General features: G+C 45.6%; 4 protein-coding genes across 8 annotated transcripts; 1 reads left to right on the top strand and 3 right to left on the bottom strand.

Moving 5' to 3' along the window:
- Positions 1–49,372: 49,372 nt before the first annotated feature.
- SH3BP5L (SH3 binding domain protein 5 like) lies at positions 49,373–60,996 on the bottom strand. Of its 2 annotated transcripts, none has more exons than XM_033962157.1 (7): positions 60,895–60,996; positions 59,286–60,158; positions 56,445–56,507; positions 55,010–55,138; positions 52,175–52,336; positions 50,871–51,044; positions 49,373–50,705 (listed from the first exon to the last, which is right to left on the bottom strand). In XM_033962157.1, the coding sequence occupies exons 2-7, from the start codon at positions 59,454–59,456 to the stop codon at positions 50,319–50,321; spliced, it is 1,086 nt and encodes a 361-aa protein (XP_033818048.1). In that variant the 5' UTR covers positions 59,457–60,158; positions 60,895–60,996; the 3' UTR covers positions 49,373–50,318. The 2 variants fall into 2 exon arrangements, with proteins under 2 accessions (XP_033818048.1, XP_033818049.1); XM_033962158.1 differs by having other exon boundaries at positions 60,095–60,158; positions 60,895–60,992.
- Positions 60,997–63,937: 2,941 nt separating this feature from the next.
- IZUMO1 (izumo sperm-egg fusion 1) lies at positions 63,938–74,124 on the top strand. The gene is made up of 7 exons (XM_033962390.1): positions 63,938–64,172; positions 64,332–64,406; positions 64,537–64,623; positions 65,771–65,851; positions 69,281–69,381; positions 70,286–70,436; positions 73,943–74,124. The coding sequence occupies exons 1-7, from the start codon at positions 63,938–63,940 to the stop codon at positions 74,122–74,124; spliced, it is 912 nt and encodes a 303-aa protein (XP_033818281.1).
- Positions 74,125–81,180: 7,056 nt separating this feature from the next.
- On the bottom strand, positions 81,181–96,112 carry LOC117367371 (myocardin-like). Of its 4 annotated transcripts, none has more exons than XM_033959819.1 (13): positions 95,463–96,111; positions 91,797–91,862; positions 90,999–91,057; positions 90,613–90,688; positions 90,350–90,496; positions 88,546–88,709; positions 88,130–88,255; positions 85,729–85,985; positions 85,010–85,166; positions 84,159–84,764; positions 83,759–83,890; positions 82,899–82,953; positions 81,181–82,376 (listed from the first exon to the last, which is right to left on the bottom strand). In XM_033959819.1, the coding sequence occupies exons 1-13, from the start codon at positions 95,515–95,517 to the stop codon at positions 81,889–81,891; spliced, it is 2,388 nt and encodes a 795-aa protein (XP_033815710.1). In that variant the 5' UTR covers positions 95,518–96,111; the 3' UTR covers positions 81,181–81,888. The 4 variants fall into 4 exon arrangements, with proteins under 4 accessions (XP_033815710.1, XP_033815711.1, XP_033815712.1 ...); XM_033959820.1 differs by lacking the exon at positions 95,463–96,111 and adding an exon at positions 94,660–94,714; XM_033959821.1 differs by having other exon boundaries at positions 81,902–82,376; positions 82,909–82,953; positions 95,463–96,112.
- Positions 96,113–115,616: 19,504 nt separating this feature from the next.
- On the bottom strand, positions 115,617–137,816 carry RASIP1 (Ras interacting protein 1). Its single transcript, XM_033961935.1, has 12 exons — positions 137,120–137,816; positions 134,285–134,440; positions 132,155–132,741; positions 128,654–128,994; positions 124,252–124,893; positions 122,802–122,839; positions 121,041–121,192; positions 120,255–120,370; positions 118,995–119,235; positions 118,040–118,212; positions 117,607–117,754; positions 115,617–116,185 (listed from the first exon to the last, which is right to left on the bottom strand). The coding sequence occupies exons 2-12, from the start codon at positions 134,416–134,418 to the stop codon at positions 116,004–116,006; spliced, it is 2,754 nt and encodes a 917-aa protein (XP_033817826.1). The 5' UTR covers positions 134,419–134,440; positions 137,120–137,816; the 3' UTR covers positions 115,617–116,003.
- Between the last annotated feature and the right edge of the window lie 5,510 nt (positions 137,817–143,326).

Raw genomic sequence — 143,326 nt, 5'->3', positions numbered from 1 at the left:
TCCTTCCGGATGATGAATCGGGCGTCGGGGGGGGGCATCAGGCTTTCAGGGTGGGGACAGGACTTCAAGGGGGAGAGGAGAGTCGGGGTGGCCGAAAGTAGAGTCGGGGTGGCCAGAGGAGAGTCGGGGCAGTGAATGGAAAGTCGGGGCGGGTGAAAGGATAGTCGGGGCAGCCAGAGGAGAGTCGGGGCAGCCAGAGGAGAGTCGGGGCAGCCAGAGGAGAGTCGGGGCGGCATGCGCGGTATACCCGTGAGCGCGGTATATAAAAATTTCTTTACATAAATTTGTGTTTCCCGCGCGCTATACCCGTGTGCGCGTTTTACACGGGTGCGCGTTATCTACGTGAAAATACGGTAATTAAAGAGATTTATTCTGCGAGAGCTCTTATTAGAGCTGTTGAGGATGAATTGAGAGGCGAGGTAAATTGGTAGCATCCCAAAGACCGCTTTGTAGCTGATGCAGGCAAACTTGAAGAGGATTCTGGATTCCACCGGCAACCAGTGGAGTATCTGGAAGTATGGGGTGATATGTTCCCATTTTTTTAAACCAAAGACGAGCCGGACCGCAGTGTTCTGAATTAATCTCAGCTTGTCAAGGGTTCATAGACAACCCCGCGAAAGACAAAGGCGCGCGCCGACAACTGAGCGCAAGATGGAGGCGCGCACCAAAGAAAATTACAGTTTTTAGGGGCTCCGATGGGGGGTTTTGTTGGGGAGCCCCTCCAGCTTACTTAATAGAGATCGCGCCGGCATTGGGGGGGTTTGGGGGTTTGTAACCCTCCACGTTTTACTGTAAACTTAACTTTTCCCTAAAAACAGGGAAAAAAGTGAAGTTTTCAGTAAAATGTGGGGGTTACAAGTGTTCCCTCTAAGCGGGCGGGTGTTGTGAGCAAACTTTTTTCACTGTGAGCTAAAAATATCGGGCGCCAGCAAGTTATGAGCCAAATAAATATGTTGCTTTCTACCACAGAACTTCCTTACGTTTGTATGGAATCTATCCCCTTTCAACTTTAGAGAGTGCCCTCTCGTTCTCCCTGCCTTAGCTACTAAGTCTATTCCCTTCAGTACCTTGAATGTTTCTATCATGTCCCCTCTCAATCTCCTCTGCTCAAGGGAGAAGAGGCCCAGTTTCTCTAATCTTTCGCTGTACGGCAACTCCTCCAGCCCCTTAACCATTTTAGTTGCTCTTCTCTGGATCCTTTCGAGTAGTACCGTGTCCTTCTTAAAGTACCAGTGCTGGACGCAGTACTCCAGGTGAGGGCGTACCATGGCCCGGTACAGCAGCATGATAACCTTCTCTGTCTCTTCAGTCCAGCATCTGCCCCTTCCATTCACTGTCTGTCTTTCCCTGCCATCTCTCCTCCTGCCCCCCCCCCACCCCCCAATTTGGTCTAGCATCCATCATCTTCCTTCTGTTCCCCTCATGGTCTGGCATCTCTATCCTTCCCTCCCCCCTGTGGTTTTTAGCATATCTCTCTTCTCATTTCCTCCACTCAGATCTGATCATTCTCTGCTCTCTCTTCCCTTTTCTTCTCTGGTCTTCCTTCTCTATTTTCTGCCTCCATCTAAATTAAATTCTTTCTTACTATTTAGTCCCGTTTCCCTCTTTTCACTGTGTCTACACACAGCTTGTCACCCCTTTCCCTCACCCCTCCATTATCTTACTATTTTCTTCCCCCTTTATTTATCTCCTCCTTCCATCCAGTATGTGTTCTTTCCCCACTTCCATTCAGCATCTGCTCTCCCTTCTCAACTGACATCCATCTGCCTTCTGCTCTCTCTCCCTTCTTCTCACTTCCATCATCTGTCCCCTTCTCTCTCTCTCTCATCTCCTCCATTCCATCATCTGCCCCTTCTCTCTCTCTCTCTCTCTCCCCCCCCCCCAACTTCCATCATCTGCCCCCCTTCCCCTCACCTTTGTGGGTCACTTTCTTTCCCCTGAGGGTGGCTCATGTCACAGGGGAAGCTTTGGCCGAGCAGAACCGCTTGATTGACAGTGGAACTTACTTGATTGATGTCGATGCTGGGGCCCGTTGCCGTTTGAAGGAAAAAAAAAAAGGTGGAAAAAAGGAACCTGTAAAGGCGAGAGGAAGGGAAACCTCCAGGACAGCTGCTTTTTGCCCTCCTTCAGCGGCCCAAGAGTTCAGACCAGCAGTGGCAGCTCTGTATGCTTTTAACTTCGGCACAGAGCTGCCCCTAATCAATAGTTTAGCGCGGTTTCATGAGGCAGCCTCGGGGCCTTTGATAGCCGGCCCGCTTCGATGATGCGATGTGGGCCGGCCTAGCAAAGGCCCCGAGGCTGCCTTATGAAACCGCGCTAAACTATTGATTAGGGGCAGCTCTGTGCCGAAGTTAAAAGCATACACAGCTGCCGCTGCTGGTCTGGAGGTGCGGAGACAAGGCAGGAGGCAAACGCGGTGGAAGGCAGGAGTCCCGGCACAGCGACTGCAACAGGAAGTTGCAAGTCAGCTGACGCCGGCCTTTCGTTGCGGCGGGGACCGAATCCTTCGCGGACCGGCAAGATTTTGTTTGCGGACCGGCGGTTGAAGAACTGTGCTCTACACTGTGTGCGCTGTGACGAGAAACTTGTGCGCTGCGAGGTAATATTTTGAGCGCCAGCGCACCCCAGCGCAGCTTAGCGGGAACACTGCCGGGGGCCCGCCGCCAACCCTCCAAACCCCCCCCACAAAGCGGCGCGAAGTATTTTTTAATGGTGCGGAGCTTCCATAGGACTGATATACTTTTTTTGAACGTTAAATCTGTATGCTTTTCCAGGGTTAGTTGTTTGTCAAGGGTGACTCCTAGTATTTTTATAGTTTGGTCAATTTCGTAATCACGGCCATTCACGTGAATCGTGTTGTCTTTTATCTTTTCATTGGGAGATGCCAGGAAAAATTTAGTTTTTTCTGTGTTCAGTTTTAGTTTGAAGGCTCTATTTGCTTTAGGGTGTTGGTTAAGAGATTAATAAAGTCTGACGACAGACAGGTTAGTGGTAGCACTACAGTAATGTCGTCAGCGTAAATGTAAAAGTTGAGTTTTAGGCTTTGTAGCAGGTGTCCCAATGTGATAAGGTAGATGTTAAATAGGGTCGGAGATAGCGGGGAGCCCTGGGGCAACCCGCAGTTGTTTTTCCAGCTGAAGGAGAATTTGTCTTCTTTGAATACCTGATAGGATCTGAACTCGAGGAATTCCTGGAACCAGTTGTAAGCGTTTTCTGGGCGCACAATTCATGAGGATCCAGTGTATTCATGCTTCTCTTGCATCCCAGTCATTTCTTTAGATGATTCAGGCATCTTCAAGGTGATGAGTAGAAAGTTGTAATGGAGAGCTGTAGAAAATCCGACCGATGGGAACGGGCGAAAACTAAAGACAGGGGATTAGGGGGAAGCAGGGGGAAATGGGTAGGGCTCGGGCATGCCCAGTGGGGCCCGGGCACTGCACATGCTCAGAGAAAAAAAAAAAATCTCTCTGAGCTATTGGAGAGCTTATCCGCAAATTGGGAGCTGTTGGGACAACACCCATATGTGGCTGACTATCCTGCTGTCCACGGAGAACCTACGTTACAGGTAAGTAACTACACTTTTCTGTGGTGCCTAAGGATTCTAAACAGTTCATTAAGATGGTGTGATCTACTAGGTCAAAGGCAGAACTTAGGTCCAGTTGTAGAATCATTACACTGGTGCCTTGACTGAGAAGGGAATGCAGGTGGTTTAGGAGTGAGGCCATAATTGTTTCGGTGCTGAAGCCGGGTTTGAAACCTGATTGATTGTTCTGCAGAAAGTTGAATTTGTCTAGGTAGGAATTTAGTTCAGCGTTTACCAGGCCTTCCATTAATTTAGCAGCAAGAGGGATGTTTGCGACAGGTCTAAAATTGGCTATGATATTGGATGTTTCTTTGGTGTTCTTTTTAATAGGAGTTATTACAATTTGACCCAAGTCCTCTGGAAACTTGCCAATGGATAGTTGTAGGTTGATCCAGTCTAGTAGTTTGGCTTTGAAGTTGATAGGGGCCGCTTTCATCACATTTGGGGGGCAGGGGTCCAGTCTGCAGTATGATTTGGCGTACTTGTTGTCGAGCTTATTGAATGTTTGCCAGTCAATCTCTTTGATGTTGGACCAACTCATGTCGGCTTTAGATGCATCTGGGTCGTGGGGAAAGATGTAGTCCCAGTGGGAGTTTTGAAGGCTTGATAAAGCAAGTCTTAATTTTTTTATTTTTGAATTGAAAAAAAATCGGCTAGGTCGTCTGCTGTAACTGTGAGTTCTTCTACCGGGTTCGTGTAGGAGTGAGTATCGTACAGGTCATTGACTAGTTTAAACAGCTTGCTGCTGTTTAAGGAGGTGTTACCTATTTTGTGGGCATAGAAGGTTTTTTTCTTCTCTTTGGTTATGTTTTTGTAGCTTTTTAGCATTTGGCGCCAGGCGTCTCTAGTCTCTGGGGTTCCTGATTTTGACCATTTCCTTTCTAACCTTCTTAACTCTCTCTTTATCTCAAGGAGCTGTAGGTCAAACCAGCCGGTTAGGTTTCTAGGCCTAAACCTTCTTTTTTCAGTGGGGCCATTTCGTTTAGGATGTGGGTGCTGGTGCAGATCCAGGAACTCGTGAATTGATTAAAATCCTCGTCTTGGTTGTGAATAATATCGCAGTGAGACCAGAATTCTATGGGGTCGATCTTGCCTCTGCTGGTGTGGAATTGTGTGGGTTTGTTCTTAACTTTCATTGTGGCAGAGGTTGTTTTCCATTGCCATTCAAATTCGAAATTACATATTTTGTGATCAGACCATAGAGAATCAGACCAGGTTTCTGATATCCATCGAATAGTGGGATTTATTGAGTTTACTGAGGACAGCGATACCAGGTCCAGTTGGTGGCCTTTATTGTGAGTTGTTACCGGGGGAGGGTTAAGGAAGCCTAGTGAAGCTAGAAAGGACCAAAATTCTGTAGTCTCTGGATGATCTGATAGCTCTAGGTGTAAGTTTATATCTCCGCATAAAAGGTTATAAGGCCCTGTTAGAGAATTGGTTAAGAGGAACTCTTGGAATTCTTCTTTGGCTGAGGTCCATTTTTTTTGGGGGGGGGAAATGTAGGCTAGAGTGATTATTAGGGAGTCTGCTAGAAGTTCTGAATGTAGCTTAAGACTTAGGGCGCGAAAAAGACCTGCGTAAGGATATGCTAAGCCCTATTACTAGCACAGCTTAGTAAAAGAGCCCTCAAAGTCGTGTGTATGTGTGTGTGTATCACTCTAATGGTCTTCGGTCCTGTCTGTGGGCACCACCATCTTAAATCCAGCCATGCAGGGAAGAAATCTGCATGGCCCACTCTCAAACATCAGACAGCGCAGTCGGAGCAGTGTGTCACGGTTGCACACATATGCTACTGTGAATGACGCATACAGGCTGACTTTGCCTTTGATTTTTACCCTTATCTGTTCCTGGAGCCATAAAACACTTTAGGTTCAAGAACCCTCCTGCGGTAACAGAGTGCAATAAGCCGACACGCCACCAGCTCGGGTTTCTGCCAACACCTGCTGACCTGTCGATCTTGCAGAATAAAGTCCCTCACTGAAGAAACAGGAAGGATGAAAAGATCAGAGCCTGTCATTTTCATGAAAAGTTTGCCTTCTATGACTCTCCGGGCATGTTTACTTAGACTGCTAGAGAAAGAAGGTGAGCGGAAGGTTTTTTAATCAGCCTTGGCTTCTGCAGTGCCAACTTGGCAGAGGAAGATCATCCTGCGGTTTCACCTGCTTTGGTGCTTTCTGTGTACCCAGTTTGGGTCCACCTGCAGGCACTGCTGTTGCCGCCACGGAGCACTACAGGGATGATTCTGAATTTCTGAAGGTCATTAAGGCCTACCAGTGCCAGTAATTTTTCCTTTAAAGTTGAAGAGCCCACCCCACCCACCCACCCTTGGCTGTCTGGAATTTTAACTCCAGGGATCAGCAGTACTTCCCTGACAGGGTTTGATCTGTCTCTGACAAACTGGCTGTTGTCTCTTTCTCTCCCCCACCCCCACTACTGTCTCTAGCTTTGATCCACTATATAATATCCACACATCCTATGTTAGACTGTTGGCGTAGGCAGGGGTAGGGGCAAGAGACAGCAGGTATTTCATAAGCTGGTAGACATCAGTTCTTTCCAGCTGTCTGTGCTGTATTTATGCCACAGGAGCTTCCAAATAAGACTTTGGGAATGGCGTAGTAAGGGGGAGGGGTGGTCCACCCTAGGCACCATGTCAATGCTCTTCCCCTCGCCACACAGGCACCCCCTTCCCTTCCCTTCCCCCATAACTCTAGTTGTTCACTGCCGCGAGCAACAACTTCAATGTGCTCCTAGTGACGGCATCATCTCTCCCACTGATGTCACTTCCAGGTGCACGCATAGGAAGTGACATCAGAGGGAGAGTCGACAGGGATGAGAGGAGCACCTTGAAGTTCTTGGTGCTCGTAGGGCTGAACAACTAGAGGTACAGAGGAAGGGGCGGGGGGGCAGAAACGAGGGCGGGGGAGGGGCACCCACCCGGGGCACCCCCCTCCCCCCGGGCAACTCTCTCCCTCGCTACGCCACTGACACAAACAAGCCAACCTAGGGCCGGATTCTCAACACTCACCGGGTCGCTGTAGTGGCCGTAAATCTAATGAAGTAAATGACTTCCTAAACCAGCAAAATCAAAACAAGCTCAGAGGTTTAGACTCGAGTCCAAAAAAGGAGTGAACCCCCAATTTCTTTGTCTCGATCATAGCACTTGAATGCGCCCAAATCAAACTTCAAAAATTTCCTGAACGAGATTTAAACAGTGCAGGAAAGACAAGCGATTCTCAAGAAAGCTCGCATGCAAAGGAGGTTCGCGGAGGGTGGCCTAATTTCCATGAGATCAGTCGCTAGTGATAGCGGTCGGCACATGCGCAGAATAATTCATGGGTGGAGGCATAAATGTGCCGGGAAAAGCTGCACCGTAGGCTCACAAATCATAGGGCCTGGATGGATAGGAGGGGCGGAGAATCATCAGCAAACGCTGCGTCGTTACGTCACTCCTAGGCGCGCCAGTGCTATTGGATGGAGGGGAGGGTCAAAAATTATGAGCGTGCACATAAGACGCGCCTTTAATACATGCGCTCAAGATGCGCCTCTAATTCACCTTTTTACATTTTTTTGCCCATGACTATAATTCATGCAAATAGTGCGTTTTCTTTTCATTTTTATCACGAGCCACAGCCATATAGACGCGCCTGGGGTGTGCTTTTCACAGTACAGGCACTCCCCCGGACCAGTCAGTAATTTTGGGTCGTTGAAATCCGGCGTTTCGTTTGGAGAATCGCCCGGAGTTCTCGTTTTAATATTAATGACCTCCTTGTACTACATTTGCATGGCAGAGTGGGAGGCTGCTAGGAAGCTCGGAAAAGGCCATGGTGAGCCGTTCTGAGAATCGGGAGGTAAATTACTGGCACGCTAAACCAGCTAGAAATGGATTAGCGACCATCATTAAAGGCACGGTGAGTTTTGAGATTGTAAGCTCAGTGGGAAAGGACCTGCATATAATGTATTTATTGTTTATGAAAATCTTCTATACTGCTACTAATGACTGGAGAGTGGCTTAGTAAGGGTGAGCAGCGCCTGGAGTGGCGACGCCCCTCCTCCACCACGCACACGCACCTCTTTCCCTTTCTCCGTACCTTTTTAACTTCTCTGTCATGAGCAGCAGGCCCACGTCGGAGTCGGTGTCAGCTCGCCCTTTGACATCACTTCCTGGGCGCAGGTCACGGAAGTGACATCAGAGAAAGCGCCAGTGCTGACGCAGGCAGCACCCTCGCACGGGGGAAGGCAAGGGGCACAAGCACGCAGCAAGGAGAGGAGCAGGGGTCAGAAAGGAGGAGGGGTGCCACACCCTTAGGAAGACCGCGCCCAGGACAGACCACCCCTCCCCCACACCACCCTTACTACACCACTGAGTGAAGAGTCAATTCAGAGCGGTTTACATGAGCTTCTGGAGTTACAACCCTCGAGCTTCTGTAATGGTGGTAGTGATGCTATAAAAACGATCAGTAGTACCTGCATGGACCTACTCTCCAGCTGCCTGTGCTGAGTTCACATTTCATGGATATCAGTGTGTTGATGACTCTGATGATGATCAGTGCAGCAGCACCACCGCTCAGATCCAGCTGGATTTGGAAATAGAGAGACAGCAGGTTCAAAGGCTTTAGGTATTTAACTCTTTAAGGTGTGGTCGTAGAAAGTGACACAGGGACAAGTTTTTCCCCGTCCCCGCAGGAACTCAATTTCTCTGTCCCGTCCCCGCGAGTTTTGTCGCTGTCGCTGCCCCATTCCTATAAACTCTGCCTTAACCTCATAAGACTCGAACACTTTTGAGTTTAAAGTGTGTGAGGCTTGTGCAGATGAGGAAGAAGCTTGCAGAAAAGGGGCAGGGACAGGAAAAGAACTCACTGGGACGTGAAAATGAGTTCCCACGGGGACGAGGAAAACATTATCCCGTGTCATTTGCTCTATTTGTCGGTGTGTCCATCAGAGACAAATCCCCTATTTGCACTACCTTTTTGGATTGTTTGACTAGGACTCTTTAGGGGCTCACCTAAATACTTCCTCCAAAACTGTCCTTTAGGAATCACAGTTGAGGGTCTTATTTATTTGGTGATTTTTTTTGTTTGTTTTTTTCTCTGAAAAACCCTTATTCAGAAATGACACAATGGCAGAATCCTTCATCTTGCTCGCACACGCAAAACACAAACAAACCCTCACCAAACACAAGACAAATTAGAAACGTGCAGACACAAACTGAACTGGAAACCCTGAGATGTCAAAGAGATGAGCGGAGAGTGTCGAGAAGAGCGGAGAAAGAAGCAGAAAACCAAAAAGAAGAACATAGAATAAGAGACCACAAATATTAAGAAAGAGCAGACAAAAACTGGGCTGGAAACCCTGAGACGTCAGAGTCTGTCTGCAGTGCAAGAGCAGAGAAAGAGAAGCAGAAATTCATTTCCTCCTGTACTGAGCAAAATCCAGAGAGAGAAGTGAAAGAAAATCCGAGAAAAAACTGTGCCTGATTCTGGGGGGAAGAGGAGAAAGAGAAGCCGGAGTCACAGAAACCAATGGCATGATCCTTATTGTTTTTCCTATTATTCTATTTCTTAGAAACATGAAGGCAGATAAAAGCCAAATGGCCCATCCGCAGTAACCATTATCTTTTTCTCTCTCTGAGAGATCCCACTTTCTATCCCAGGCCCTCTTGAATTCAGACAGTCCCTGTTTCCACCACCTCTTCCAGGAGACTGCTCCACGCATCTACCACCCTTTCCATTAAAAAAAGTATTTCTTCAGATTACTCCAGGGCCTATCACCTCTTAACTTCATCCTATGCCTTCTCATTCCAAAGCTTCCTTTCAAATGAGACTCGACTCATGTGCATTTACATCACGTAGGTATTTAAACATCTCAATTATATCTCCCCTCTCCCGCCTTTCCTCCAAAGTATACAGATTGTGGGTCCCCATACGCCTTATCACGAAGACCACACACCATTTTAGTAGCCTTCCTCTGGACCGACTCCATCCTTTTTATATCTTTTTGAAGGTGCAGAATTGTACACAATATTCTATAAGAGGTCTCACCAGAGTCTTATACAGAGGCATCAATACCTCCTTTTTTCCTACTGGCCATACCTCTCCCTATGCAACCTAGCATCCTTCTAGCTTTCGCCGTCACCTTTTCACCTTTTTTTGGCCACGTTAAGATAATCACATACAATCACACCCAAGTCCCGCTCTTCCGTCGTGCACATAAGTTCTTCACCCCCTAAACTGTACCGTTCCCTCAGGTTTTTGCAGCCCAAATGCATGACCTTGCATTTCGTAGCATTAAATTTTTAACTGCCAAATTTCAGACCATTCTTCAAGTTTTGCCAGGTCTTTCTTCATGTTATTCACACCATCCGGCGTGTCTACTCTATTGCAGATTTTGGTTTCATCTGCAAAGAGGCAAATCTTACCCGACAACCCTTCAGCAATATCATTTATAAAAATGTTAAAAAGAACAGGCCCAAGAACAGAACCTTGAGGCACACCACTGGTAACATCCCGTTCCTTAGAGTGATTTCCGTTGATCACTACCCTCTGTCGCCTTTCACTCAGCCAGTTCCTGACCCAGCCCGTCACTTTGGGACCCATCCCGAGGTCACTCAGTTTATTTATCAGACGTCTGTGTGGAACACTGTCAAAGGCTTTGCTAAAATCTAAATACACCACATCTAGTGCACACCCTCTATCCAATTCTCTGGTCACCCAGTCAAAGAAATTTATCAGATTTGACAATGTCAATCCACGTTGCCTCCAGTCCTGTAAACTACAGGATTCCATTCTCTATTTTAAAAGCGTTTCCATTAATTTGCTTACCACAGAAGTCAAACTTACCAGCCTGTAATACAGTTTTTGCCCTCTACCTCTCAATCTGGCAACACAACTCTCATGCCAGGAAAACGTTGTGCATTTTGAGAGAATGGAATCACGATCACAAAATTTCTTAACAGTTCCATCTCTCCATATTATAGCACTTCACAAACAACAAAACTTCTCCGTCGCAGCCCCTTCTCTTTGGAACTCATTACCCCCGGAACTACGGGATGAATCCATGCTAGATCGTTTCAAAGGAAAACTAAAAAAACGTTTCTTTTTCAAGATGTGTTCAATCTCTAATGCACTTACCTTATGAAACATTATCTTCATTTCTGCTTTGGTTATCAGATGGGATCTCCCTTCCTTTTGTATTTCCCCAATATGACTCTCTTTCCTATTTTATAATGTAATTCTTTACCTTAATCCTATCGTTCCAGCAGGTCCTCTATGTTTTAATGTGTTACCCTATTTTACCATTTTTATTATGTACAAACCGCTTAGAAAACTGATAGGCAGTATACAAATTTTTATTAAATTTGAAACTTGGAATAAAGAAGAGGGGAATTCATTCGATTTAGGAAAGGAGGAAAAATTACATTACATTAGTAACTTCTATTCCGCTCGTACCTTGCAGTTCTAGGTGGATTACAAAAAAACTGGACATTTCCAGGAACATTACAGTTTAGGAATTAGGATTACAGAGAAGCTAACTGTACATTTCAGAAGATTTGCAAGTTAGGTAGTGGTATACATGGTTGATACTTTGGAGAGAAAAAAAATTACAAGAGGGGTGAGACTATTTGGGGGGATTTACAAGGGAGGAGAAAGGACAAGGGGAAGAGTTAAGATGTCTGGATAAATTTTTTGAATAGCCGAGTTTTGATTCCTTTTCGAAATGATTTGAAGTCGCTCGTTGTTGTCAGTAAGTTGGAGAAGGGGTGGTCAAGTTTCGCTGCCCGAGTCGCTAGTAGGTTGTCGAACATCTTCTTGTACCGAGTACCTTTGAATGGGGGGTATGTAAATGGGGTCTGAGTTCTATTTTGCCTAGTAGTAAGATTCTGATTTAGGCGGTTGCTTAGGTAAGTGGGGGCTGTGCCATTTATAGCTTTGAATAATAGACAGTATTAAAGCGAGAAGTTAAGTCAAAGAGACAGAAAGAGAGCAAAGAGCGGTCCCGGACCAGAGACAACCAGTTTACAACTGGCGGAATGGGCTCCGATTTCAACCTTTACTACCTTCCGTGAGATAAGAAAACTTTGATGCATTGTGTGCTTTCCATAAACACTGATTATACTGTATTTAAAAAAAAAAAAACAACTTTCCAGGTCCCCTCTGATAACTGGGGAAATTATAAATCAACGAACAAGTCATTTTTTGTTTGTTTGTTTTTAGCATAAAGATCAGAGTCCTCGCAGAGATCGCAGGGAGTTGGTGGAGGCCTTATAACAGGGGATTTCTGTGATGTGGAGTTGGAAGTGGCAAGAGCAAAGTGGAAATGACCAATCAGATTGGTGCACAAAAAAGTGTCTTTCAACTCATCTGATAAATCCAATGGTCTTTATTAATCCACATTGGCTCATACATCCAAAGCAAGTTAATAAAGACCATTGGATTTATCAGATGAGTTGAAAGACACTTTTTTTGTGCACCAATCTGATTGGTCATTTCCACTTTGCTCTTGCCACTTCCAACTCCACATCACAGAAATCCCCTGTTATAAGGCCTCCACCACTTTGCTCTTTCCTGTTTGATTTTGTGGAATTGCTTCCCCTGTTTTATTGTGGAGTTGGAAGTGTCATTAATTGTATAATATTGTATTGTATTGCATCACCAAATGTACTGTCCAATGTAACTTTTGTGAATGTTGGCTTGTAACCCGTTCTGAGCTCCTGGGAGTACGGGATAGAAATCAAATCAAATTAATTAGTTAATTAATTGAGGGAATTACTTTGAACTTCATCTGGGGGAGTCTCACCCTCCCTCCACCTACCCCTTGGTCCCCTTATAACGGGATTACTGTGATGGGGAGTTGGAGGTGTCCTTAATAGAGGGGGATTACTTTGAACTTTATCTGAGTCTCCCCCCTCCCCCTCGGTCCCCTCAGCCATCCCTTTCCTAATCCACTGTGGTGTTCTGCTATATCTTAATCTCTTTCATTGTTTGGGGAAGGGGTGGCGTGAAGCCCCCTGCGCATCTTGAATGACCCATTTCTTGTAAGAATTGTTGTGGGAAAATGTCTTAGCCACGTTTGAATAATGCCCCCCTCCCCCAAGAAATTACATCTGAGGCTCAGGTTGAATGGGGTGGAGGGGCTCTGCTTTTTCACACCGATTTTCACTTTTGCCCGGTTAACAGCCACAGAAAAGTACTGCGGTAAATTTCCCGTACCCTCGCAAACCTGCAAACTCCTCTTATATAAGGAAAGATTAAAGAGGTTGGGGCTCTTCAGTTTGGAAAAGAGACAGCTGAGGGGGGTTGTGATTGTGGTCTACAAAACCCCAAGTGGTGTGTAACGGGTAAGAATGAATCAATATTTCACTTTTTTCAAAAAGTACAAAAACCAGAGGGACACTCGATGAAATTACATGGAAACACTTTTAAAACATATAGGAGGAAATACTTTTTTGTACTCACAAAATAGTTAAGCTCTGGAACTTGTCACCAGAGGATGTGGTTACAGCAGTTAGTGTAGCTGGGTTTAAGAAAAGTTCGAACAAGTTCTTGGAAGAAAAGTCTTTTGCGACAGATGTAGGGGAAGCCACTGTTTGCCTTAGGATCAGTTGCATGAAATGTTGCTACTATTTGGGTTTCCGCCAAGTGCTTATGACCTGGATTGGCCACCGATGGAAGCAGGATATTGGCCTAGATGGACCACTGGTCTGACCCAGAATGGCTATTCTGTGTTCTTAGCTCACTGACATGGATCAGCAGCATTAAAAATCTGGATTTTAGACACAAGGCACCACCACTAACTACACTGGGACTCAAAACCCATTGTCATTGTGTGGCTCAAAAAAACCGGGTTTAGCATCGTCCTTTGCAACATAGGCACATAAGGTGACGCCAAGGTACTGGCTCAACGATTTCATGTGGGGGGGGGGGGGTCTCATGGACATTAGGAGGGGTCGCTGAAAAGTTCTCAGCCCAGCCAAGAAGAGGATGATGTGGAGCCTTGAAACTTACGAGTTACTCCACACTTTTCTTGACACTTTGTTTTAATGAGGCAAATGCATCTGGTGCATGGGCAGAAGTAGAGGGAAACCAAGCCATTGTGACATCAACGATGAGGTTGGCTCTTAGGCACTGGTGGAATGAGGCATTATAACATCACAATACGAGGGGCCGCTGAAAAGTTCTCAGCCCAGCCAAGAAGAGAATGACGAAGAGCCAGGAAACGTACAAGTGATTCCATGCTTTTCTTCACGCTTTTCAGCGGCTCCTCGCGTTGTGATGCCTTCATGTCTCATTCCACCAATGCCTAAGAGCCAGCCTCATTGGTGATGTCACAAATAAATGTGTGCATATACGTAGGATGATTAATTATGATAGAAATGTGTCTATATTGAAAACCATCTCAGAAAATGCTAACTCTGTATTGTAACACCTTTACAGAAGCTCGTGTACACCGCTCTGAATTGACTCCCCAGTCATTAGTAGTGGTATAGAAGCTTTCAATAAACAATGGCTTGATTATCCTATACTTGTGCCCATTTACCAGATGCTTTTGCCTCACTGAAGCAAAATATCAAGAAAAGTGTGGAATAACTTGTCAGTTTCATGGCTCCGCATCAATTCTCTTCTTGCTTGGGCTGAGAACTTGTCAGCAGCCTCTTGTAGAAAACTAAACTGTAGCTTCAGGTAGATGAAAATTCACTTTCACACACTTAAAGCAACTCAATGCACAGAACTCCATATTTCTTGGGATGGGCTGTCGATACCAATGAGCAGAACCCCTCCCCCACCCCCACCCCCCTGAAATTTCAGGCTCTGCAGTTTGCCGACACTAGTGCACCCTGTGTGAAAATAATGAGCCCTGTTTCACAAAGAGTGTGCAGCACTCTGCCCCGCATGTGGAACCGCCATGCGTGCGTCAACCGTTGTGCTTGTGCAAACTCAGGATAAGAGCGCGTCCTCTCTCTGAAATAGCGAATACTGGTTCCGGAGAGTGCGTGGTATTATTGGAAACTGAGAAAATGCCAACACGGCCAGAAAAATCCAAGTAAAGCTAAATCTGCCGTAAACGACATCCCTACTTCTTTCTACCTGTATTGTACTTGCTTAAATTTTCACTAACTTCCCCTGCCCCCTCCCAAATCCTCAGGCACCATATGCAGGCACTTCCACCCTCCTTTCCTGCCCACCCCAAATACTTTTTTCACCCCCAATAAAAATACTCAGTTATTAACCAACAGAGATTTTTTTGGGGGGGTTCTTCGATAATCTGTCTCCAGGTGAAAGTCAAAAGTTGGTTGGGAGGGAAAAGGAAGATTAAGGAAAGTAAAGAGACAAGGACCGGAGGGTTGGTAGGAAGTTTTTTTCCATGAGCAAGGATCTAAAGGGGGGTGGGAGGGTTTGACAAAAAAATAATTTAGCTTCATTAAAACCTTTTTTAAAAGCATTTAAATGTGAGAGAAAAGGTGGAAAGAGAACGGAGAAAAAACTAAATAGAGATTCAACAGTACTCAGAAGGGAGAGGATGATTAGAGAAGGTGAAATGGACTGAACAGAGAAACAAGTTAAAATAATGAAAAACCCAATGAGAGTGATTCAGAAAAGGAGACAGAGAAATAAAAATAGATTTAAAAAAGAGGAAAACAAGAGAACAGGCAAGAAAGAAGAAAATTTTCGTTTCTGAAAGCCTCAGCCCCATCTTCCTCTCCCCAAATCATTTCTGGCACCAGTTCCCTCACCAAGGTCCCTCTCACCCCTTCCTCCCCAGGAGACAGAGAAGGCCGGTAAATCCAGCAGTGCTCACCAGAATCTTGGCCTCCGCTCCGCCAACTTCCCAGCTGTGATCGCAGAAATGTCCAAAGCTCAGAGAGACACATGCACAGAGAGGGAACTTTGCGACTCTCATAAATCCCCCCTCCCCCCCCCCCACCGAAGGCAGGATTAAGGGGGAGTTGATTGCCAGACGTGGGAAAAAGCTTCTCTTTCTCCTGGGCAATTTGGACTTTTTCTTCATTACCACCATCCAGATTAATTTTCCTGGCAGGTCGTGGTACCCTATGAGGGACGATTAAGTCCTTTCTGGTGTCATGACCTCATCTTTTGGAGATTATTTTCTCTGGGAGTGTTGACCAGAGCAACCACGCAGCTCAAAATTTGAACGTGCCAGCAGCAGGGCGCCATTGGAGGAGGGTGCAGCTGGGGAAATCGCCCTGAGCTCCCAGACTTGTATGAAGCATAAGGAGAAAAAGTCCACTGAAGGGTGCTGGAACTCCATCGCAAATTTCTGCCCTGGAACCCAACCTAGGTCATTCGCCATTTCGAGTGCGCACTGTATGCACTTGGAAATATTTTTTCACTGAGAGAATAGTTAAGCTCTGGAATGCATTGCCAGGGGATGGTTAATGTAGCTGGTTTTAAAAAAGATTTCGACAATTTCCTGGAGGAAAAGTCCATAGTCCGCTATTGAGACAGACATGGGGGAAGCCACTGCTTGCCCTGGATTGGTAAAATGGAATGTTGTTACACTTTGAGGTTCCGTAATCTTGATACTCTTTGGGGTTCTGGAATGTTTCAAGTTTATTAAAAATTTAATAAAACACTAATCATAAATTCTAAGCGTTTTACAATAAAAAAGGGGAAAACATTGAACAGATAAGTACCAACTAGACAATACTCTGGGAATTCTGCATGAAATGTTGATATTCTTTGAGGATTCTGCATAGAATCTTGCTATTCTTTGGGGATTCCGCATGGAATGTTGTTGCTATTTGGGGATTCCACATGGAATTTTGCTACTCTTTGGGGATTCTGCATGAAACGTTACTACTCTTTGGGGATTCCATTTGGAATGTTGTTACTTATTGGGGATTTGCTACTCCTTGGGGTTCCAGAATCTTGTTATTCTTTTGGTATTCCACATGGAATGTTGCTACTTTTGGGGGATTTCACATGGAATCTTGCTCACTCTTTGAGATTCTGGAATCTTGCTATTCTTTGGGGATTCCGCATGGAATGTTGTTGCTATTTGGGGATTCCACATGGAATTTTGCTACTCTTTGGGGATTCTGCATGAAACGTTACTACTCTTTGGGGATTCCATTTGGAATGTTGTTACTTATTGGGGATTTGCTACTCCTTGGGGTTCCAGAATCTTGTTATTCTTTTGGTATTCCACATGGAATGTTGCTACTTTTGGGGGATTTCACATGGAATCTTGCTCACTCTTTGAGATTCTGGAATCTTGCTATTCTTTGGGGATTCCGCATGGAATGTTGTTGCTATTTGGGGATTCCACATGGAATTTTGCTACTCTTTGGGGATTCTGCATGAAACGTTACTACTCTTTGGGGATTCCATTTGGAATGTTGTTACTTATTGGGGATTTGCTACTCCTTGGGGTTCCAGAATCTTGTTATTCTTTTGGTATTCCACATGGAATGTTGCTACTTTTGGGGGATTTCACATGGAATCTTGCTCACTCTTTGAGATTCTGGAATCTTGCTATTCTTTGGGGATTCCGCATGGAATGTTGTTGCTATTTGGGGATTCCACATGGAATTTTGCTACTCTTTGGGGATTCTGCATGAAACGTTACTACTCTTTGGGGATTCCACTTGGAATGTTGTTACTTATTGGGGATTTGCTACTCCTTGGGGTTCCAGAATCTTGTTATTCTTTTGGTATTCCACATGGAATGTTGCTACTTTTGGGGGATTTCACATGGAATCTTGCTCACTCTTTGAGATTCTGGAATCTTGCTATTCTTTGGGGATTCCGCATGGAATGTTGTTGCTATTTGGGGATTCCACATGGAATTTTGCTACTCTTTGGGGATTCTGCATGAAACGTTACTACTCTTTGGGGATTCCACTTGGAATGTTGTTACTTATTGGGGATTTGCTACTCCTTGGGGTTCCAGAATCTTGTTATTCTTTTGGTATTCCACATGGAATGTTGCTACTTTTGGGGGATTTCACATGGAATCTTGCTCACTCTTTGAGATTCTGGAATCTTGCTATTCTTTGGGGATTCCGCATGGAATGTTGTTGCTATTTGGGGATTCCACATGGAATTTTGCTACTCTTTGGGGATTCTGCATGAAACGTTACTACTCTTTGGGGATTCCACTTGGAATGTTGTTACTTATTGGGGATTTGCTACTCCTTGGGGTTCCAGAATCTTGTTATTCTTTTGGTATTCCACATGGAATGTTGCTACTTTTGGGGGATTTCACATGGAATCTTGCTCACTCTTTGAGATTCTGGAATCTTGCTATTCTTTGGGGATTCCGCATGGAATGTTGTTACTATTTGGGGATTCCACATGGAATTTTGCTACTCTTTGGGGATTCTGCATGAAACGTTACTACTCTTTGGGGATTCCACTTGGAATGTTGTTACTTATTGGGGATTTGCTACTCCTTGGGGTTCCAGAATCTTGTTATTCTTTTGGTATTCCACATGGAATGTTGCTACTTTTGGGGGATTCCTCATGGAATGTTGCTACTCTTTGGGATTCTGGAATGTTGCTGCTATTTGGGTTTCAGCCAGGTACTTGTCACCTGGATTGGCCACTGTAGAAACAGGATACTGAGCTAGATGGACCATTGGTATGACCCAGTAGGGATGTTCTTAGAATAATTCTTCATAGATCACCTAAAGTTAGACGATGGGATGAGGAGCAGTAAGTGCGAATTGTAGATCGACAATTGCGCATAACTGATAAGTGTTCTATGATCCGCGTATCCCCGTTTATAAAACACCGACAGGGCAGTCATGTGATTAATTGCTACTTAGCGTCAAGTAACCCCCAATTGCAGTCATTAATTTTAGCCGCTAATTATTAAATTGTTAGGCGCGCAACTGGCAGTGTGCTAGAACTAGCATACGTGGCTTTGTACGCTAAAGGCCTGATTCTATATACAGCGCCCCAAAAAATCAGCGCCGACTAGGACAGCGCTCCATGCAAAAGCCGTAGGCATCACTAACACTGACGCGCTCCCCATTTAGGCCGAGGAAAATCAGGCTTAAATACTCGCGCCTAGGTTGTGCGCGGATGGGGCGTATTCTATAACAGTGGGCTTCATTTTTAGGAGCGCCCATGCTCTCCCCCTGGCTACGCCCCCTTTTCAGAATTCACGCACTAGAACTGGCCCGCAGCATTTTATAGAATGTGCCTACCAAGTTTGTTTGCGTAACTGCTAATTAGCACATCAGTTATGAGGCGCCGATTGCCAATTACCGGCGCCGATTGGATTTGTTAAGATTTAAAGGGTCGTGGACACCTGGAATGCGCTACCGGAGGAAGGGATCAGGCAGAGTACGGTACAGGGATTCAAACAGGGATTGGACGGATTCCTGAGGGATAAAGGGATCGTGGGATACTGAGAGAGGTGCTGGGATGTAACACAGGTATAGAAAGCTAACCAGGTAATAAGTATAGAAACCCAACCAGGTCGTGCATGTGCAAGACCGGAGGGTTAGGACTTCGATGGGAAGATAGGACTCAATGGGAAACCAAGGTGGCAAGGGGGCCCCTTCTGGTGACTCAGACAGGCCGTGACCTGTTCGGGCCGCCGCGGGAGCGGACTGCCGGGCAGGATGGACCTATGGTCTGACCCGGCGGAGGCACTGCTTATGTTCTTATGTTCTTATGTAAAGAGATACACGGCACAAGGTACTGGGCGACACCTCCCCAGGCGCCTCCTTCTCTCGGTACACCGCTGGAACTAAGCGTTAAATTGAAAATGCAAGTTTCGAGAATATTTCTGGGTGCCCATTTCTCTAGGTGACCCCCCAGCTCTGGCCAGCGCAGAACAACTTGTCACAGATCCAGGTGTTTGGAGCAGAGGTATCTAATGAGGTCATTACAGATGTCCATTTGTGACAACCAGGAGACTGCCACTGTACTCGTCTGCGTGTGCATGACCGCTGCCTGCTCTGTAGGAAGGTGTGGATGTGAGAGCAACCTGCCTTAGCCCAGAGTGGGACAAGAACAGGGGCTTCATGACATTCCTCCAGTAATAGATTTCAGGCTTTCTCTAGTCCACTCCCAGCTGGTGCGGCTCCTTCGCCCTGCCTCCCTGGAAAGAGGAGCGAGAGGTCAGGGAAACTGCAAAGATTAAGCAAAGACGGATTATCCGTGCTGTGTTCCCTGACATTCTGAGGCAGCAACGAGAACACTTGCAGGAGTTCAGGAGTCCAAACCAGCGCCAGGTGGGTCCCGACACATTCTCTAACAAGGAGAAACGTCGTAGGCTGCACTAGGTTTTTAACCCAGAGAGGCTATTTCACCAACTGCATGCTAGAACAGTAACCCCCCTCCCCTCCCCCAATGCTTTGCTGGAAAGTGCTTCTTCCCTCCGTGCTTCTCTCCCTCCCCATAGCAGTTCCTGTGTTTCTAGTTATTGCCCCTACTTTTCATCTGCAGGATTTCAGTTTTTTAAAAATCTTGCCCCCCACACTAGAGAAATTAATCCTGTACCTTCCACGCCCAGAAGTGCCCACCTCCAGCATTTATGATGTGGCATGCGACGTGTGGCACAGGCTGTCGAGTTAGTGTTTGGTGAATCTGCTTGACCTGAGTAGGGGACACCGGAGTGCTAAAAAGCAGTGGGAATGGGTTACACTGGATTTATTTCCTATTTCTGTATTAGAGAACCTAAGTCCTGCCTTGTCTTTTGCTAAGAATGTCTCACTACCCGCCCCCCCCCCCTTTGCTCCCAGACCCTCATCTCACTCACCGCATCTCTCGCCGGCCGTCACTATGCCATCCACACATCCACATGTTCCCCCCAAATTAGAGGGGGAGTCGGTGCCCGTATCATTCCCCCTTACTCAAGCCTCACCGCAAGGAACAAAACCAGCAGAGTGCTGGGGGACAACGGCTGGGGAGCAAACTGGATATTCTCCCCTGCTCCCGGCACAGGGAAAAGCAATCCCAAGTTTTCCAGAATCTTGTGATGTGCTGGTTGGAGGGGACAGGAGCTGCTAAGGAGAAGGAAGGGAAGATTTTAAGGTCTATGCCTGATATGCCATGTGCGACATCAAAGTACAATCCTGATACTGCAGGAAGGAAGAGGAAGACTTCTCCCAAGCAAAGGGTGTGTCTGTAGGCAGCGCCTAGCTGTACATACAGATAGGTGTCACAGAAACACAGATAGGGACAGCGACTCCTCATTCCAGATCTTCCTTTCAAATGAAAGAGACTCAATTCATGTGCATTTACATTACATAGCTATTTAAACGTCTCTATCATATCTCTCCTCTCCCGCCTTCCCTCCAAAGTATACAGATTGAGATCGAGAGGGCACTCACTAAAGCTGAAAGGGGATAGATTCCGTACAAACGTAAGGAAGTTCTTCACCCAGAGAGAGGTAGACAACTGGGAATGCTCTTCTGGAGTCTGTTATAGGGGAAAACACCCTCCAGGGATTCAAAACAAAGTTGGACATGTTCCTACTAAACTGGAACGTACGCAGGCGAAGCTGGACTCATTTAGAGCACTGGTCTTTGACCTGGGGGCTGCCAAGTGAGCGGACTGCTGGGCACGATGGACCACTGGTCTGACCCAGCAGTGGCGATTCTTATGTTCTTATGTTATCCCCATACGCCTTATCATGAAGACCACACACCATTTTAGTAGCCTTCCTCTGGACCGACTCCATCCTTTTTATATCTTTTTGAAGGTGCGGCCTCCAGAACTGAACACAATATTCTACATGAGGTCTCACCAGAGTGTTATACAGAGGCATCAATACCTCCTTTTTCCTACTGGCCATTCACAGGGTTTTCTAGGAACCTAACCCCACAGAATAGCGAGAACACTTTGTAATAAATGAAAATACTCGAGTCAAACCCCTTTCCCATAATATTTTATGACATGAAGCCCCTGTCTCTTTCTCAGGCAGACACAGCTCTCTCCCCAAACCTTGGAATTAACCCCTATCATTCCAACTCCAAGGCAAATTGACTTATTACATTTTACGAGTGTCCTCGGGGCCTTTTCATAGAAACATATAGAATATGACGGCAGAAAAGGGCTGTAGCCCATCAAGTCTGCCCACGATAATGACCCACCCCCAGACTTCACCTGGCTAGAGATCCCACATACATATCCCATTTCTTTTTTAAATCGAGCACGCTGCTGGCGTTAATCACCTGCAATGGAAGTTCATTCCAATGATCGACTACCCTTTCGGTGAAGAAATACTTCCTGGTGTCGCCATGAAATTGCCCACCTTTGATTTTCAGCGGATGACCTCTTGTGGTTGAAGGTCCTTTAAGAAAGAAGATATCGTCTTCCACCTCGATGCGGCCCGTGATATATTTAAAAGTCTCAATCATGTCCCCCCTCTCTCTATGTTCCTCGAGGGAGTATAGTTGCAGTTTATTCAGTCTTTCCTCATATGGGAGGTTCTTGAGTCCCAAGACCATCCTGGTGGTAATTCGCTGAACCGACTCGATTCTCCGCACATCTTTTTGATAATGTGGTCTCCAGAATTGAACACAATATTCAAGATGAGGTCTCACCATGGATCTGTACAGGGGCATTATGACTTCGGGCCTCCGGCTGACGAAACCTCTACGGATGCATCCCACCATTTGTCTAGCCTTGGATGCAGCTTTCTCCACCTGCTTGGCAGTTTTCATGTCTTCACTAATGATTACTCCCAAATCACGTTCTGCCCTAGTCCTAGCTAAGGTCTCACCATTCAGAGTGTAAGTTCTGCACGGGTTTTTGCTGCCAAGGTGCATGACCTTACATTTTTTGGCATTAAAGCCTAGCTGCCAAGTCGAGGACCAATGTTCCAATAAGAGCAGGTTCTGCTCCATACTGTCGGGTAAGGTGCTGTTATCTACTATGTTGCATAGTTTGGCGTCGTCGGCGAATAGTGTTATTTTACCTTGAAGCCACTGGTCACCTCCGATGTATTGGAGGGGGTACTGTTAACCACTACCCTCTGGATTCTACCGCTTAACCAGTCATTGACCCATGTCGAAAGAAAACGGAGGAAAAGGTCACAGGTAAATTAACAGAAGCCAGGCCTTGACCCCTGAGACACTCCTTCACACTCCTTGTGGATGGAGGCAGCTTAGCAGGTGGCAGGGGGGGTCTGTCATAGGGATCCTGAATTAAAGGCATGGGGACTGGGGTTACAATATCATTATTAGTGGGAGGGCAATCTAGCCAGAGATGCCTTGCGAGAACCTTTAAGCATCTTTGGAGACCAGTGTCTCTTTGAAAGTCTGGGCAAAATGGACAGAAACTGGACTGGGTGTGAAGAGTGCGGAGTTTATTTTGGTAGTTGTGATGCAGGGAGACCACTGGAAATGTTTATTTTTCATTATTATTGGGAATAAAACCTGATAATCTGAAAGTCTAGAAAAACCATCAGTTTCACACAAGACCTGCCTTGTGTTCAGGATCAAGAATCAGCATATCACAAAAAGGAGAGCTACCTTGTGCACCTCACAAAGGAGACTTGCGTAGTAAAGGGGTGGACAGGGGGGGCGATCATGTTGGTGGGGGCGCTGGCACCCCTCCTCCTCCTCTCTGCCCTCCCGCCTCTTCCCTCTCCTCCCCTGTACTTCTGGATGTTCACCGCCGCAAGTAACCACTTCAATGTGCTCCTTGCGACCGCGTCATCTTTCCCGCTGACGTCATTTCCGGATGCTGCGCAAAGGAAGTGACATTAGCGGGAGAGATGACAGTCGCAAGCAGCACGCAGGCGTTCTTGTTGCTCTCAGGAAGGGAAGGGGGCGCAGGTGCTGCAGAGGGGATCGGGAAAGGAGCAGAGGGGGGCAGAGACAAGGGCGGGGGAGGGGTGCTACCCCCCCAGGCGCCTCGCACCCTTGCGCCACTGCGTACGCACGATTCTGTTCGCCATGGTATGAATGCCTATCCTCCGCATCAGATAAAGACCTGCCCAGTGCTCAGGTCCATGATCCTCTGCACCTTGTAAAGGAGACCTGCCCACGTTCCAAGCCATAATCCTGTGCATTGTGGTTCACCACTATCTCCTCCCCTTTAAAACCACCTCCTTTGCGGCGCACGCCGCAAAAGTCGCGCGCCAAAGGAGCGCACTCAAGGAGCAGGTCCTGCTCCTTTATGCGCTCCTTCATGCAGCTCCTTCTTACTCTTTTATCTCCAAGTTCCCCCAACATTACTCCTAACAACTCAACCGGTAAGACCCTTTTCCTCTCATTAAATATTCTTTTCATTTACTTTTCTGCTAATAGGGTTTCCCTTTACTATTCCACCCACTTGCCCTTCTCCTCCCCTAACAACGACATTACCCCAATGGCCTCTATCCCAGTTATCTGGGGCCACAGACCTTCCCCCCCCCCCCCTCGAATCCTCTCAGGAAATTGGCCTAGATTTCTTACCACCATCCCCATTATTTCAGCTGTTACAACTGACATCCTACCACCATATCGATATTTCCTTAAATCTAATATAGGTCTTTTAAATGTACGCTCCATTAAAAACAATAGCAAAAGAAACTCGGATATGTGAAATATCGATAATATAATATGCCACACTTTCACAAGATGTATGTATTGATGTCACAAATAAGTGTAGGCAGTGCTGCTTTAGTTTAAGGGAATGTGTATTTCAAAAACGGAGGAAAAAGCCTCAGACAAATGCCCTCCCAACGCCACAATGGTGGATAAAGGTGGTTGGGTGGTAACCTCATTAGCAGAAAACCTCCATTGCACTCCCTGTTAAATAAACTATAAGCAGGGCTGTCTATGCAATTGATAGATGAAAAAAAAACTTTCAACTTATCTATGACCGGTACACCTTTCCTCCGTTTTTGAAATACACATTCCCTTAAACTAACGCAGCACTGCCTACACTTATTTGTGATATCAATACATACATCTTGTGAAAGCGCTCCATTAAAAACAAACATCATTTAATTCACGATTTAACTCTCCAATATAACCTACATATCCTCTGCTTAACTGAGATCTGGCTAACTCAAGGTGAAGAGGCTTATATCAACCAAGCCTGCCCTAATCATTACAAAGCAAAATTTCAATTCCGGCCACATAAAAAAGGAGGAGGTCTAGCGGTGATCTATCATACTACTATTCCCCTCCAACCCGACCTTTTCATATCATATAACAATCATCCAGTTGAAACTCTTCAATTTTCCATAAAAAATCCCCAACCTCTTAACTTCCTTCTTATCTATCTTCCCCCCCCCCAAGTTACAAAATCCTCCCTAACTGCTCTCATTTCTACAATCATGGATTTTAGTATTTCTCACCCTAATCCTATAATTCTCAGAGACTTCAATATACACTTCAATCTGCACAATCATCCTAATACAGTGGAGCTCCTAACTCTAATTTCTGACCTTTCCATGACTCCACTACTCTCTTTGCCTACTCATTCTGCAGGACATACTATCGACATGATACTTAGTCCAATAGCAATTAGCCATATCTTCCAAAACTTCCAAAATTACTCTCTCCCTTGGTCAGATCATGTTCTTATCAATTTCCAACTAAACTCTCTTATTCAACCATCTACTACTTCACGGAGCACTTATATTTCTAGAAATATCAATAAGATTACATCCTCCGCTATCCAGGATTCTTTCAATTTAAATCTACAAGACTTCACAAATCTTACAATAGAAGAACAATCTTCTATCTGGAATACCACAACCCAATCTCTTATGGACCTTCTTGCCCCCCCCCCCCACCCCCAAGAAAAAACATCCAAACTAACTAACTAAAAAGAAACCATGGTACAATGAAAAACTTATCCTTCTCCACCGACAACTTTGTTCCACTAAACACAAATGGTGACAAATCCGGTCAACAACTCCCTTCTTCAATATAAAGAAAAGGCCACCCAATACAAATCCGCTATACAACAAGCAAAAAAAGAATATTACTCAAAATACATAACTACAGCTCACAACTCTTCAGCACTCTTCAGTATAGTTCGATCTCTATCTCCTTACTCAAATAAGAAACCTTCTCCTTTATCTAAACAACCACCTGCTTTAGAACTTGCAAACTTCTTCGACAAGAAAATCAAGGAAATCAGGTCAAACCTAGGATAATACACACCTACACTACTCCTAGATCCTTTTGACCAGACAAATCCTTTATCTTTCAGCACTTTCTCTAACTTTAAACCCCCATCTTTAACAAACCTTTTCAAAGTCTTCCAATCAATAAATGCTCCTAATAATTCAACAGAAAACATCCCCCCTTCAATTCTCAAAAAATTATTTCCTATCTTTGGTCCATTCATATTGGAGATGGTAACCAAAAGTCTCATTGCTAATCTTGTCCCTAAAGCTTGGAAATCTGCTTTGGTCTTTCCAAAACTAAAAAACCAAAATCTAGACACTACATTAAGTTTCAAGTTTAATGGAGATTTTATTAATCGCTTAATCATAATTCTAAGTGATGTACATAATAATAAAATTACAAAATGTGGGGAACAATACAATAAATAACAAAAATTAGGTCTGACAAGACTATTGACAAACGTAACAAAACTAAGAACATAAGGGAAGAGAGGGATAAGAACTACAAATTATTTAAAAGTTAAAGAGACATATAAGGGAGATACAGAAGGAAAGGGAAGTTAAAAATTATTTCAATAAAATTAGAGAGAAAAAGTAAAATTGGTTGGAAGACTAAATGGCTCATTTTTAAAGGCGTCTTTAAAAAGAAAGCTCTTTAGTTTACTTTTGAATTTTTCTAAGTTGTGTTCTTCCCTCAAGTGAATAGGAAGTGAGTTCCAGCAAACTTCCGTCCCATCGCTAACCTTCCTTTCATTTCCAAACTTACAGAAAAAAATCATACATAACCAGCTCACAGAATTTATCGACAAATCCAATGCGCTTCACCCCCATCAAACCGGCTTTCGCTCTAATTACTCCACCGAATTATCCTTACTAGGTCTCATTACCACTATACACGACTTTCTTGATCAGCGAAAATCTGTTCTTCTTATTTCCTCTTGACTTTTCCGCTGCCTTTGATACTGTTGATCACTATCTTCTCATTGATAGTCTTAGGAACTGCGGCATCACAAGCTCAGCCCTTTCATGGTTCACCTCTTATTTCAATGAACGTAACTTCAAAGTTCACTCATAAGAGGAAACCTCACCACCCTTAGTTCAAACTTATGGTGTCCCACAAGGAGCAATAAAGATATTAAATAGTAAAGGAGAGATTCTCTCTCCTTTACTATTTAATATCTTTATTGCTCCTCTTCTCACTCTAGCTCAGTCTATCGGCTTTACGATTTTCGCATATGCAGATGACATTCAACTACTTCACCTAGTTGATTTCTCAAACATACATGAAATACAAGAAATTAACACCAAATTGGACAAAATCAATGATTGGCTTCACATAAACAAACTCTCCCTCAACATCAATAAATCCTGTGGTATACTTTTTCCTATTAAAAACAATGAAATAATAAAAGGAAAAATCCTCATTAAATCTTGTCCAGTAAAAATGGAATAAAAAATAAAACTGCTTGGAGTAATTATAGACAAAGACTTAACCTTTCACGACCAGATCAGCTCCGTTGTAAAAACCTGTTTTTATAAACTCCGGCTTATCCGTTCTCTAATTTCTATCCTTGAAACTAAAGCTATCACAACCCTTGTTCATTCATTGGTCATTTCTCATCTTGATTATTGTAATTCTCTTTATACTGGAATTCCCCAAAAAGAATTACAGCATCTACAGCTCATCCAAAATATGGCAATAAAACTTATTCATAAGATAGGGAAATATGATCATGTCACTCCCCTTTTGAAAGAAGCCCACTGGCTACCCATCACACACCGTATTACTTATAAAACACTCATGCTAGTCTTGAGAATTAAACTCTCACGTCTTCTACCCTTTCTGGATAAACTCATCATCCCTCTCTGCCCTTCCCGGACTCTCAGATCAGCAGATCAGAACCTACGATCTGTCCCCTCCATCAAAGAATTCTATTACACCAGGAAAACTAATTTCTCCGTAGTCGCCCCCAACTTTATGGAATGCCTTGCCTTCCCAACTCCGCCACGAAAATCATCTTGACAAATTTAAGACTAAACTAAAAATGTTCTTATTTCAAGATGCATTCCATAGCTCCTAATCTTCTCATTTTCAAAAATCTGCCAACCGCTTTTAAGAAGCGACCCAATCCCTAATGTTTACATCCCTATTCCCTTCCTTTTCTTTTTTTCAAACAATGTAATTATCTACCCCCCAGTTTCATGTTTATCTTTGTAAAATGTCTCTTAATGTTCACTCTTCCCCCTCCTATAAGTATTATTTTAATCTTTTATTTTATTTTAGCATTGTAAACCGGCTAGATACTTGTCGATGGTCGGTATATTAAAAATAATAAAACTTGAAACTTGATCTCTCCTCTCTTATTAGCTTATAATTTTCTACATAAATCACTTTGCTGTGCTGTATGACTGAAATGCAGCATATACCACAATATAACAATTAGACTTGGGTCGGCCAACGTCAGTCCTCGAGGGCCACAATCCAGTCGGGTTTTCAGGATTTCCCCAATGAATTTGCCTGCAATCTACTTGCGTGCATGGCTTCCATTGTATGCAAATAGATCTCATGCACATTCATAAGAATTGCCGCTGCTGGGTCAGATCAGTGGTCCATCGTGCCCAGAAGTCCACTCACGCAGCGGCCCTTAGGTCAAAACCCAGTGCCCTGAGTATAGCCTTACCTGCGTACATTCTGGTTCAGCAGGAACTTGTCTAACTTTGTCTTGAATCCCTGGAGGGTGTTTTCCCCTATAACAGACTCTGGAAGAGCGTTCCAGTTTTCAATCACTCTCTGAGTGAAGAAGAACTTCCTTACGTATGTACGGAATCTAACCCCTTTTAACTTTAGAGAGTGCCCTCTCATTCTCTCTACCTTGGAGAGGGTGAACAACCTGTCTTTATCTTCTAAGTCTATCCCCTTCATTTTCTTGAATGTTTCGATCATGTCCCCTCTCAGTCTCCTCTTTTCAAGGGAGAAGAGGCCCAGTTTCTCTAATCTCTCACTGTACGGCAACTCCTCCAGCCCCTTAACTATTTTAGTTGCTCTTCTCTGGACCCTTTGAGTAGTACCATGTCCTTCTTCATGAATGGGGACCAGTGCTGGACGCAGTACTCCAGGTGAGGGCGTACATGGCCCGGTACAGCAGCATGATAACTTCTGATCTTTTCGTGATCCCCTTCTTAATCATTCCTAGCATTCTGTTCGCCCTTTTCGCCGCACATTGCGCAGACAGCTTCATTGACTTGTCGACCAGTACTCCCAAGTCTCTTTCCTGGGGGGTCTCTCCAAGTACTGCACCGGACAGCTTGTATTCGTGTATAAGATTTTTGTTACCGACATGCATCACTTTACACTTATCCTGAAAACCCAAACTGGCGGCCGAGACTGGTCACCCCTGGATTAGACAGTCGACTGGAACTGGAACTGCCAGATTGGTTCAATCGTTGCTTGGTAACAGATGTCGCAGGACTCACATTGCCAATAGCAGAGAAGCCAAGTTACCCAGTTCCAGGTTGGAGATTTTTTGACACCTCGTCCAGATGCATTGTGGAACTTGTAGTGCCTGATCCTGCTCATTGAAATCAGCACTGCAATGCCCACACCGCTTCGGGGTGTAAGTTCAAACCCAGGACTTGCCGTTTAATCTCCAGCCAGGTATTGGGTCTCCTGGAATCTCTCTGACAGCTGTTCAGCTTTGTTTTGCATTTATGACAGGCCTGGCCTGCTGACTATTTGAAGTGCTTGGACTCCACACCGATGACATTTCTCAGGACACACCCGTAGGGTTACCATATGGCTCCAGAAAAAAAAGAGGATGGATTGAGACATCCAGGTTTTACTTCCATTGCTTTCAGTGAAACCAAAACTCAGATGCCTCAATCTGTCCTATTTATTTCCATTGCTTTCGGTGGAAACAAAACCTGGATGTCTTAATCCATCCTCCTTTTTCTGGAGCCATATTGTAACCCTATGTGCAAATCTCTCATGCATATTTCATTGTGGACATCCTGAAAACTTGGCTTGCCTGTGGTTCTCAAGGACCGGAATTGCCTCCCTTGCTCTGAATTAATCAGCACAAAATATTGGGGGAGGGGGGAGGAATCTCTTCATTCTCTGCGGGAACAGCAAAGCTTCCAAGTTACCCCGTTCCGGGAGGGAGATGATAGGCCAGTGCTGGGTTTTCTGCCAGCCTCATTCTAGTGCATCATGGGAACTGCAGCCCTTATTTCAATAGGTAGAATCATGGACTATAAATCCTATATTATTTGGTGTGGGGGGCTAAATTGAAGTGCTGTGGTAACCATGTTAGTCCACTTTCTAAAGGTAATACATAGAAATAAAAGAAAATAACATGATACCTTTTTTATTGGGCTGACGGTGTGTCTGTCATGTGGTGTATCCTGAAAACCAGCCTTTGGGGACTGGGAGTGAGGACAGAGGAATGGAGGCTAGATCTGTATTTCTGAAGCTGTTCCTGGAGTCCCCTCAGTCCGGGCGGGTTTTCAGCATAGCCGATGAATACCCACGCGTGACATCTGAATGTACCGGCCCCGCTGCAGGTAAATCTGTCCCCTTGTTGATATCCTGAAAACCTGGCTGGCTAGGTGTGCCTGCAGGAGAGGGTGGATGAAGGCTCCCACCCAGCACCAGCTCAAGATTTTCCAAGAATGAGCTGAAAATTGCACACATCCCTGGTAAGTGGTCAATCTGCGACTTGGGCTCCATTTGTCAGGATCACAATTTAGCCTTCAGATTTAGCAATGAAAGAAATGGGACAGTGCAAATTAAAGGGTCCTTTTACTAAGCTATGTGAAGTTATTATTGCCACGTTAGCACCTAGCACGAAATGTGCTAAAACATTCCATGTTAGTTTTGGCATCTGCACGGTAATTGTTTCTTAATATTTATGAGGGTGTGAGTAGGGGACAGAGCATGGACATTCCTGTGCTAACCAGTTAATGTATCTACATCACCACACCTTTACCGATAAGGGTTCATATAGAAATTTTTTTAATGGTTGTGTGCTATGGGTAACATTAGCACATAGTCATTAATAACCATAATAGACAAAAGGCTTTTTGTACAGTGCTAAGGTCAGTTTTTATAGCTTGGTAAAAGCACCCCTTTGTCTCTGTTCCCCTTCTGCTGCACGAACATTCCATCTAAACAGCTCATTTTAAATTGTGAACCTGGTGTTTCTTAGAGCAGAAGGCGCAAAACCTCCCATTCCACCAACTCTTCAAGTGGAGGCATCATGGGGCCAGTGCGGTGAAGGAGTTGACCAAGCCAGGGGACGCCGCAGACCTAGGTAAAGAGCTCACCCTGACAAGGAGGTGCTACTTAGAAAACAATGAAACCTGTGCTCTCGAGAATGGCCACAGGGTGGCAGCATTGCTCCAGAAATCAGAGCCAGAATTTTTTTTTTTTTTCCATGAGAATTTATTGAAAATTTTTCAAAAATACAAAGAGAAAAAGAAAACATAGTAACAATAACAATGAACAGTCACAAGAAAACCAATAATCAACTCTATATGATTGTGTTGCAACTAAGGAGAATATAAAGAGGATAAGAAGACTGAGGAGGAAAGAAAAGAAAAAGGAGAGATGATAATTAAAGGTCAGTAGGGAGGAAAGGGTCAGCTATCAAGGGAGGGAGAAGGAAATAAAAGAAAGAGGAAAAAAAAAAAACAGAGGCCTAAGAGGAGAAAAGAAAAGAAAAAGAGAGCTGAGAAAAAGAAATGTTACTGTACGTACCAGTGGAAAAAGTTTAAAGAGAATCTAAATAGGCTTTAAAAGCGGCCCATTTAATATGGACTTTAGTGGATAGAATATGGACTTTAGTGGATAGAGGCATGATAGAAGAGAGTAACAGTTCACGTTTATGCTGCAGTAACACTGATTGAAGCCAAAAATGCACGGAGAGCGAATCAAATGATTAATAGTTAGAAAGTATAAGTCTTTTTTTTTTCCATGAAAATTTATTGAAAGTTTTACAAAATACAAATGCAAAAGGGAAAGTGGTACACAAGAAAATAGTCAATAATGTACAGACAAAGTGTTGGTGTCATATGAAAAGTACATCAATGTAAGTGAGGAAGGGGTATAAAATATAATACTCAATAATCTCAAATTTAATACAGGTAGGGACAGAAAAAAGAAGGATGAGTAGACAGGGGAGGAAAGGAAAGAAAAAAAAAAAAAGGAGGAAGGGCAAGATAGAATCGGTAGGAGGGAAAGGAGAAGCTATCTAGGAAAGGGAGGAAGAGGAGAGGAGCAAGAAAGAAAAGGAAGAGGGAAAGAGATCCTCAGAGGCTTGGAAAAAAAAAAAGAAAAGGAAGGAAGAAGAAGAAAAAGATAGGAATAAGCAACAAGTAAGTAAGAAAGAATGAAAGAGATAAGAGATGCAGTGAGAGTGATAAATTACAGAGAACTCAAGTACTCTGTAAACACTGCCCATTTGGTGAGAATTTTGGTAGAGGTGAGAGAGTAGAAATCAACATTTCACGTTTGTGCTGGAGGAGTACTGATTGAAACCAAAAATGAAATGAGCGTCAAATGATTTCCAGTTAGAAAGTATAAGTCGTAAAGCTATGATAAAAAGTGTATCAAATAGCGAATGTTGAAGAAGAGGGATATTAACTGTCGGTGCTTCTGATTTGAGCAAGATAATCGAAGGGGAAAGATCCAAGTTAAAATGAAAAATCGAACCAAAAATAGACCAGACGCCTAACCAAAAGTGCAGCAGCGACGGACATTCGAAAATCATATGAAGGAAGGTGCCAGGGAGGGTAGAAAGTATAAGTCTTAAAGCAATGATGAGAAGCGTATCAAATAGAGAATGATATCAAATAGTACAATGATATCAGGAGAGAAATCCGACTGAAACTTAAAAATTAACCGTAGAATGGACCATATGGCGGTCCAAAAGTTTTGCAAGCAGGAACATTCTGCTATCATATGAAGTAAGGTGCCAGGTAATGCCTTGCAATTCCAACATTTATTGGAAGGGATAAGGCCTGCGACATGTAGCTTTTGAGGCGTCCAGGTTGCTCTGTGATGCAAGAAAAACATAGATTGAATTGAATTGGCAGAGAAATTGGTTCTAATGATTTTAGACCAATTGACTGACCATTGCCTATTGTGTATTTGGCACCCTAAGTCAAGGTCCCAGGATTTACGCAGAGACACGTAAGTGTCAAGATAGGATGTGATAAGAAACGTATAGAATTGAGACGCTGTATGGTCCGTAGCAAGCAATTTAGAACAGAAGGGGATTAAGGAAGGAATTCCAGTAACAAAAGTGTATAGTGCCTTTGATTTTTTTCATTACATTACTGAGCTGAAGCCATTGGTAGAAAGCCGAGGCTGGGAGGGCAAATTTGTCTTGTCAAAAGTTGCAGAGATGGTGCGCAGATGTCAGCTAAGGACCAAATTCCAAGATGAGCCCAAGTAGACCAAAAAAATTGGTGCTTTATCTATAAGAAATTACAAATTACACCAGAGAGAAACTTTGGCTGAGTCGCTAATGGAAGTGTCAAGTAATTTATCTAACTCTAGAAGGCAGGTCACCGACTGGGAGATGATGGGGTTAGTTTTATGTAGCAGCGTTTGGGACGCGAGTAACGCAATTAATGAAGGAGGAAAAGTACAGAGGGAACGCTCTAGATGTAGCCAAGTAGGGCAGTAGTCGAGGGGCAAGGAAAACCATCGACTAGATTGTTGTAACATAAAAGCCTTATGATATGGTAGAACATCCGGAAGCAACACCCCGGCTCTATATTTAGGAGCTTTGAGCTTTTTGAGAGCAATTTTAGGAGGCTTATGGTTCCAAAGGAAATTAGAAATATGTTTAATCGATCGATTTGTAAAACAAAGCTGGGAATAATCTAGTGATCATACGAAGTACAAAATTAATCTTAGGAGCAACAACCGTTTTCACAGTTTCTATTCTACCCCACCTGGGGAGGTGGAGAGGGTGCAACGACAGAATTAAGTAGATTGTCGTTGTTGTGATAAATGGTAGCAGGCAGGGTGGTATATAAATCAATTCCCAGATATCGTATATGTGATGGGGACCAGAGAAGATTAAAGGGTTGAACCAAATCTGGGTGAGAATAAGAATCAAGGGGTAATACCTTCAGTTTTGTGCTGATTGATTTTGTAACCAGAGAAAGGAGAGAATAATTGAATTAAATCAAAAAGAGCAGGGAGTGAGCATTCAGGTTTAGAGAGATATAGGAGCATGTCATCAGCGTACACAGATAATTTGGACTCAAATTTGTTATGGACTATACCTGAGATTTTCTCATTGGAGTCGATGGCCAAGAGGAGAGGTTCAAGAGCTAGATTGAAAAGATAGGGTGAAAGGGGACAGCCTTGGCGGGTACCTCTGTGTAATAAAAAGGAGGCGGATAGGATATTATTAGTGATGATGGATGCCCTAATAATAATAATAATAATAACTTTATTTTTGTATACCGCCATGCCCCGAAGAATTCTAGGCGGTTCACATTAGTTAGACAGAGATTACAAGTGGTTACATATCAAATTGATCATAGAGTTGCAAACAGCAAGGCGAGAGTAGTTACAAGTGGTTACATATCGAATTGATCATAGAGTTGCGAACAGCAAGGAGAGAAGTAGGGGGGAGAGGAGGGAGATGGGGGAGGGGAGTAGATCAGAGAGGAATAAAGAATTTCAATGTATTCTATGGATTGAGATGGAAATCCAAACCAATGCATTGTCCTAAATAGATGAGACCTACCCTATCAAATGCTTTTTCTGCATCCAGTGAGAGGGTTATACATGGTTCCTTAGTAGTGTTGAGGTAATATGAAAAAACAGACGGGAATTGTCTGATATAAGTCTACCAGGCATAAAACCAACTTGGTGCGACGATATAAGTGTACCTATAGCATGTTGAAGTCTAGTGGAGAGAATGGTAGCATAGATTTTATAATCAGCATTTAGCAAAGAGATTGGCCTATAATTCAAAACTTGTTGAGGATCTTTATGAGGTTTAGGGATGACCATAATAACAGCGTCTAAGAAGTGACTCGTGGATACCCTCTGAGCACTTAAAGAATTAAATAAAGTGGTAAGTAAGTGCGATAGTTTATCTTTGTAAATTTTATAAAATTCCGCTGTAATACCATCTGATCCAGGCGATTTTCCTGACGAAAGACGTTTTATAGCTAGAAGGGGATTTTAAATCCGCTATGTCAGCATCCGCAAGCTTGAGGGACTGGAGTGAAGCCAAGAATTCATCTGCACAGATGACTGATTTGTGACGTCAGAGGAATAGAGTTGCGAATAAAATGAATGAAAAGCATCAGAGATATCAGAGGGCGAAGTAAGAAGTTTTCCAGCAGGAGTTTTAATAGAGGAGATCTGTACTTTAACTCTCTTCCGTTTGAGATAATTAGCGAGCATTTTGCTACTTTTATTCATTTCTAAATAGTATTTAGTGAAGGTAGTAAAAATATCCTACTGCACAGCCATACTAGCCAATTTATTATAGGAATATTTTAATTTAATTTTAAGTTTCAGGTAGTAGGGTTTTATCATTTGAAAAGAAGAAGTCCTGTTCACGAGCTTTAATTTGAAGTTCAAGATTTTGTTGATCTAGTCTATCTTGTTTTGGTTTATATGCCTGACATAATATTAGTTCTCCCCTCAACGAGACTTTGAAGGCTTCCCAAATAGTTAAGGGATCCAATGAATCTGTATTATTAAAGTGAAAAAAATTTATCAATAAATTTTTCAATCCGTTTCCTAAGGGAATCATCAGACAACAAATGATTAGGAAGTCGCCAGAGGGGAGACCTAGTAGAAGTCACAGAGGACCATTTAAAGTCAAGAGATATGGGAGCATGATCAGAGATGACAATGGAGTAGATAATAGAGGATTCTAGATTGGACATCAGAGAAGTTTTCAGGATTTCTACAATGAATTTTGAAATCAAAATGATAAAATATTTTGACACCTGCCAGACAGAGATCTGGGCTTCCTTTCCCACTACAAAGACATTTATGTTAAAAGCAATTTTTATTAAAAGGTTCCAACAATAGAAAAACAACAAGTCGCAATAGTCATTAGAAAGTACATAAAAGTAAGAACCAACATACAATTCAAATACACCCATCTTCCAGCCACCCAAACCCACCCTCACCCTCCCCAATGCCAAGAAGCAAAACATAACTAACATTTTCAGTAGGCTTCCACTGACAGAAGGAAGATTCCCTGCCCTCCCCCCACATTAGATAGAAGGGAGAATATAAAGACGGAAAATCAAAACAAAAAACAACCAACCAAAAAAAAAAAAAAAAATTAAATTCTTTCCATGTACGCTCTCCTGACCCCCCGCTCGCCCTCCAACCCCAAAACCCGGCAGGGAGAAGTATCATAAAGAAAGAATTCAAGATGCCACTCTGGGCCTTTGGTGACAAAGACTGAATATAAGGATCCCAAATTTGAAGAAACTGCTGTTTTCGCCTTAAGCTTCAACAAGCAGCTCTCTGTACCAGAAGTAACAGAGCATGTGAACGATTTCTCCAGGCCCAAGAAGGCAAGGTATCGCTGGTCCAAACGGAAAACAAAGATATTTAAAACTGCTCTGTCACCTGCCCACCCATCCCTCCCTCTTCCTATCTCTAAAATGCTTTCCTTATATATACTGATATTTGCTTTTTTCTAATTTGAAGAAGGGCTACCTTCAAAAGCTCATCATTAAATGCATTTTGTCCAATAAAAAAGATATTACCTTATTTCCATTGGGTTTTTAAAATTTATATTACCAAATGAATATGAATGAGATGTATTTGCATGCAAATTGATCTCATGCAAATTCATTGGGGGAGTTCCTGAAAACCCAACCGGATTGCAACCCTCGAGGAGCAAAGCTGGACAGCCCTGTCCTAGTAGAACATTGTGGTCTATCGGGCAGTTTGTGGTAGTAGCATAGCCAGACCTATTATGTTGGGTGGGTCTTCCCCAACTCCCCCCACCATCACCACACACTTTATCCTGCATCTTGCCTCTCTCCTTTTGCCCCTGGATCTGGTATTTGCTGTTGCTGCCACCTACCCATGGTCCAGAAGCTTCCCCCCTCCCCCGGTGTTTCTCAGCTCCTGGGAGGCAGTGGTGGCAGTGCAGATCTGCTGCTTGCACCATCCTCTCAAGCTTCCCTCCGCTGTGTCCCACAAGAGAGACAGCAGGAAGTGACATCAGTAAAAGTGGGGCATGACCCAGGGAAGCATCATCTTCAAAGGTGACATGGGGGAAGTTTAGAGAGAGGGGGTAGTTACCGGCTTGTGGGCTAGTGAGCGGGTCAAATGCTGACTCCTGCTTTAAGAGAAAGGTGGCCGTTGCTAACTTGTCTTGTAAGCTACACCATGATTTCTTTCGTGAGCGGGGTGGAAATGGTGTGTCCGATGTCACCCGCTAGGATATAAGAGACATAGGCTCCCCTTGCCACAAGTTTTGAGAACTTCTGAGCAAGCCGATTGTCATCCGTTTGAGTTTTTCATGAGTTTTTTTAAATTTTTGAGCAGTTTTTCTTATTCTTTAATTGGTACATTTTTTTTTTTTGGGGGGGGGGGTCAGATTTATGGTCCCGTTCCCCTGATGCAGCTTGGATAGCGAAACGTCGGCCCCTGTCGGTTGGACCTTGCGGGATTTTGAGCATCTTTTAAACTTCCAGAAAAGTGGGACTGTTTTCATCAACCCGTAACACATTATCTGTGACAATAAAAATGTTTTGGAGACGTTAAGACACGACTGAAAAACAAAGACATGATTTTTTTTAAGGGAAGGTTTTTTTCAGCCAATGAGGTATTTTATCCGTTCAAGTACAAAGGTTAATTTTCCTCTGTGATGCGTTCTGAGGCTTTTTCCTTCCCATTCATTTAGCGCCCCAGACCGCGGTAGAAACCTCTAGCATGGCTTAGTAAAGGGGGGCCTCGGTTTAATTCTCTTTTGATCTTAATAAATGGATGTTATGATGAGAAGACAGAAAAGATCCTCTGTTTTTTGTAAGGAATTTTGTGAATATGGTTGATTTTTTCCCCCCACTCTTCTCCCTGTGATTTTGACTATTTTGATCACCCTGAGATAACAAATTGACCCATTCCAGGTTCTTCCCATATTGCATGCTGGAGGTTGTAGTTTTGGATTTCACAAGGGACATCAGGGTGCAAGATCAAGATTAGCCCCTGCATGCATTGGAGGTAAAAGCCTGGCCTGGACAGCAGACCAATTCTAAAGCTCTGACCTTCACACAACTGCTCCCACTACTTCTGAACAGTAAGAAAGCGATTTCATCATCACATAATAAACATTGATTTCATCGATAAAACAATTAAGCATCCTGGGATAGAGAAATGAGAGAATCAAAATTGGGAAGGGAACGCAGAAGAATCTGGGCAGCTGTTAAGTTTGCAATCGCTATACTTGGAAGGGGGGTGTTTCCCAAGTCGGTCCTGAATTATGCCCTTGTCAGTCAGGTTTTCAGGATATCCACAATGAATATGCATGAGACTGATTTGCATATACTGCCTCCATGATATGTAAATGTCTCATGCATATTATGGATATCCTAAAACCTGACTGGCAAGGGCGTACTCCAGAACCGACTTGGGAAGTGCCGTTCTACCCCCTTTCCCTCCCAGAACCCCAGACCAGCAGCTGTCTCAAATTCATTATATGACACATTTGCAAACATGATGCATTATACACCCCACAAGCGGATGTTGACTACATTGCAAGTGAATTCACGCTACTACATAAAACAAGGAGACCCTATACCAAAACAACAGACCCAGCTCTCGACCACATAATTAGCAACTAGCATGATGTGGGGTTTACGGTGTATTTTGAAAACAGGGGCCCTTTTATTAAAACCCTATCACTAATCATGTGCGAGTTTTTAGATATATTTTTTGGGGGTGGGAACAGGATATGAGCGAGGAATGGGAAGAATTATCTAGCTAAAACTTGCTAACTCGGACTTAACACAAGAGCAATTGGCGTCTCCTAAATTGGCTTCTACTTTAAGTCTGTGCGCACACAGTAAAACTCGCTTCAGTAGAGCAACAGAAATAAGAAGTTAGTAAGTGCAGTAGTTTGGTTTCATCAAAACCCTGCAAACCATAGTTTTTGATTCCGACTCCGATTTCTGGAGCAACGCTGCCACCCTGTGGCCATTCTCAAGAGCACAGGTTTCATTGTTTTCTAAGTAGCACCTCCTTCCTTGTCAGGGTGAGCTCTTTACCTGGGTCTGCGGCATCCCCTGGCTTTGTCAACTCCTTCACCGCACTGGCTCCATGATGCCTCCACTTGAAGAGTTGGTGGAATGGGAGGTTTTGCGCCTTCTGCTCTAAGAAACACCAGGTTCACAATTTAAAATGAGCTGTTTTACCAAGCTGTAAAAACTGGCCTTAGCACTGTACAAAAAGCCTTTTGCCTATTATGGTTAATAATGACTATGTGTTAATGCTGCCCTTTTAAAAATTACTATATGAACCCTTATCGCTAACTGGGTAAGGTGTGATGATGTAGATACATTAACTGGTTATCACAGGAACGTCCACCTCTCTGTCCCCTACACACACCCTCATAAATATTAAGAAACAATTACCGTGCAGATGCCAAAACTAACATGGAATGTTTTAGCACCTTTCGTGTTAGGTGCTAACATGGCAATAATAACTTCACACAGCTTAGTAAAAGGACCCTTTAATTTGCCCTGTCCCATTTCTTTCATTGCTAAATCTGAAGGCTAAATCGTGATCCTGACAAATGGAGCCCAAGTCGCAGATTGACCACTTACCAGGGATGTGCGCAATTTTCAGCTCATTCTTGGAAATTTTGAGCTCCCCTTCCCTAGAATTTTGAAGATTATTTTTCAGTTTGTTTCATACATTTGCAATAATTTAGAAAACTTGCTGGATCAGTTCTATACATATTAATTCTCAGACACTTTTCAGAGTTGCTACACTTTCTCCAAAGCGCTCTCGGCCGCTTCAAGGACCATCGCGTATCCTCTTGACCCCTCACACTTATAGCAAGCTGGCTTTATCACATCCCACTTCCCAGAGCAGGGTTACTGGCCCACTCCCCAATAACCACCCAGGTTCAACTTCTTAAACTGGGGCTCCGAACCCAGGTCCCCACGAATGTTACACCTCTATTCTTTTATGCCTCTTCCCCAAGCTGCATTGGGGGGGGACAACCATTCATGTTCCCCTCACTCAATCTCTGTGCTACCTAGTAGCCATTGAGTCACGGCCATCTTGGATTTTCAAACTACCAAGTTGTGACTGTACGGCATCGATCCCTGATCACCTAATTCGCCCCTGAGATCTTTCACTATTCCTTCCAAAGCAGGTGCATGAGACAAAGGCAAACCTTCAAAATTACATACCTCTCCGCCATTAACCTACAGGGCCCCGTTTGGATAATTAAATTTGATCATTGCACAACCATCCCATACAATTGGAGCTCACAGTTTATGTCAACGGTCCTTGGAGTTTGTCTGGCTCTCAGGATCACTGCAGTTGTTTTCTGTTGCCTCAGTGACAGGGTCAGCCCTCTTCCACTCACATTGGCTCAGTGGTAGACAAAAGTCCCCAGTCCCCCAAGCTGGGCTCACCTCTGGTTTAATGCAGCAATGAGTTCTAGACTCGCGTTTCCTCCTGGGTCACATTTGAGCACAAGGGAACTTTGCATATCCTGGATCGCTTCACTAATGGATGCAAAACTCCCTCCAGCCGTTCCTGGCGTGCTGAAAACCAGCCCAGTTGCTTCTGCATCCAGCATGGATTTGGGAACCAGATTCTATACATTTCTATTAGCATGTCACTTGACGATCCCCTGGTTTCTTTTTTTTCCCCCCTAACATGTTGGCACTGCTTAGTACAGGACAAAAGCAGAGCCTGAACGGTTCATATGATGTGGGGACCAGAGGCAAGAGAGCTCTCTGGCCAGAAGAGCTTACAGCAGAAGTGGGAAGAGAGGAAACCATCCAGGAGGTACAAGGTCGGGGTGTGGGGCAGGGGAGCTTGGGGAATTTGCAAACAACGCATTCATAATATACTTGTACAAGAGCATTTGTGGGACACACGAGGATTCTCATAACAGAGATGTGTGCACTCAAGATATGTCAGACATTATTCTCACCACCTAATTCATGCTCTGAAGGTAAAGACTTTAAAACAATTTGACCCAACATTAAGTAAGGCTTCTTTATGGAGCTGCAATTGTGATTAGGAATACTGCCAAAGACCTATAGACTGTATTATCTACCCAGGAAAGGAGATGCTGTCACCTAACTTCAGAATTTGCTCACATACTCAGGTTAAGCCCCATCTCCTCAGTCCATCCCATCCTTTACCCCCTCACCCCCTACCCTCTGTCCATCCCAGCCTTTACCCCTCACTCCCCCCTCCTTCTCAGGTTTTACCCCTCAGTCCCCCAACTATTCATGATCCTCTGTGTCCATCCAAGCCTTTACCCCCTCACCCCCTGTCCATCCTAGGCTTTACCCCTCAGTCCCCCAACCACTCATAATCCTGTGCCCATCCCAGCCTTTACTCCCTACCCTCTGTCCAGCCTAGGCTTTACCCCTCACTCTCCCAACCACTCATGATCCTCTGTGCCTATCTCAAACTTTACCCCCTCACCCCCTACCCTCTGTCCATACTAGGCTTTACTCCTCACTCCCAACCACTCGACCCTTTGTCCATCCCAACCTTTACCCCCTCATCCTCTACCCTCCTGATCCTGTGCCCATCCCAGCCTTTATCCCCCTCCTTGGGTTTTACTCCTCAGTCCCCCAACCATTCATGATCATGTGTCCATCTAAGCTTTTACCCCCTCACCCTGTCCATCCTAGGCTTAACCCCACTCCCCCAACCACTCATGATCCTGTGCCCATCCAAGCCTTTACCCCCTAATCCCCTCCCCTCTGTCCATCCTAGGCTTTACCCCTCACTTCCCCACCACTCATGATCCTCTGTGCCCATCCCAGCCTTTATCCCCTCACCCCCTACCCTCTGTCCATTCCAGTCTCTACCCCCCTCACCCCTACCCTCTGTCCAGCCTAGGCTTTACCCCTCACTCCAACCCCTGAGACCATCCCAGTCTTTACCCCCCTCACACCCTACCACTGAAGATCCTCTGTGCCCCTCCCAAGTCTTACCCCACTCCCCCCACCTTCTCAGGTTTTACCCCTCAGCTCCCCATCAACAGCACTCTTCCAGAATGATGGCTCTCTGTGACACCACTGATCAAGCCAGTCCAAGAGTTGTCTAATGGTGCCCAGAGGGCGTGATTGGCACATACTCTATAAACATACAGTAGGCACTCGCTTTCCTTTACAAAATGCCAGCATACCCAAGCAGATATGTCCCTACATAATAAGGGTCAAAGATTATGCCAGTCATAGAGCTGCCAGAGATAGCCATATCTAGGGGCATACGAGTCATGCAGTTACCGTATATACTTGAAGATGAGATTTTTGGGCCCCAAAATGGGGGTCTCACCTTATATTCAGGTCATCGCCCACCCACCCCTCTCCCTCCTAGACTTGTTGCAGGCCTCCACTGGGCCTGCCGTATGACCTGGTGGAATGGGCCGAGACAGGAGGGATCCCTCCCGTCTCCTGTCCCAGCCAACTCTGCCAATTTTTCTTTTTACCTCCCTCCTGCATACCTTTTTGAATCCCTGGTGGTCCTGCGGTGTACCGGGCAGGAGCAAGCTTTTCGCACGCCTGCTGCATGCTGAGCCCCTCCCTGAATGGCCACCTCGAGTTCTCACGGCTCAGTGTACCGGATATGAGCGAGCTTTTGCGCTCCTGTCCAGCACTGAACCACTCACTGAATGGCTGCCGCGAGATCTCAGAAATCCCGCAAGAATTACAGCGCCAGGCAGGAGCGCTAAAGCTCACGCATGCCACGAGAACTCAAGGCAGCCATTCAGGGAGGGGCTCAGCATGGAAAGCTTGCTCCTGTCCAGTATACTTAAGACCACTAGGGATTCAAAAAGGTACATGGGGGGAGGTGGGTAAAAAAAATTTGACAGAGGGATCCCTCCTGTTCCGGCCCACCAGGTCATTTGGCTCAGGACATTGGGAGAGAAGGGGAACAGGATACAAGGCAGGGAACTGGGTACACAGCCTGGCAGGGAGGGAGGGGGGACAGGTTGGTGAGCCAGGCAGGGTAGGAGGGCTGGGTGTAGAGCCTGGCAGGGGAGGGGGGAAGGGTATCCCATCTTATACTCAAGTTATATTCAAGTATATACGGTAAGTTCAATTACCAACCAGTCCCCACCTCTGTGTACGCCTACTTGTAAATACCTGTGCATTTACATAATTGCACTTTACAGGGACGTGAACACTGGTGCTTTTTTACAATTACCCCTTTTGTGACTGTAAATGTACCTATCGGCGCCGAGCATTTAAGAAACAAAGAGTCCACACTGAGTGCGGTTTCTCCTCCATCCTCCCCCTCTTTATTTAAAAAGAACACAGAGCACCAGTGAGAAGGGCTTACGCTTCTGGCCGCTCAGCCACCCTCATCGAGTGCGGCTGTCATTGCGACAAGAAGCTGAAAGCACGGCGCGGCTCTGGGGGTCAGCTCATCACAAAGCGTAAAGTGGAATTCACACAAACGGCATCCAGTAATCACACCGAATTTTCCCCCTCCAGTTCAAGGCTCCCAGGTCTTTTTGGACAGGCTGAGATAGAGGTCCTTTTTACTAAGCAGCGTGGCCTGAACTATCCCCAACTCGGGTCTTTCCCGAGCGTCAAGGTCACTTGTAACGCTGCTGGAAAATGGCTGATTTTTACATTTCGGCAACACTGGCCACGCGCTAACCGATTAACGGAGCCTCACCCCCTTCTCCACCTCCAGTGCTAGAAAATAAATACATTTCATTTTGTAGTGAGTGGTTAGTGTGCCACTTGCAAAACTTACCACGCTACGTCTGAATGTGCAGCTTAGTAAAAGGGACTCTTTAGAAAAAGGAAAGAAGGAAGAAAACAGATCAGCGTAAGCCGTTTTGGTTTCTGGGGTCCCCTAAGTGTCAGCAGGCAATGACATCCCTGCGCACGCAGCTCGAGGGGTCCTGCGGAGCGCTGCAGCTATGGGATCCCTTTTCATACCATACTGCCTACATTTAAGGAAGTTTCAGTCATCCAAAAAAGCACAGGACTTTCCTGCATGTTAAGCCCATTTTTATCTCAATAGCAGTGAGGCCATTTTAAACCTATTTCTTTTACAGGTCCTGCGCTATTGTCCCATCGGTGCGCAAGACACAAGAATATTAACTCCCGCGCTAAATTGGCATTAGCCAGTTAACACCCCTCCTGAAAAAATTACACAGCACACAATTAGCATGCGCTAACAGACTTATTATGCAAACCACTTCAATGCATTTTGCAGTAGAGTCTTTTTCTCGCATTAAGCGCGCACTAGAAAAGGGCCCTTAGGAAAAGAACTCCAGAACTTCAATTCAGACCTGTAATTCACTCGCTTAAAATTGGGAACGCCACTGAGGCACCGCCTGGGCCCCGAATTCCACCGTGGTAACTGGCCACTCCTTCAGATGCCTGAATTTTAGCGCTCAGCCCTACTCGGCTTCAAAAGGAGCCCGATTTAGGTGCCTAACCCAGAAAGCCGGGCCTCTGAATTCTAGGACTACCGAATCCCGTTTGTGCCAAAATCTTGGAAAACGGATGAGGTGACGTGTAACATCCCTCTGAACTGGAGAGGACTCATATTCCCTGCAGTTCCTCGTGATCACCTCAACAATTAAACTCCCTGTAGTTAGAAAGCCCTCAGATTAGAGAATGACACGGTGACAAAATTCATCACCGTTACCGTCCCCGCGGATAACCGCGGTAAACCATCTTCATGTCATTCTTTAAGGAGAGAGGGAAGAATCAGAGTGTAATTGGGCACAGCCACTGACCCTCAAGCTTTGCTTTGAAGAATGCTGGTGTAGAAGGACTGAGTCTGAAATAGATATTAAAAAATGACATGGGACTATTTCCCGCGGTTATCCGCGGGGACGGGAACGGTGATGAATTTTGTCACCGTGTCATTCTCTACCTCAGATCAATCCCATGAAGAAACTCAGAACCAATGAAACATCATCAACCCTCTCCTGATCTCACAGAGCTGAATCTCAAGCTCAAACATGTGGAAAAAACAACAACACCCTCTCATGTAATTTTAAAATCAGTTCTTCCATTGCTAGGTTAGCAGAGGCAAAAAGCCAAGCAGACCACCTCCCCTCCATTAACAGTCCACATCTCCCAGTCTTTTTGCAAATATTTTAAGACTGCAGAACCAAACTTAGCGCGATCCCTTCCTGCCTGCTGACTTTCCATAGTACTCAGCAAAGAGTGGCTGCTGAAGATTTTCAAACGTGCCCCCTTGCTGTACTCTGCCCACTGTAATTAAATCTCAGTAAAGTGGGAAGGAGAACTGGTAGTCACCTACATCACAACCCCATGCAGGGTCACACTCATATACACAAAGCATGAAAACAGCACAGACAGCTGAAAAGCCCCATGCAGGCAGCAAACTGATACACATAAAGCATGAATATAGCAGAGATTAGAGAATGGCACGAGGACAGGTTTTTCCACGTCCACGCAGGAACTCATTTTCCCGTCCCATTGAGTACTTTTCCCGTCCCTGTCCCGTTCCTGCAAGCTCCGTCCTCATCTGCACAAGCCTCAAACACTTTAAAATCATAAGTGTTTGTTTGAGGCTTGTGTGGTTAAAGCAGAGCTTACAGAAACGGGGCAGGGACAGTCAAAACTCGCAAGGACGCGATGGGGAAACGGAGTTCCTGCGGGAATTTGTCCCTGTCATTCTCTAGCACACCAAAATACAAAAGTTTTTCAGTGATGAAAAATGTCCTGTTTTATGGGGTGTCAGAAAGACCTTTGAAGACAAACTTCAAAAGATTCTTAAGATCTTCATTCATCCCCTATGGCTTTGTAAATAGTCATTTAAATAATTATTACCGTATTTGCCGGCGTATAAGACGACTTTTCAGTACCTTAAAATCCTCCCCAAAGTCGGGGGTCGTCTTATACGCCGGGTACTGTTTACATGCCCTTACTTTACATTAGAGAGCTGCACGGGGACGCCCCCTAGGGTCGCGGGGATCCCGTGGGGACGCCCCCTAGGGTCGCGGGGATCCCGCGGGGACGCCTCCGAGGGTCGCGGGGCTCCTGCGGGGCTGGATGTACTCAGTCTTCTGGATGTACGCAGCTCTTCTTCTCCCTACCTGCTCTGCTTGCAGCACAGAGCCGAACGGAAGTCTTCCCGACGTCAGCGCCGACGTCGGAGGGGAGGGAGGGCTTAAACAAAGCTTAAACAAAGCCCTCCCTCCCTCCGACGTCAGCGCTGACGTCGGGAAGACTTCCGTTCGGCTCTGTGCTGCAGGCAGGGCAGATAAGGAGAAGGAGAGTAGCCTCGCGGTACCAAGGGAGAGGGGCGGCCCGCCCCGCCCCGGTTGCAGTACAGCCGGCCAGGTCCCCTTACTTTTGTGGCACTTCCCCGACCGACCGATAACAGCCCGGGTCCGACAATCCTCCCTGCCCTGTAGCCGCGAATCTAAATTACCTTCTTACAGCAGCTGTAAGAAGGTAATTTAGATTCGCGGTTAAGGGCAGGGAGGTTTGTCGGACCGGGGCTGTTGTCGGTCGGTCGGGGAAGTGCCACAAAAGTTTCCAAGTTTCCAAGTTTATTAATTTTTAATATCCCGACCATAAACCAAATATCTGGCCGGTTAACAATATAGTTTTAAAAATAAAGGGGGTAAGAGGGAAGGATGAATAAAATATTTAAGTGAAACATGAATGACAAAACAAGACAGACTTGACTGTGAGGGTAGTAAGGGAGGAGGGGAAAAAGTTACATTTAATAAGAAGAAAAGGGAAGAATGGGTAGGGGAAAAACGTGAAGGTAAGGGTATGTTGTAGTGATAATTGCTTGCAAGAGGAAAAAGAATAGAAATAAAAGAGAAGAGAGAGAGAGTGGATAGAAGAAAATCTAGGTTCGGTTATAAGCGTCATGAAAGGTAAGGGGACCTGGCCGGCTGTGCTGCACCCGGGGCGGTAGAGAAGGTGTGCGGAAGAAGGGGTAGTCTTATACGGCGAGTATATAACAAAACTCTATATTTTAACTAAAAGTTGGGGGGTCGTCTTATACGCCCAGTCGTCTTATACGCCGGCAAATACGGTATATAAATAAGATAATAACTTAGCTTTTTTCTGTTATTTCTTTTTAACTTCTTTTTTTCTATTAAATGTATTGCATTGCTTTCTCTAGCGGTCAGCATATATCGCTCCCCTGCCGACGCGTTTCGCCTATCTTTGTCAAGGCATGGGGTCTAGGGAAAACACAAAGAACATGCAATATAAATCTAAGAAATTTATTCTAAGAGTATTATTCCTAAACCAGACTATCTCTCCCAGACATACCTGGATCATTAAATGCTCCTATCTGTAGTGTTCAGCGGCTTCTAAGAAATGGCCGCCACGTTGATCTACTCACTGAAATAAAGACATCCCCAGACGTCATATCCGGGGATCAATAACTAAGGTCAACTTGAGCTAACCAGTCAGCTGATTCATTTAACCCCTCCGGGGCCATGGAGTTCAACATGAACATCCATCGTAGCTCTTTTAAATTGAGAATTTTCTCTTTCTGACACCCCATAAAACAGGACATTTTGTATTTTGGTTGATCTGTCTTGAGTTCACTTTAAGAATTGTTAGAATTCTCTAGCACAGACAGCTAACGAGATCATCAGAGCCCATGCATGCATCACACTGATACAAGTATGAATACAGCTGATGAGCAGAGTTTCCTCTAAGTCCCATTAAGGTGACACACTGATATGCAAGGATGGTTTGAAAAGTCTGGTGAAAAAGCAAGTTAAACAACGTCGTCTCCATCGAGGGCTATACGCTTAGTCCGGCGAGTTGTTTAACTTACTTTTTGACCAAACTTTTCAAACCACCCTTGCACATAGAGCATGAATACAGCACGGACAGCTGAAGAGCAATCATCAGAGCCCCATGGAGGTGTCACACTAATACAGCCAAAACACGGACAACTTAAAATGTGGATCCTCAAGCTCCAAGAAACAGATCCCTAATATGCATAAAGTAAAAGTTGTTTAGCTGTAGTGAGGGTTCTCCACAGACAGCAGGATTATGCAGACACACCATCACATTCAACATCGTCTGAAGTGTGCCTGCTTTATCGGGGCCGTCAACCGAGAAGGCAAGGAGAATAGCACAGACGGCTCAAACCTCATGCACGCACCACGCCGATAAAGGCGCAAGTTTTAAAAGGTTGTGCGACAATTGCCCCAGCCCATCTGTGAGTAAAGCATGCCTGGCGGAAAAACATATGCACCTTTACCTGTGGGGAAAAAGCAGGCGGGCTTGGGTTTATGTTAACAAAGCCATTTTCATGCCATGCACGTTATTTTGAAAAGTATCTGCAAGAATGGTTCAAACCTCTGTAGATACATTTTCAGAAGGGAAAATAAGGCATGCTTTCTCTTCAACAACTGGGGCAAATTCTGTGACACACTACCGTATTTTCACTCATATACCGCGCACCCGTGTAAAACGCGCACACGGGTATAGCGTGCGGGGAACACAAATTTATGTAAAGAAATTTTTATATACCGCGCACACCCGTATACCGCGCATGCCGCCCCGACTTTCCCGTCGCTGCCCAACTCTCCTTTCGCCCGCCCCAACTCTCCTCTGGCCACCCCGACTCTCCTTTCGCCCGCCCCGACTCTCCTCTCCCCCTTGAAGTCCTGTCCCCACCCTGAAAGCCTGATGCCCCCCCCCCCCCGACGTCCGATTCATCCCCCCCCCCGCAGGACCACTTGCACTCGCACCCCCCCCATCATGGAGAAGCTCCTACCGTTGTCCTTCTGCTTCCTCTTCCGGCGGTCCCGCCCTTTCTCTGACGTCAAAGAAAGGGCGGGACCGCCGGAAGAGGAAGCAGCGCAGGCACAGGGCTCACAGAAGGGCCGGGACCGCCGGAAGAGGAAGCAGCAGACGCAGGGCTCACAGAAGGGCCGGGACCGCCGGCAGAGGACAACGGTAGGAGCTTCTCCATGATGGAGGGGGGGAGGCTGTGGGGGTGCGAGCGGTCCTTCGTGGTGCGAGTGCAAGCGGTCCTTCGGGGTGGGGGTGCGAGCGGTCCTGCGGGGTGAATCGGACGTCGGGGGGGGGGGGGGGAACTATGTAAAATAAAGTTGTAAAATGCGCTCACGCCTATAACGCGCACGGTTTGCAAAATCGTGTATAACACGCATGTTATATGCATGAAAATATGGTACCCGTGGACTTTGTCATCTGACATTTTAAAAATTGACCCTGCAAAACGCAGAAACAGCAAGACCAGCTAAGAGCAACTGTTTGTCAAAACCTCACGCAGGCGACAGATACCCCATACACAAGATTAAAGCTCGAGTCAGCAGTGCTCCTTTAAAAAAGAACCTTAAGCTCTAGGCCAGTGGAATTTTTACATCCAACAGCGGCGGCTTAATGTTTCAGCTGTAAAAAACCCAGGGACAGAACGGAAGGCAAAAAGGTTTGAGCCGTGCAGCATGCCCATAGCTTGAAATGACAGCAAACAGAACAAGGATCAAAACGGTGCTTCCCTCTGCCTCCTGCTGAATCACTGAACAATTAAGTCTTTAGAGAAATATTATTCAAAACATTATCCATTCATGTTAACTTACAGAATGAAAGGAAGAGGGGGGGTCAGGATTTTGGTAATGCACATTTCATTGGCGAGAAGTTCTGTGCTTTAAAAGTGTTAACAGTCATACTGTTTTCTTAAGATTTTGCAAATCCTACCTTGCACTCAACTTCTGCTCACAAACAAGAGTACCGAGTCTGAGAGCAGTAGTGGTCCAGAGAGGGGAGTTTCACATCCTGAGGGGGATCCTTCAGAGGAGCAAGTGATGGAGAGAGTGTATGGCAGAAAGACAGCAAAGGTGAGTGGAAATAGAGAGGTTAAAATGCAAGATGCAAAACCCAAAAAGTCTGGATACAGCACCTGGAACTTCCTTAGCATCCTTAACAGACCAGTCCAGAACGTGTGTATATTTGTCTGGACTGGTCTGGTGGAAAGAAAATTAGCAGGTAAAATCTAATTTCACCTTCCTTTGAATCCTCAGCAGACCAGTCCAGAGAAATAGAAACAGATTCTAGACTGGTCTGGTACAACTCAAGGAAAGAAAATTAGCAGGGAAGATCTAATTTCACCTTCCTTTGAATCCTCAGCAGACCAGTCCAGAATGTGTGTATATTTCTCTGGACTAGGCTGGTGGGACTCAAGGAAAGAAAATTAGCACATTACAGAAAGTACACAGTGGGAGCGAGAGAGAGAGAGAGCAGAAGATGAGAAACACATGGTGAAGCAGGAACCTGGGCCCAAAAACCTCTCTCTCACTGCATTCCTATTTGAGTGCAATATGTGAATACCATCCCTCCCACTTGCTCTATTTCTCCTTTCCCACTGTCTTCAGCGTCTGGGTGCTAGTTTGAATAACTTGTCCTTCTCTCTTGCCCTCAGTTTCTTCTTGGACAAGTTTCTCCATGGCAGGCTCCTGTGTTTGGCCTCATCCTATTACAAACTGACGCTGCGGTGATGTTTAAAGTGACTCTGTCCACGCCGCTGCTCATGTGTCTCTGGCCTCATCTCCTCGCTGCTCAAGCTAGCCACATCCGACAGTCCCAAAAGATGTTCCACCGAGTCAAACTTTTGCAGGTCCGAGGCCACAGTCTGAAGGCTCAGCACTGAAACAGTGTCTGAGGCAGAGCAGTCCGTCCCTGCCGAGGGGCAGAGGGAGCCTGACTCGGCCCCTATGGGGGAGGCCCGACGGGAGATGAAGCGCTGGAGACGTCGGGCATGGATCTGTTCACTAATCTGCTCCAAGTTCCGCAAGGCCACCGAATAGCGGGTTTTTGCCTGAGAGACCTTTGCCTCCAGCTCGGTCACCTTCACCTTGTGCTCCTGCCATGATGGAAAAGAGAATGAAATTAAAAAATAAAAATAAAAAAAATCAGCAGGGTACATTAATTCACTGCCTATAGCAATAGAGGTGGATCAAGACATCTGTTACATATCAGGGACTTCTGCAGCTCCTAAACTCTTCCCTCCTTCCCCCTGTGCTCTCACCTCCAAGATCTGGTTGAACTGGGCCTTCAACTCAAAGTAGGGCTTGCTTTTAACGATGACTCTCTTTAGAGACTTCTGCAGGGCCTGCACTTTGGCTTCAGCCTGCTGGCACTGTTGAGTGACCTGCTGGTGTTCCCGTTCACTGCGCAGACGCTCCTCCTCTGCCTCGTTCACCTGTTCACGGGAAACAAGTGAGCAGAGGTCAGTTTTCAAACGGGTTACTCTTGCAATTTGTTTTCAAAGGCCTCCTCTAGGGTCTACCGTCAGGAATCTTCCCTCACAGCTTCAATCTATCTCTCCCCTCTAAACCCTGGCCATTGCCGTGAAGGTTCTTAGCCGGTCTTTTTCGAAGCTGGTACGAGATTGCCTTAATCTTGCCTAGTTGCTGCTGCTGGGCACTGGCTGGGATGCGGCACCCTCAACCCATAGGCCCAATAAGCAAAATTCAGGCTTGGGAATCAAATCCAGGTCTTTTTTTCACATACCAGAGGGCAGTGTTTTTCAATCAGAGTGCCACAGTGAGTCTGCAAAGTTAAGAGTCATTTACCTTTGAAAAGTTTTCTTGCTTCTAGGGTCGGCGGCATTAATTCATACAGCCTGCTCGCGCCAACTCTGGGGCCTGATCTCTGACGTGACTTTCAGCTCCTGCGTAGGTGGGAAGTATCGGAGAGAAGGCTCCAGGAATGACACCATCAAGCTGTATGAATTAATGCTTGATGCCACCAACCACTAGAGACAGGAAAACTTTTAAAAGGTACATGGGAGGGGGGGCAAGAAAGATAAGGAGAGATGCCTGGTTGCCAGCTGAAAAGGAGACAGGAGAGACAGATGCTGGATTATTTGTGAGGATAGAGAAGAGGGGGAGAGAGAGGATAAATGCAGGACCATGTGTGGGTGTGCCATAAAAATTATAGTACCGTTTTAAGTGTGCCCTGAGATGAAAAAGGTTGAAAATCTCTGCCAGAGGGTCTCACTTGTACTAGATCAAGTCAATCTCTCTCCATCCCCCCCTTCCCTCTTCTCCCCCTCCCCCGTTTTTCTAAATGTCTGTCTCTCACTCTTGCATTCTTTTTTTTCATCCCCTGCCTTCAACCCAAACTTCAGCTGACCTGAAAAGTCAAGAACATGGGACACCCCTGCTCATAGATGGCAACCCCTTCTCAGAGTCTTCCTCCCACCATGACATCATAGCACACAGTCACCACAACCATCCATACCTGATTCAGCACACGACCACTATCAAATACAGGCAACCGAGCTCATCTGACAACTTCCCTCACTTGCAAACAGCCACCCTCCCCGACCTTGCTCGTGGCGTGGTTAAGCATCTCCTGCCAGGTGGGGTCCAGTCGATTCTTGTCAGCCATCAGTCCCTGCTCGGCCACAAAGACCATCTCGCGTGCGGCGTTGTGCATGCTGACGGCTCGCTCAAAGCGCAGGGCGGCCTTCTGCGTCTCCTGCTGCGCCTGTGGCAGGTGGAAAAGAACAGCGAGAGAGAGGGAGATAAAGAGTAAGAAGTGACTCGATCGCGCTTTTCAGTTTTCAGAGTAAACTCTGGTCACACCCCCAAGTCCAGGTGAATCCCCCTGACTTAAGCACTCATAGAGAACTGCAGACCGCCGTGCACCTCATCCTGTATGTGAGCTTCCACGGGCCAAGCAACCTCACCCACACTGTGTGTGACATCTAGCAAGTTAATGAATAAAAGAATAGCCCCGCTGGGTCAGACCATTGGTCCATCTAGCCCGGTATCTTGCTTCCAGAATGGCCCATCCAGGTCACAAGTACCCAGCAGAAACCCAAATAGTAGCAACATTCTATGTTACCGATCCAGGGTACGCAATGGCTTTCCCTACGTCTGCCTCAATAGCAGACTATGGACTTTTCCTCCAGGAACTTGTTCAACCCTTTTTTAAACCCAGTTATGCTAACCACTGTTACTACATCCTCCCCGGCAAGGAGTTCCAGAGTCTAATTATTCATTGAGTGAAACTGTTTCCCTATGCCTCCTCCTCTCACTGTCTAACCCTCAACAAATTCTCTTTGTCTCTCCTTCTACTTTGTCCCCCTAACTTTAATTTTTTTTATTTATTTGAAAAATGTATAGCTTCCTCTATTCTTTGTACTAGGCAAGTAACAATGAGACATACAATTAAAATGTAACTACCACCTCCCTTTGCCAAGTCCTCACCCATTCAGTGTGTAGCTCCTCCACATGAAACGCTGAAAGCGATTTATTTCTAATTGTTGGAATTTTCTAGTTTCAATTGGCTTGAAAATCTGTGATAGGGGGTGTCTTTTGTAAATGCCCTTTCACTGAACTCCCCGGACACTCTGTCTGCAAGAGGTCCACCCACCCCGTTTCCAGCTTATAGACTGAATCTTGGCCCAGAAACAATTCTGGCATCTTTACCTAATCAGATAAATTGATATTATTTTCAAGGACGCTGCCCCTGTGAATTCCACTTACACCACATTTCCCTTTCCCCGATTCTTTCCCAAAACATATTTGGCTAGACTCAATGTGTATTTAAACTCTGGAATTCGTTGCCGGAGAATGTGGTAAAAGCAGTTAGCTTAGCAGGGTTTCAAAAAGGTTTGGATAATTTCCTAAAACATAAGCCATTATCGAGATGGATTTGGGGAAATCCACTACTTATTCCCAAGATAAGCAGTATAAAATCTGTTTTAGTCTTTAGGATCTTGTCAGGTACTTGTGATCTGGGCTGGCCACAGGATACTGGGCTTAATGGATCTTTGATCTGTCCCACTATGGTAACTCTTATGTTCTATTGTCTCTCTTAAGAAATGGCCTGTATGTGGAACTCTAAATAAAACATTTAGTGGTACGATTTCTAGCAAAGACAGCCAACGTTCCTGGGCTTAGATTTAAGATGGAAGCTCTCCGGGGAAGGAACAGCACCCTGCAAGGGAAATTAACCTGCACAGTACCAAGATGAGAAAAAATGGAATAAAGTTATTCATTTATTCATTTATTTAGCCCGTCCTCCCAAAGGAGCCCAGAACAGGTTACAGGAGTACATTCATAGTATAGGTAGGATAAACTTTAGCGAGACATAGACTCTTCGGCATTTACAGCATGGACAAAGGGGTTTAGATTACAGCAATTACAGTATAGACATAACATGCAGACTTACAAATTCAGACTTAGTGGGCATAGGGTGGTTTAAATTGCAGCATTTCCAGTGTAGATATACTAGCAAGTGAAATAGCTTTCTTTGCAGGTAGGTGCATCTTTGTTTTCAGAGAAAAGTGGTAGCGAGTTTTGTCTCGGAGTTTCATTTTATCTTTATATCTTTTGAGATTCTTTGTTCTTTCCCTCCCTATTGTTTTTAACCTTAAATGTCTTTTCTTCTATTAAGCAGATTGTATTTCTTTTCCCATTCTTTCCTTATGTGAATAAAATTAGTCTTTATTATATTTTGTAAGAGTTAGTTTTTTGTTAGTTATGTTTGTCCCGCCAATTTTGTGATTTTATTGATTTGTTCATCGCTTAGAATTTGGAATAAGCGATTAATCAAATTTTATAATAAACTTGAAACTTGATTCCGTTTGGTATATTAGGTGGTGTCTTTGGGATTCTATCTGTCCGGGGTGTAGACGTGGGACGTATACTGATCGGCACAGGATCTTCTATGACCTACTGGTGTGCTCGATTTAAGTGTTCTCTTTGCATAAAATTTGAGAAAAATGAGCTGATAATAATAATAATAATAACTTTATTTTTGTATACCGCCATACCCCGAAAAGTTCTAGGCGGTTCACATTAGTTAAACAGAGATTACAAGTGGTTACATATCAAATTGATCATAGAGTTGCGAACAGCAAGGAGCGAAGTGGGGGGAGAGGAGGGAGAAGGGGGAGGGGAGTAGATCAGGACGGGGGGAGGAGGAGGGTAGAAAAGGGGCATTAAGGGTCTTGGTCTCGGAATAGGTGAGTTTTGAGGGATGAATACAGCACAAACGGCTGAAGAGCTTATCTTCATCAGAGCCCCATGCAAGCATCACAAGGCTAAACTTAAGACATTTATACAGCTCAGCTATCTACTAAGATTGCTGAAAGAGAGATACGGAAACTCGGGAGAAAGTGCATAGGTGCCTATGTGTGTGTGTGTTTACCTCTTTTGTCAGTCGTCTGGCTTCATAGTATGGCCTGGCCTTCTCAATGCAGTTGCCCAGTTGAGAGCCCTGGCCGTTCAGCTTCCTGGCCGACTCTGTCAGGATTCTCCGGTACGTCGTCCGGGCTTCCTGTGAAAGGAGTGACACAGATACCTGATGAAAAAGAGGAAAACGAGACTCCCCCCACCCACTTAGCCAGTAGTATCTGCCATCTCAAGAAATACTGAAAGAAACAAGGGCCAATGCTACCCTCAAGCTTAAAACTAGGAATCCCGTTTAAGGAGTCTGCCACAGACCTACAGCCTTCGTCGGTCACCCTCTTCAGTCTCGCCTGAGGAACTGCCCATCAAGGCCAGAGATGTAGCAGGTTGGAGCGAGCTTTCCGCGCTCCTGCCCTGCAAGAACTCAGGGCAGTCATACAGGAAGCAGCTCAGCGCCAAGCAGCAGCGCACAGCTGAACTGCCAGAACTCGCGGCAGCAACCGGCTCAGCAGTAGGGCGGGAGCGCGGAAAGCTTGCTCCTGCCCACTACACCTCTGGACCACCAGGGATTCCAGGTATGCGGGTCATACTGAAGGAGCAGCGGCATGCAGGATATCGGCAGGGAGGTGGTACAAGGTACAGGGCAGGGAGGAGGGCCAGGGTGCATAGCCAGAGAGGGAGGGAGGCTGGGTGCAGAGCCTGGCAGGGAGTGAAGGAAGCTGGGTGCAGTGCTTGGCAGGGAGGGAAGGGGGCTGGTTGCAGTGCCTGGCAGGGGAGGGAGGGAGGAGGAGCTGGGTGCAGATCCTGGTAGGGCATTTAAATATTAAGCCCCCCCCCCCAGGTCTTATATTCCAGTCAACCATTCTTCCTCCTATTGGGGGGGAAAAATGGGGGTCTCGGCTTATAATCAAGTATATACAGTATTACTCTACACACATTCAGACTCTCCTTCTAATCCTGTCACTAAGAGTCATCTACTCCAGGAGAGACACCATCTTTTCTGTCACAGCCCCTCAAATCTGGAATTCCCTCCCAGCTAATATAAGGGATGAAAAATCACTTGGTAAATTTAAAAACCTATTAAAAAGTTGGCTTTTTAAGGAAGCTTTTAATTAAGCTATATGCATTTCAAATTCCCCCAGGACTTTCTTTTCTTTAGAAAGAGTTATAAGTAAAATCGAGCAGGTAATCTTTTACCCTTCCTTTTGTTTCAAATTCCTACCCTGTTATATTTACTTTATAAATTGTATTTAATCCATTTTATTTTTTTCCTTGTGTTTGGTTGGTATATAGTTGTGTAAATCATTGTCTAAGTAAAATGTTATTCGTTTTTATGTTACCCTAATTTGCAACACTTTTTGTAAATTGCATTGAAGTAAGATTTTGCGATCAAATCAAAATTTTATTAAACTTGAAACTTAAACTCCGCTGCCCTGACCAGTCTCTATACTCACGTCCAGATGCAATTCCACACGATTTATCTCCTCACTGGCCTGATTTAGTTGTTCCAGCTCTTCCTGTGAAGGGGCAAGAACGGATACAGGCTTTTAAGTCTCGACTTGTATTTCCGAACGACAGCCACTTCCCTACATTAGCAGCCCCCAAATTGCAAAAGCGAGCCCTAGCTCAGAAGGCATTTTGGAGATGCTGCTCAAGGAGAAAGAATGACACTTGGCAACCATCAGGCCTGTGGAGTTGGAGTCAGTGAAAACGCACCGACTCCAGCTTCAGAATAAAAAGAAACTTACATTATAATATAGGGTAGATTTATTATTTTTTTGTTTATATGTGTATTTTTGTCCTGGATCTAAAGTACTGGTAAATATAAGTAAAATAGCAGTCAAAGGTTTGGTGTATCGACTCCACAGCCCTGGCAGCAATGACCCTCAAGTCAACTTTCAGAGCCAATGTTGACAATTCTCTTTAAACACAAACCTTGGCCGTCAAAAAATTTTTTAAAAAAAAAGATATATTCAACACTGCTATTCAGATAAGCAACAGCTTTATAAAGATGTACTGTATTTAAAGTAGTTTTTATTCAACCAATGCAAATACAGTAAATACAGAAGTCAAGTACATTTTTGTTAATCCACAACACAACTCCAGATCCCGAATCCCCCCAAACCTCCCCCCCCACCCCTTCTAGGCAGCGGCAGCAGTGATGAACATATCCAACTATAGCACCGTCGGAATAGAAATAGTGCTCCATTCAGTCCTCCCAAAGTTGTCGTTGAACATAAGTAGTAAGGGTCTGACTAAAAGGGTACCAGCATTGATGAAATAAAGATGTACTGTATAATGCAATGTGACAACCAAATTATATCTAAAAACCTTTTTACCAAACAGGGGACCCAACACGGGCCGTGTTTCGGACAACCTTCATCAGGGGTCCATGGTAGAAAAGGGAAGAAAAATATGTCACAAAAAAATATATAGTAGAAAAAACATGGTAGAAAAGGGAAGAAAAATATGCCACAAAAAAATATATAGTAGAAAAAACATGGTAGAAAAGGGAAGAAAAATATGTCACAAAAAAATATATAGTAGAAAAAACATGGTAGAAAAGGGAAGAAAAATATGTCACAAAAAAATATATAGTAGAAAAAAGGGATTATATAAATCAACAAGGGTCACTGGATATTGTAAAATCTCGCTATAGTAAAGATTTTACAATATCCAGTGACCCTTGGTGATTTATATAATCCGTTTTTTCTACTATATATTTTTTTGTGACATATTCTTCTTCCCTTTTCTACCATGTTTTTTCTACTATATATTTTTTTGTGACATACTTTTCTTTGCTTTTCTATCATGGACCCCTGATGAAGGTTGTCCGAAACACGGACCGTGTTGGGTCCCCTGTTTGGTAAAAAGGTTTTTAGATATAATTTGGTTGTCACAATAAATTTTGCCTACACCGTTGTACATATCTGCAGTTTTGGTTTGTTTGTTCCTGGTTGGTTTTTTTACTGCAGACAAAGTTGGAACTCCCTTCTCCCTTTGGTTTTGTTGCTGTATAATGCAATCACTGTTTCAGCTATACAGAATACTGGGAAAATCAATTAGATAAAAAAAAGTAGAAGCATATCAGACTGAAAAGCCCTTTCAAAATATAGAAACAGAAACCTGAGGGCAGATAAAGGCCAAATGGCCCATCCAGTTTGTCCATCCGCAGTAACCATTATCTCTTCCTCTTTCCAAGAGATCCCACATAGCTATCCCGCTGCTGCTACTACACAGAAGTTTGATTAAATCTATCACTTAGGTCAGTGTTCTTCAACCACGGTCCATGGACCGGTGCCGGTCCACAGAAATTTCCTGCCGGTTCACAGGGGCAGCACGTGCATCAGGCCCAAAATAGTGTTCTTCAACCACCGATCCACGATGCGATCGATGCGGCATTATCTTCGAGCCAGCTCCTTCTTCACTGATTCAGTGCACAAAGCCACAGGCAGTGGCACCTACGCGCATCCTGCGCCTGAACCGGAAGCCTTCTCTCTGACATCGCAACGTCAGAGGGAAGGCTTCCAGATGAGACACGGGACGCGCAAGGAGCTGCTGCCCGCAGCTTTGTGCACTGCATCAGTGAGGAAGAGGAAGCCGGCCTGAAGATAATACCGGGGGTGGCATAAAATGGCCAGGTGGGAGCAGGCCAGAAGGTAAGGTATAGCATGGAGGGAGGGAGATAACAAAGGTGGAGGGAGGGAGATAACAAAGGTAGGGGGAGAAATGATTTTATTTTTGAATTTAGTGATTGAATTATGTCAATTTTGAGAATTTACATCTGCCGTCAGTGTGCTTTATATAGTTTAATTTTGTGGTTAACCATTATGTGTTGTTAATAAGATTATATTGTGTATCTGTGAAAAATGAATGGAAAAAATAGTGTTACAATTAGTACTATTATGGGGGTGGGGTCTGGCCCACGACTTAGCCCAGTGTTCTTCAACCGCTGGTCCACGGACCGATGCCGGTCCACAGAATAATTCTTTTATTTCTGCTGGTCCATAGGTGTAAAAAGGTTGAAAAACACTGAATTAGGTGACATCGCATTCATACATCAAGTGTTTTTTTTTAATAGCCCCTGATGCAGTCCCTGGAAGGAGAGAAAATGGCTGTGTCGGGCCATTGTCTATTCTAAGCATGCTTTATTCATAAATATCTTTTGAAAGCACTTTTCCATCTGATCTGTTTGGTTTTTTTTTACTACACTGGATCTTGCGGATCAGCTGCCCTATCACTTTTTTGGACACTAATCAATTAATTCTAGAAAGTCAATGAATCCAAATTATCACCTGTATCCTGGGGTCCAGCTCTTCCTCCTCCTCTTCCATCTTCGGCTTGCTCTCCACGTCGCCAAACCTTTCCCTGGTGGCCCCCAAAGGTGCTTCTTCTCTCCCTTCAGCCCCAGGTGTAGGAAGGCGCAGCTGCCCTAGTGGGGTCTCCCTACCGTTTTTACTCTCCATGCCTCAGCTGATCTCTCTCTCTTTCTCTGCTTCTACGAGATCCCCTTCTCCCCAGGAGGGGCTTCTTCAGATGGAAGTGGCTGTTGGACCACTCACCAAGGCATAAAGGGAAGGTTCTGAGCTTGTTTGGAAAATGTCTTAGCAATCCTGAAAACATTAGAGAGCAGGTTCTGTGCGCAAAATGAGAACCAGTGGGATCCCGGGGCTCTAGACGACAGATTAAAGATAAGGGCTCTGAACATGAGGTCTGTAACAGGAACTCTGGGACAGAGAGGCCCGAGGTCAGATCTGTAACAAATGTCGTACAGCTTTGGGAAAAACTGATAATTCTATGCAAGAAACACAAATGTCAGTTTCAACTATCTGCTAGATATTTAATTAAAAATAAATAAAAATAAATATGAATTGTAAAGTGCCAACTTTGAGTCTTGAAGTCCACAGTCTGCGCTTACATGATAATCTGTGCAGCCTTGGGTGCCAATTTTAAAGGCGTACTAGGAATGCGCCCTCCTGAAGGGAGAATGCCATTAATAAGACACAGATTTGCAGAGTCCTAGATGAACTTCGGGTCTGCTCTCTCCCCTCCCTCCAGGGCTGCCTTAATGAGAACCGCAAAAAAGAAGACACGCAGCCCTCACCGTCACCATGTACCGCAGGAAGGCTGGTCCTCTTCAGACATCTCCAGAGATCTTTGCTGAGGCACTGCAAGACAAACCAGAGACAAAGTTAGAAAAAGCAACACCGACTGGAAGGAGAAATCAGTGCCTTGATTATGAACCCTGTCTCAAGTCACAGATTTCAATACCTGTTGTCTGGGATGATACAGAAGCAGGTGGAAGACCCCTGTGGAGCCTGGCAGACAAATGCATTTTAAAAATGTACAGCCAGAACTATCCTGCTATTCTAGACTGACCCAAAAACACACCAGAGAAGTACACAACATTTACAAAATGATGAATAATTCTTTTGTGTGCACCTATCACTCCTTAGGCACACTTCCTCTCCTGTGTCCATTCTCCCCCAGCCAAGTCTACCATTTTCCCCTCCTTCCTTTTACACTAGGGTTCAGTATGTTTCTCCCTCCCTCGTTCCCTTATCACCAGGTTAAGTATTTATTTCCCCCCTCTCTCATTCTCTCACCCTCCCCCATCAAGCCCAGCATCTCTCTCAACCTCTCCACCCATATCCAACATATCTCTCCCCCCACCACCACCACCACCACATCCAGCATCTCTCCCTCCCCCCTCCCAGATCCAGCATCTCTCCCTCCCCCAGATCCAGCATCTCTCCCTCCCCTCCCCCACCAGGCCTATCATCTCCCTCCCTACTTCTCTTTCTCTGTCTCGCCCACCCACAACCCGCACCCACATCAACATCAGCATCTTTTTCTCTCTGTCCCATCCGAACCCCAATGTCTCACGTCTCCCCGGACTCTCACCTCTAAAGGCAGGAGCGATGCCCAATCGCTCCTGCCTCCGGCGCCGCCATCTTTCAAAATGGCGGCGACGCCCGACCTCCGGCGCCGCGTCGTGACGCACGGTCGGGGTCGCGCTGCCCTATCAGGGACCGCTCGGAAGCAGTTCCTTATTTAGCCGGCCAATCACCGAGCGGCGCGTCATGACGCTCGCTACAGGTCGGACGTTGCCCTTTTAAAAGATGGCGGCTCCAGCGGCAATCGCGCCTTCTTTTAGAGGGGGAGCAGGGCGGGAAGGGGAGGGGGTGGGGTACTCGAGAGGATGGGGAGGGAGTACCTCTAGCAACACCTACTCTCAGAACAACACTTGAGCCCAGTCCTGAATTACTAACGATCCTCACCTATTGCATTGTGGGACTTGCAGATTCATGGACTACAACTCCCACAATGCTTACGGGTGTACATTTAAAAATCTAGGATTGGCCAAAAATACTCCTGCCTGAATCTTCATGGCCTGGCAGCTGCCTGCTTAAAACTGATACCAATAGCAGAGGTGTCAATAACCCAGTTCTAGAAGGGAGACTTTTTGGCCAACCCTGGTTTTTTTGACATCTCACAGCATTGTGGGATTTGTAGTGCCTAATTCCTCAGGTTGAGGAGAACTGCTGCATCTTTCCTCACGCTCTGTTATATAGAGTGCCATCCCCTCACCCCTTATGTTCCCTTATACTCAGAATGCTGGGACTCTTATATTAAATGTGACTATACATCTCCCCCTCCCTTTATATTCTACTATATACAATGTGCTGGACCCTACCCCTCATACACAGTACTGGATCCTATTAGCTAGGGTTGCAGTGCTCCAGAAAAAGGAAGATGGATTGAGACATCTAGGTTTTACTTCCATTGCTTTCAGTGGAAGTAAAACCCAGATGTCTCTATCCATCCTCTTTTTTTCTGGAACCATATGGTAACCCTAACTAATGGTCTATCTAATCCAGTCTCCTGTTTCTGACAGTGGCCAATCCAGGTCATAGTACCTGACACCTCTCATGAAGCCCCTGCCCAGCTTACTACCCAAGGTGGCTCTGGGTTCAAAATGGCTTCCCTGATCTCTAGCAGTAGTACCATGAGACTGCCATTAGAGGTCAGAGCTGCCATTTTGAATCTGGAGCCACCTTGGGCAGAAGCAAGTAGGTGGCACTCCTGCCCAGAGAATAACCAGGGGGAGGGGAGCCTACAGTTGGGGTTCTTCAAGTTGGGGCGTTGTTGTTGATAAAGTGGTGGGCTTCATGAGGGAGTGCTGTTGTTGATCGAGGAGGGGTTGCTTGACTGGGGAGTGTGGGAGGACGGTTGGCTCATGTTCTGGGGAGTTCGGTGGGGAGGAAAGACAAACGACATAGGTAGGGTTACACTATGGCTCCAGAAAAAGGAGGACAGATTGAGACATCCAGGTTTTACTTCCATTGATTTCAAAGGAAGTATAACCCAGATGTCTATCTGTGTCCTCTCAATCTGTCCTCTTTTTTTCTGGAGCCATACTTATGTATTTTAAAAATTTCTATATCGCTTATAACCTAAGCGGCTTACAATATTCACCTACACAAATCCAGACATAGACCATTACCCAGTAGTTATATATGGGTAGGGTTACCAGATATTCAGATTTACCCAGACATGTCCTCTTTTTAGAGGGCATGTCCAGGTGTCCGGACGGCTTTTTAAAACCTGGCACTTTGCCCGGGATTTGAAAAGAATTGCATCAGGAGGAGGCATCCACCAAGAACAGGCTGAGGGGGGCAGGGCTAGGGGCAAGGCTGGGGCATTGCATGGGTATAACGGGGTGAGGATGGGTTGAACTGGGAGGGCCTGGGGGCAGGTCTATGGGTCTGGATTAGAGAGTTGCACGGGGACAGAAATCCCACCCGTCCCCGCCAGGATCCTCTCCATCCCCACCTGTCCCCGCCAGGATCTTCTCCGTCCCCACCCGTACCCGTCAGGATTCTCTCTGTCCCCACCCATCCCCGCAAGGAATTACCTCCATCCCCGCCTGTCCCCATAAAAAAGCAGCAATTACTTCTGACAGGATCATCAATTCCACAGTTTCTTTTGTGTTTGCGCTGCTGTTTTCCTTGTGGAATCTCTTTGGTGGAACCCTTTTTTTGTTTTCTGTTCAGGTAATTAACTTATAAACCCCCTTCTTTTACTAAGGCTGACGTGTCCATTATATTATATGGAGAAACCCTGCTTCCAAAGCCTTCCATCCCCGTTGGCTAGAGGGGGGTCCCTGTGGGAGTCCCGTGGGCCAGAGGGGGGTTCCCGTGGGTTAGGGGGGGATTCCCGCGATCCCTGTTCCCGTGCAGACTTCTAGTCTGGATATTAGGTAAGTAAAATCTGGTAACCCTATATATGGATGGCTGCTGATTATCAGTGCCAACACCCACAGAGCTAAACAATCAAAGATAGGATTGCTTTTTATGTAGTCCTACAGGACTTTTAATTATGAGGAAACCAGTTCTTTGCTGACTCCACTCCACCCCCCCCCCCCCCCCAAAATGCCTCTTCACTGCAAAGCCTCAGTTTATGAGGCTTCAGCCAATCTTCAGAATATCAATGTCTGACCCAAACATGATTTAACAAGGCAGGACTCTCAAGCCAGATTAAATTAATTTGAATATTAACTCCTTTGTGTTTATTCTCTCTCCCCCCCAACCATTTTATATACACAGTGTGGGGGTCTCTTAAAATGATTGTGTGTATAATACCCCTCATGCCATATTACATACAAGCTTCCCTGCATGTCACAAGTTCTGTGCATGTTTGATGTTGTGATGTCACATCCTGCAGGACAATGAAGAGTCTGTGATGTCATTGGTGTGACATCATAAAGGAAAAGGCCTGAGAAGGTCAGAGCCTGCAGCTTTAGGAAAGAACCAGGAGATAGTTCAGAGTGTAGGTAGGAGGTTGTCAACAAGAGCTGTCGGGGACAGAAGGAGTCCAAAACCAGGTGGATGGGGACTTAGAGCTGGTCAAGTCTGGAGGCAGCATCCCTTCGCTCATTTCCAGGATGTGGGGCACATTCCTTCTGCTGCTGGTGCTAGCAGGCAGGGCCCTGAGCTGCCTGCGGTGTGACACAGAGACAGAAGAGCTCCTGCAGGACATGAAGCAGGATTACATCAGCCATCATGTCACTGGAGGCCGCTGGAATCTGAAGGAGAAGATGAGGCACTTCCTGGATGCTTCTGTGGACACGTTTTTCACTACTATGCCCCTCACTACAGGGAGGTTCATTGGCATTATAGGTCAGGTTCACGCAGACACAGACTGGAAATTTACACATGTACAGATACCTAAAACAATAATACACCCAGTATAATTTTTGCCTCCATGAGTTATTCCATCCATTCACTAAACCTGCTGGCTCTAGCTAGCCCCTAAAGGGGTCGTTCTTTCTCTTGCAGATGACATCACCTTGTTCAAAACGAGTTCTCGATTAAAGCATGTGCTGCGCCGACTGATGAATGAAAACTTGAAAGGTAAATCCAGCCACCAGGAGAGAAAATACAGATCTGTTCGCCTCAGGTAGAACTTAAGCGTGGCTTAGTGTGAAAGGGCTGAGGCACTGTCTTCATCCACTCTGCCTGACACCTCTTCCTTTGTCCACAGATGAGGAGCTTTTTAACGAGATGGTGTGGAGCATCCAGCAGATGAAGCCTGATCTGCAAGAACTCATGGCAGAGTTCTCTAAAGAGCGTAAGAACTGGAAGGAGGAGGAGTGATGGGGGTGAGAAAGAAAGAAAGGGAGAGGAGGAAAAGATGGAGGGGGATGCAGAATTGAGGGTAGAGTGGGGTGGGAGGGGGAGAAGGAGGTGTGATGGGGTGAGAAAGAAAGAAAGGGAAAGGAGGAAAAGATGGAGGGGGATGTAGAATTGAGGGTGGGTTGGGAGGGGGAGAATAAGGTGTGATGGGGTGAGAAAGAAAGAAAGGAAGAGGAGGAAAAGATAGAGGGGGATGTAGAATTGAGGGTAGGTTGGGAGGTGAGAAGGAGGTGTGATGGGGTGAGAAAGAAAGGGAGAGGAGGAAAAGATGGAAGGGGATGTAGAATTGAGGGTGGGGTAGGAGGGGGAGAAGGAGGTGTGGAGAGAAAGAAGAAGGGGAGATGTAATAGGATGTGTTGAGGGTGGCGGAATGGGATGTTTTGGGAAAAAGAGAATGGCAGATGAGGGGTTGTGATGGGAAGGGAGGATGGCATGGGAGCCTGAGAAGTGGACAGATAAAACGGGCAGATAGTATGGAAAGGAAGGGTCTCATAGTGAGTGGGGAGTGAACAAGGCAAAGAAGGGATGAGGAGAAGAGCAAGGAAGAAAAGAGAGGCATGGAGATGTGATGGGGAAAATAATAGAGGGGTGTGTGATGGGGAGAAAGGGGGAAAGATAGAGAGAGTAAAAGATGTGATGGGGAGGGAAAGAGGCGGGGGGAGGGTGAAGATGAGAGGGAAGCATGGATGAGGAAGTGAGGAGCAAAGGGAAGGATTGATCTGTGGTAGAACTGAAGATGATGATTTTATGTAGTTAAAGCTACTTCACTCCATGCTGTGTGTATAATGATGACTCTCTGCGTTTTCCAGGTTACTGTCCAAATTTATGTGGTAAGCTGAAACCAAAGGCATGCAAGACTTGGGGTCCCTACAGGTCTGTATGTGAGAGGTGCTCTCGATAACAGCCAGATAGGAAGGAGAGAAGCCCTGTCTGATAGCTCCCTGATGAGAGCTAGACGGGAAGGGAGAGGCCTGGAGTTCTGTGCCCCAAAGCGCATATTTCTTGTATGGACCGGGTGGGTGGGGGGCATTGGGGATGGAGGATGGATTGTGCCTGACCATTCCTGCCTTTTTCTGTTGTAGGGACCCTGGTTCAGACATTCATTACCTGCGCGGACTGTAAAAAAAGCAGACACGTCTGCACAAAGTCTCTCAGCTGTGGAGGTGAGGAACGGGGACGGGTTGGAGAGAAAACATTTCAAATGAACACTGTTGGTTCAGAGTTCATCTGCTTTTTTCTGAGGCCATTCTCTTTTAAAATTGGCAAGGGTGAGAAAGCACATCTAAAGGTTGCCAACCGGATCCAGATTTGCAGGACAGGGTTGATCCAGTCCTGAGTTTACCCCAGGGCATGCTGGGACTTGTAGTTTTGCTTTTCTTAGGGCATGCAGCGTAAGCTCTTTCCAGAAGGAACTTGCCACACCTGAAGTCTAAAACTACGGGTTGGCCACCTTTCAGCAACTTCTGGCTGATGCATTTTTCTTTCTTTTTGGGGTAGGAGTAGAATTTTAGAAGAAACATTACAGGCTGTAGATTTGAGTGAAATGGTGAGGCAGCCATGTTAGTCTACTTTCCAAGGTAATATAAAGAAATAAAATGAAAAAAACAAAGGAAATAAGGTGATACCTTTTTTATTGGACTAACTCAATGCATTTTATGATGAGCTTTCGAAGGTAACCCTTCTTCAGATCAGAAAAAAGCAAATGTTGACAAATATCAGTATATACACTTCTCCCTCCGTATTCGCTGTGATAGGGGATAAACAGAACCAGAAAAACCGTGAATAACTTTTTCATATGTTATTCGCTGTTTTTTTATTAAAAACCATCGTGAATATGGTGAAACCGCGAATAGCATGGTGGGAGACCTGGCCTGTTCCTGAAGGAGAGGCAAAACATGGTGAAGAAAGCGATTTTCTCTGTAAAAGCTTGGAATCAGCGATTTCTCTACGCAAGCTGATGTAATTTGGGGGGAGGAGCCAGCAAGCTAAAAACCGTGAATAATCAAAACTGAAACCGCAAATACGGAGGGAGAAGTGTATGAGGAAACCACGAAAGCATTTCAGGAATAGGAAGAGGATTTGAAAACGCCATGTATCTTGCCCGATCTTCAGCAGCACCATCTTTCAAAATGGCGGCACTGAAGCTCTAGCAACTCCATCTTGACAAACCTCTCGAGGTCACGCCACCATATTAGGGACCGTTTGGAAGCATTTCCTTATTTGGCAGGCTGACCCCTAAGTGGTGCATCATGATACAGCGTTAGAAGTCAGGCACCGCCATCTTTAGGGTGGGTTGACTAGGGTTACCATATTTTTGTCTGGGAAACCCTGGACCCATGACTGCGCCCCATTCTGCCTCCAGACCCTCCCCATTCCGCTCCAGCCCCACCTCATCCCTGCCCCAAGCCCCGCCCCCCACAAATCCTCCTCTCTTCTTCTGGACGAGCTCCAGCCGTGTCTGGAGGTAGGTGACGCCATCCGCGCATGCTCAGACGCCCTCCAGATGCGGCCGGGGCTTTCCAAATCTCAGACAAATGCCAGGTTTTGGATAGTCCGTCAAGGAGCCCGGACAGTCCTCTAAAAAGTGGACACATCCCAGACATCTGGTAACCCTTGGGATGACTTTCTTTGAAACTTGCCCTTTATCCATCTCTTTCTAAATCAGGTCGCCCACAGATAGGCATAAGGGTGCACTAAGTTTTAGAATATTAGCATGCACCTGATGGTCACAGTTACACATAGAAGTGCTAGCCGAGTGTTGACCAGTCTGCTAAAACTTTAACACACAGCTCGCTTTGGGTATAAATTCAAGGGGGAGGGGGATTCACAGGGGGAAGAGAACGGACATGTCCAACGATTATCCACATATCTTATAGAATGTTGTAAGTTATGGGGATGAAGAGGATGAGATGGTTACGGAGATGAACGATTAAATTTGTGAAAGCAAAGAATACATATATTGAATTAATTTTTAAGGATATGTACGAGGGCGAATCAAAAATTAAAGGCAATTGTTAAATTACGTGCTAACCTGAACAGAGCTAACAAACATATGCACTCGTGCTTTGCCTGTTGGATAGTTCGTTCACGTACAGTGCAGCTCCGCTTTCAAAATGGCTGCCACAACCGCTAGTGGTAGTACTATGAGACTACCACTAGAGGTCATAGCAGCCATTATGAACCCAGATCCGATGAAACATAGAAACTTAGAAATATGATGGCAGATAAAGGCCAAATGGCCCATCTAGTCTATCCATCCGCAGTAACTATCATCTCTTTCTCTCTCCCAGAGATCCCACGTGCCTATCCCAGGCCCTCTTGAATTCAGACACAGTCTCTGTTTCCACCATGTCTTCCGGGAGACTGTTCCACGCATCTACCACCCTTTCCATAAAAAAGTATTTCCTCAGATTACTCCGGAGCCTATCCCCTCTTAACTTCATCCTATGCCCTCTCATTGCAGAGTTTCCTTTCAAATGAAAGAGACTCGACTCATGCGCATTTACATTACATAGATATTTAAACATCTCTATCATATCTCCCCTCTCCCGCCTTTCCTCCCTGCATACCCTCCCACCACCGGGTTTCCTTCATACAGGGTCAGATCTCTCTACCAGATTTCTCTGCTGTACCAGTCCCCCCTGTCCAGCATTCCCTTCTCATGATCGAGACACTTGCTCCCTCCCGATTACCAGCAGCAAAAAACCCCCAACAAACCTGCGACTCTCCTGGGCTGTGTCAGCCCCTTCGCGGCTCCTGGGGCAGGCCCACCAGCCTCTTCAAGGAAGCTTCAGACCAGGAGAGTCGCGGGTTTGTTGGGGGGGGGTTGTTGCTGGTAATCGGGAGGGAGCGAGTGTCTCGATCACTAGAAGGGAATGCTGGAAGGGAATGCTGTTACAGCAGAGAGCTCTGGTAGAGAGATCTGATCCTGTACGAAGGAAGCCCGGTGGTGGAAGGGTATGCAGGGAGGAAAGACTGGAGAGGGGAGATATGATAGAGACGTTTAAATACCTATGTAATGTAAATGCGCATGAGTAAATGCGCCCGACACTGGCAGGGCCGGCGTTAGGCGTGAGCAGGCAGGGCAGCTACCCTGTGCCCCACAGCTATAGGGGGCCCCACGGTCTGGGTATCTCTTCCCCTTGTCCAGCCATCTCCCCCCTCCACACATACCCCTGAAGCACCCTCCAGAGCCCTCTCCTTCCGAAGTGTCCGGACGCGGCAACCAGTCCCACAAGTCCCGCGTGAAGCCTACAAGTGGGTGGGGGTGCTTCACCAGGGGGCACTGATGTAGATAATTATACTTGTTTTCCCACCTGTGCTCCTTGCAGAATGGCTTGTACACAGACAAGAAGTTCAAAGTTCAAGTTCAATTTATTTGATGTACCGCAAATATAAAACCAAGAGGCAAATCTAAGCGGTTCATATGAAATATGTTGTAAGAGGAAGGGGAAATCTGTCACCCACTTGTGGCTTTTGGGCTGAATCCCCTGGGTCCCTTACATTTCTTAGCAAAATGATCTGTAAAGTTGCCAGTTAACACGATGACTAAGCTGCTTTCTCACACTCTTGATATGTGTCGGGGGTGGCAGAGCGGTCGCTCTCTGTGGTGGAAGATGAAGACTTGATCCTGGACTGTGCACTTGTCTGGCACCTCAAGATGGAACTCTTCAAGGATTACGCCTTCTACAAGGTATGGTTCCCATAAAGATTCACCTATTTACCTAGCAAGGCACTGCTCGGTCAAACTCATTAGAATGACTTACATCTAGTGGCAGGGCTGTCTCAGCTATTACGCCAGGATAAGCAGCATAAAATCTGTTTTACTCCTTGGGATATAGCTAGCTAGGTATTTGGGACCTGGGTTGGCCCTTATTGGAAACAGGATACTGGGCTTGATGGACTTTCGGTTTGTCCCAGTATGGCAGCTCTTATGTTCTTATGTGAGCCAAGTGTAGGACAATCATGCCTTTCTGACATCACTGATAAGGTTGGCTCTTAGGCATTGGTGGAATGAGGCGTTATGACATCACAATCTCAGCTCTGGAATGTTGCTACTCTCTGGGTTTCTGCCTGGTACTTGGAACCTCGGTTGGCTCCTTTTGGAAATAGGATTCTGGGCTTGATGGACCTTCGCTCTGTACCAGTATGACAATTCTTATGTTCTTAAGACAGTACAGCTTTTTTCAAGGTACCACATTGGCAACCCTTAATGAAGCAAGGAAAACCTGGAGAGAGGGAGCAGCAAACAGAGGGGGGGGGAGGGAAATGACCTGAAGTAATAATAATAATAATAACTTTATTTTTCTATACCGCCATAGTCAGGCGACTTCTAGGCGGTTTACATTGTACAGCTCCACCATTTCTTTTTAGACTCCAGAGCAGCGGGCGAGTATCCTGCACCAGCCCCTTCCAGCAGCCTGCAGGGAAGAGAAAGGGAGGGGGTGAAAACGAGCGCAGAACAGTCCCTCTGCTCCCCCAATCCAGCCCCTCTCCTGTTGCCCCTCCCCCGGCTCCACAGTTCACTTCGCTCTTTTCTACAAATGAAGCCCTGGTTAGAGATGGGTTGAGTGAGAGGTGGTTTTTCTTGTTTGCAGGTGGTGAGTGGGAAGAAGGTGATGCTGAGCGTGGGCACAGACGCCATCCTGGTGATCAAAGGCGTGGCTTTGCAAGATGCAGGGCAGTACCAGTGTGACGCCAACGACAGCTCGGGCAATCCATTCAGTACCATCATGTACATTGTGAAAGGTGAGATGAGACTTGCGTGAGTTCTGCACAGTAGAAAGGGCGCGTCAAAGACCACCTCTGACTACCTGACAGAGCAACCCCTTACCACATAAGGTCGCATGCACCCCAATACTCCTTCTGAGAGGTGCAACCCCCCCATGGAGCAGTTTATAGCTCTAGTATCAACATGCCAGGCAGTGGCGTAGGAAGGGGAGGGCGGTCCACCACAGTTGCCATCTTGGCGAGGGCGCAGGCAACCATCCTCCTCTCTATGTCCCCGCTTCCCCTTCCCCCGTTCCTCTGTGACATCCCTGGCACCCCCCAGCTGCCTTCGCGCCAGCGTCGGCACTTCCTGGACCCACACCTAGGAAGTGACATCAGAGGAAGAGCCGAAGCTGGCACGACAGCTGCTTGGGGGTTGCTGCTCGTACCAGGAATGTTACAGAGCTATGGGGAAGGGAAGTGGCGGGTGTGCCCGGGCGCCTCTCTCCCTTACTACGCCAGGCATCTGTTTGACAGATAAATCCAGCCACTTTATCCCTATGCATGTATTCAATTTTCTATACCGTCAGTATACCACAGCACCATCCATTGAAGCAAGAAATCCATTATTTCATCCCGTTATATCTGCGCACAGAAAAATCTCTGAAATCATTTAAATCACACTTGAAAGCCTATTATTTCAAACTGGCGTTTGACCCTAGTTCTTAACACTTCAGTTTAGTTCGGCCTTTGCTTTCTTCTGTTCACATTTTTAACCTTCCCTCCTGTTCTTACCTCTTGATACTGTAAACCATTCCTGCCCTTGAGTGTCTCACAGCGTACATTTCCCTGTTGTGTTTATTTTATCCATTTTAATTATTTCCTGCTGATTTTTTTTTTTTTTTTAATCTATTATAAACCACTTTGATTTGACTTTTCTATAACTGTAACTGTCCTCCCGTCCATCATTCTGTCCAACCGACATATCGTTCCGTCAACCTGATCATCCATTCAGCTCCCGTTGCTTTTCTTAGGGCACACAGCGCAAGCTCTTTCCAGAAGGAACTTTCCAGAAGCTCTTTCCAGAAGGAACTTTCCAGAAGCTCTTTCCAGAAGGAACTGGCCACACCTGAAGTCTAATAATACGGGTCGGCCACCTTTCAGCAACTTCAGCCCCTCAGGCTTTCAGCATTACCATAATAACGCAGGAGATACATTTGCCTATACTGGATGGTCTGTTGTGTCCAAATCTGTCCATTTTATTCATCTGTCCTAGAATTATGGCGTCTGATTTTAGGTTTTCACTGACAAAATGCCGACAAAATAGTCCTGAGAATTAAAAATAAAATTACCCCTGCCTCCCCCCGCACATTAGACTTTTTTTTTTATCGCAGACCACCGCAGTATTAGCTCTGTCGCTCAGAGAATTCCTATGAGCGTCCGAGCTAATGCCGCCATGATCTGCGATTAAAAAAAAGCCTAACGTGGCTTTTTTACAAAGCTGTGGTAGCGATGCTGCCGCTGAAAATACACTGAAGCCCATTCAATTCCGCGGCGTTGTAAAAGGGGCCCTAAGTGTTTACTGGATAGAGACCAGTTCCCCCCCGTCTTCTCCGACCCCTCCTATGTTCTGCTTTGGGTCCTCCTTTCTGATTCTGTGACTTTTCTGTGCTCTTAAGTGACAAACGTTCATATTTGATGCCAATGGAAAGGTACTAAGGAACATTGAGAAACGCCAATGTTTAGATCCTCAAAGAACCCCTTATTAAGTAGAAAATAAACACCTATGTTTTACAATGTGCAAAAAAAAAACATGAAAATAAAAGCCCTACTAGGGGGCGCTGAAAGGTTCTCAACCCTGCCAAGAAGAGAATGAGGTGGTTTCAGCTACAGTGGCAAAATTACACTCAGAATCAGTGGCGTAGTAAGGATGAGCAGCATCTGCGGCGGTGGCACCCCTCCTCCGCCCTCTTACCCCCCCCCCCCCCCCCCGCCATGCTTATACTTTCCCCGTACCTTTCTAACTTCTCCGGCGTCCACTCCCCCTTTGACATCCCCCTTGTAACTTCCTGGGAACGGGTCCCAGAAGTGACATCAGAGAGAACGCTGATGGCCAGCTACCTCCACCGGGGAAATAAAAAAGGTAAGAGGGAAGGCAAGAAGAAGAGCCGGGGGGGGGGGGGGCGGAGAGGAAAAAGGGTGCTGCGCCCTTAGGAAGACCGCGCCCGGGACGGACCGCCCCCACCCTCTTACTGCGCCACTGCTCCGAATTTAGGAAGTGGGATGGTTGGGCTGAGAACTTTTTGAGCACTCCCTCATACCCATAATCCATCCATTCACTCGCTGGTTATCCCTCAGCTCATCCATCAGGTCAGCCTTCACGTTCCTTAACTGGCTTCTCCAAACATTACATTACATTAGTGACTTCTATTCCGCCTGTACCTTGCAGTTCAAGGCGGATTACAAAAGAGCTAACTGGACATTTCCAGGAAGGTTACAATTTTGGGTTACAGATGAGCTGAGATAGCTGGATATTTCCAGGAGATATTGCAAATTAGATAACAAGTAGAACAACTGGACATTTCTAGGCAATATTACAAATAAGATAAATAAGATAACAGAAAGGTAGCTGGGTATTTCCAGAAGCATTACAATTTAGGGTACTGTATCCTTGGTTGATATTTTGGAGTGGAAAAGAAAACCAGATGAGCGGTGGAATTGCGAGGGGTTATATCAGGGAGGGGAGGGAAGATGGGTGGGGTTAACCCTTTCAGGACCAAGGGACATATTTGTCCCATAACTTTAAAATCCTATAAATTTTGATTGGGATAGTCTACAGTTCTAAATTTGATATGTACGGATTCCATATGATACTGCCTTTATGTAAACAAACTGGTTCCGACATTCATTCATTAGCGTCGTTGCCAGATTGACGAGAAGATTCACTTGCCACACTGTCCATAAGCCAGAAGTGTGATTTTTTTTTAAAAAAAAATAATGATATTTCACAAAAAAAATCAATTTTTTGGCATCTGCAAGCCCTTTTTACCATAAAAATGTCGTCAAAACCACAAAAATTGGCCTACGATCCTTATGGTCCTGAAAGGGTTAAGGTGACCGGATAATTCAGGCATCATTTTATCTGTATCTATTAACAAATTTGGTTGCTGTATTTACCGATTTGATAACTATATGATTGATTTCGTATGACTATTATCAGACATGTTTATTTCTGACATTGTATGCACATGTCACACATCATTTCATATTTCTTATCTCTTTTATATTCACGCTCATTATTGATAGCTGACGTATTCCTTTATACCTGTTGTATCGTATTATTGATTATTTTTTGTAACCCACTCTCCATTGTTATGCAATGTGATATATTTGCTGGTGTCCTTCTCTTTCGATTTCTTCCGTAGTTTTTCGGAAGCTTATCTTACTTTTCTGTAACTCGATTGTTTATAAAACCAATAAAAATTACTGGAACTTAAAAAAAAAAACCCCACCTTAATGCTTTTTATTTTGTTCCTCGGAGGCAGTTGATAAAGCGCAGACAGACTTGAGGATTATCCATGTTCGTCCCACCCTGGAACCCGTGAGGCAGGTGACACCTCATCTCCCGGAGGATGTGGCGGCGGAAGCGGAGACCAGCAGAACAGCCATGTGGGTCGTCCTAGGGGGCAGCTGCGCGATCATTCTCATCGTCTCCTTGTCGGCGTGAGTCCCTCTGGCTTTTGGGGGACCCGCACAGGGAAGTGGGGGAGCTGCTGCCCAGGCTCGATTGCAGAAACTTTGCAGAATTCGTGGCTGCGCTTTGCTAGGCATGAGAAGAAGCCCCTCCATGCAAAGATCGGAGAAGTGAGATTACAGTGAAGCCCAGAGCTGCTGCATCCAGTGGTATAGTAAGGGGGAGTGGGGGTAGGGTTGCCAGATTTTCCTTTTGGAAAATCCCGCCCCCTAGCCCCGCCCCCAGGCCTTAATCCCGCCCCCCCCAAGACCGCCCTAGCCACGCCCCCCATTGCCTCCTCTAGTTGAGCAGGAAAGAAGTCCGCGTGTGCGCGGACACTATGTGATGACTTCGCGTGATATCACTGCGTGATGGCCGCGCATGCGCGGACTTCCTCCCGGCCTGATACAGCTTTTCAAAATCTGGACAAAGTGCCGGGTTTTGAAAAGCCGTCTGGACCCCCTGACAAGAAGGACATGTCCGTAGAAATCCAGACTAGAGGTCTGCATGGGAATGGGGATCGCGGGAATCCCCCCCTAACCCACGGGACTCCCACAGGGACCCCCCCCCCTCTGGCCCACGGGACTCCCACGGGGATGGAAGGCTTTGGAAGCAGGGTTCGTCCATATAATATAATGGACACGTCAGCCTTAGTAAAAGAGGGGGTTTATAAGTTAATTACCTGAACAGAAAACAAAAAAAGGGTTCCACCAAAGAGATTCCACAAGGAAAACAGCAGCGCAAACACAAAAGAAACTGTGGAATTGATGATCCTGTCAGAAGTAATTGCTGCTTTTTATGGGGATGGGCGGGGATGGAGGTAATTCCTTGCGGGGATGGGTGGGGACGAAGAGGATCCTGACGGGGATAGGTGGGGACGGAGAGGATCCTGGTGGGGACGGGTGGGGATGGGTGGGATTTCTGTCCCCACGCAACTCTCTAATCCAGACATCTAATAATCCTAAGTGGGGGGGGCACCCAGACACCCATCCTCCTCCTCTCTGCCCCCCGCTCCTTCACCACCCCCTATTGCCGTGTGTGCACGCCGCTTCCCTTCCTCCGTAATGTTCCTGGCACGAGCAGCAACCCCCAACCTGCTGTCGTGCCAGCGTTGGCTCTACCTCTGACATCACTTCCTGGACCCGCACCTAGGAAGTGACATCAGAGGAAGAGCTGATGCAACAGCAGCTTGGGGTTACGATCGCGCCAGGAACGTTACAGAGGTTCAGGGGAAGGGAAGCGGTGCGCACATGCGGCAGGAGGAGGTAGGGAAGGTGTGTGAGGTGGGGGGGGGCGGAGCAGAGGGCGGGGGAGGGGTGCAACCACCCCAGGCACCTCTCACCCTCACTACTCCATTGGCTGCATCTATCTTCACTGGAGTTTGTACTGAGCAGGGGGGGCTTTGCTATCTGTTGCCAACACTCATTTTAGCAAACATACTAAAAAAAGGTCCACCATAGCATTCGTAAGCTTCTCTCAGACCTCTTCCTGGGTTCACAGACTCCCTAATGGAAGACTTCTTTGCTAGATGATTTTGGCCAGGGATCTCAAAGTCCCTCCTTGAGGGCTGCAATCCAGTTGGGTTTTCAGGATTTCCCCAATGAATATGCATGAGATCTATGTGCACGGCACCGCTTTCTTTTTATTTTTTTTATTTTGAAATTTCAAATAATGTTTACAAAGGAAAATAACAAATCATTTTACATAATTATTATCATTACAAAATCAGAAATTCCATCTAGCCCTCATTAAAAGAAGAGGTGCACTATTTAATAACAGAAATCTATTTCAAAGGAAAATTAAAGGAAGAAAACATCTCCCTTCTATATAAGCATCTTTTTCAAATCAGGCTCCTCAATTTGAAAATAGCTATCTCAACCAACAAAATATATAATCCCCAAGTTGTATCAACTGAGCCGGATCCCAAAAAATATAATCTGTACTTTGAAAAGTCACCAAACACTTGCAAGGGAACTTCAGAAAAAAATGTGGCACCCAGTTCCACAACTCGAGGTTTCGAGGCTAAAAAGCCCTTCCTTCTGAGTTGGGTCGATCTTGCCACATCAGGGAACATCTGAACCTTAGCTCCACGCACTGCTTTCAATGCCTATTCATTGGGGAAATCCTGAAAACCCAACTGGATTGCGGCCCTCAAGGAGGGACTTTGAGACCCCTGATTTTGGCTGTCTGGGTTGTTCTACATCCGGATGTCTAAAATCAACATTTCAACCGTCACGCTGAGGGTTTCTTCAGGGCGCTGTGAAGCCTGCAAGCTTGTTTATATAAGGGTGCCCACAAAAACACTCCTTGATTTTAAATGGTTACAAAATCAAAACTTATTGGAATATGTTTCTAAATCAGATGACAGCAAATACAAGTCCCAAAAAGCACAGTTAGCAAGATCTTAAACAATCGCTTGCACTTTCACTCTTATAAGCTGCGATCGGTGCAGAAGTTACAACCTTCAGACAATGCAACGCGACAATGATCAGGTGTTCCTCAAGTGGCCCCCGAGATCACCAGACATTACTGTTCATGACTTGTTCCTTTGGGGTACGTACCTCCACTGCTCGCAACTATGGATGATCTGCAGGAACGCATCACTGAAGCTATAAATGCAATCCCGCCGGATAGGCTTCGGAGAGTCTGGTCCGAGCTCGATTATTGCATCGATGTTTGCGGAGTAACAGGTGGGGTGCACATCGAGTGTATGTAATCAACAGATACCATATGAAACTTTATGAGTTGATGAGACTGTAGCCTCAAAGGTGAAAGAATATTCCAATAAATTTTGAAATCAAGGAGTGGTTCTGAGGGCATCCTGTATAGTATGTCCTGAACCTGATTGGCTGGAGTTTGAGGTGGGCGGTTTCATTGGAGCAGTTTTGATATGTGCTACAGTTTAAACTCTGGAGGGTGGGAAAATTCATTGGACAGATTCAAATTTTGGCAGGAAAGATTGTCAGTCACAAGCTTAAATTATGACAGGAAGCTTGTGTGACCAATGAACTTTCAGCCTCAACTTTCCTGCCAAAATGTCCCACCTTGCAGAGTTTAGACTGTAGCGACCAATCAAAACTGCTCCAGTGAAACCGCCCACCTCAAACCACAACCAATCAGGTTTACAGGCCTACTATATAACGACAACCTTGCAGCCTTCGAACACCCTGAAGACGGCTGAAATGTCAGTTTCACTCTCCCGGACATGGCACAACCTCTAGATAGCCACAATTATCTAGCAAAGAAGTCTTCCAGCGGATTCACCTAATGAATAGCCATAATGATCACGATTCCTTGTTTGAATTACAGCCACACCTGGTCACAGAAAGAATCTTTAAATACCATGGCCAAATCACTATAATAAGAAAATGCTAAGCGCGCATGCGCACTCTTACCGCATGTTCCCTGATCCCTGATCTGTAGGTCAGTGGTCGGTAGGACTGCGCATGCGCGACACCAGGACTCCTCCTCCCGAGCCCCAGACATGCTGACCGCCTTCGGTCCCATGGGCCTCTCAAGCAGCGGCGGTGGCAGGGATGGCAGAATCGTTACCGAGGCGGCTGTCGGCTTCAGGCGCACGCGACGGTTGTTGGCGCCTGCAGGCCACGGAGGTTGTTGGCGCCTGCAGGATGCGGCAGCTGTCGACGCCTGCAGGCCACAGCAGCTTGAGGCAGCTGTCGGTGGAGGGCAGACGTGAACAGAGGTAAGGGGTGCTGCTGAACAGGGGAAGAGGTACTGATGAACAGGGGGGAAGAAAAAGGAAGGGAGGCCTACTGCTGGACAGGGGGAGCAGGAAAGAGGTGCTGCTGGACAGGGGAAGAGGTGCTGATGGACAGGGGGGAAGAAAAATGAAGGGAGGCCTACTGCTGTACAGGGGGAGCAGGAAAGAGGTGCTGATGGTCAGAGGGGGAAGAAAAAGGAAGGGAGGCTTGCTGGACAGGGGGAGCAGGAAAGATGTGCTGCTGGACAGGGGGGAGGTAAAACAAAGGGAGAAGGGCTGCTGCTGGATAAGGGGAGCAGTGAAGGGGTGGTGGTGGACACAGGGGAGGTAAAGGAAAGGAGAATGGACAGGGTAGAGCAGGCAAGGTGTGGTGGTGGACAGCCGAGGAAAAAGAAATACAGAAAGCGGCTAAGAAGAGAGAGAGAGAAAGAAAGAAATGAAAACAGACACAAACACATATATTCTAGCACCCGTTAATGTAACGGGCCATAAGACTCGTTTTCTAATAAATGATTAGGGGGGGGGAAGACAGGTGAGAAACCTGCTCTAAACACTACTTGCTTTCTGTTTCAGCTGGTATTTCTGTTCCCTGAGGAAAGCACGCAAAGGGAAAAAAGTGAAGCTGCGGAAGAAGGCGGCAGCAGACGCGGCGGAGGAGGTCGATTGAGCCGAGCCGGCGTTGAAAATATGCCACTGCCTCGCTCCCAGCCCGGTGAGCAAAGGGATCTGGAATACAAGGCCTGCTGCCAGAAGGGTACAACGCGTCAGGAAATGCACACTGGAATTCTCAAAACTGGAAGCGGAGGCATGCAACGCTGTGCTCGTAAAACACAACAGGACCGAATTTTGGATGTGCAACGAATATATTAGAATATATTAAGACTCACATTTGCTTTTTTTAAAAAAAAAACTGGCTCCTTTGGAAGGACTTTTTTATTCCATGTTTTAACTCTTTGGTCAAATGCCTTAATATTTGTGCTTGTCAAGTAGGTTGCTATCTGTATTCAGATTTATCCAACAGGGTTGATCCAGGCCAGGATTTGCCCCATTGCATGCAGGGATTTGTAGTTCTGATTTCATTATTTCATTCCCTAAGAAAAACAAGATTACAAGTGCAATGGGATAAAGCCAGGACTGGATCAATCCTGTCAGATGAATTGGGATCCAGTTGGCATGGTCACTGGTGGCAGGCAGACTAGGGAGTGAAAGATGAAAAAGAAAGAATACCGAAAACATGTCAATTCAAAATTTTATTTATTTCCCTTCCTTTTCAAGAATATATTTATAGCCAGACAGAGGGAGCTAGCCTCCGGTCAGTGAATTACAGGCGGACTAAGATGCGCTAATTCTTCTGGTCCCTTTGAGGGACATTCTTCCCTTGCCTCCCTCCGAGTTAAGGCCAGCGCAGCCTGAGATAAGGCAGGGTTTGGACTGTGCCCTGAGTTCAAGGCACAGGGTTTGAACTTTCTGTAAGACTGCAGGCAAACGTTTGTTTAACCCTCTGTAGTTGGAGTCACACCGTCCCCCTTAATGTTCCTGCTCTGTGTATGGGGTTTTGACCCCTCAGGATTAGGATGGGTAATGAATTATTTATTCTGCTCCCCTTCCCCCCCCCCCCCCCCAGTGACATAAAGAGAGTTTATCTCTTTCCATGAAAGTTCACCACCCAGCAACAGTGCTCTGCAAGGGATTCAGGCAGTGTGAACTTCCTCCCAACAGTGACCATCAATAGCCTTTGGCTCCTGATTTTGATCTCCTGTACTTAACCACCTGCATTTTCCATACAGCAACAGTTAAGGGAGGTCCTGCTGAATGGGTGGAGAGCAGTGAGACTCCATGTCCTGTCCTTGGGTAGCCCTGAAAAGGGACCCTTCCTATGTACAACACTGCAAGTATCATCAGCATGCAGAGAGAGAGAGAGACCGAGGGTGTGAGGGAGAGCGTGGGGAGAGAGGATGAGAGAGCATGAAGGTGGGAGAGAGGGTAAGAATGTACAGAGACTGAAGTACAGAAGGTGAGGAGAGGCAGCCTGAGAAGATGAGGATAGATTAGGGTTACCATATGGCTCCAGAAAAAAGAGGATGGATTGAGATATCCGGGTTTTACTTCCTTTGAAAGCAATAGCTCCACCCTGCCTCTAGCTCCACCCTGTTCTGCCCATCAGCCCAGCCTCCAGCCAAACCTCCTGTCTCCTTCCTCGAGGTCTGGAAGGCCTCTGCATGCGTGGACGTCGACTTGATGACATCACACGCATGTGCATGCATGTATGATGTCATCGCATCAATGCCCGCCCATGCGCATTGAAGGCCCATGCGCATGCATGGAAGGCCTCCAGATGCCACCCTGAGCTCGGAGACTGCCAAAACCCAGACAAACTGCCGGGTTTTGGAAATCCCTCCAGGCACCTGAACAGTCCTCTAAAAAGAGGACATGTCTAGACTTTTCCGGACGTCTGACAACCCTATCCCAAGCCCTGCCATGGAGTCTGGGCAAGTGCATATTCACCTGCCTGTATGTACACACTCCTAGGCCCTGCAGACAGCTGAGACCCATCCTTGGGCGTAGACATCCCTGTTGCCATGACAACTCAGTACTACTAAAGGGCCTTGAGGTGGGTGGGGGGATGCATCTGGGAGACTCAATGGGTTCTTGCCCTTTCCTCATGACTCCAGAAAAAGGAGGATGAATTGAGACATCTGGGTTTTACTTCCTTTGCTTTCAATGGAAGTAAAATCCAAATGTCTCAATCTGTCCTCCTTTTCAGGAACCATATGGTAACCTTATCATGGCTGCCCCTATTGAGGTGAGATATGGAGGGGGAGAGGTAGATGCAGCAAGGGAGCATAGTGAGGGTTGGGGGGGTTGATCTCAGAGCAAGGAGAATATGGTAGAGCAGGTTTGTGGAGGGTCACTGCCCTCTTGGGACCACTAAGTTTCAAATTCTTTGAAATACTCGCCTTTCTCTTCTCTTACCTTCTTACCCCTCCCCCTTCCTCCAAGCATGCTGGGAAATATAGTTCGGCAGTGCTTGCCACCTGACTCTTTGTCTTCGTGGGGGGGTTTTCTCCCGTTGGATTTGTTTTGTGATCTATGTCATACGGAACTGGCTAATCTGTGTTTGCTTTTACCCCACTGCATGCTGGGACTTAAAGTCATTATGATATGGAGCCAGGTAGCAACCTTGAGCCCTTGTCCACACGGGTGGGACAGCACGTCTTCTGGTCCTACAACATTGGAGGAGGAGGGCTCACCATTCTGGAACTGACACAAGCCATTCCTCAACAGTAGGGTTGTCACCCCATCCAAGTCAATCGAAAGAGACTAGTCCAGGTCTAGTTTTAAACTAAACTAAACTAAAACTTAGTTTTATACACCGGGTCATCAACCAATTTGGAGCTCGACTCGGTTAACATATGTATGGACATGTAGCCTGGATTTTCCCTACAAAAACCAGGAACTTAATCTCCCTAGATGCCACAGGAAATAAACACTATGACTAGTTAAGCTTTGTTTCGTTGAACAGAAGGAGGTAGCTACCATATTCCATAGCCCAAGGTAACCTGTGAATAGAGCATGAAGCCAGGCTCCAGAAGTTAGAAATTCATATCCTCCCATGTTGTCACCATTCTGGGTTGGTGTTTCCAAAGCCGTGGGACCAGGGATTGAATTCCGTGCAAATTTTGTTTCAATAAACAGTTAATCATCCTTCAGTCCCTAGCTGCCATGATTTATCTCCATCCCTACTGGCTAAACCCTTGCCCCCATGCACCACCATCACCACCACCACCTCTTCTTCTTCCAGTGAGAATTTCAAAAATAATTTGTCCCATGCAAGATAGTGATGGCTTATGTGACAACCTGGTCTTCTCTTGTTTTTGTCCTTGGTTCTCTTGGCCTCCTTAGGAGACCCAGAAGAAAAAGCAAATATATTTAAATAAATTAAAAATTTCAAGAAAGATTCTCTTTCTTAAATGTTCCTTGGAAGAGGGAGAGAGAGGGCTCAGGTTCGTTGGTTCCTCCTCTTGTCCGTCCTATTTCTAACAACTGCTCCACTGGTCAATAATTCTGTTCACATTGAAATCCAGAGAGTCAATGAAGTCGGTGGAGAAGATGCTGGTTCCAACCGGACTACTAGGCCCAAAGCCTGAGGTCAAACCTGAGGTCAAGGCTTCCAGCCAATCAACAGGGTCAAAGGTCACCCTGGAGGAAGAGGAGGAGCCTCGTCGACTCTGGGGGCGATCTGGGGACAGTGGCAGCTCGAGGTGGTCGAGGGGGAAGACGGTTGAGAAGCCATCCTGGGCAGCTGAGAGCAAGTCATAGGATCCACAGGTGGGGAAGTCCAAGATCGTGGCTGGTGGCGGTGGTGGCAGCGGAGGAAGAGAAGGCGGTGGGAGATTAGCGCTGCTGTTGTGTCGGGCTCGCTTTGGGGGACTTGCCTGCTGGGAGCAGGGGGAAGGTGCCCGGTGAGGTTTTGTCTCCACTGGCAGGGGTTCAGCCACAATGGTATCTGTGGGTTCCAGCGCTTCTGAAATGAGAAGGGAAAGGAATGACTGTAGTTTCTATCCTTTGATATACAGTAGGGTATCAGCGCCTTCCAAAGCAACAACAGTGTATACCAAGAAAAAGGATAGGGTCATACAATGGTTGACATTTCAACAGCATATGAGACAGCTATCTTATATGTCTAGATAACAGTGAAATAATACTTTTGCATTTCAAAGAATACACAGGGGTTAACGTGCACAAAGCAGCAATTAAACTCTAAACACCTTATTGGACAGGCCAGATGGGTCATGTCAGTCTTTATCGGCTGTCATGACCCAGGATCATCTGGCAACCTTGTCACATTTGCAGCCACTTCTCTGGTGTAGACCAAGCCAAGCACGTGCGGTTAGATTATGAAGAGAGGTTAACGAAGCATAGAAATAATTCGGATTCTGATGTTACGAGTTACGGATATAACGAAAAAGGGCGGAACAGGGCAAGGGGACAACGAGATATAGGGAGTAAGTAGAAGGGTGGAAGGGCAGTTAGAGAGGGGCCTCACCTATACATACAAGGGGTTCTTCGAGAATATCCTCAATGGACTGACTCGGAACCAGCTGTGAAAACAACAGAGAGAGTTGGAGTGGAGAAGTTACCTACTATCACAAAAGATGCAAAATGATATTTCCAAGTGACATGATGTCAAGTCGTCATTTGCAAGTATGATTTTGTATCCTTTGTGGCAATTCACTACCAGACCCCTGACGCAGGCATTTCTGGACGCTGAAACACACCAGTGTCGGGTGTACTGAATAAAGGCCTTTTGACTAGGGATACCATACGGCTCCAGCAAAAGGAGGATGGATTGAGACATCCGGGTTTTACTTCCATTGAAAGCAATGGAAGTAAAACCTGGATGTCTCAATCCATCCTCCTTTATCTGGAGCCATATGATAACCCTACTTTAGACCATCCCAGGCTTGACGGCACTTGTTTCTCCTTTGTTTTGTTTCCTTTTGCTGTGTGCTCGGTCCCTTTCCTGCTTTGCTGGGAGGGGTGTTGTATCATCAATATGTAGAACAGAAAAGGAGTGCCTATGATGCACATCAAGGGCACACAGTACAGTGGGAGCCTACTGGCTTGCCTATCATTTAGGTGGGTGTACTTCACCAGCCTTAGAGCTGCCGTAAGTGTGAATGCCAAAATTCAGAAGCTGCCCATGTAACGTACAATATTCTGTAATCTATATGCATTGGTTGGAGCCCTGCTCATCCCTGTCCATATGCCCCTGTATTTACACTCTGTGTAAGATGCAGTATCACATTTGCACAACATGTTATAGGATAGCACTTAGCTGAAATATGGACATTTATATACATTCTTGGCTCCTCTGACCTTCTTTGAGTCCCCTTCTGTCCTCACCTGTGCCTTCTGTATTGCTTCCTGCAGCTCCTCTTCCAGGGACCGGATCCCTGAACTACTGGGACTGGCTGTGATCTGCTGGGGAAGCTCAAAGTCTGGTCTTGTAAACTCACAGGATGGAGGAGAGAAGACCTGGAAAGAGGACAATAATAAGCACATGGCACCATCAGAGTGTGTGACCCTTTCCTGCCCCTTTCTTAAGAGACAGACAGAATATTTGTCCTTTTCTATGATCTATGGAGACAAATATAGATAGGAGTTAGCTAGAGAAAATAAACTATATCTCCTTCTCTCCCTCTATCTGCATAAGAAACCCTCCTCTCCTGTCATTTTTTACTGGTACACCCATTGCTTCTCTCTCCACCCATGGAAAACCATCTGGCCCAGGTGTCTGGCTTACCACAAAATTATCAGCAGAGTGTTCGCCACTTGTCCCAGGCTCTTCCTCTGCCTTGTCTTGGAGAGGATATAAGAACTGGGACTTTGTAGCTGTAGGGGAGGAGGAAGAGGGGTTGTCCAGCTCCATACTGAATGCCGTCCCTGGAGCTAGCTTTTCCTCTGCCCGATGCCGATTCTTCAGTCGCTGGTGCATCTCGAGCTCCACCCTTAGGTCTTCTGCCTGCTTTTGTTCCTGCTTTAGCTTCCAGGTCAGGCTGTCAATGACTTTCTGTTTCTCCTGCAGCACCTGGTCCTCTTCAAAGGCCATCAGCGCCACTCCCTCCACCACTCTGGGTGCCCCAGTATTCTCTGGCATGGCTAGCTCCCCGGTGGCTGGGGAAGGTACTGTCTGAAAGGTACAGGATGTAGGCGAAGAGCTGTCCGGTGCTAAAGGACCTGAAAGAGTGGGCAGCTCCAGCACAGGAGTGATCAGGCTAGAGCTGGAGATGGGTACTGGAGGGGGCTTGGTGCAGGGGATCTGATACGGCTTCAGCCTTTCCAGCAGGGCAGGCTTGGTGCCTGAAACGGGGAGCCCTCGCTTTCGCAGTTGCTGACGGAGCTCAGATACCTGTCAGGCAACAAGAGGAACATTTAGAATGGCAAAGGAGGGTAGTGAAATAGTCTGAGACCTGGACCCCCCCTTGAAAGAGCCACGCCAGGGTTAGCAAGCTGTCAAAGGGTGGAAGTAGATTCAATTTGAAAGACTCCCATGGAGGCATGTAAGCCAAATCTCCTTATCCTCCTCCAAGAGCAAAGTTACTCTTAGCTGCTGATAAGGCATGGCCACCAGGACGGCGCTCTGTACACACTCACTGTAAGGTCTTCCAGTTTTGCAGGCAGCAGCTCGGGTTTGGATGGGAGTGGCGAGCTTGGTTTGGTGGTCGTTGTGACAGCAGAAGGTGAAAGGTTGATAGCGGAGGAACCAACGGTAGCAGATCCCACAAAACTGATCATTTGCTCAGCTGAGAGGCTAAAATGTTTGAGAAACAGAGAGGAGGGGTGTTACTGGTGAACAGTTGAGGGGTTCAGACAGTGGCACAAGCCCCCGTAATATTTACTGCCTCAACTTGAACAATGGTGAGTAAATTTTCTGTTACCTGGAACTTGGTAAAGATACGAACATAAGAGCTGCCGTACTGGGACAGACTGAAGGTCCATCAAGCCCAGTATCCTGTTTCTAACAGTGGCCAATCCAGGTCCCAAACACCAGGCAGAAACCCATAGAGAAGCAACATTCCAGAGCTGAGATTGAAATGTCATAAAGCCTCATTCTACCAATGTCTCATTGGTGATGTCACAAAGGCTTGATTGCCCTATACTTGTGCCCATTTACCAGATGCTTTTGCCTATTACATGATGATGGGTAGGCTTCACAGCATGGAAGGACCTTTCTAACTTGGTGGTGATGGAATTTCACAGGGTATGGATGGGGGGTCTCTGTTCCCTAATAGGGAAGTACGTATATCAAGGCATGAGTTTCTTATAACCTGGTGTTGAGGGGGTGTAAGGGAAGGGGGGAGGTTATTTGTTACCTGGTAGTGAGGGGGTGTACTGTTTGCACACAGTATGTTTGCTGTTGCTGCTGTTGATTTAGTATCTGAAGCTGAAGGAAGATTTGCTGCTGTTGAAGCAGGCGGGAGTAGGCCGCATCCATGGCCACGGGGGACTTCTCTGCTTTCTGGTCTGGGGGAACATACTGGTGATACTTGAGTTTCTTCACCTTGGGTTTTATATCCTTGGACTTCTTCTGCCGGGGGGGCTTTCCCGCTTCCGAAGCTTTGGCCGAGACCTGAAAAGAATGATGAAGCCTAAATTTTAACGAAGTCAATTGAGGTGTCACATAAATGTCAAACAAACCACCCCACAAGAAAGACAAAACTTTATAGAACGTATCACAAACTGAAAAAAACCCAAAGCAAAACTATAAACAACTCAAAATTGTTTGGAGTTCAACTTTATATCTCTAACAGTGCTCTCGGGCAAAAAAAAAAAAAGGCTTTCGAGGACAAAAGATACAGTTACAAAAGATTCCTTGAATATTTACTATAAGTTGTAAATGAGTGAGTGTCCCATATGTGGTTAGATCAAGAAATCTAAGATTAGTCAATTTTCCAATGACTCACTATCTCCTGAGATACTATTGAGAAAGTATCTCAAGGAGATATTAGGGGTCACTAATTCTGACACCATGATGTTCTCTAACTTCTTTTATATACCTCAAAAGAAAAAATTTCCAGTAGAAGGGGATCAATTAGATCAATTAAGTACTGTAGATGTAGAATGAACAAAATTTCTTGAAGATTCTCAAGATTTGATCCAAACCCGGTCTACTTTGTTAATTACCTGTATAAATGAGCTAGATAAAACTTTAATGTTGAAGTTGTATTTCCAGAATAGAGAGGCAAAATTTTGTGGTGAAAAGGTTCTAATGTTTCCCGATGTGGCAAGGGCTACTCAATATAGGAGAAAAGCCTTTTTGGCTTTACGTCCTAAAGTTCTTGAAATGGGCGCAACGTTTTTTTCTTAAGTTTCCCTGTAAATGTATCCTGCATGTTCAAGACAAAGATTATGTGTTTTGGGAACCTTCCCAATTAGAACTTTTTCTTAAAGGAAAGAAACAAGATTAATTATTATTAGCTTTTCTCAGTGGGGGGTTTATAAAAATATATCGCCCTAAGAGGTAAATAGGTTTTTTTGAAGAAGGGGTAAATGTGTTCTCTTTTCCTCCCTTTATACCTATTTTTTGTTTTCCTGTTACATAGTTAATTTGAATTATGAGATGGCTTCCTTCATTTGTGGGCTAGATGGATATTTCCCTTAAGGGGTAAAATTGGTTCTTTTTTGGACAATGTATAATTTTTCTGAAATCCATATCTTATTATGTTTATCTAAATGGATGTAATAATGTTGAAAATGCTTAATTAAAAATAAAAGAACAGAATATCTCTCCTCTTGAAAAATCATTTCTGATGTTGTGTGGAGTGAAACCATCGATTACCTGCATGGAATCCCCCTATTATGAGGTGAAAAAGTGCTTATCACCCAGTTTCAGGTAGCAAAATCACCACCTACATGGTATTTCCTGAGTTTTGACCATGGCCATCTTGCACTGAGGCCCTTCTACGCACTTTTATGCTGTAGAGCAGCATTCAAAAAAAACATAAGAAATACCTGTCCATTAGTTATTCGCATTAGAAATACATGATTAGATTAACTTGTCTCTTTGATATTTCTGGGTTGTAGACTGTAAATTCCACCTGGTATTGTCCTAGGTTCCAAATGCTGAAGTTGCCGTCCACGCACGCTCTAGCCTATCCAACCATCCCTTTGCAGGATATCTACCATAAAGTCTGGCCAGTAACGTCCTCATGTTCCAAGTTAGTAGAGTTCCCATTGATGCCTTTCCCAGCCCGTCCTACAGCGAATCACCACATATGGGTCACAAACCGTACTAGTCTGTCCAATACCGGCCTTAGTTCTTTATACCATTTGTTTTCTAATTAGAGGTCCTCTGTGTTTATCCCATGCTTTTTTGAATTCCATCGCCATTTTTCTCTCCACCACCACCCTCGGGAGGGCATTCCAGACATCCACCACCCTCTCCGTGAAAAAGAACTTCCTAACATTGCTCCTACGTGTTCCTCCCTGCAACCTCAATTCATGCCCTCTAGTTTTACCATTTTCCCTTCTCTTAGACTTAGTTTTAGTGACGGAAATCAGGATGCACTAGAGATGAGGTTTCTTCTGGAGCTAAAAGTCTCGTAGACGCAGACACAGAGGGCTGAATGTCATAGCGGCAGACGCAGACAGAAACTTGGCTACGCTCCATCCAATTGCCAGCTGGTGGCTACAGCTCACATGACTTTCAGCAGGAAAGACCTACCCCAGTCCTTCCAGAGCCACTCTAACCCACCCTACCTGTGTCCAACCTACCTTAGGAAGTGTCAACCCTGCCTGAGCTGAAAGGCTGCACATCGGTCCACTGGTTGCCATGGAGCTAGCCCCAGTGACGGACACTGCCATCGACCTGCTCACCTCGGGATCCTGGGTCAAGTCCAGCTGCATGAGGCCATGAAAGAGAGAGAAATGATGACAATATGGTCCATTATCTTTTTCACTCTGTGCACATAAGAAGAGCCACAGCCAGGGCCTAAAGAGAGGACCAGTTGACCAGAAATTGGTATCTCCCTCTCGTATTCCTTTAAAATATCTACAGAAGGAAACTGTGACTTAGCAGACGAGTACAAACACATGCACAGGACCTCAGACATCATATAAGATTGAGTAAGGGGTGTTCTCTGTTGAAAAGGAAAAAAAAAAAAAAAAGAGCAGGTGAGACAGAGACAAACCTGTAGGCCAGAGCTGGAGGAAATGAGGGATCGGTGCCCCAAGGGACCTGGAGAGGGTGGAAATCCCCTATCTGGGGAGGCCGAAGAGCAGGAGGAGGATGAGCTGCTACCGTCGTCGTCAAATGAGAAGGCATCGGAGGAGGAAGACGGGAGACGGATCTGCTCTGTTTCAAATGTAAAAAAATAAAATAAAATAAAATAAGGCATTTATAGACTATTCAGGTGTCAGATAGGTTCTTAAGACACAGGATCATGACCTGGGCAAGTGGGCAGACTGAGGTGGGCCATGGGGTCCTTCTCAGGGCATTCGAGCATTTTTTGAGCCTTCTGACAGGCATGGTGAGGATAAAATTTCACAAAATAGGTGATTTCTGTCTATTGCATCTAGCACCTGGTGTAGCCATTGAAGGGACACGTCTTGTAGTTTTCCATAGAATGTGTTTTGAAGCTGTAAGAAAACCAGGCCCTGTTTGTTTTTCCTTCTCTGTAATAATGCAAGGACATCTATGTTTGAAAAGATGTGTGTTCTTATGCTATGTTTAATCCAGACATTGTTTGCCTTCTCTTGCCGAAATATTATAAGGCTATTTTATTATGTAGTTTTCCTTAAGTTTGAAGTTGTAAATCCAGATTGTTTGCCTTCTCCTGCTGATATACTACAAGGCCATTGTATATTTGAGAGATGTGTTTTCTTATTCTGTTGTAAAGTGAATCTAATTGTTTTCTTAGCTGTATTTGTAAGAAAATTTAGATAAGATTCTGCTGGCCAAAGCACCTCTAGTCTTTGGTCTTAGATAAGTAAAGGATTTTGTTATTTCTTTTAAAGTTGCATGTGATCTGTTATGGTTTGTATTTATCATGTGATATGGTTTGCATTTACGTCATATGTTGACGACCCTTACCCATGTAAAATGATTTAAAAGGAGGTACAGAATATTCAATAAAGCGGACATGTTTGAGAGATAATAGGTGTCTGTTTTCTCTTAGATATTGTCCCCGGATGCATCTGCTTGTCAAATGACAGAGTGTGTACGGCCATAATCGGGCCTTATCAGCCATGATCATTTGACTTCTACAGACTAGGCCGGGAGCATTAGAGGAAAGCATCGATAAATTTAAAACAAACTTAAAAACCTTCATGTTTAAGGATGCATATAATTTGTAACTTCCCGTCCGACCAAAATCACTGACCTTTCCCAAATAAATGATAACTAAGGAAGAGCATCATTTCACTTCCTCATTGTGCTTCCCTCTTTCCTTCTTTCTTATAAATTATTCTAGTTCTACCCTTCTTCCCTTGTGTCTTGATTTGTCATGTATCTACCCTAGGTATTAATGGTATGTTACCGGTTTTATATTTTTAATGTAATGTACATCGCTTTGACAATTTTAAGGCGGTATATCAAATTTTAATGAGAAACTTGAATACCATGGCAGACACAACCCATTCATCCAAGCTGGTACCAGCCAACACGCGTGTGATCTCTCTCCCTGCCCCGCCTCCCGTGATGCCCTCTTGCAAACATGGCTGTCACCCTGGAGGAAATAGAACCTAAGAATACTACCGGGCTGGGCTCTGGGTTTCTAAGAAAAAGGACCATTTAAATTAAATGGTTAATCTATGGAGCATGAATGGTTAGGCAGACTGGATGGACCATTCGGGTCTTTATCTGCTGTCATTTTCCTATGTTCCTATGGTTTTTTTGCATGTGCACTGGGACTCTTGTAACCTGCAGAAGAGGCTACATTTCAGGGGCACGAGACCTGGTGGAAAAAATAAACTTGATCAAAAATGTACACTTGCCCTTCACTGCATCTTTGATGCCAGAGCCTAAGGGAAGAATGTTTTTCTTGACCAGTTCCAGCGGGCCTGGCCGGTGGAGGATCTTGACGCTAAGGTCTTCGGCCAGGCGCACTTTCTTCTCTTGCTTCGCGCACTCCACAGGGGGACCTGCAGAAAGTGAGATGGCCAACGGGTCATGGTCAACGCTGAACTATGTGGTCTGCCGCTGGGCATGCATGAGGTGCAGGGATAGAAACGCTCCTGAACAAGACTCTAGTGCTCACCTTCGGAAAAGTGCATCTGTGGAGGTCCCACTTTGTGGGATCCATTCTGTCCCTTGTACTTCAAGAAGTCTTTTGTCTGTAAGAAGGACAAAACCCAAAAGCCAATCATTTTGGAATTAAGGAAGAAATTCCAGTCTCTCCCAGCAGGAGGCGCTCTGTGAAACAGATAATATTGTTACTTGCTGAGCTAATGCCCTTCCAGTTTGGCAACCCACCACCCCACCAGAGACCCACAGGATGGGGGTGCAAGAAATGCACAATTTTACTGGGTTTCATCAGTATCATCATACAGTAGTAGCATAAACCACCAGATCCCCGATAATACAAAGGTTTCACATTCCCTTCCAACATTTCAGAGAAATACAAAGATGCAGCTGTCGCCCTACCTCACTCTGCCCTAAGCTGCCATTCTGCTCGGAAAAGGCCACTGGTGTTTTATTCAAAGCTGTGATTTTAAAAAAATATGGATTAGAATTTTAACAATTGTGAATTATTTATTATTTGTTAAGAATATCTTTTTGTATAATTTATATATATTTTTACTCTATTTCTTTAATAAAATGTTCGAACATAAATAAGGAGGGTAGGGAGGGGGTAGGGGATAGGGAAGGAGGGATGGGGAAGGTGGGGATGGGAAGGGGGAACTGTATAGAGGTATGAGGTGGGTAATATGGAAATATATTTTGGAGAAATAATAGAAATATGTATGAAATTAGTATTGTGAATATAATTGTATTGAACATTTTATTATATTATATTATTGTATACTTATTTGATTCCTTCAATAAAATGTTATAAATTAAAAGTAAAAAAAAATAGAAAACAGGAAAAATGAAGACTTGGATAATATTGAGTCAGCTACTAAAGTCTATAGGTGTAATTTTCCCACCCCACCTTACAATGCCAAGGGAGCGGAGGGCACCTATGGAGTCTACACCGTCAGTTAATTCTCAAAGAATGGGCAGAAAGTGAAGCATTCTGCAAAGCATACAGCAGGCCCCCCCCCCTTAATTATCTGCCAAGGGAGCAGTGTCGAGGGGTGGGATGAGTGAATGACGAAGCCCCCTGTGTATCCCAGGACAGGGACAATGCTGAAGAGGGTGGGGGACTGACAGCGCTGGGAATGAAGCCCCCTTATGAATCCCAGGTAAGGTACAGTGCTAGGGATTGAAGAGCTGCCTTACGTAGAATTAGATTCTTTTCATTTAGCTGCTCCTGGGAGCGTCGGTGTTGCATCCTCAGCTGAAGAACTGCAAGAAAAGAGGAGGCAAGGTCAGGACAGATCTTACATATCCCACCAAGAAACACTATCCAGAAATACCGGATGAGAGACCCTAACTCTCAGCCCAGAAATGAGGTAGAAATGCGGAAGAGAGCTATTTACCCTGCACTTTCCTGGACTCATCCCTGCTATTTTCAGTCCCTGCGCTCTCTGCATTTTGCTGTAGTATCCCTCTGGTATTTTCAGTCCCTGCGCTCTCTGCATATTGCTGTAGTATCCCTCTGGTATTTTCAGTTCCTGCACTCTCTCTGTTGGAGTTTCCTATGGTATTTTCAGTTCCTGCACTCTCTTTGCTGTAGTCTCCCTCTGGTATTTTCAGTCCCTGCGCTCTCTACATTTTGCTGTAGTCTCCATCTGGTATTTTCAGTTCCTGCGCTCTCTTTGTTGGAGTTTCCTCTGGTATTTTCAGTTCCTGCACTCTATTTGCTGTAGTCTCCCTCTGGTATTTTCAGTCCCTGCACTCTCTGCATTTTGTTGTAGTCTCCCTCTGGTATTTTCAGTTCCTGCGCTCTCTTTGTTGGAGTTTCCTCTGGTATTTTCAGTTCCTGCACTCTATTTGCTGTAGTCTCCCTCTGGTATTTTCAGTCCCTGCACTCTCTACATTTTGCTGTAGTCTCCCTCTGGTATTTTCAGTTCCTGCGCTCTCTTTGTTGGAGTTTCCTATGGTATTTTCAGTTCTTGCACTCTCTATGCTGTAGTACCCTCTTGTATTTTCAATCCCTGCGCTCTCTGCATTTTGCTGTAGTCTCCCTCTGGTATTTTCAGTCCCTGCGCTTTCTGCATTTTGCTGTAGTCTCCCTCTGGTATTTTCAGTCCCTGCGCTTTCTGCATTTTGCTGTAGTCTCCCTCTGGTATTTTCAGTCCCTGCGCTCTCTACATTTTGCTGTAGTCTCCATCTGGTATTTTCAGTTCCTGCGCTCTCTTTGTTGGAGTTTCTTCTGGTATTTTCAGTCCCTGTGCTCTCTGCATTTTGTTGGAGACTCCCTCTGGTATTTTCAGTTCCTGCGCTCTCTTTGTTGGCGTTTCCTCTGGTATTTTCAGTTCTTGAACTCTCTTTGCTGTAGTCTCCCTCTGGTATTTTCAGTCCCTGTGCTCTCTGCATTTTGTTGGCGTCTCCTCTAGTATTTCTGGCTCCTGCACTCTCTTTTTGCTGAAATCACTGGTAGAATTTAAGTGATCTGCACATTGCACTTTTCACAATTACACACAACAGCTAGCAGTGTGAGGTCATCCTGGCGTTGAGTGTTTGGGTTACGGACTCTATTTCGGGTTAGCCGCCTGCCTCACACACTTGTGTCTTGGCTACTGTTTGCAGCCAGCAGCTGAGGGCTTCAGAGTGACGCAAAGGCTATTTATTTCACAAGAAGGTAACCCATCCCCCTTCCCCCTGTCCCCGTCACACAAGCTGACAAACTAAATAATCCTTCCCCGATTCCGGACAGGTCAAGAAATGTCATTGGGATGAGATAAGCATTTCTACACTTCACAAGTGCATTGGGTGGAAGACTGAGGCAGAGACTGTCAACTGCCTAGGCGGGTCAGCTTTTAAAGAAGGGACCCAGAGAGGCACAAAGACTTCACATTCAAACCCCAAACCAGCGCTGTCCCTGTCCTGGGATCCACAGGGGGCTCCAGTCCCAGCACTACCAGTCTCTCAACCCTCTCCCTGTCCTGGAGATACACAGGGGGCTTCAGGCCCAGGTCCGTCAGTCTTTTATCTGCTCAGACTTGTCACTGACTTATTAAAAAATTTGTAATTATCTTCCATGGTCCACATTCAGTAGTGTCTGGATCTTTCTGGGGGTACACCTTGAAATCCTGGTTAATCTCAGTTCTGTGGGCGGGGAAGAGGCAGTCGAATGTCAGAAGGATATTAAACCCTTTGGATTAAGCTTTGAGTATTTCATCTGGAGCCCGGGCCCCCTTTCCAGGTGACGGGCCCTGTGCTAGGGGTTCAACCTGCACCTCGTCCCTTTTGCCATCACTTTAAACCATGACCTGACTGAGGGAATGTGGGCGCGCCCAGTTTTGCATTATGGAGTGTCATTAATTCATGCATTTCGCTGTTGGGGGATTAGAGTTGGGTTTGTGGGGCTGGAAGGGCCAGTGGAGGCGATACAGTGTGGTCACAGCTCAGCCTTTTGTAAGACATTTAAGCCCCCTTCCCCTTCTGGTACGCCATGATTGGGGGGAGGGGGGCTCTCAGCTTTTTTTTTTTCCCAGTCATAAATGATTGTTCAGAGATAGCAAGGCCTGGTTCATTGAAGATAGTCTCTTCTCATCCTAGGGTTACCATATGGCTCCAGAAAAAGGAGGATAGATTGACACATCCGGATTTTACTTCCATTGACAGCAATGGAAGTAAAACCCGGATGTCTCGATCCATCCTCCTTTTTCTGAAGCCATATGGTAACCCTTAGTTCAGTGTCTGGTTGCCCCATTTCATCTCTAGCAAGTCTCCCCACAGTGACAGCCCAAACACCCACTCCCATCCTGATCTTTGGAAAGTAAGAATTCAGAATGAAATCCTCAGATGAGGATGTCCCATTAAGATCTCATGGTGTACCCCCACAGGTGCAAAATGTATCTGCTTGAAGGTGGGTCGTTGAGTGGCGTGGGAAAAGGGGGTATTTAAAGTCTAGAAGAAAAGCTGTGTCCTCCCTGTCCCTTCCCAGCCCCCGCCACCGGTGGCCCCCTCCCCCCCAACCACACATAGGCCTGTGTCCCTGCTCAGGAAAACCCCATGCACAGGTCTCTATCTTAACTGTTTCCTTATCCGACTCTCATCAGGAAGTCATCAAGCAAGGGCCTCTCTCTCCTCACTCCTTCCCATGCGGCTCTCATCAGGAAACTGTCACACACACAATCTCTCTCACCTCAGCCTCTCTACCAGGCTCTCAGGGAACTGTCACACCCAGCCTCTCTCTCTCTCTCACACACGCCTTCCCATCTGGCTCTCATCAGGGACCTGCCACACACATACTCTCCTCGCTTCTTCCTATCCAACTCTCATCAGGAAGTCATCAAGCAAGGGCCTCTCTCTCCTCACTCCTTCCCATCTGGCTCTCATCAGGAAACTGTCACACACACAATCTCTTCCACCTCAGCCTTTCTACCAGGCTCTCAGGGAACTGTCACCCAGCCTCTCTCTCTCACGCCTTCCCATCTGGCTCTCATCAGGGACCTGTCACACACATACTCTCCTCGCTTCTTCCTATCTGGCTTTCATCAGGGGCTGTCACACACAGCCTCTCTCCCTTCTAGCACTCATCAGGGAATCATAGCCTCACATGCCCTCCCTTTCTCTCCCATCTCCTCAGTTTTGAACTTCACCCTAGCCCAGGGATAGGGATCTGGTCCTCGAGAGCCGTATTCCAGTCGGGTTTTCAGGATTTCCCCAATGAATATGCATGAGATCTATTTGCATGCACAGCTTTCAATGCATATTCATTGGGGAAATCCTGAAAACCCGACTGGAATACGGCTCTCGAGGACCGGAGTTCCCTATCCCTGCCCTAGCCCCTTTACTCCTCTGTCCCGCACAGGCACTGCCATGCTATGCACTCACCAGAGCGGAATTTACTGCGGATGAGCATTGAACGCTCCGAGGCCAGCAAAGTCATCTTTCCGGGCGCGCTGTATCTGATGATCCGGAGCAGGTGATAGAGGGGTGACCGATGTCCAGCTCCCTTTCCAGAGGAGCTGAGAGCAACACCCGGGAAATAAAATTTGCAATCAAAAAGTAAGCAAGAAAGCTAAGTCCAGTTCCTCGAGTTGGAAAAACACTTATGTGGTGCCCAACTTGCACTGTCCCGACCACGTGTGGGGCACAAGATAATGGAATGGATGGGCCAGTTCACAGGTGGCCTCCTTTTCTTCCAACTCTAGCAGCCTGGTTGAGGGGTGGTCGTGTTCCTGTTTGTGCTGAAAGTCATACAGTGGGGCAGGCAGGTCCTTCAGTCTCTTGCCCACTTGCTTGGCAGGCCTGCCACGGGGTGAAAGGGGAGTGGTGTGGGAAGAGAGATGCAGGAAGGGTCTGGGTACAAAGACAGAGGAGAGAGCCTTAGCGAGCGGAGACTCTGTGCTGGGGAAGGCTAGTGGTTGTGGGAGGGGGCAAAGGGGACAGTTTCCTTTAACCCCCTCCTCACTGAATTTGGGAAGGATGGCTCTTTCACGCCCCCAGTCTTTCTTTCCTCATTGATATCAGCCTAGAGTGTCCCCACCCCACCCCTTCGGTCCTATCCCTGCAATAACACCTGCTCTAACACTTAACGCTACTCCCCTCATTCCCTGGCAGGCAAGCATGCAGTGCTGGATCAGCAGCGTTCTCCTCCTCTCACCCCCACCGTACTCCGACACCAGATATCCTCCACTAGAACTGCCAGCTGACTAGAGTTGAATTTTCACTCTCTGTCAGCCATATAAGGCTGATCCAGGCCTGATTTTGGCCACACTGCATGCTGGGACTTGTAGTTCCAAATGTCTGAGCATTCTCCCCGGAGAGGAAAACATCAGAACTACAAGTCCCAGCATGCTATGTGGGAAAAATCAGGACTAGACAAAATTTGGCCACCAGACTGTGGCTTCAAATGAGGCCCTCTTTCGTCTTCTTTGGGCCAGGCTGGGTTTTTCTGTCCCAGGTTTTGTAGGTTTCCTGGCACGTACTAGAGCAGGAAGGAGGAAGGGTTGGACAGGAGGAACCCAGAACTAGCCTTGAGATGCTAACCAAATAGGCCAATAAGGGTGCCACCTCACCCTAGATACCAGCATCCAAGATACAGTTGAGGATATGAAGCGAGCTTTCAATATGATCTCCTGTTGGATGACTTTAAATGGATTGAAGATTAACTCTCGTAAAGCTAACATTTTATGGGTGACACAGAAGGCAGGATTAGGTTAGCAACAGCCAATGTTTCCTTACGATCGTGTATGAAGATTTTAGGAGTCTGTATTGATTCCTCTTTGGAAATGGAAGCTCACCTTAACAGAACCGTGAAGAAGTCATAAGAACATAAGAAATGGCGCTGCTGGGTCAGACTAGTGGTCCATCGAGCCCAGTAGTCCACTCACATGGCGGCCTTTTTGGTCAAAGACCAGCACCCTAACTGAGACTAGCCCTACCAGCGTATGTCCTTGTTCAGTAGGAACTTATCTAACTTTGTCTTGAATCCCTTTTGAAAGCCCTACAAGTACTAATGAACTCGGGCAGCTAGACTGAAAATTCTTCGACGCTTGAAGCCATCATCGTTATGACCTTCTGAACAGCCAGGTTGAATATTGCCGTACAATGAGAGATTAGAGAAACTGGACCTCTTCTCCCTTGAAAAAAGGAGATTGAGAGGGGACATGATCGAGACATTCAAGATAATGAAGGGAATAAACTCAGTAGATAAGGACAGGTTGTTCACCCTCTCCAAGGTGGGGAGAATGAGAGGGCACTCTCTAAAGTTAAAAGGGGATAGATTCCGTACAAACGTAAGGAAGTTCTTCTTCACCCAGAGAGTGGTGGAGAACTGGAATGCTCTTCCAGAGTCTGTTATAGGAGAAAACACCGTCCAGGGATTCAAGACAAGGCTAGACAAGTTTCTGCTGAACCGGAATGTACGCAGGTGAGGCTGGTCTCGGTTAGGGCACTGGTCTTTACTGTTCAAAATATTTTTATTGATTTCATAGATATAAAATAGAAAATATACAACAAAGGCTTCCGAGGAAGCCTAACAAGAAAAACCAAATGACAGCTCCCTTCAGTACATCATATCACAATAAGAAATATTATCGATACTCAAAGATAGAAGCAACAAATAATAATGAGAAAACTAACACAGTCTTCTGGTTATAGTACATTGCAAGATAAATACATAAATAGGATGGCAGGACCATGAATTATGTATTGTATCATAACGTAGTCTAGTATGTAAAGCCATAGAGAATACAAAAGCTTAATAGAATCTGGCATTATAAATGGAGAGAGGGTCATATTGATTCCTGAGATACATCAGATAAGGAACACCAATGAAAAGTGTGAAAGATTAAAACAAATTGATGAGTGATGTTATATCAATAAATGATCTCATAAGCATTATTTCAAAGGTCTTGAGTAGAATGGTCTATTAGTATCGACCATGTATTATCATAAGTGGATAGTGACTTAGAGCGTTCTGCCATATGTTTCTCGTATTTAGCATGGAGGCATACTGAATTCCACCAATGAGTGAGGCTGAGGTTAGAGAAGTCTTTCCAATTTTGTAAAATTAATTGAAGACCTATGAATAACAAAAGGGTCAAAAGACGATCATGATACAAAGATAAAGGTGAGGACAGTGCCGAGGATCCCAGAAGTAAGACATCCAATGTGAAGGGGTCATTAATAATAAAAAGTTTGGTAATCACATTCCAGATAAAGGACCAAAAAATCTGTAAATGGGGACAATCAAATAACATATGTCGTAGGGAGCCTTCGGAGGATTTACAGGTCCAACAGGAGCTATCCGTGGATCTCTTAATTTTGGCTGTTTTGGACGGAGTCCAGAAGGCTCGATGATACAGAAAAATCGCAGTTTGTCTGTGGGAGGCCGAGTGGAGCGATTTAAAAATCCTCATCCACAGTTCTGTCCACATACGATCAGTTAACGGAGATTGCAACACCAAATCCCACTTAGTCAGGGAAGCCGAAATTGCAGGGAAACATTTTGAATGTATATATTTATACCAATTAGAGGATTGTCCATGGGATGCAGAGAAGGAAAGAGCCATAATGGGGGGAACACTACTAGGGGTGAGTAACCTTGAAAGGGACCTGGGGGTGATTGTGGACACATCACTGAAACCATCGGCGCAGTGTGCGACAGCCTCAAAGAAAGCAAACAGAATGCTGGGCATCATCAAAAAGGGTATCACAACCAGGACGAAAGAAGTCATCATGCCACTATATCGCGCAATGGTGCGCCCGCACCTGGAGTACTGTGTGCAGTACTGGGCGCCGTACCACAAGAAGGACATGGCGGTACTCGAGGGAGTGCAGAGGAGGGCGACTAAACTGATAAAAGGTATGGAAAATTTTTCATACGCTGACAGGTTAAAAATGCTGGGTCTGTTCTCCCTGGAGAAGAGGAGACTTAGAGGGGACATGATAGAAACCTTCAAAATCCTAAAGGGCATAGAGAAAGTAAATAAGGACAGATTCTTCAAACTGTGGGGAGCCACAAACACTAGGGGTCACTCGAAGAAATTGAAAGGGGACAGGTTTAGAACAAATGCTAGGAAGTTCTTTTTTACCCAGAGGGTGGTGGACACATGGAACGCGCTTCCAGAGGATGTGATAGGCCAGAACTCTGTACAAGGGTTCAAGGAGGGTTTGGATAGGTTCCTGGAGGATAAGGGGATAGAGGGGTACAGATAGAACTTGAGGTAGGTTGTAGAGGTATTCAGAAACCACTTCACAGGTCGTGGACCTGATGGGCCGCCGCGGGTGCGGACCGCTGGGCGAGATGGACCTCTGGTCTGACCCAGTGGAGGCAACTTCTTATGTTCTTATGTTCATAGAGTGTAGGTCTGAAGTGGTATGAAGAGAAGTTGGAGAAGGATACCTCGCAGAACGGCAATGGTGGAGTTGAATCCAATTGAAATATCAAGAGGGAGGGATGTTATATTTGGCCATGATATCTGAAAAAGTAATCCATTTGTCATTAGTCAAAAGATGGGAAATATGCCAAATTCCTCGCTGTTGCCAAGTTTTCCAAACCATCACCGCGTTGCCTATCATGAGTTTGGGGTTATGCCAGATAGGTGCAGATACTGAATCAGCCAATTTCATATTTGAAAGGGAGTCAATATGATTGATCGCCTGCCAAGTACTTAACATAATCGGGTTTTGTTTTGCCAATTGAGGAAGAGGAATGGCAGGAGCATGATGCAATATATATGAATCAACCAAAGAGAGTTCCAAAGGTAACCACGTAGGATTTACACGCATAGACTCAACATTCCGCCATAAGGAGCCCTGAGACATCAAAAATGCATGGTGATATTCGCGAAAGCTAGGAAAATTGACTCCTCCCTGCTCCTTAGAACATTTCAGTTTACGGAGTGCAATCCGAGGCTGTTTGCCTTGCCATAAAAAGGAAGTGAGTAAGTGTTCAATACGAGAATAAATTGAGTGGGGGAAGAGAAAGGGAAGCATACTAAGGATGTAATTGATTTTCGGAGTGATCATCATACGTATTGTAGATAGTCTACCCCACCAGGAGAGATTAAGGGGGGACCATCTGGAAGTGCTGGAGCGAATGATAGAGAAGATATAGTCAGAGTTAAGTCGTGAGGTGGAGTCGAGAGAGGGCCCAAAATACAATCCAAGATATTTGATCTTAGAAGGGGACCATATGAAACCATATTGGGAAGAATCAGATTGAATATCTATACAGTTTAAAGGTAAAAGTTCAGATTTATTGATGTTTAATTTGTATCCAGAAATCGCTGAATAGCGATTAATTTGTTCAAGGACAAAGATAATAGATTCTGGATGAACATAAAGAAGAACATCGTCGGCATATGCCGAGAGTTTAACTGAAAAATCATTGTAATGAAAGCCAGCAATTCGAGAATCATTCCGTATAGCAGATAAAAGTGGTTCAAGAGCAAGATTGAAGAGTAAGGGAGATAGGGGGCAACCCTGTCTCGTGCCACGGGATGGAGAGAAGGGTTGGGAAAGAAGTCCATTTATCATAATTCGTGTCGTGGGATGAGAGTAGAGAACTTTAATCATAGATAAGAAGGGATCAGGAAAGCCATACCAACGTAGAATATGAAATAGGAAGGGCCATTCTAGACGATCAAAGGCTTTTTCGGCATCAAGAGCCATGATTACCAGTCTATCTGTGTGAGAAGATGAGTGATGGATAGTAACATAGTAACATAGTAACATAGTAGATGACGGCAGATAAAGACCCGAATGGTCCATCCAGTCTGCCCAACCTGATTCAATTTAAATTTTTTTTTTTTTTCTTCTTAGCTATTTCTGGGCGAGAATCCAAAGCTTTTCCCGGTACTGTGCTTGGGTTCCAACTGCCGAAATCTCTGTTAAGACTTACTCCAGCCCATCTACACCCTCCCAGCCATTGAAGCCCTCCCCTGCCCATCCTCCTCCAAACGGCCATACATAGACGCAGACCGTACAAGTCTGCCCAGTAACTGGCCTAGTTCAATCTTTAATATTATTTTCTGATTCTAAATCTTCTGTGTTCATCCCACGCTTCTTTGAACTCAGTCACAGTTTTACTCTCCACCACCTCTCTCGGGAGCGCATTCCAGGCATCCACCACCCTCTCCGTAAAGTAGAATTTCCTAACATTGCCCCTGAATCTACCACCCCTCAACCTCAAATTATGTCCTCTGGTTTTACCATTTTCCTTTCTCTGGAAAAGATTTTGTTCTACGTTAATACCCTTTAAGTATTTGAACGTCTGAATCATATCTCCCCTGTCTCTCCTTTCCTCTAGGGTATACATATTCAGGGCTTCCAGTCTCTCCTCATACGTCTTCTGGCGCAAGCCTCCTATCATTTTCGTCGCCCTCCTCTGGACCGCCTCAAGTCTTCTTACGTCTTTCGCCAGATACGGTCTCCAAAACTGAACACAATACTCCAAGTGGGGATAATGTGAGACAAGAGTCGGGTATTATTAGAAGAGTAACGATTATTTAGAAAACCAGATTGGTCCGAGGAAATGAGCAGAGGAAGTACAGTTTGAAGCCGAGAAGCAAGGATCTTAGCGATAATTTTTGCGTCTACATTGATTAATGAGATGGGACGGTAATTTTTGACCTCTTGAGGGTCCTTACCCGGTTTAGGAAAGACAATGAGATTAGCTTCTGTAAAGGAGCCTGTGGAATGACCTTGATTGCACAAGAAGTGAAAGAAAGGAAGCAAATGTGGAAGTAAAATTGGTAGAAAGGCTTTGTAAAATTCTATTGTAAGGCCATCCGGACCTGGAGATTTGTTCGGAGCCATGGATTTAATGGCATCCGTGATTTCCTGGGAAGTGAAGGGAGAAGAAAGCGAGAGAGAATCCGTAGGAGAAAGAGTGGGGTGCGGGAAAGATAAGCTTCAGAGAATTGAGATTAGCTTCAGAGGAGGTGATTTCTGAAGAATAAAGATCTTGATAGAAATTATGGAAGGCGGATGAGATGATTGAAGGATCTGTAGTAAGTATTCCTGCGGGGTCCTTAATGGATGATATGGTAGTTTTATCCTGAGATTTTTCAAATAATTCGCAAGCAAATGTCCAGGTTTGTTATTTTCTGCGTAGTACGAAGCCGCTTGGACGAAGACTGAATTGGCAGCAGATGAACTCAATAAAGAGTTGTACTGGATTCTAAGGTTACGAAGAGTAGTCAGGGCTGTAATATCAGTAATGGCTGAAATATGGGTAGCTTCCGCTTCACGTATACGAGATTCAAGGTCTCGTAGGGTTTGTTTTCTAGAGGAGTGGAGTCTAGCAGTAAATTGAATTATTGTCCCACGTATGAAAGCTTTGAAGGCATCCCAGGTGTTGATCCAATTGGACTGAGTGGGGATGTTAAAATGAAAAAATTCTTGGATGGCCGCAGTAATACTTTCAGAGAACTGGTTTTCAGCAAGGAGTGAAGAGTTGAACCGCCATTGCCCACTGCGAGGTGTAAGAGAAAAGTAAGAGCAAGTCAGGGAAATAGCTGCATGATCAGAAATTGTGATAGAGTGAATATCAGAGGTGGTGATGTGAGGTAAGATAGAAGAAGAGTATGGGGACCGGGAGGGGGGGGATAAGGGGGATATTGTGGAAGGGGAATTGGATTTATGGGGAGAAAATAGGGCTAGAATGAATATATTGGAACGTGTCTTGAGAATATTACAGAAAGCGGGATTAAGTTGTTATTTCAATAGCATGGTTCAACTGTTTGTATTATTTGCTCCTACTCGGCTGATGAGGAGCAGTTGATATTGTATAATGCATAATGGATGTCATTTGTAATATACAAAGTTTTTTCAATAAATATCTAAATATAAAAAAAAAAAAAAGATAGAAGAAGAGGCAAGAAAGTAATCAATCCTGGAGTAAGTCGAGTGTGGCGCTGAAAAGAACGTAAATTGATCAAGGGCGGTATGCTGCAATCTCCAGGGATCTGTTAAGTGAAGCTGGGATATAATATCATGCAATGCATACCATGATTTTGGTTTCTTGTAGGAGGCATGTGATTTCCTGTCCTTGGAAGGATCTAAACTAAGATTAAAATCACCTCCAATAATAATAGGGGTGTCAGGATCCTGTAAAATATGATTGGCCAAATTATGAAAATATTCAGGAGAATCTAAATTTGGTGCATATATATTTAAAATGCGTAATGTGCGATTGGATATAGAAAGTTTGGCACTAACCCATCTACCATAAGTATCATGAGAGCTAGATAAAATAGAGATGGATGGATGATGCAGGGGAAAACAATGGCGCACAAAAGCCTTGTTTAAGAAATTTACTTGAGCTAGATTCATTGAGATGAGTTTCCTGAAGCAGAATAATATCTGATTTAAGATCATCAATATAAGACAATAATTTCCGCTTTTTAATCACATTATTTAGACCTTTGATATTTAAAGATGTTATTGATAATGACATTGAAAGCATGGATATATGATATTTAGCATGGTTGAGAAACCTATATAAGCCAGACAAAATTTGGTGTGGGACTTATAAGCTGTAAATACAACTATGGCAAAAAAAAAGCAGAAGCTGTATGCATCTTATAACAAAAATGAAAAATCAACAAAAGGATTATAGTAGAGGAGTAAGAGATGTACCTGAAAGGAGAAAGAGCCCACTGTAATAAAACAGCAAGCAAAAAACTTTGGGTGGCCGAGGAGGGGACAGATAGCCGAGTGAACAAAACAAACTCAGCAACCATTTGATCAGTGTATTGCAAAAAGTAGCTCTAGCTGCATGCACAATTAACTAAAGTAAACAACAGGTCAAAAAGTTTAAGTGCTGTGTTTATAATGAATTAACTATGCCAACAATGGCAATCAACAGCAACCACTAAAACAAGTCAGTCATCAGAATAAAGAGGCACATTCAATGTCAGTCAGCCATGAATGCCTGCTGTGGAAGTAACATTAATGAAAGAAACTAAAAACAATATACAATGATTATAGAGTTCAGTAGGATAAATAAATGGAAAGAGAGGCATAATAATACAGAAAGATGAACTACCCAGGCAGTCAGTGTGTCCCACTAAGGACATTAGCACGCTGATCTAGTATAAATGACATCAGATAACAAAGCCTATGATGTCATAGGATAAAACAAGTAAGGAAATTCATAAAATAAATAAAAGATTAAAATCCGTGGCACAGTAATTGAGTCATGTGTGAAAAAATTGCAGAAAACCAAACCTATGTAGTAAACATTCATCATCTAAGTTTCTGGACATTTAAAAGTGTGAATTTAAAGCCACTGTACTTTCATTATGCTTACCAATTAACATCTGCACCAACGAGAAGAGAAAGAGTGAGAGGTTCAAAGGGTTTTTAGCAGGTAGAGTGAGCATAATAGTCCAGTAACATAATATAATTTTTAAAAAGGAAATAAAAATTATCATGCGTTGGAAAAAGAAATTTTCATCCTGCAGTATTAATCACCGTCCTGTCAGGCCCCAAAAGATCCCAGTGCCGGCGGCCCAAACACGAAAACCGCCAGCGCTGAGAAACCCCCACGGCCCGCCATGGACAAAGGCCCCCAACGGCACGGACACGGACCATCATGGGCCCCATATCAGATGGTCACACGGGCCCAAATCAACGCTATCATGTGCATATATAGAACCAAATTGCAGAGAAGGAAGGATGTATAGATTAAACAGAAGCAGCCGAGTTCAGCAGTAGGTCCGCCGCGCCGGGAGATAAAGTCAATGACGGGAAGGGGCAGAAAGCGGACCCCACGGACCCGACCGACCCGGACCCGCACGGCTCCCAAAGTCCGAGGACCGTGCCGCCCCTGCCCGCGCCGCCCGCAGCCCCCATCGCCGACAGATCTCGATAAGACCCGCCAGCGCCAAAATCCATCAAGGCCTGCCAGCGGGAGAAAACCACAAGCGGCGCGGACACGGACCAACACCGACCCTAGGCCCCCAAAGCCGCACAGGCCCAGACCCGCCAGGCCCGCGCCCCCCCCCCCCCATCATCAATCGCTAAAATTAGGTAAAACATATGAGAAAGAAAATAAAAATTAAAGGCTGGAGAGTGGTAAGAATACAAGGTAATGAACTCAGATTAAGGGAGAGTATAAACGTAGTAAGAGTAGATACTGAAAGGAAAAACAAAATGGCTGAGGTGCATGGTCTTGCAGTGCAGAGTCACATGTCCGTAAAAAGAAGAGAGTAACGAACATGCCTAGAGGTCCTGCGATGCAGTGGAAAGGTAAAAGGGTAGTAAAAATGAAAAATAAATTAGAAAAGGAGTCATTCAAGCGATATATAGTAAAAGAGAGAGAAATAATCATGGAAATAACAATTGTAGAGTTAGAATAACATGTAGAAAGAGTCAGTTTCAGAGGCAGCATGGCAGATGAGCATCAGGCACAGCAGGAAACAGGCTCACACAGAGTCAATCGGGGTTGGTGAAGTCTCTTCGATGTAAGTAGCCAGAAGCTCCGGGTCAGTGAAGTCTTTTGTTTGATTTAGGTAAGTTACCCTCATTCTTGCCGGGTAGAAAAGACCGTAGCGGGCTCCCATCTTTTTTAGTTGTGGTCTGAATGCAAGCAGTTGTCGTCGTGCTTTAACAGTGTTCTTGTGCAGATCTGGGAGGAAAAGGATCTTATTTCCCTCGTGGGTCACAGGTGCTAGTGATCGGGCTTTTTGCTGAATTTCTAGGACCTGCGGGTAGCGGAGGATCCGAAGCACGCGGGAACCTGGAGGATGGAGAGCGGTGAGCGCGTTCAATTTCAAAATCAGGCTTAAAGTGCCGATCTAGTATTTTGGGGATGAAGGACTCCAAGAACGCCACCATATTATTGCCTTCCTGCCCCTCCGGGACCCCCAAAAGACGCAGGTTATTCCGGCGGGAACGATTACTGGCGTCCTCCATTTCTTTTTCCAGGGCCAGCGTGCGTTTCACGTGGCCCTGTAATGCCTTAACATTGGCATCTGTGGTTGCTGATTTTATTTCCAGATCAGCTATTTTCACTTTGAAGGTGGTCAGTTCAGTTTGGATTGAAGATAAGTCATCTTTAAGCTCAGAGATGGCATCCTTGGTCTCAGTCATCAGATCCTGGACTGTTTTGATTGCATTCCACAAATCAGACATGGAGGGAGCCTCAGGCCCATCCTGTGTCACCAATTTAGAGTCCTTTGCGGGAGAGGGAGGGTCGGGCTTGTGCCTTTTGCCCTTAGTAGCTGTAGCCATCGTTTATAGCGTGGATGGAGCTGGATGGAGGGGTCTAACACCAGTGCAGTGCAGCCAGAGAGTAAAAAAGATGGTGAAGGTTGCTGGAGCCTGCTGTTCAGACGACCATCTTTGTCGGGCTCAACAGCGCCCCCAGGGCACTGATCTTTGATCTGGGGGCCGCCATTGGGCTCGATGGACCACTGGTCTGACCCAGCAGCGGCAATTCTTATGGTCTTATGTAGCATTACTCCATTAAGGCTGTAGGACACTAAACGTAGAAAAATTCAAATAATTCGAAATGCAGCTGTTATTGGGAGGCAGAGGCTGTGATCGGGCCAGTCCTTGGGTAGAAAAACTGCTCTGGCTGCCTGTCAAAGTGAGAATTCATTTCAAACAATTAATGTTTATATTCAGGATTCTACAGGGTTTTGCCCCCAACTATGTCGCCCTCAGAAATGTAAGATCATCTAGTGAAATTAGACTGACGATTCCTTCAGCTTCCGCTTATCCTAAAATGTCTACCCACCAGCGGTTACCAGGAGGCTTCGGCCTGCAACTTTGGAATCAGTTACCGTGTAAAATTAAGGATATGCACTGTTATCTCTCCTTTTGAAAGGCAGTTAAAAAGTTCTCTTTTCTCTTTGTATCTATCTTATAAGTAATCTGTAATTATCTAGAATTGTATTGTCTTATCTAATGACAGTTTGTTTTAAGAAATTTTGCATTTGCTCTTGTCTTATTGTAATCTGCCTTGAGCTAATTGGTTAAGTGGAATAGAAGTGTCTGGATTAGATTAGAATACAAGTGCCCCCTCCCTGGAAACAAAGAAGGAACTTGATCAATATTGGGGGGGGGGGAGGTCAGCGTCCCTTGGTACCCATAGAACTGGCTTCAATGTACCTCATCTGGATCATCCCTGGAAAGGGGTTGAGTAGTCTACTGGTTTAGGCCTAGTGCATGCGCCAAGCAGTGGGAAACAAAACCAGAAGCAGATCTGTCTGTCTGGGGTGACCCAGCTAAGGTAGCACCCCTGGGATTTTCTCCTGCAAGAACAGAGAGATGGGAGCACAGGTTAGGAGAAATATGTGGGTGACTTTTTTTGTTTAAACGGTGTACAATATGAAGAAAAACTCCACCTAGCACTAAGTATAGCGGTATATCCAATAAACTTGAACTTAAACAGAGCAATGGAACTAGATCTGTCTTCTCAGCTATGTTTCCTTCCTGAGGTGTCTTGTGCCCCACAAAATCAAAATCCAGGATTAAAGCAACACTTTGGTGCAAAGTCTTACAGGTTAAGTTTAAGGACCATGGTGAACTCTGTTCTCCTATCCCCCCACCCCGGCTGTTTTTCCATGTGAGCGAGCGCACATGAAATCCAATCTCCAAATTTTGCAAAACAGGACGGTGACGACGTGAGAGGGTGTAGGGGCTGTTCCCCCGTGCCTGGCTTGGTCAGGTTCAGCTCTGGACCCCAGGCGGAGGTCTCCCCTCCAGCCCCCTCCTTGCTATTTGCCTAGAACAGGTGTCACCTGCTGCCAGCTGTCTCTAGGAGCGGCTTGATTTCACTGACTGGGCGGTGTCAGATTCACCCCTTCCAGAGTATTTAAAGCCCTACACGCTCAATTTTTAATTCCTTCTCTGCACTCCTCCCCAGCATTTAGCACCAGAACTGCTCCCTCCACTCCTCCTGTGGTCTTTTCTATGTGAAATAAGAAAAGATGGAGAGCAGAAAGTTGTCTTCAGGCTCAGATGGGGTAAAGGGTGGAAGAATGAAAGGGAATCTCTGGAAAACCTGTACCACACACACACAAAAAGTGAAGAGGATAATCTCCAGGAAAGAGACTCATAAGCCAGGTTTAGATCGCAAAGCAACATGGGAATTGTAGTCCCATATTCTACCCATTGTAATTAGTGCTGCAGATCCTATAAAGCAGGGGTGTCAAAGTCTCTTCTCGAGGGACGCAATCCAGGCAGGTTTTCAGGATTTCCCCAATGAATATGCGTGAGATCTATTTGCATGCACTGCTTTCATTGTATGCTAAAAGATCTCACGCATATTCATTGGGGAAATCCTAAAAACTCGACTGGATTGCGGCCCTCGAGGAGGGACTTTGACACCCCTGCTATAAAGCTAGGGTGTCCAGCCTCGGCCTTTGCCGGGTCGGGTTTTCAGGATTTCCCAAACAAATATACACGAGATCTATTTGCATACCACAGAAGCAGTTCATGCAAATACATCTTATGCAAAATCATTGGGGAAATCCTGAAAAACCAAATGGATTGCAGCCCTTGGGGACCGGCGTTGGACAACCCTGCTATAAAGCATTGGATGGGACCAGCCACTAAAATTCAGGAGTACTTAATGGGCTGACTGCCGCTGAATGTCACAGTTACATTACATTACATTAGGGATTTCTATTCCGCCTGTGCCTTGCGGTTCTAGTGCCTCAAAAAGAGCTGGTTACGTTGGGAGGTGTTCCAGGGGCGAAGTCAGAACTTGCCCTCACTTAAGGGCCAATATTCAGCCAGGTTTACCACAAAAATGGGACCACAGAAATCTATGTCCTATTTTTATGCAACAACCCATGGTCGCTTAAGTAGCTATGTCTTAGCTGGCTTAAAAAGAACCAGAGCCTGCACAGGTCCCAGGTTCGAATATCCAGGAATAATGCCGTCGGGGGTGAGTACAACACCGAATATTGACTGCTTTAAAGGCCGAGTCTATGAAGTTAGTTGCCCAATTCCACGCCCAGTTATGAAAAGAAAGAGTTCCACAGAGAAACACAGAAACATGATGGCAGATAAAGGCCACGTACCTATCCCACACTTTCTTGAATTCGGACACAGTCTGTCTCCATCACCTCTTCCTGGGAGATTGTTCCACACATCTACCACCCTTTCTGTAAAAAAGTATTTCCTTAGCCTATCACCTCTTAACTACATCCTTTGCCCTCTCCTTCTGGATTTTTCCTTCATTTGAAAAAGACTCACCTCCAGTACACACCATCAGAGGTGTCTACTCTATTCCAGATTTTGGAATTTTCCACAAAGAGACAAATCTTACCAGTCAGCCCTTCAGCAATATCGGTAATTAACTGTTATGTGAATTGAAAAGGTGAAGGCGAAAGTTAGAAGAGGTATGGCCAGTAGGAAAAAGGAGGTATTGATGCCTCTTTATAAGACTCTGGTGAGAACTCATTTAGAATATTGTGTATAATTCTGGAGGCCGCACCTTCAAAAAGATATAAAAAGGATGGAATTGGTCCAGAGGAAGGCTACTAAAATGGTGTGTGGTCTTCATGATAAGACGTATGGGGGACAATCTGTATACTTTAGAGGGAAGGCAGGAGAGGGGAGATATGATGGATACGTTTTTAAATACCTACCTAATATAAATGTGCATGAGTCGAGTCTATTTCATTTGAAAGGAAACTCTGCAATGCGAGGGTATGATCAAAACATTCAAGATAATGAAGGGAATAGACTTAGTAGAGAAAGAGAGATTGTTTACCCTCTCCGAGGTAGAGAGAACAAGAGGGCACTCTCTAAAGTTAAAAGGGGATAGATTCCATACAAACGTAAGGAAGTTATTCTTCACCCAGAGAGTGGTAGAAATCTGGAACGCTCTTCCAGAGGCTGTTATACGGGAAAGAACCCTCCAGGGATTCAAGACAAGGTTAGACAAGTTCCTGCTGAACCAGAATGTATGCAGGTAAGGCTAGACTCAAGTAGGGTACTGATCTTTGACCTAAGGGCCGCTACTGCTGGGCACAATGGACCACTGGTCTGACCCAGCAGCAGCAATTCTTATGTTCTTATGAAGTTAAGAGGTGATAGATTCCGGAGTAATCTGAGGAAATGCTTATTTCCAGAAAGAGTGGTAGCTGCGTAGAACAGTCTTCTGGAAGAGGTGGTGGAAATTGAGACTGTATCTGAATTTCAGAGGGCCTGGGATAGGCACGTGGGATCTCTCAGAGGGAAAAAGAGATAATGGTTACTATGGATGGACAGACAAGAAGGGCCATTTGGCCTTTATCTGCTATCATGTCTCTATGTTAATTATCCTGGAACCATAACCCTCAGAATTTTGTGATTCTGGACATGTTATGTCAGGCATCAGTAGTGTGACCACATGGCTCCAGAAAAAAGAGGATGGATTGAGAACATCCGGGTTTTACTTCCATTGAAAGCAACCAAGATGTCTCAATCTGTTCTCCTTACTTCCATTGCTTTCAATGAAAGTAAAACCCGGATGTCTCAATCCGTCCCCTTTTTTCTGGAGCCATATGGTCACACTAGCCGCCCATCAGTGATATACATCTTGGTTTAATGGGTTTGATTAGGTTTAATAATTACATTCCAGTTATTTATTTTAATTCTTTATTTTTGTCAACTTTCATCCAGGGTGAGGGATTTCATTTAGGGGAAGATAGTGGGTAGGGGATGGAATTAAGGGGGGGTGTAGATAAGATTGAATTAATTTATATGGAAATTAAATTTGAAAGAACAATTTAAATTTGTATGAAATATTATTGTAATTCTTATTGTATTGAATGTATTTTTGTATTATCCTATTGTACTGATTATTTGATTCTTTCAATAAAAATTGTTATACATAATGGGTTCGATATTATTATTATTATTATTATGCCAGTTCATTCATCTGCCACTCTTGGGGAAGGCGGTGGATAGGAGATGATGCACTTATACTCCCCATTTCCACCCCAAATATTCTGTGACATGTTTCTTCTCAGGAGGCACCAGCCCAAGGTCTTGTTCCTGGATAAGCTCCCTGCTTAATAATTACCACTGCGGACAGAAACGGGTCAGGTGTAGTGGAAATATACAGCAAACGCCTCAGCGGGACAGGCTTGGCCCATCAGAGTTCCCAATATCAAACTTTGTGCTGAAAATCAAAGGCATCAAGGAAAAGACTGTCAGAACTGACTTATGAAATCCCTTCTGGATCTGGGCAATTTGGCAGTTGTGGCACATTGCCTCCAAAATGCACATCTCTAAGATCTTAGAAGCAAGGAGATAATATACTGAAAATTTGTCATCCTTCTACTGCCCTTTGTATGTTTTAATAGATAAGTGAGAGGTAAAAATAAATTTCAGAATGTTTAAGGTAGAAGACCTCCAGCTAGCTGGCTAGTCTTTGGAGGGATAGAGAAGGTAGGGTGCAGTAAACGCTGTAAATTTATACCAATGATTAAGCAGATTATACCTGTATTCTGAGGAATGGCCACAGGAGGACAGCACTGAGCTATTAAATATAGTTCTCTCTAAGGTAATTGGCGCCCTCATGTGGCGCTATCCAGAATAGCACCTATAAATCTAAGTTTTGATATCAGGTACTCAAGTATTTTTCCCTGTCTGTCACAGTGGGCTCACTATCTATGTAATTAACCTGGGGCAATGGGGGGATTAAGTGACTTGCCCAGAGTCACAAGGAGCAGAGTGGATTTGAACCCACAACCTCAGGATGTGCCACGCACTCCCCGAGTATTGATTCCTTCTGCAACAGCTCACAATTTGGGGGACTTAACCCACTTATCAGGACTCGGATGCTATGTTAGCAGAAAGGTTATTATCAATGCAATCTTCCCATGCATCTACACATCACTATACCATGGGCTTTTCAGTTCCAGAGAAGTGCTAATATTTACACACACTTCGCTTTCCATGGCTCCTCTTTTTTTTTTTTCTTATGCAAATATTCTGGCAACATTTCTACCAGTTCCAAGGGTGCCCACGGTCCTTTGCGGTGTGTTCTTATAATCACAGAATTCAGACCCATTGCCTGCCAATTCATCAAAGAATGTCTTACAAAATCTCTCTCATAACATTTAAAAAATTCATTCTACACTGCCCCAATTTATTGATAAATATCTTATTACCATATGACCCACCCCGCAGTCTTAGTTTTAATCGTAAATTGTGGACGGTCCCCTCCCTTCATATAATAGGAACCAAAAGGCATGCCATTTTCTCAGTCGTAGCCCCTCAACTTTGGAATACCCTACCAGCTCTTGTTAGAGAAGAAGCTAATCTCGAACGTTTCAAAAGCCTACTCAAGAGTCATTTACTTCAAGAAGCTTTTAACATTTGATTTAAATTTTACAGTATCCTTTTTAACTCCCTTAAGGAATTAAGCAGTAACGAGCCCTTTCCTTTTGTTTTTTTCCTTATTTGTCTTTCGTTCCTATCCAAATTGTATTTCTAACCCTATTTCCTTTTGTCTCCCGTTTGTCTGTCTCATTTATCCCTTTTTAATATGCCAATTATTAGTTGATGTTTCTTTGTAATTGCTTTCTTTTTGTAAGTATTCATGGAATTGTTAATGGCATTTTTATTACGGTCATGCTCTTTTTTTTTTTTTAATATATATTGTAAACTCGCTTAGAAATTAGATAAGCGATTAAAACAAATTTTAATACAACCTCGAAGCCTAACCTCTTACAGAAAATAACTGAAAGGTATTGGCAGGATAGAAGACACTAATGTAATGTAATGTTATAGAACTGCCAACAGGCGCGACCGCGTCCACCAGCCTAAAGGGCTCCTTGTACAAAGCCGCAGTGGCGGCTGCTGCTGCAGTAATCGCTTCGATGCCTTTAGGAATTTAATGGACGTTGGAGTGTTTGCCCATTGCAATCATTATTGCGGCCTTATAAAAAGGGGGGGGGAGAGTTAGGTGTGAAATTGTGAATCTACACTCGTATATAATTATGGCAGAGCTGCCATTACAGAATTTCCACTTGGCGTGCTTTATCCCGGCGCCTATATTTTGGCATTCTATAGAGAATTTTCCCCACAAACAAACCAAAAGGGGGGGGGGGAGGGGAAATTCCACAAAACAAGAGCAGCACGAAAACAGTGGAACAAAAACCCAGTGTCTGGACAGAGAAATTTATTTAAGAAAATTGTTGCTTTGTAAAAAAAAAAAAATCTACAGGAACCCACAGGACTGCGAAGAATTGCAAAGGGACTTGAACAAACTAGGAGAATGGGCGACGAGATGGCAGATGAAGTTCAATGTTGAGAAATGTAAAGTATTACATGTGGGAAGGTACAACTATACGATGGGAGGGATGTTAGTGAAAGAGAGTACCCAAGAAAGGGACTTGGGGGTAATGGTGGGCATGACAATGAAGCCGACGGCACAGTGTGCAGCGGCCGCTAAGAGAGCGAATAGAATGCTAGGTATAATCAAGAAGGGTATTACTACCAGAACGAAAGAAGTTATCATGCCGTTGTTTCGGGCAATGGTGCGACCGCATCTGGAGTACTGAGTCCAATATTGGTCGCCGTACCTTAAGAAAGACATGGCGTTACTAGAGTGGGTTCAGAGGAGAGCGACACGTCTGATAAAAGGGATGGATAATCTTTCATACGCTGAGAGATTGGAGAAACTGGGACTCTTTTCCCTGGAGAAGAGGAGACTTAGAGGGGATATGATAGAGACTTACAAGATCTTGAAGGGCATAGAGAGAGTGGAGAGGGACAGATTCTTCAAACTTTCGAAAAACAAAAGAACAAGAGAGCATTCGGAAAAGTTGAAAGGGGACAGATTCAAAGATAGGAAGTTCTTCTTTATCCAACGTGTGGTGGACACCTGGAATGCGCTTCCAGAGGACGTAATAGGGCAGAGTACGGTACTGGGGTTCAAGAAAGGATTGGATAATTTTCTGCTGGAAAAGGGTATAGAAGGGTATAGATAGAAGATTACTGTGCAGGTCCTAGACCTGTTGGGCCACCGCGTGAGCGGACTGCTGGGCGCGATGGACCTCAGGTCTGATCCAGCGGAAGCAATGCTTATGTTCTTATGTTAACCCTTACTGCTTTGCAGCTGTGATCAATTGTGCAGTCGACGTGAAAAGATACGTACGGACCCTGAGCATTGCTGTGAGTTTTTATGCAGAAGCTTTAGTGGCATCACAAGACTCCTGATGAAGGCCGAAACACGGACCTTGTAGGGCAGGGCTGCCCGAGTCCATTCCTCGAGATCTACTGGCAGGCCAGGTTTTCAGGATATCCACAACAAATATGCATGAGAGAGATTTGCCTGCACTGCCTTCTTGGTATGCAAATCTCTCTCATGCATTTTCATTGTGGATATCCTGAAATCCTGGAGTGCCAGTCGATCTCGAGGACCGGACTTGGACAGCCCTGTTGTAGGGTTTCTTACACATCTTTTCATGTCGACTACACTTGATCACAGCTGCAAAGCAGTAAAGGTTCCTATAGGGTTGTTGTTTTTTTTACAAAGCAACAAATGTTTTGTTTTAATAATTTTTTCCCATCCAGACACCGTTTTTTTGTTCCCCTAAATCAGGGATCTCAAAGTCCCTCCTTGAGGGCCGCAATCCAGTCGGGTTTTCAGGATTTCCCCAATGAATATGCATTGAAAGCAGTGCATGCACATAGATCTCATGCGTATTCATTAGGGAAATCCTGAAAACCCGACTGGATTGCGGCCCTCAAGGAGGGACTTTGAGACCCCTGCCCTATATGTACAGACTGCACCACTGAATCAACCTTAATTTTAAGTGCTGCCTCTAACAATTAACTTTGGATTCAACAGTGAAAAGATCTGTGGGGTTAAAATTGTTTTCTTAAGCACATATACCAAATTGGTTTCATAATTTCCCTCCGACTATTATTGGGCTGTATTGCCGTTTCTGCATGTTGAAGCACAGGAGGGGGTCAAAGCAGATTTTTTTTATTATTATTTAAGCTGGTCAGGAAAATATTCAGCTACGTCTGTTCTAAATCCAACCAGGCAGGGCACTTGGACTTCCTGTACCCATGTCTAAGGCTTCTAAGGGTGCCCTGGTTCTGCCTCCAGAAACTGCTCACTCTCCAGATCCCACACTAATAGGGATGTTGTATGTCCGTCTGTCTGAATGGGTGCATATGTATTGTCAATGACTGCAGTTGGCTCTTCCATCTGCTGCGATAAGGACTATTATTCAGAAATTCCAGATGTTTCCTGCCTCGAGGCTCAGGATCCTTTTTCCCCTCATTTGCTGAGGTGAAAAGCAACTAGCATCAAACTTCCCCTTCCATGTCATTAGTTCACAGCACTTCTGCACCATTCCCTACAGCACCTCCTCCTGGGAGAGGCTGGGACTGCAGTAGCTGTGACCTCCCCCCACACCCAGCGCTCCTGCACCATTCCCTACAGTGTCTCCTACTGGGAGAGGCTGGGAGAGCAGGAGCTGTGAGTTCCCTCCCACAGCTGAACTCTCCTACATACGACACAGAACTATCAAAATAATAATCCCACCTGCTGGAATTTTTGGGCTCCATTGATATTATTTAATTATAAGAATTAACAATGTCAGTCAGCTCATTTAATTAAAGCACATTCAGCGTCCTCAGTGTCAGAACCACCTTACATTCTGTGGGCCTGAATTCTGGGGCATCTTTCTGTAGAAAATACTACATACACTGTAGACAAGTGTCTTTGGGTTATTAATAAGGTGCCTGAGTTAATCGATTACCCCAGGCAGGCAGTTACCAGCGAGGGTTGTAAATTCGGCAGACTTTAAGATCAGGTTCATCAAAATACACGCTTCCATATCATCAAATGTCCCCTTTCTTTTGGCAGAGATTGCATCTCTTCCTCCGTCTTCCATCCTGTGCTGAAGGAGATACACCATCGGTGCCGCTCCCTCGGCGTCTGATCTCCAGTCAGTAGAAGGGTCGCTGGTTGGCCGGCACCAATTGCTGTTCCAGGTCCCAGACAAAGTGACGCAGCTCGCACAGCTGTTGGTGGAAGATCTCGCTGACCACGGGCACGGAGAGGTCCATGACGAAGTGGTCACAGGGCAGGATCAGAGGAGGGTGGTCGGTGAAGCTCTCAAAAATGTCGGCTAAAAAGAGAGGAGAGGCATAAAATACGTAAGGATATGGCGGCTGCCATGATGACATATCTTCTTTCCTTAAGGCAAATAGCTAAGGAGATTTTGGTGTCCAATCACTTTTATTATATATCAAGACTTGACATGATCGTGTTTTGTTCCTCAAATAGGCCTGTTTCAGGAGTCTGACATATGATGGAGGTTATGCATCCTATTCTTCTAAAGTAAACTCAGAAACATAGAAACTTAGAAACATGATGGCAGATAAAGGCCAAATGGCCCATCTAGTCTGCCCATCCGCCAATGTAGTGAAGTCTGAAAGATGGCTCTTAACGCCAATCTTGCAGTTGTAACCAAAGCTTGACCGCAATACTTGTGCGCCACTTTCTCCATTTGAAGGCCGAAACATGATCGTGTCGAGTCTTGATATACAGTAAAAGTGATGGGACACCAGAGTCTCCTTCGCTGTTTGCCTACTACTTTCTGAGTTTTGGGGAAGTTGGGTATCTCCTGTTTTCCCGGGAATATCTTCTTTCCTTGCAGCTTTGCAAAAGCACCTCACTCCAATCCCATTGCACTCCAGGTTAAACATGGAGATACAGAAGGATAAGAGGGACAGAACTGGGGATTAGACCTAAAGCACAGGGAGATAAAGTGATTTATGCCAGGGACGCACAGAAGGAGTTGGTGACAGAGCCGAGGATTAGAACCATCTGTGTGACCCTGCCATAAGTCACATTATTTCCCTGGTTCTGTCAGTAACTCTCTCCTTTTTGTCTGTTGTGAGCTCATCCGAGCATGGATTGTCTCCTTTGTGACTCTGTACAGCGCTGCGTACGTCTGGTAGTGCTCTAGAAAAACTGAATATTAATAGTGACCCTGGGGTGAGTCACTCTAATCCCCGGCTCAGCCTCTAATGCTCAGGATGTTCTAGCACTCGGGCAACACTGTACATCCCATAGGAATGCTAAACCTCCCCCCCCAGATTTTGACGCCATCAGAGAGACCCCAATATAGGGTTATCATAAGGTTCCAGAAAAAGGGAGGATGAATTGAAACATCCGGATTTTACTTCCATTGAAAGCAATGGAAGCAAGGAAGACAGATTGAGACATCCGGATTTTACTTCCGCTGCCTTCAACACCCAGTGTCCGCTCCTCAAAGTTATTGTACCAAAGGAACGTCCTGTTCTGTGACCCAATGAGCAGCAGATTCAGCACTGGGCTTCGTGGACACAGTGAAATCCAAGAGCCAAGAGGGATCTGCTGTTTCCATCCTTTCATTTTCAGAGCCAATGTGTCCTTTCCACACCATGATAGAGGGGACCATGAAGGGACACAGCGGAGGCGGGTGTGAGAGAGGGATCTGTGCAATGGAAACAGAGAGGACAGGTGCCCTCGGCAGGAGCCAGAGAGAGAGAGATATAGACTCACTGTGCGCCAGCTCCTCTTTCACTTCTTCTGGAGGGTCCCAGATCACAGGGCGGGTTCGGCCCACTCCCAACTGGTAATTTCGCAAGAGGTGGTTGAGCTGCTCAGGAGTGAGAGCGGGATAATCAGTGCGAAGGCAGGACCAGGACACCTGTCATCAATTAAACACAGAGACAGTGAGGGAGGGAAGCCTCCATCTGGGTATCTCTGGGACAGTGCTGGGTCTGAAGTCCCCTGTGTATCACCAGGACAGGGAGAGTGCTCGGGAGGGGAGGGGGGGAGGGACTAATAGTGCTGGCATTGAATCCCCCTGGTTATTCCCAGGATAGGGACATTACTGGGGAAGGTGATGGACTGACAGTGCAGGGCCAGATCTTAGGCAGCTGGACAAGGGGAGGTGGGAGATCTGAGGAATGGGCTGGAGCATCGCTCCCACCTTCAGGAGGCTGGTTTTGGGGATACAGAGCAGGTTCACAGTCGTGGAAAGCTTCCGGAAGAATTCCGACGCGATGTCCCCGAGTCCTACGCCCTGCAGCCAGTCCAGCACCAGGTCGAGGTTGGTCCGGATCTGAACTGCCTTGGACCATTGGTAGAAAGATTCGGTGGTACCTGCAGCAGATGGTGAGGAAGAGAGGGCAGAGAGGAAGAAACTGTTTTAATGCCTGGCACTGGAAAGCAGACAGGCTGAGGAGGGGGGGGCTGCAGCTAGGCTGGTGGGCGTCCTGGAGAGGGAGCACGTGAGGCGGCAGGAAGAGGCCCAACTTCCTCTAGATAACAGGAGCGGAGGGAAGAATGGCAGGAACTCACCTCCTGGGGACAGTGGGAGGGAGCGGTGTCACAGTCTGCTAACACACGCACACATACACACAGAAATATACAGATACACACGGAACATAAAGAAACATACGCCTGCAGATATATAGAGAGACACGACATAAACAGAAAAAGACACACACACACAGACACATACACACACGAGACACGACATAAAGAGACAAAGACACACAGCCATACTAAGACACACACACACACACACACACACTCCTTCCCCCCCATCCCCACCACCACCACACACATACACATACCGAGATCTACCAACTACACAAACAGTGGGCAGTGTGGGATTTGTAGTCTCTGATTCTACCCATGAAAATCCATCCTACAAGTCCCACAATGCACTAGATAAGCCGGTCCTGGCTTTCTGACAGCTCTAAAATCTCCCTTTTAGAACCAGATAACTTAGCAGTCCTGCTTCAGAGAGACTTGCAACCCTCTGTGACATGGGAGAGCAGGACAATTACCCTGGTCACCCCACTCCTGTAATGCCATCCCTGCCTCTACCCATCCCTATGCCTCTCCATCTGCCCCCGCCCTCCCTTCCCACTTCTTACCTTTCTCCATCAGGGTGTTGAACAACGAGGCATTTGAGAAGAAGAAAAGGTAGCCAAACGTCTGGGAGACCAGGTCTGGGTGCAGCTGGCACTCCTTGGTTAGATCAAGAGTGGCCTGGTAGATGGCGAGTGTTCCACGGATGCCTTCTGGCATGTTGCTTAACTCCTTCACCTCTGAGAAGTTGCCTGGGGCGGTGAAAGGGTTGCTGCTCAGGAGGTCAGGTAGAGCAGAGTACAGCGTCTACAAGAGAGGGGTGCAATGAGCTCTAAATGATTCACATGAAAGGAAGAAGAGGGAAGGTAAAGTCTATATAATATCATTGCTTTTACACCGCACACCAGAACAGACTGTGCTTAGGCTGCTACTTCCTCTCTGCAGTAACTGCAAAAAAATGTTTAGATTTTACTTAGTGTTGAAGCCCTCTTGCAGTCAGCATCAGGGGGACAGATAGAGTGTAAGGCATGGACTGAATATTTCCAAAATAAAAGCCAGACGTCGTGTTGGGACAGGGTCTGTCACAAGGGATTATGGAATCTGTTTCCCAATTTGTCTTCTCAAAAGTAGGACATTGATATACAAACCTATCACCAGCACTACCGAGGATGGCCAATGCAATTGGGTTATCGGAGAGAGGCTTTTATAACCCTGGTCACTCACTCCCCCCATAAAACCAGTTGCTATGCAAGGAGATATAATTCTGAACACCACCTACATTTTCCAGCTTGTAATGAGACAACACTACGACTGGATCAAGTTGACCTAGGTGAAGCAACATCAGGACTGGATCAACTCTTTAAGTTGAGTTGGGTTGGAGTTTTCTAGTGATCACATTAATCTCCTACTTTCTATTCATGCATTACAATGTCCTCACCTTCTACTGGAGGAAGGCTCACATCGGTAGTGATGTACATTCATTTGAAACAACATATCCATTTTCGTTGGCAAACAAAAATGAGCATGAAATGTCATGCTTTTTCTTTGCCGTCAATAATGTGTGCTCTTCCTGAATAACGTTCACGGTTTTAAAAGAGCGTGCACTCTTAACGACAGAATGACAAAATGAGGGGAAAAAATACAAAGACGACAAAAACAAACATTGCCAAAAATCAACATAGGAGGAAACAACGTGAAATGAAAATTTTCTGGCTGATAGCCCTACACATTAGAAGCATTGGTTACCATGGCACGTTAAAAAGAATACAAGCTATATTCAGAATGTAGAACTGAGTTGATCGCATCCCCCGGCTTTTCCTGCTCACCTTGGTGAGGTAGTAAACACACTGTTGGAAGGTGTACATGATGACTTCATCAAGCAGCACCATGCCCTCCTCGCAGGTCTCCAAGTCAGTAGAGAGCAAGGCATCATGGGGTACTCCTGGAAGACACAGATGAAAGATATCAAGGCACATGCCTGGTGCGCCAATGGTGTTTGCTTACCTGGCCAAAGGCAATAAGGATCTCTATTCATTTGAAAAGACACGGAAAACGTCAATGACGTTCTCCATGTCATTGCATATCATTTCAAATGAAAACAGGAAAAAACATGACATTTCATTGGGGGGGGGGGGGGGGGTTGTTTTGCTAATAGTGTGCATGTTTCCAAAAGAACACACACTCTTAACGACATTGCTCCCATAACGAAAAAATGCAAAAAAAAAAAACAAAAACCCATTCCAGAAAGGAGACTGTGGAAATTTTTAAGCTGCGCACCCATAACAGATAATACATCACACGCATGTCATTCAATCCATGCTCCTTCCCATCTCCCTCATCAATCTACGGCGCACCTGGAACCGAAAGAACAGTCATTTCAGCATTCTAATCTAATCTAGTATTTGGGCATACCTGTGCAGGCTCAAGGCGACTTACAGTGCAATGAGAAAAAGGATACATATGACAAGGAGGGGAATCGGAAGAAGGGGAGAATAGAGAGAGAGAAGCCTGGTCAATATCAAGAGATTACTGAGTGTTCATGTAGAGTTAATTTGTTGAAGAGAGTTCAGTTATCAAACGGAAGGGTCTTCAATTTCATTCTGGCCACTTGCCTTCCAAACCCCAATCCTTTTCCATCTCCAGGACCTTTTTCTGCACAAAGTTGAGTAGCTCCATTGCGTTGGCCATCCACAGCATGAGAGGTCTGAGGTCGGCGGCCACTTCCTCGACGCTGAGCGTGCCCATGTGTGATTTGTCCTGTTGACTGGAATCGGACAGACATTTCTATTTTAGAGTCTAAGATTGCCTGCTCAGAACCCCTCCCCAACAACCTCAGAGAGCTATAGTCATTGTTCATCAGAATACCTTCAAGGAGATAAAAGACCAATCTATTTTTATTCCTGCTACAGATTTAAACCAATGATTTGGGGGCTTCTAATTTCTAGCCAAGTGTGTTCTGGTGGCCCAAGTCACCAGTTTTCTATAGACAAGCAGGATTATCAGAGCTATGGCTGTGTCAGATATCCCTGGGACTTTAATCAGTGAGCGCTGGCATTGCATACAGCAAACTGAGCAGCAAAGCCAGAGGAGCACAAGGAAAGCAGAAACCCTGGTATAGCATGGGAGAGATCTATGACACCCCCAGGGATTAGAGATTGGAGAAGAAAAGCTGGATCCCATTGACTCACTTCCTGGTTCCTGACTCCTGGATTTTTCACTGACTTTGCTCTCGTGAACTTGACTGCACCATCTTGCTCCCTCCTCGTGGTCATAAAGCCCCATAACCTGAAACCTGAATCCCTTGTTTTGAAAACAAGGTACATAGGAAAATTGTCCTAGGATTGCCTGTCAAACCTTGGCAGGTTAGAAGCTAGGAAGCCAGAAAAGGGATTTCATGGTCAACAGAATTTGAGTTGGGTTAGGTTGAGTTGAGTTGATTTTCATCAATAGTATTATCAGACTGTCCTGGACAACACCACAGTGAGTTATTCTATGCTCTCTGGTCAATGACTACCAACTCTTACAAACTCCTGCAGCAAGCTGGGTGGGTAGGAGGTGAATTGGAGAGTTTGGCTGTGAACAGGGTCCTCCCTCAGAGTCAATTAACTCAATTGCAGTAACATTTCAGGGGCAGAGTCACCTGTAAACACTAAGAAAATTAAGTATAGAAGATTGGAAGTGAGGTTCAATGGAAAAATCCACAAAAAAGAAGAATAGCCTCACTTAACAGGGTTCATTCATAGATTGTAAAAATCTTATGTAGTCAATGAATAAAATTATTCCAATTTCAAAAAGATATTCAACAATTGATAAATCATCATTCACTTGTCCTTTATTGTTGTGTACTTTGCTTGCCCCAATAGGGAGCACTTATTTTTGCCGTCCTCTCACTTACGGCAAAAATAAGTGCTCCCTGTAGGAATCCTTGAAAAAGCCTGTCTAGGCGAAATGGGTCCCGTCGGGCATTCAATTGTTGGGGCAAGCAAAGTACACAACAATAAAGGACAAGTGAATGATGATTTATCAATTGTTGAATATCTTTTTGGAAATTGGAATAATTTTATTCATCGACTAAATAAGATTTTTACAATCTATGAATTAACCCTTTTATGCAGAGTCACCTGTACAAAAGGGAATGTTAGGGAGATAAGAGGCCATGATTGTTTTTTTTAAGCAGTGTTCTTGAGGAAAGCAGTCTGTTTATAAGCATAAGCTATTGGTTAATCTGATTGTTCCCCCTTTCCTTAAAAAAGCATTCACAAGTGAACCTCAAGAAATGGAAAGGGGAAATCTTGATAATTTTACATTTTAAGTTTCTTTAACAAGCAATCAATTTAGTTTCAGACTGATAGAAAAAGGAGAAACAGTCTTACTTTTCCGGTTGTTTGTCTCCAATTTCTTTGATCTTCTCCTAAGGAGTTTGAGAGAAAGAGAAAAGAATGTGCGATTATTAACCAAGACAGCCTCCAAGTTGGGGGGAATTGTTTTGAATTCAGGGTGGCAAATGATGTGCCCAAAACTCCATTGCTATAAGAATGATAAGATACCAGCTTCACCACTAGGTAGACCTGTTTGGCAGTGGAGTCACCAGAAGGTTCTATGTCACCAGGTGGTGGGGAGGGTTAGTCAAGCCTGGCTTGAGTTTTCTCTCATTGTGTCTCCACAGCTGTAGTTTAGTACCCAGAAATCTAGACAAGAAGCAAAATCGGGCCTGGCTTGGACCTTGTTGCCTCAAAGTTAATCGGTGGCCTCAGGGTTCAAATCCCGTTGATCTCCTTATGACCTCGGGCACCCTCCAGTAACTAAGGTGACACTCGGATTGTGAACACTTGTGTACCTGACTGATGAGCTCAGATTCAGAAAAGAGAGTATAAAATTTAAATTTTATAGGGCCCATCACAAATCTGTGCATTCCTTCCTCCATATTAGAAGCCCAGACCTCTCTACGGTGGAGGCATTCCAGAGGCACAGACTGACTGTGCTTTTTTGAAAGTGGTTATCCAGTTAGTGTCCATGACTTGGTTAGCTCTCTGGTTAATGGTTGGGTTGGAATATTACTCTTATCCAGATTGTAATGCTATCAGGGGCGTAGCCAGCTCTCCAATTTTGAGGTGGCCCAGGAGTGGACTGGAGGGGCAACGCATTCCACCTCCCCCCCCCCCCCTCCACGCTAATTAAAATACCTTTGCTGGCATACATGCTGAAGCCCTGCCAGCCAAAGAAATGCAGTGTCCATACCTCTCACCTTCTTCTTGTGCTGCTACTGTAAAAGAAATCAGTGGTGTGCAACCAGGCGACAACTCCAGGACTCCTCAAGCTTGTTCAGCTCTTCTGTGAACTGAGCATGTGTGGCTGGAGGCACGCCATCGGCTTCTGAGTACAGCAGCACAGCTTGGACCCTGAATTTCTTTGGCTGGCAGGGCTTCAACATCCCCGCCAGACATTTAGTGAGGTGCTGCAGATTTGGAGGGGGCCTGAGCTCGAAATGAGGGGGCCCCAAGATATCCCCTCATGGCTACGCCGCTGTTGCCGGTCAGTGGTGATTCCCAGATATTCAGTGAATATATGGGCCTTTTTTTAGCCCTGGCAGACAGCATTTTGCAAAACGTCAATAGCTGTGATCTAAATTATGGTCCTCTTATTTATTTATTTATATAATTTACCGGTATATCCCGCTTTCCCTTCAGTTCTGGGTGGCCCACAACTAAACATACATCAAATTAAAATGACATTTAAACTTATGATGCTAAAAGATGAAATAATTGGCATTCAACCATGTTTTTTTATTTAGAAAATTTTGATTAGCAAAGTAACCAGGGTTACCCAGACGACTTCTTTGATGAGGTTAGCGATCTTCATCACCAGTCTGGGGAAGTGCCCAGGCTCCAGGGCCCGCGTTGAGTACTCGAGGCAAAGGCCGAAGAGGTAGGCCGGAGCGAGCTTGAAATCGTTGCTGGGGTGGCCTGTCTTGTCGATGATCTTCCTCAGAAGGGCCTCCTCTTCCTGGGGTCGGAATCGCAGCACCAGGTCTCGGCTTTCCATGTAAGCCTGAAAAGCCTCCTGCCTTTCATGGAGCGAGCGTCCACACATCTGACAGGAGAAGGCCCCGCTGAGTCCACTGGAAGTCCAAGCTTTGGGGAGCCAAGCAGGGCGGCCCTGGTCAACTCTGGGGTCCTTATACATAAACAGGAAGTGTTCCCCGAGTCCCAGCAGATCCCCAGTGGAAAGCTCAGCCTCCCTCTGCAGGACACCTCCGTTGTGGGTGACCAGAGCTCCACGGTAAGGCCGCACACGTGTCACTCTCCCACGACCTAGTGACTCGACAAGCCAAATGCAGCAGTGGCGAGGCAGGATGTCTGGAGCCTGCAGGAAGGTGTCAACATAGGGTGCGTCCTTTTCCCGGGATGTCCGCTCTGCCCGCCCAAAGAGATGCTGCTTCCTGGTCATCACATAGAGGACAAAGTCCTGTATCGTATAAGAGAGAGGAAGTGGGGTGAAACCTTAGGAGTCCTCCATTTAAAGGTAACCAGTCGACCAGGAGCAACTGAATCACATCTAGTTTTATCACCAAGACTGGGCCACTAAGTAAACTTTCAGGTCTTTGAACTGCGTCCCTGCCTCCATGGTGGCTCAAAGCCCTACCTCTATCCCTTAGCTTAGAATTTCCCTTTTCCTATTCCCTGTGTACAGAATCTCTGCTCCCTTCCCATCCTCCAGGTGTTCAGCATCTCTCCTTCTCTTTCCCCTCCCCAATTTGCAGCATCTCTCCTCCCCTTCTACCCCCCTGGTATCTAGTATCTCTCTTCCCCTTTCTTCTCTCTGGTGTCTAGCATCTCTCCTACCTGGTATCCAACATCTTTCCTCCGCTTCCCCCAGGTGTCCAGCATTTCCCTCCCTTTTCCCACCTGAAGTCCAGCATCTCTTTCCTTTTCCACCTCCCCGGGGTCCAGCATCTCCTCTCCTTTTCACCCCCAAGATGTCCAGTATCTCTCCCTCTGTTCCAGCATCTCCCCTCTCTTTCCCTTCCAGTGTCCAGCATCTCATTCCCTTCCCAACCCTCCACCATAATTGGCTAACATCTTCCCTATCTTTCTTTGCCCTTCCCTCAGGTGTCCAGCATCTCATCTCTCCATAGCCACCCCACTCCTGCTGTTCAGCATCTTCCCTTCATTCCTTCCACCTACCAGGCCTACTACTACTGCTGCCCCAGAAGAAACATCAGCACAGTTCCACACCACCACAGTTCCATAGTTCCATACCACAGTTCCACACCACCATCCCCCCAGATTCTGTTACCTGATTATCCTGCCATTGCATAGGAAATCTCTTGTTTCCTAGAGTGAAACTAGAAGCACATTCACTTGCATATAGAGTCTAATTCTATATAAATAGAGTTACCAGATTTTCCGTTTGGAAAATCCGGACCCCCTAGACCAAGGGTAGGCAATCCCAGTCCTTGAGAGCTGTAGCCGGGTCAGGTTTTCAGGATATCCACAATAAATATGCATGAGATAGATTTGCATCTCAAGGAGGCAGTGCATGCAAATCCATCTCATACATATTCATTGTGGATATCCTGAAAACCTGACCTGGCTCTGGCTCCGGCTCTCAAGGACCGGAATTGCCTACCCCTGCCCTAGACTCATCCCCAGGGTCCGGGGAAATCCAAATGGCTGATAACCCTATATATAAAGGACACCAAAATGTAGGTGCCAGGAATGCACATAAGGGATCAGAAAGCAGGCTCATATGTATGCGATTGCTAATATTTTGTCTACACACAGTGGTGTAATTAGGGGGGACGAGGGGGCGGTCCGCCCCAGGCGCTGTCTTGCTAAGGGTGCAGTACTCCTCTCCTTGCCACACACATGCATCCCTTGCCTTCCCCGTACCTTTTATACTTCCCCGGCGCGAGGTTGCTGCCCGCATCGGCATTGGCGCTCTCTCTGATGTCACTTCCGGGACCTGCTCCTAGCAAGTGATGTCAAGGGGCGAGCGGACACCGATGTGGGCAAGCTGCTCACACCGGAGAAGTTAACATGGTACGGGGGAAGGGAAGGGGGCATGCAGCAGGGAGGGTTGCTACCGCCCCGGGTGTCGCTCGCTCTTACCATGCCACTGGCTACACATGGCCTACGAGGGATTCAGCTCACACCTTTTTCAGTCACAGCTCAAAGAGAGTAACAGTCAGGTGGTTCCCTATTCCCAGAGGGCTTACACTCTAAGGCAGGGCTAGGCCATTCCGGTCCTCGAGAGCCACAGGCAGCTCAGGTTTTCAGGATATCCGCAATGAATATGCATGAGATCGATTTGCATCTCAAGGAGGTAGTGCATGTGAATCAAGCTCATACATATACATTGGGGATATTCGGAAAACCTGGCCTGCCTGTGGCTCTGGAGGACCGGAATTGCCTATCCCTTAGCTCAGGGCTGCCCAATTCCGGTCCTCCAGATCTACAGGCAGGCCAGGTTTTCAGGATATCCCCAATGAATATGCATGAGATAGATTTGCATCTCAAGGAGGCAGGGCATGTAAATCCGTCTCATACGTATTCATTGCAGATATCCTGAAAACCTGGCCTGCTTGTGGCTCTTGAGGACCGGAATTGCCTAGCCCTGCTCTAAGGGATCAATATTCAGAAAGGGGTAGTAGCATTTTTTTTTTTTTTTTAGCCACCTCTGGTGTTATTCCCGAATGTTCAATACTGAGCTAGTTCCAGGCACTGCAATTGAATATTCAGGTGTAAGCAGCTGGCTCTCTCTTATGTGTAGGGTTGCCAGATTTTACCATTGTAAAATCCGGACAGCCTAGATCCGCCCCCCCCCCAGGTCCGCCCATCTCCACCCCAGGCCCGCCCTAGCTCTGCCCCGCCCCCCCGCCCCCAAACACTGCCTGCTTTGATTGGGCAGGAGGCAATCCACGCATGCGCAGATTGCCACCTGCCCAACGTGATTGAGAGGAGGCTTTTCAAAACCTGGACATGTTTGGGAAAATCCAGATGTCTGTTAACCCTACTTATGTGGAGAGAGGGGATATGGCATTGCAAAGGTAGGGGGCACCCAGAGCGGTGGTGCTCCCTCGCCCTCATCTCCCTCCCCCCCCGCTCCTCCCCCCTTAACTCTTAAACTGTTTGCTGGCACAAGCAGCATCTCCAACCTGCTGCCTGTGCCGGCCTCGGCCCTCCCTCTGATGTCACTTCCTGGTCCCCATGAATCAATTATGAATTATAGCAGAACTGTAATTATAGGGTGGGTGGGTGAGGGGGGGGAGGTGAGATAGCTGAATAGTTAGAAGAGTGGTCTCAACTCCTTATGATCTTGGGCAAGTCACTAAACCCTCCAAGGTAATTATTATTATTTTTTTTTTTTGTTACTGCACCTTCTCTCTGGAACGCTTTACCCCTAGACATCAGATTAGAATTCTCTTTGGAAAAATTCCGATCCAAAATCAAAACTTTTCTCTTTAAAGACGACTTCAACACTTAAGGTTAGACTCCTTTAGCAGAGATTGACAAACATTTCTTAAGAAGCAATCCCCATCCTATTGTTTTCTCCTTCCCTCCCTCCCCCCCCCCCCCCCATTTTCTTTTTATCTCGATTAGAGAATGACACAGGGACAAATTTTTCTCCGTCCCCATGGGAACTCATTTTCCCATCCCTGCAGGCTCTGTCCTCACTTGCATAAGCTTCAAACATTTTTAAATCATAAGTGTCCGAGGTTTGTGCGGTTATGCCAGAGCTTACAGGAATGGGGAAGGAACAGGGACAGTGAGAAAACTTGCGGGGACGGGACGGGAAATGGAGTTTCTGCGGGGACAAGGAACAATCTTTCCCCGTGTCATTCTCTAATCTCGATGCAATTTTACTTCCTAGTGTCCTTTTCCTAATGGTCAATGTTAGTATATTTTGGTCCTTAAAACCAAGCTATATTATTTTATTGGATTTTAATACTGCTTTTATTTCTTTTTGTTTTATTTTACTACAGAATTTATTGTAAACCGTTTAATGGATTGTATGATAGAAGGTATATCAAATGATTAAAAAACTTGGAAACTTAATTGTGAGCACTCTGGGACAGGGATATACCTACTGGGACAGAATATAACTTACCCTGAGGTGCTACTCCTGAGAATGATGTGAGTTAAATCCAAACTTTTAAAAAAAAGTTGTGGTAAAAATGAGGGAAGAGGGGAGAGGACAAAATCTAGGACGCAGCTTCTCTGACCTGTCTCTGGTTGTAGCTTTGCAGCAGCAGGAAATAGGGGAGGTCAGTGGGGGGCTGGATCAGACACTGCGTCAGACGTTCCAGATCGGCAGCGTCCTCGGCAGGTTCGCCGCTCTCTGGCCCTGGTGACTCGGGGACCTCATCCGGAGGCACAGGCTCAGCCCCGCTGACTGCCATGCTTTTAATGTTCTTGCGGTCCCGACGCTTTTTCCCGTTTAGGTTCGCTTCGCTAATGCTACGGCGCAGGGACAGGTTGTCCTCTCGGTCTTTCACAGATGGGTTCCCGCCCGATGCGGCCCGGGAGCGGCTCTTCTGTAACCGGCGGGCCTGGGCATTTATACCTGCATAGGGGTTGGGGAGAAATAAGTAGAAAAAGGGGAAGAGAATGAATACAGGAGAAAGCGAAAAAGGAGGGAGGGAGAGGAGAAAGGAAGGAGAGACAGAAAAGGGAATGGAGTTTACTGATTCACATCCTTAAATATCCACATAGTTAACAAGCTTAGGGCTTTTCAACTTGGAGAAGAGACAGCTGAGGGGAGATATGATAGAGGTCTATAAAATACTAGAGTGAAGTGGGTGGACATGAATCACTTGTTTACTCTTTCCAAAAATACTCTATGGGGCATGCAATGAAGCTACTAAGTAGTACATTTTAAACAAATTAGAGAAAATATTTATTCATTCATTCCGTAATTAAACTTTGGAACTAGTTGGAAGAGAATAAAGTAAAAGCAGTTAGCTTAGCAGGGTTTAAAAATATTTGAATCACTTACTAAAACAAAAGTGCTTAAGCCATTATTACGATGGACATGGGGAAATCCACTGCTTATTCCTGTGATAAGCAGCATAAAATCTGGTTTACTTTCTGAGATCTTGCCAGGTATTTGTGACCTGGGTTGGCCACTGTTGAAAACATGATACTGGGCATGAATGGCAAGGCTTATGTTATGTACCCTCCTCTAAGGGTTCCCAAATGATGACCTTAGCAACTCTGACATCGAAAGTCACTGCACCCATGAATTGTAGCACAGCAAAAGCCCCGTGGAAAAAGATGTGTGGTACCACCCCTTACACACAAACACACACACGCACACACACGCACGCACACATGCATGCATGCACGCACGCACGCACATACGCACATGCGCAAGCACTCACACACGCATGCGCACACACACACACACATGCACGCATGCACACACGCACGCACACACTCGCACACACGCACGCACACACACACGCATGCATGCACACATGCATGCACACACATGCACAGACGCACACATGCACGCATGCACACATGCATGCACGCACACACACATGCACACACACACACGCATGCGCACGCACACGTGCGCACACACGCACGCATGCACGTACACACATACTCACCCACACACATGCACGCACACACGCACACGCACGCACACATGCCCACGCACGCATGCACGCACACACGCACACACACACTTGCACGCACACACGCACACACACTTGCATGTACACATACACACACACACACGCACACTCGCACGCACGCACACACACTCCTCCTTCCCCACAATACACACATGCTGTCTCTGGCAGAGGGGTAACCTCCAAGGGAGTAACATATGCTGATTTATATTTACAGTATTTTATCACTGAAGAAAAGAAATTGCTTTATTATGTAAATTAGATATGGTTTGTTTTTATTTTATGTTTGTTTTAATTGATGTAAACCGTTTAAATATTATTGTAAACGGTATACAAACGTTTTAAATAAATAAGTTTTGTTTTGTACGTTTTTTGTTGTAAGCCACTTAGTGTTACGGAGGGTATAAATTCTTAAAATAATTAAATAATTGAGGCAAACCAGCCTCCCTATTTCTTCTCCTATGGGCCTGAGGAAAGACTAAACAGGCTTTAGGACTCTTCAGCTTGCAAAAGAGCTGGCTGAGGGGAGATAGGATTGAAGTCCACAAAATCCTGAGTGGAGTAGAACGGGTACACGTGGATCGATATTTTAGGCCATCAAAAATTACAATGATTAGGGGACACTCAATGAAGTTACAGGGAAATACATTTAAAACCAACAGGAGGAATTTTTTTTCCACTCAGAGACTAGTTAAGCTCTGGAACGTATTGCCAGAGGTTGTGGTAAGAGTGGATAGCGTAGCTGGTTTTAAGAAAGGTTTGGACAAGTTCCTGGAGGAAAAGTCCATAGTCTGTTATTGAGAGAGACATGGGGGAAGCCACTGTTTGCCCTGGATTGGCAGCATGTAATGTTGCTACTCCTTGGGTTTTGGCCAGGTACTAGGGACCTGGATTGGCCACCATGAGAACGGGCTACTGGGCTTGATGAGCCATTGGTCTGACCCAGTAAGGCTATTCTGCAGGACGTTCGGCCGCTAGCTTCCTCTTTCCTTGTGTCGTGTCGTGTCATGGATTGGGAACACTGGGCCTCCTGCTGCTGTCTTCCTCTACATCCTGTTTCGGTAAGGCTGGAAGTATGGCCATGCCAAAATGGCAGTTTGGGGGTGGAGTGGGCTGAGGTTCTCGGATAGGCTTGCTTGGAGCCCACACGTCTGATCATGGGGGACCCGCAGGATCTGAGTCAGTGTTACATGGCTTTACGGCATCCTGAGTCACATCCTGTCAGGTTACAGACGCTGAGTGAGCACCACACACACACACACACACGGACAACCATACCAACACATACAAGGCCAGCTCAGGGGTACTAATACCCTAGGTAAACCTTAAACCATGTGCTCCCTCCTCTGTACTTTAGCAACTTCCCTCCATAATACATCAATTCCCTTTCCTCCCTCCCCTCCCCTTCCACCAGGTGGCCAGCATCCCCTCCTTCAGCACCTCTTTTTCTGTTCCCTAATCCCTCCATAGTACATCAATTCCCTTTCCTCCCTCCCCTCCCCTTCCCCCAGGTGGCCGGCATCCCCTCCTTCAGCACCTCTTTTTCTGTTCCCTAACTCCTTCATAGTCCAGCACCTCCCCTTCCTTTCCCTAACCCTCCTCACAGTCCAGCATCACCCCTTCAACTCCCTAACCCTCCCTCATAGTCCAGCATCACCCCTTCTGTTCTCTAGCCCCCCATCCCATAGCCCCCCAACACCCTTCATAATACAGCACATTCCCATTCCCTAAATCCCCCATAGTTTAGCGCCTCCCCTTTACTCCTGTTCAGCATTTTCTCCCTCTGCCCTAATCGCCGCTCCCCTAGCTGTCCCCTACCCCAAGAACACCCGAGTGTGCACTGCATCTACAATGATTTGAGGTGGGACAGAAGTAGGGCAGTGGAGGAAGGATGGATGCAGGATAGAGGGGTTGAGAGGGGAGAGGAGATGATCCTCACTTACTCCCTCCCCGCACCTCCGCTTAGTGACAGGCCTAGCCCCGAACACATCTTGATACATTAGCACACAAAGCCTTGGCTGGGCAACCAGGGATTTCAGTGGTGGAGGAGCCGGAGACAAAAGTGTCCCTTTCTGTTCATCTTACCTGCAGTCTCTGTATCCTCGGCCGCCATCATTTTCTCTACTTCCTGCTTGTAGCGGATCTCGAAGCGGCGTGAGAAGCCAGTCTTGGGTTTCCACATCTCCTGGAGCAGCAAGGGCCGCTCATGGTCCCCCACCATGCGCAAGTGCTCCAGCTTCCACTCGCCCGTCTGGCCCTCGAAGCGCCCCACCGAGTCGCAGAGGGCAAAGCTGTCGGCGTCGGCCTCCGCCACTGCATACCTCTCCAGGGCCTCTCGCACCAGCTCCTGGGCAGTGGAGCGTGGAGTAGCCAGCACGCTCTTGTAGTTGGCGCCGGTGGAGATATCGTGGCCAAAGATTTTCAGGATCCCCGGCAGATTCTTCTGGCTGGAGAGCTCCACCAGCTCCTCTGGCCGGAGGACCGTGATCTCAGAGAGCTTCTTCTCGCTAGTCCAGCGGCTGGCACTGGTGGCTAGGCTGATGCTGCTCACATTGCTGGTGTTGCGATGGAAGAGGTTGGACAGGCGCTTGTGACGGTTGACCTTGTTTTTGGTGGGGTGGCGAAGTTCCACTGTTTCACTAGTGCGGCTAGCCGTATCCGAGGAGGTCGACCTGGGAGGGGGGAAACGGTGGATGCAGGTTACAGTTAAGACTCTATGAGATGATGACAAGACAATCCCGTGATATTTAGAGAATCCTGCACAGTTTGGAAGGAGGAAGTGAGAGGAAGGAGTGGCCTAGTGGTTAGAGCTGCAGCCTCAGTCCCCTGAGGTTGTGGGTTCAAATCCCGCTCTGCTCAATCCTCCATTGCCCCAGGTACATTAGATAGATTGTAAGCCCACCAGGACAGACAGAGAACGATGCTTGAGTACCTAAATAAATTCATGAATGGTGTGAAAAGATTCAGCTTCTGCTAACCAGAGCTGGTATTGTGACATCATAATGCCTCATTCCACCAATAAGAGTCAACCTCATCAGTGATGTCACAAGGTTGATTGTCCTATTCTTGGCTCCCTTTTACTACATTTTGATATCTAGAGTGGCGCAGTGGTTAAAGCTACAGCCTCAGTACCCTGAGGTTGTGGGTTCAAATCCACACTGTTCCTTGTGACCCTGGGCAAGTCACTTAATCCCCCCCTTGCCGCAGGTAGATTGGATAGATTGTGAGTCCACCAGGGCAGACAGGGAAAAGTGCTTGAGTAACTGAATAATTTGTAATCCGCGTAGAATTGTAGGATGTGCGGAATATAATTAAATAAAATAAAAATATTTATACATCACCCTTCAACTGATATCAAAGCGGTTTACAAAATTTAAAACATGGAAAAGAACGCCATTTTTGAGGAGAGAAAAGGAAAGACAGGGGGATGACACCATACATCCAGCAGACTACCATACATAATCGGTCATCCATCTACACAAAACATTCATTCAATCCATCCGTCTGCTGCGATACCTGCAAACCCCTAACGGACCGGATAGACATCTGCTTGAAAGGTGAAGCTTTGAGAGGGAGAATTGATATGCAAATAGCTACAGACCAGAAAAAGCAATTCTACAACTGGGCTTGCAGAGTTACACGCCCCTTGCACGTGCGAGTATACAGAAAAACATCACGCGCATTTCTGTATGCTACTGAAAACATGCGACTGGACTGGCTTGCCTTGATGGCCCTTGGATAGGCAGCCACCCTCAAACAGATAAAAGTCAAAATAAAGGAAAATGGAGACAAGAAATAAGAGAAAGAGCTAAGCCTCGTCAGAAAAACACATTTGGTTAGAAATAAAGGAACCAAGACCAGTTAGATACAGAGGATTATCAGTGTAACGGGAAGGGAGAAGAGATAAAAAGTGAGGCTGACAATGAGATAGCAAAGTGAACATAAAAATCGTATTGTGATTTGTGAGCAGCAAGGCCTCAGGCCTCTGTCATGCTATTTGTTCCAATATGGCCGCCACAAGTTCTGTGAGAAGGAGCTTGATTGCTTTAACTGATGACTGCCTTCACCCCCCACGATGGGGGACATCAATAGGACCAAAATCAAATCCCAGCAGTAGGGATAAATAGTGTGCTAGGTCCTCCACCCAGTCCACAAACAAGCAGAAGAAAAAGGGGTGGGTGGGGGAAGAAGGGAAGTGGCTGAGGACGTTCTTACTTGACTGAGGCCACACTGGGCCACCTTCGACTGAGCTTTGCAAAATGCTTCTTTGGAGAGTTGATCCAAAGGCCGACGGGGAAATGGAGCTTCCTGAACTTTGGGCTGTTTTCCTTCTTTTCTTCTGAGAACATGGTTCCGACTTTTCTTCCAGGGCTGGAAAGGAGAAGAAAGGGGGAAAAAATAACAACTCCAGAAGGATTTGACAACCAAAAGGTAGAAAGAACCTGACTCAGTCCTCTCTCCCTCCTCACCCCAACCCCCACCTCGGAGGAAACTGCTTCCTGTATACACTTGGATTCCCATCTCCTGATGGTTATGGAATTTGAATCCCGTGACTTATTTCTTCCTGAATGATGCCACTCTGTGAGAAACCCATCCTAGGACCCATATCCCACTGCCAAAAATATCTGCTGATAACATTGGCTTGGTTCGGAACACTTCTTTAGCGTTTCATGCCAAGTTCACTCAGCAAGATGAGTTCTTTATGTCCAGCAAACAAGGAAGAGTCTAGCTGGGGGGGGGGGAGGCATTCTACCTTGAAAGAAAACTAAACAAGGAGTGAGGGTCAGTTGTTGACACAACTACGAAAACAGAACGACTGACTGGCCTAAAATGGCTGTCGATGGTCACCCTTCATCCACAATCCCTGAATTTCCTGTAGCTTGCTATATATTAGGGGAGTGTGTGGCACTGTGGTTAGAGCTACAGCCTCAGCACCCTGAGGTTATGGGTTCAAATTCCATACTGCTCCTTGTGACCCTAGGCAAGTCACTTAATCCCATCCCGTTGCCCCAGGTACATTAGATAGATTGTGAGTCCACTGGGACAGACAGGGAAAAATGCTTGAGAACCTGAATAAATTAATGTAAACTATTCTGTGCTCCCCTGGGAGAACAGTATAGAAAATTGAATGAATAGTGTGAAAAGTTCCTGCCTCTGATAGCCAGAGCTGGTATTGTGATGTCATAATGCCTCATTCCACCAATAAGAGCCAACCTTATCAGTGATGTCACGGTGGCTTCATTGTCCTAGACTTGGCTCACTTTTACTACATTTTGATTTCTAGAGTGGCGCAGTGGTTAAAGCTACAGCCTCGGCACCCTGAGGTTGTGGGTTCAAACCCACGCTGCTCCTTGTGACCCTGGGCAAGTCACTTAATCCCCCCATTGCCCCAGGTACATTAGATAGATTGTGATCCTGCCAGGACAGAGAGGGGAAAATGCTTGAGTGCCTGAATGTACACCACTTAGGTTATAAGTGGTATAAAAATACTAAAAATAAATATTACTGATTAACCCCTTAGATCACTCCTTGTCCAGACCCTACATTTGAAGATCACAGCATTCTGTCCTCACCCTCTTCATCCCAAATGACCCTATTCTATCGGTGGAGAGGGGGGGTAAGCAAACAGCAGAGGGCAGATAAATATATAGAGGTGAAAGGCTGAGCCAATCCTGGTTTTTCCTCATCCAGTTCCTTCTGCAGACTTAGAAAATGGGAACTATGAGTGCCCCGGTACAGCAGGATTTTGAAAACCCCAGAGAGGTTTATCCGTATAATACTCTCTAACTAAATTGGGTGAAGGGACCCATTAGACATTTTCCCCCTCCCCAAAACAAAAATTACTTACAGCCCATCTAATTCAAGGGCATCATAATTTCAACCTTCTCACTTAATGCAGATCTGAGAAGGTTTTAACTTTTTTTTTTTCTTTTAATCTTGTTATAAAAACAGGAAAGATCTCTAAACACATCTGAGTTTGTAGGTTGTGACCAGGAATTCTGTTTTTATTTATTTCGATTTTTTATCCCGTCCTCCCAGTAGCTCAGAATGGTCTACACCAGTGATCTCAAACTCAAACCCTTTGCGGGGCCACATTTTGGATTTGTCGGTACTTGGAGGGCCTCAGCAAAAATAGTTAATGTCTTATTAAAGAAATGACAATTTTGCATGAGGTAAAACTCTTCATAGTTTATAAATCTTTCCTTTTGGCCAAGTCTTAATAATAATATTGTCATTTAGAGCTAAAGAGACATATGATCACGAAACTGTTTTATTTTACTTTTGTGATTATGATAAACATACCGAGGGCCTCAAAATAGGACCTGGCAGGCTGTGAGTTTGAGACCACTGAGTTAAGGGGAACAGTTAATCTGCTGGCTGGGTTGGAGGGCAGAGGGGAGAACAGGACAATCAAGCCATTGTGACATCACTGATGAGGCTGGCTCTTATTGGTGGAATGAGGCATTATGACATCACAATCTCAGCTCTGCTTCCCAAAGGCAAACAGGATGTCATGGTTACAGTTTAGCCAGTGGTCTCAAACTCAAACCCTTTGCAGGGCCACATTTTGGATTTGTAGGTACTTGGAGGGCCGCAGAAAAAATAGTTAATGTCTTATTAAAGAAATGACAATTTTGCATGAGGTAAAACTCTTCATAGTTTATAAATCTTTCTTTTTGGCTAAGTCTTAATAATATTGCCATTTATAGCTAAAGAGACATATGATCACGAAACTGTTTTATTTTATTTTTGTGATTATGATAAACATACCGAGGGCCTCAAAATAGTACCTGGCGGGCCGCATGTGGTCCCCGGGCCGCGAGTTTGAAACCACTGGTCTACAAGCAAACATTCACAGTGGAGTACATTTGGACAGTACAAAGACTATACAGTGATTTAAATATAAGGACTATACAGTAATTTAAGTATAGAGCATCCTTAACAAACAGATTCCGCTACTGAACTGTGTACTTGTATTGAGTGAATTTCTTTGAAAAGACAGTAAATAAATCCTCAGAAATAAATTTAAGTGTTATAAATGGTACTCACCCAGAGGCTGACCCTACAGCGTTGCTTCTATCAGCGGGAGTGATCCCGGTGACGGTAATACTCTGTCTCTCCTCCTTGTTTTGGATGGATGTGATCCTAAGTTCTCGGGTGCCTGGGCATCCTTCCGACCGCCCTGCACCCCTAAAACATACCAACCAGCCCCACAGTTTGCCTCGCCCCACCGTCAGACCCAGTGAGTCCACTGCTCAGCTGAGAGTCCAAGGAAGTTCATTAGGGGCCTCCAGCCACTCTGACTGAAATTGCTCGTGCCTACCCCTTTCAGATGAGATAAGAGGTTTACAAAAACCTAACAAAACAGCATTTCTCCCCAAAAGTTTCAGCCCCTACTCCACCATCTTGTGCCATGGGCCGGCAAAATTGTGCCCACTTGTGGCATCTGTAGAATTCGTCTGCAGTTTTTCTCCTCAATATATTTTTTTAAAATCTGATGAGCAAAGATGTATTTGTGGTGATTTAAAATTGAAAAAGATATATCTCGGGTTAGGAAGGGGGAACTTTTTTCTTAGGGGGGGGCGGGAGGTTCTTTCAATTCCACTTTGAAAGTTGTCTCTCTTCTTTGTCCTCCGTCTGTCCCAGAAAAAATGGACCATGCCGATGGGATGTCTCAGGGAAACTGGGGGGCTGGGAGGGAGGTTACTGAGTTTCCAGTCCTTCCGCCCTCTACCACCCTCCAGCTGCCTGGCTTTCTCCTCGCCTCCCTATATAGGATGTATGCAATCACTTCCTTCCCATTTCCTCTGGCCACCCAACAGTTGGAGAGGAAGGTGGAGAGTGACCTAGAATGAATTTCACCCCCATCTTCATCTGAACAGAATCACCAGGAGGGAGAGGGAGGCAGGGAGAGGGAAACCTGCAGGTTTGGGGCTAAGGAGAAGTTTCCCTGGGAAATGCAGCCTCTCTTGGCAAAATTCACAGGGGTGTCCTGGATCAGAGTCAATATCCTTGCAAGGTTGCAGCGTCCTACAGAACGACAGTGGAAAATGTGCACTCAGGACAAGATTTCAAATGTTTTTACATGATTTGGCTGAAATTTCCCTCTGAAATGCTGAACAAGAGGAAGGGAAGAGAACAGGATTTGTTGCAGAGGGCAGAGTGGCAGCATTCACCTGTTTCCCCTTTTAGGCGAGGAAAAATGAGGCAGGTTGATATTGGGTGCGGAGTAGGAGTAAGGGAAAATAAAAGAGAAGGGAGACAGGATGGGTGGAGAGAAAGATAGAAAGATAAAAAGATAAGGAGAGAGCAGAAACGAAGGGGGAAGAGAAAGAATGGTTGAGAAGGAAAGAGAAGAGGATGGGAAATGTGAGAAAGAACATAAGAATAGCCTTAATGGGCCAGACCGATGGTCCATCAAGCCCAGTAACCTGTTCTCACGGTGGCCAATCCATGTCACTAGTACCTGGCCAAAACCCAAGGAGTAGCAATATTCCATGCTACCGATCCAGGGCAAGCAGTGGCTTCCCCCTTGTCTTTCTCAATAACAGACTATGGACTTTTCCTCCAGGAACTTGTCCAAACCTTACTTAAAACCAGCAGAGGGGAAGAAGAGACATAAAGGAAAGCAGAAAGAGAGGGAGGGAGGAAAAGAGCAGGAGAAAAGAGGAGAGGGTGAAAGAGAAACTTGGATGAAGAGAGGGAAAGGGAGAGAGGGAGCTAGAGAATAAATTTGGATAGAGATAGGAAAAGAAGATGGGGGTGGAGAACAAGAGAAAAGAGGAGAGGGTGAGGAATGGAGTTAGGAAAAGGAGAGTTAAAGATGGAGAGACGGGGAGGATGGTAGATGAAGAAGAGGGAAAGGAGAAGTGAAAAGGGAGGGCTACAGATGACCAAGATGGGAGAAGAAAGATGGATGGGAAAAGTGATAGCATGAACCAGGATATATTCCAGTTGTGCACTGATTCCTCATTCTGTGGCAGACAGTGAGACAGACTCCTGTGCTATGATGTATCAACTCCCTCCCTATAAAATCCTAAGCTCTTCACCTACTGCTATGCTCCCCTCTCTCTACAGCTGAGCGGCCATGGGCTACCGCCGACCCCTGGACGCTTCCTGTTTCTAATCCAGCCCTGCATTGTTCGAACTTTTCCTGTTTATTCCCTAAGAGTCATCCGCCCCCCCCCCCCCCATCAGCATGGAGAGGGTGAAGGCCAAATCCAGGTGGCTCTGAAGCAAACTGGCCAATAAGACTGGGGATTTCCTCGACAGAACAAAGAATGCGACCCGCTCATCCTGCCCTGAACTTATACCCCCCACCGCACAAAGCTGCTCCAGAAGCCTGCCAGTTACGCCTGCATGGCAATCCATTTTTCATATTTCTTTCAGTGAGAACTCATCAGACAATAGTTCTGTGACCTGAAGGGAACCACAGCCTGGGCTTCACAATCCAGAGCCACTCTACAGGAAATGATCCGTAACAGAAGAGCCATGGTTAGTTTGGGGGAGAAAGGATCTAGGCACTTCATAGCACATTTTACGCCTGGTTCTTGGGTTTAAACAACCATTTATGGTTAAGGAAAATATTTACAAACTGTTTTGGTTTTTTTTTAGACAGGTAATTTGTACTCGTAGCCAAGGATTCTTCCATAAACAGTCAAAACACGTTCCAGTAACCAATCAGAATTTATCAATAGACTCCTCGTTCCTCACACTCCACTCAGGTCCCTTCGCTCAGTCTCCCCAAATCTTCTCACTATTCCTTCCCTATAACACATCAATACTTTGCGATCCAATAATTTTACGGTTACCGCTCCCTCGCTCTGGAACTCTATAGCAAATTATTTACGTGAAGGAACAGCACAAAACCATTTTAAATCAAAACTAGTCATAGTAGTCTGAGGCCTTGTCTCATCTTTTTTTTTGGTTCTCCAAATCAAAACTAAAAACATTTCTCTTTACTGACGCTCTTTTTGGACTATAACTGTTCTTATAAGAACAATACGATGCACATTCACCTCCTCTCCTGTTTCCTTATTATGTTCCTTTTCGCTCTATATTGTAGTTCATTCTCCCTTTCCCCTCTGTGGACGTACATCTCCTCAGTCTGTTTTGTGTATTAATCTACCCTAGTAATGTTTTACCTACTAATTTAGTTATTTTATCTTAATTTTAATGTACCTTACATACTACTTTTATTGATGTATACCATGCCAAGAAGTCTGATTAGGCGGTATAAAATTTTTTAAAATAAACTTGATTGTGTGGGAAGTATGTGGAATCAGATTCCGAAAAAGCCGAACTTCTGAATGAGTACTTCTGCTCAGTCTTCACCAGCGAGGCACCAGGGCACGGTCCACACTTACAGACAAAGCAAAGAGCGGAAGACCCGTTTTGGAATTTCGAGTTCACTCCCGGAGACGTCTACTGCAAACTGACAACACTCAAGGTGAATAAAGCCATGGGTCCGGACAATCTACACCCCAGAGTACTCAGGGAGTTGTGTGATGTACTGGCGGAACCGCTATCCGTACTCTTCAATCTCTCCCTCAGTACAGGGAGAGTACCCATGGACTGGAAAACGGCTAACGTCATTCCACTGCACAAAAAAAGGTTGCAGAGCGGAGGCTGCGAATTACAGACCGGTGAGTCTAACATCAATAGTGTGTAAACTCATGGAAACACTAATCAAACGTAAAATAGACACGATCCTGAATGAGGAGAATCTACGGGATCCCAGTCAACATGGATTTACCAAGGGTAGGTCCTGCCAATCCAATCTCATCAGCTTCTTTGACTGGGTAACAAGAAAGCTGGACTTAGGAGAATCTCTAGACGTAGTGTACCTAGACTTCAGTAAAGCTTTCAATAGCATCCCTCACCGTAGGCTATTGAGCAAGATGAAATCGATGGGGTTGGGAGAAACGCTAACTGCATGGGTCAAGGATTGGCTAAGTGGTAGACTTCAGAGGGTGGTGGTTAACGGTACCCTCTCTAAAACGTCAGAAGTGACAAGCGGAGTACCGCAGGGCTCAGTCTTGGGCCCGCTCCTTTTCAACTTATTCATAGGGGACCTGACTCAGGAGCTTCAAGGTAAAATAACACTATTCGCCGACGACGCCAAACTATGTAACATAGTGAGCGGCTCCGATTTACACGATAGTATGACGCATGACCTGTCTTTGTTGGAACGTTGGTCATCTACCTGGCAGTTGGGCTTCAACGCCAAGAAATGCAAGGTCATGCATCTCGGCAGTAGGAATCCGTGCAGAACTTACACCTTAAATGGTGAGACCTTAGCTAGGATTGTAACAGAATGAGATTTGGGAGTGATCATCAGTGCAGATATGAAAGCTGCCAATCAAGTGGAGAAGGCTTCATCTAAAGCAAGACAAATGTTAGGTTGTATCCGCAGAAGTTTCGTCAGCCAGAAGCCTGAGGTCATCATGCCATTATACAGAACCATGGTAAGACCACATCTGGAATACTGTGTGCAATTCTGGAGGCCACATTACCGTAAAAATGTGCTAAGAGCAGAGTCAGTTCAGCGGATGGCCACCAGGATGGTCTCGGGGCTCAAGGATCTCTCATACAAAGAGAGGCTGAACAAATTGCGGCTCTACTCTCTCGAGGAACGTAGGGAGAGGGGAGACATGATTGAGACATTTAAATACATCACCGGATGTATCGAGTTGGAAGAAGATATTTTCCTTCTCCAAGGACCCTCAGCTACAAGAGGGCATCCGCTTAAACTCAGGGGCGGGAAATTTCATGATGACACCAGAAAGTATTTCTTCACCGAAAGAGTAATTGATCATTGGAACAAGCTTCCGATACATGGAATCGAGGCCAACAGCGTGCCAGATTTTAAGGGTAAATGGGATGCCCATGTGGGATCCCTAAGAGGGTGGAGTTAAGGATGGGTCATTAGGAGCGGGATCTCCAGGAGAGCAGAGCAGGGTGGGTCTGTGGAGTGGGCAGACTAGATGGGCTATAGCCCTTATCTGCCGTCATTTTTCTATGTTTCTATGTTTCTACTTTGAATAAAATGTGCACCTGCTTTCCCTTGGAATATAATACCTGTAGATTGCCAATTCAATTTATTTTATTATTCCTTCTTTCCACCAAAATGCACCCCTGCAACTATAAGTGTGAAAGGACAATTTTCAGGAAGCCAGTTCTTACGGGAAAATTGCTTTCAAAATTGCCCATTATAAAGGGAAGATAATTTCCAGCTTTCCCACTGCAAGTACTTGGCAAGCAGATTTTGATAGGGACACTCCCTGTTAAGAAACCATCTGGCCACAGGGACTTTTCCTTGCATTATTTGCAGGTCTAAATACGTTGGGTAAAGGAGGAGTTAGCACGTATGGGGATTGTAACATGAAAGCTCCATCATATGGTCTATTCTGGCCCCTGTTGTCCTCAGTGTCAGTACCACCAGGGTTTACAGTAATTTTTTTTTTTTTTTTGGGGGGGGGAGGGAACAGCTTGAAATGCAGTTCTGGCACTTCTTTGCAGACTTCAGAATGTCCCTTCCAGAATACGCCCCCCTGACAGCTGTGTGCCTTTTTAGGCCCCAGTTAAGGTTTTGAAAATTGACCATTATATACAACATTATAGAGACTAGTCCATATTATACAGCATGCTCTATATTTGAGGGATGGTGACACCCAGAATGAAAATATGATGTACAGGACATATTTATTTCTTAATAATACCATTTGGTGGGCAAGGGGCAGTATTCTCCATTCAAAGTTTGCAGGAAATTAAATTCTAAGCAACAACAAAAAAAAGATGGCTGCTATTTTTTTTTGCACTTTTTTTTCATTTCTTTTAGCCATAACAAATGACCAGTAGACCTTTTTGGCAATGGCCACCACCTAAGGTAGCAACCTTCATTTGGCTAGGAAACATAAGGCAAGTTTCCCAAGCTCCCCTCCCCCAATAGCCAACTTCCGCCGAGAAAGGATGAGGTGGGGGACAGGATGGTGTCAGAAGAGGTAGTTTTATTGCAAAGTTGTCCGGTGGAGGAGGAAAAATACAAGGCACAGTGAAAAAGCAGATTGTGCAACAGTAAAAACATTCCCCTCTCCAGCAGCATGTATACATTTCTCCACCCACCCCCCCACCCCCTTGTAGCCAAAAGTAAGTCCAGTTATATCCAGTCATAAGAACACAAGAATAGCTATATTGGGTCAGACCACTGGTCCATCAAGCCCAGAATCCTGTTTTCACAGTGGTCAATCCAGGTTA

Source organism: Geotrypetes seraphini, chromosome 10 (assembly GCF_902459505.1).
Source record: "Geotrypetes seraphini chromosome 10, aGeoSer1.1, whole genome shotgun sequence".
Classification (NCBI taxonomy): domain Eukaryota; kingdom Metazoa; phylum Chordata; class Amphibia; order Gymnophiona; family Dermophiidae; genus Geotrypetes; species Geotrypetes seraphini.
This window is presented reverse-complemented; position numbering and strand designations above follow the sequence as displayed.

Coding starts and splice junctions, on each gene's coding strand:
- SH3BP5L (XM_033962157.1), bottom strand. CDS start 59,456: ATGGAGAGTAAAAACGGTAGGGAGACCCCACTAGGGCAGCTGCGCCTT. Junction 55,139..56,444: donor GTGTGGAATTGCATCTGGAC/GTGAGTATAGAG, acceptor CTCCTTTCACAG/GAAGCCCGGACGACGTACCG. Junction 52,337..55,009: donor CCAGACGACTGACAAAAGAG/GTAAACACACAC, acceptor CACCTGCCACAG/GCGCAGCAGGAGACGCAGAA.
- IZUMO1 (XM_033962390.1), top strand. CDS start 63,938: ATGTGGGGCACATTCCTTCTGCTGCTGGTGCTAGCAGGCAGGGCCCTG. Junction 64,173..64,331: donor GAGGTTCATTGGCATTATAG/GTCAGGTTCACG, acceptor TTTCTCTTGCAG/ATGACATCACCTTGTTCAAA. Junction 64,624..65,770: donor GGCAGAGTTCTCTAAAGAGC/GTAAGAACTGGA, acceptor TTTCTGTTGTAG/GGACCCTGGTTCAGACATTC.
- RASIP1 (XM_033961935.1), bottom strand. CDS start 134,418: ATGTTCTCAGAAGAAAAGAAGGAAAACAGCCCAAAGTTCAGGAAGCTC. Junction 122,840..124,251: donor TCATCAAAGAAGTCGTCTGG/GTAACCCTGGTT, acceptor CAAACTCCTTAG/GAGAAGATCAAAGAAATTGG. Junction 118,213..118,994: donor CAACACCCTGATGGAGAAAG/GTAAGAAGTGGG, acceptor CATCTGCTGCAG/GTACCACCGAATCTTTCTAC.
- LOC117367371 (XM_033959819.1), bottom strand. CDS start 95,517: ATGACTTTGCTGGCCTCGGAGCGTTCAATGCTCATCCGCAGTAAATTC. Junction 88,710..90,349: donor CATCAAAGATGCAGTGAAGG/GCAAGTGTACAT, acceptor CATTTGAAACAG/AGCAGATCCGTCTCCCGTCT. Junction 84,765..85,009: donor CAAAACTGGAAGACCTTACA/GTGAGTGTGTAC, acceptor GTTGCCTGACAG/GTATCTGAGCTCCGTCAGCA.